A 105,277-nucleotide genomic window follows, 5' to 3' on the forward strand; every position below is an offset into this window, starting at 1 on the left:
GATGGTTGAGCCCTGGAGGGGATCCGAGCAAGTCCAGCATCCGAATCCCGCAAGGAAATCCCAGGGGCCGCTTTAGGAAATTATCTGCCTGCACCTTTGCCACCATCAGGGTGCACGGGGGTGTTGAGTAAATAAATAGCAGTGGTAAAAGAAATAAATAGTGTGCTGGTGAATAAATACTAGAACAAATTCCTAAAAATCGGGACGTTTTGTCGGGTGTTTTGATAAATTGCAACATTTCATATAACCTTTTTTTTTTTTTTTTAATGTAGGAGAAAGATGTAAATTATTCAAACTTACTTGGGAGTGCTCACTTTATAAAACAGGAGCCAGCTTCTGGAAGCAAACACCTAACAGGGAGAGTGTGACTTGTGACAGCGCGTGGAAATAGCGAGTGCTGCCGCCGTGCGCTGCGGGCTCGTGGGGACGCTGATTGACAAGGAAAACAAGGAGAGGAAGCTATACCTTTACAAATCCGTGGCCCTTGTATCGGTTTTCTTTGCGCCAAATCAAGGTTAAAGCGTTTTTCCAGTCGGCGAGGGCAGGAAGGGAGCGGGCCACAGCGCCTGGAAAATAAAATAAATGCGTTGGGTTAGAAAAGCAAAGCTATCGGAGAGGGGGGCAAGGGGTTTTATGGCAGCAGCCGCCTCTGTCACAGCCTCAAAACGTAATGTAAGGTTATGTGGCTAGGTATGGACGAATATAACCCAAAATTGAGTGTTGATGGGATTTAATGGACAAGTTTTATTCAAAAATTGAAGATTAACACAAAAAAAATAACAAAATTTGCTGCTGCCGGTTCCAGATCAGGCCCTTGGTCACTGACCCGGACACACATTTCCTCCCCTTGTCTTAAATTAAACCAAATAGGGTAAATAGCACTGAGTGAGAAATAATGTTTGGAAATACTTTAACGTACAGGGAGAGGAGCGGTGTAAATCACGCCCTCACCAGGGAGCGGCTCCAGGGAGAGCGGCGCTTTCCGACGCCGTGATTGAACTCCTGCTCCCATTTACTGTCGTTCTGGTAAATCCGCAGCCCCTTCCACGGGCTCTTCCTGATTGCAGAGGTACAAAAACACTCAGTTTGGAAATCAGGGAAGCAGGGAACATTTTTTTCCCTGTGATTTTTTTTAATATGTTTAAAAAAAAAACAAACAAAAACACCTTGATTTAATAGTAGTATCCTAACGCTGTGTGAGCAATGGATCTGCTTATTAAGACACTTCATCTCAGGCATATGAAATAATTTCTTTACCAAAAAAAAAAAATAATAAAAATAAAAAGGGAAAATTAATTTCCTTCCCTCTGCTTGAGTTTCAGAGGAAATTCCACGTTATCACTCCAGAGAGCACCCGCAAAAGAGAACAGGGAGGAAGCAGAGAGGGCAACCTTTCCCTCCCATCATCGCCGGGCTCAGCACCACAGGACCCCAGCCAGGAAGACCCCGGGGTGTGGGGAGCTGCAGCCAGCAGGTGGGGGCTGTGGGACCCCAGGAATGGCACTGACTGCTCAAATGCTGGCATTTGACCCCATACAAGTCACTTGGCTCAGCCCCATGGATTTTAGCTCCGTGCTGGCCAGGTTTGGTGTCTCTTCACGTCCTTTTTTTAGCGTTTTGCTGCCACCCCAGTGTTTCCCTGGGTTTGCTTGTTGTTGCCAGCCCACTGCAGGCTTTTATAGAGCTTTTAAAAATTATTTTCATGGGTTCATACCCATAAAAAGGCAAAATGGAAAACAAGGGTGGGGAGGGAGGGAAAAACTCCTGATGCTTTTGACCATGAGGTATTTGGTCCTTGTGTCTGAGGAGCATGGGGGGGACACAGGATTAGTACAACCCCTGCTGCAAGCCAGAGGAGAAGTGGGATGCCTGCTGGCATTTCTGAGAGGATTTCAGTGAAGCACAGACATAATTCCAGCAAACATCCAGCCCTCCCTGTCATTCACCCCTCGTGCCCTCTTCCAGGAGAGCAAGACCTGGGTGCTGACGTCCAGCATCAAGCTGTGGGGGGAAAAGGTTTTTGGAGATGAAGGAGCTGGTACTGGGGGCACCCCCTTATTGACCCTTCAGAGCATCTTTTGCTCAGGCCTGGTGCCAAGTGGAGGAGCCGGAGCTACTTTTTGGGAGGCAGCTCCTGCAGGAAGGTTCCTGGAGGTGCCACTGGTGGCAGTGGGAGCCTGGTGCCCAGAACTGGGTCACGTTTCCAGGAGTTTCTCCCGAGGAAGCAAATTGCACATGACAAGTATTCAATTACAGTTTATAGCCAAGAAAAAAAAAATACAAAATAAACATCTCGTCTGCATGAAGGGCTCTCTTCAAGTCTCGGGAACTACAAATTGGGCAGGATGATTAGCACGGGCTTCCTGGTGCCGCTCGCTGTGGCTGAGCCTGGCCGGGTGAGACCCGCGGTGTCCCCCGGTCGCCGTGCCGTGGTGCTGTGGGTCCCCTCCGTGCTCCTCGGGAGCATTTTGGGAGCCAGGGCCCTCAGGAAGGATGGAGGATCACTAATCCGCCCTCATTTGGGGACGCCGGCTCGGAGTGTTATATCATTTGTTATTAATAACATCCAGGGTCCGCACCGAGAGCGCGTCCCATTTCATGCAGCCGACTGTTTGGGCATCGTGTGCCACAGGCCATATGGGCCTCGTTTGAAAGCCCTCCAAATCGCAGGGGTCCATGTGCAACTGATAAAGGCCAATTTGGGGGGGGTCGGGAGGGGGGGACCGCTCTCCAGACAAATCCGAGAAGGACGCCCTATATGTTTTCTAAGTGCTAAACTCAAGGGAAATTACTTCATCAAAACCCGATCCAGACCACAGTAATGAAGACTGTGATGTAGCCAGTGTTCGACCATGTTGACTTTACAGTACTGGAATTAATCCATCTGCATTGCAGCTCGGTGAAATCACTTCCAGCCCGTAGCGGCTCCGGGGCTGACTTCATCCTTGCAGCCCCAGATGCAGAGCCCTCGGAGCCGGGGGAATTACCGGCACGACCGAAGCGCTGCTCGCGGCGCGGTGACAGCTGTCTGTCTCCATCGGGGAGATGCCCCACCGCTCTTAGGGATGCTCAGGGCCCCGTGTGGCTGCCATCGCCGTGCTTTACCTCCCCGTGTGGCTGGAGGCAGGCGGGCTTGCTGCTTTCCTCTTCCTCCATGGGATTATTCAATTTGCCCCCCCCCTTTAAAAACCCGCGGTAAGCTTACGGTGAACTGTGAATCCACCCCGATGCTATCTGCCTGATCGAGTGCTTCCTCAGCAAGGTGCTTTCCCCTGCTGTGGAATTCCCTGAGACCGCTTTTAAATAGGGAAATGAGCAAAATATTCGTGCTCCGTGGCGTTGCACAGGACAACAGGAGCCCTGTGACGCTGAGCTGCAGCCAGCAGCAGCAGCGGGTTTGGTTCCGCTCCCTGCAGCCCCTGCCCAGCCCTCGGGATTTCCCCTTCCCCTCGCCCCGTACGTTTCTATCCACATCTTTCCAGTATGAAAGCAAACGGGCCGTTTTCTTGGTAGCGGCAGCGTTGCACAAATGCTTTCGCTTTCTGTGAAAATGAGGGGATTCTGCGAAGCGAGAAATGCTGCAGAAACCACAGAAATCCCGATCTTGACAGGGTTCCTGCAATCAAACGAGGAGGAAACCCTGAGGACAGGCTCTGACTTTGGGGCCAGCGGTTACAAAGCCGGGACCCCGGGGATGCCCGGCGCAGGTCACCGCTGAAGGCACGCAAACCTCCCTGTAAGCACAACGCACCTCTCGTGGAGAAAGTCTGCACAAAGCAGGCAAATTAAAGCAAATTCATCAATTCTCACCCTTCTGAGGAGCTCCTGTTCAAGCTGTCGGCAAAGGCAGCATTTAAAACATATTTAAGGGAAATTATCAAAAAAGAGACAGCCCGGACAATGCCGTGGACATAAGGCACTGCAGGTGGTGGGTGCACAAGGAGGAAACACAACCTCTGGAAATCGGCCTAAAGGAGACGGGTTTTAGGAAAAGTGCAAGATGTGAGTGTATCCGAAAGCATTTATCAGCCCTTGTATTCTTGCTGGGCTTTTTACAGTCTTACCTAACCCCTGTCATGTAATTTAATTAAGTTTGTTTAATTTATTTTTCAAAAAAATGCATGTGGGACTAGTAAACCTAATTAAAAAGAAACATTGTTAAGCAGCCTGATACAGCTATAATTTGATTTAAAATACTGGATGATACCAACATTATAAATGTAAACTGATATGCCTTTTTTTTTATAAAAAATCTAAACAGAATTTAAAAATCCTTCGTTTGGAGCAGGCTTTATGGGCTGGGGTTAATTGCGAAGGCTTTCTTCCTCCCGTTCAGTTGCTGCAGGGCTTTTTTGCGAGGGGGTAAGAAATATTTCCTACCCAAACAAATCTCTACCGGCTCTGCCTACGAGCCAGGTTTTGATACCTTCCCTCTCCTCATGCAAAATCCCGCCTGCCCAGAAAGCCGGGCCAAAGCCCCTGGGGATTTCAAAGGTCGGGGACACGGCGGATGGTTTAGGTTTGCTTCTGGACTAATCCCCTGGATTGCAGAGGGAAAGCTTCTACCTGGCATGAGGCGAGGAGCGGCTTCGCTCAGGCCCTGTTTGTAGCGCTGCCATCAGCACGCTCCGTGCAGCGTGATATAACCCGCAGCATATATAATATAACCCTAATATATAATATATAACCTATAATATATAACCCTACACCACGTGCAGGACCCCAGGCTCACCTGCCTTCCTCACGCTCCTGCCTCCCTAAATCCAAACAAGCCCAGCTCAGAGCTCAGTGGCCTCAGAAGTGATGCTGAATTTGGGGAGCTCCTCGCTCAGCTTGTGTGCCACAGCCCCGAGGGTCTGGGTGTCCTGCCCAAAGCCTAACCCCTGCCCAAAGCCTTCCTAAATCTCTTCCTAAATATGAGAGCTGAAAGTCTATTTGTTTGTTTGGTTTTCCCCAGCAACAAGGCTATTTTAGTACAAGTTATTATTACTACTATTATTACTAATTATTCATTTATTTATTTATTTATTTATTTATAAATCTCTTCCCTGAATTATTTGCAAAAATGTTTAAGACACAACGTGACGTGGCTGGACCAGGAGAGCCACGACTTTCTTTTAACTGCCACAGCTCAGGTAAATCCCAGCACAGGCAAACCCCATCACTTCATTATGAAAGCAGTCAGTGAATTTGTCTGTAACAAGCAGTTGCTGGCTCTTGTTACACCAATCCTTCAGTAGCTGGAGAAATCAAAGCATAAAAGCCTTCTACAAGTGCAGGTTAGGCACAAACTACAAACAGAATGGAAACAAGCAAAGACAAATAATTTAACAAATTGTGAATATCAGGATTATCACTAAATGCAGTTCTGTCACTCGTTTTCCTAAGCTATTGCTCTGAGCGCCCCAATGACACCAACTCAGCAGCCTCAAAGGAAAACTTAATCCAAGGCACCTATTTTAATAAAAATAAAATAAAATAAAAATCAAACACAGATAAAAATCTTAGTTGAAAAGATTTCAGTTGTTGTAGTTGCCCCTGGATTTATTGTGCCTTTAATAACAAATAACAATAATATTTACTATTATTTCCCCTCCTTGCTTTTAAACTTCCAGCAAGACGAGAGGAGGCCCTGGGCAACAAGCAGAGGAAAACCTGAGAACCCCCTGACAGGAGGGAGAGGGGAAACAAGCTGCAGAAAGTAACAAATACTGTTTGCCTTCGACTGCACTTGATTACAGTGATTTGAGCTGCAATTTGTAGGCACGGAGGGCAAGACAGAACGCATTACATGTTTTTAATTTGACTTTCTTCCTTTAAACTGAGAACTTTTCTGTAACTTCATGACTGAGGAGCTGCCCGGGAGCTCCCTGCAGCAGCAGCAGCGTCTCCTGCACGTGCGAAACCCCGGCAGGAGGCTTTCCTGGTAGCGCGGTGCAGTTAATATTAGCCGCTGAACCAAGCGCTTGCTAAATTAAGGCTTTTCTTTTTGTCTTACAAATTATTCTCAATGTGTTCCTCATTTTTCTGCAGGTAAACAAAGGAGGACAGTTTTCAAAGTGGGGTCTGTTCGTGCAGCAGCCGCCCCAGAAGCGCGCAGTCCTGTTTGCCACGCCAGCAGCAGCAGCTCAGCCCCGCACAGCTCAGCCCCAGGTCTCCGACCCACTTTTCTGGCAGTCATCTTTATTTGCCAGCAATGGAGATTAAATGGCAAGATTTCTCCTATTCATTTTCTACAAACCTTCCTCCTTGTGCTTTATTGATATAAATTACAGAAAAATAAATCACCGTGCTGTCAGCTGAGTATTTATTTCTCTCTAGCTGGTGGAGCGCAGATTCACTCCAGGTACCGTGGCTATGCCCTGCACTCTCACAAGCAGTGGATAACGCATTTTTCAGTCCTCTTACCTCCAGCCTCCAGCTGCACGGACCGGGTAACACAAAACACACTGAGCTGGGCAACGCAGTGCCACAGCACGTGCTGCCGCGGCGCTGGGAAAGTGGTGGTGGAAGCACATTAAATAAAGGACGGAGTTGTTCCCTGCCCTCCAACAGCAAAGCGGAGCTGTAATTGAAGCTTTCCTGACTCCTCCGTGATTCACTGCATTTGCAGTTTCTTGGGGAGGTCCCAAAGATCCCGAGTTAGGAGATGTGCGGGGCGGAAAGCGGGGCCGCACGCGTTTGTGAGCATGGCTGCTGAGCTTCGCCTTGGTTTTCATTGCGCGGGATTAACTCCGCTATGTGTGGAAGCGCTTGAAGTCTGTGGGATATGGGATAATAAAACTGAGCAGATGCGAGAATGTAGGAAGAAATCCAGATAACATACATAGTCCTTCGCCCTGCAGCTTCAAGGAACCCCTCTGCCCTTCCACGAGCTGCCTGCAAGGGGCTGCGGGCACCAGCTGGAAGGTGCCCACACCAAAACCTCGGTGCCAGCTCTGCTATCTGTCTGGTTTAATGCCACACTTGCTCTTAGCATACGATTAGTAATGAATTACCAATAATATTTAAATGTAAAATGGCCTCCAGGTTGCCCACAGTGGACTTCTGCACGTGGAGGGGCTCTTTGCTCTGGTAACTAATGGGCACGGACAGGCTTGAGCAGCACTGAAAGGTAATATCGACTGCAAACGCAACCAGATGTGCAACGAATACACAACTTTTCTGATGGCTAAAACTTGCTGCAGGTCCAAAATCAGGCTCAGCGGCTTATTCTAGGTCTTGAGGGTGAGGAAGAGGCAAATTTTTTGTGCGTGAGCTACAATCGTAACTCAGACTCGTGGCCAAGACTGGCAGGGCAGAGGATGAATAAAGGCAGATGCGATAGATCAAGGGCTGATTTGAGTTCCTGGGGCATGGTGTCCAGAAACACAGCCACTATGAGGATTTGGGGGCTCTTCTGCCTGCAGATGAGTCCTTTTAGGGATATTACCCCTTTACTGATACTTTTTAAATTACATCTTATCTAAAACCGTAGACCTTAGAGAGGAAAGCACGCCTGGTGGGCACTTCTCCACGTCCGTGTTAGCTATGGCAAACTCAGGAACATGTTCCAAGGCTTGGAGCTAGCACATGTGGAGCAACCCATGGTGTTGGGACAGGAGGAGGCTCAGCGGGGTGTCCCAGCTCGCCCCAGGCACCCAGCGGTGCTCCACGGACCCTGCGCCGCCCCCAGCCGCAGCTCCCCCTGCGCCCTTCCCCGTCCCACCTTGTTTTCACATTACCCAAGGCCCGAGCTGGTTTTTCAGAGCAAATCCCCTGGTAATGTGGCTGGGATTTGGATTTATGGCTACGGAAGGTGTTGAGCCACTGGACCAGATGGTTATTTGCTAATTTGGAAGGTTTGGAGTGGTTTTGGGATCTCAACAGAACTGTCCGCATTTGTGAACAAAAGGAACCCATACATCGAACTGCTTCGTATATTAAATCATTGCATGTTTTTCTTCTTTCCTTATTGAAAAAGATCATTCGATTGCTTGCTGTATAATTTACAGTCGGCGGTCTGTGACCCAGTGCAGCCAGAAGGAAATTTTGGAAGCGCGAATAATACCACGGAGACAGATTTTCCTGTTCTCTGATCTGAAATCCCTCGCGAAGCTTGCTGACCAGTTCAGCTAACGCTGGTTTTCTCTTACGACAGCAACACCAGCCTCAGACAGCCTTCTCCGGCAGCCTTTGCATGGCAGCTACCTGCACGTTAAGATGCCCGGGCTGCGTTTCCTGCTTGTGCACAGCTCAGATGGTGCCGTCGGGTGGCAAGCCAATCTCGCTTATTTATTGCTTCAAATTAAAAGCAGAAAATAATATCCTTCATCCCTAAGGGGAAACTCGGGAAAAACAGGGTTTCACCCAGCTTCGCAATGAGAGTTCATGAGGTTTTAATTTCAAATACAAAGAATATATAGCTTGGTCGGGGGGTGACATCACTCTCCTTAGAAGATGGCGTGTGATCCTTTTCCCTTTTTTTTTTTTAAAGCTGTTCTTTTACACATCTGCTGACAGATATTTGTATTGGCAGGTCTCATGAAATATTAAGATCGTATCTTTTCTGTTTAATTTCAAAAGTCTCTTCGTAACCGAAGTGCCAGCTAACAATTCAAAAGCACATCAGTGCTCAGAAGATGACTGAAAGCTTCCTTGCAAACCTTCTGATTTATTGTCCTCCCGAACGCAATCCCTTTTCCAAGCTTTCATTCTCTTCCCAGCATTGTTTGCATTTGCAGCAGTAATCAGCTGCAATAACCGAGGAGAGAATAGCAACACAGAGCTGAGGAATGAAAATTCATCACCGCCACCACGTCTCCGACCTGCCTTCGAACTGGCTGCTGCAAAGCACTCGGTTGGTGCACGGTGGAAAGAAATCGGTCAGAAATAACCCGTTGGCAAAGCGCTGTGCAGCAGAGCCAGTGGGATCGGGGATAAATCATTGTGTTGTGTTCGGATACACCTTCACCAGGCCCAGCGAAGGACTGAGGAGCAAAACCTATCACAGCTGCCAGGATTTGGTGAGATGGAGCTGCAGTAACCTGCGGTGGCTGCGTAAGCAATAAATAACTGAGCATCCCACAGGAAAGCTTTCCTAAGCCTACCTCCAGGCTCACGGCTCTCCCAGAAAGGCTCCGCATGGGAGCTGGGAACCCCAGGTGGGGACACTGGGGACAGTTGTCCAAGCAGGCCAGGGACTCAACCACATCCCCGAGAAGGATTTTGGCAGCCAGCACAGGGAAAAGCGGCTCTGGGATGCCTCTGGGGCGGCAACAGTAAGGGAGAGGCAGCTATCACAGCCTAATAAAAGGGCCTGGTTTTAGTAAATCCTATTAAAGGAGGTGCAACTACTGGCCCCGACAGCAATGAGCACCACTTCAGGTGCCTGATCCTGGCTGGGACGTGTGCTGTGGACCCACTTGGTAACAAATCCAGCCGTATTCCCCAGCCCCAAACCTTGGCCATCGCAGGATGCTTTGGCCAGTTTTGCTTTCAGGCCGTGCGGTGCAGACCGTCAAAGAACCTTTCTCCCAAGGCACCCCGTTAGGATTTACAGTGAAGCAAACCAGGATGTAGGCTGTGTTTCATAAAAAAAAAAAAAAATAATAACCTCACTTTCCTCCTTAAAAAGGCGTTTCTGCCTTCAGGTGCCTTTCCGTGGAGGGATGGGCTGCTTGTAACGCCCCGCCGGGGCCGGCTGGACCCCGGGATGCAAGGGGCAGGAAACGCGGCCCCAGCAATCCTCTCCTGCGCGGGGATATAGGATAACCCCAAATCAGCTTCCCCAGCACTATTTTTAATTTCCCTTCTCCGGTGTGGTTCCCCTGGCAGTTAAATGGAGAGCGCTCGCTGGTCCCGGCTGTGCTCAGAGAAGCGTGGGGCAGAGGGGGGGGGTCCCCCAGGTCCCCCAGCCCCGTCCTTCACCCCACAACTCCTCCCCGTGGTGAAGTGGGACAGGATACATTTTGGTGCCATTCTGGAGGTTTTCCGCTTCGTCCCTGTGGTTAATTTTGCTCTCTCCAAATCCCCGATTATTACACATTCTTGAAGTATTTTCTTTAAGCATTACGGGAGGAGTTCAAGACGGCAGGAATGTTCCCCTTGCCTTGGCAGGGGGAAGGGGATATTTCTGGGATGTATTTCGGTGCTCTGGAGAACCTCTGGAGAAGACACGGGGCTGGGACAGCCGGGCACAGGGGCAGGGCTGGTGTAGGCTTCCCAGGGGAGATGCTCCTCCTTCCTCCCGTGCCTCTCCCACGGGGATGCCCACCATGAGCCCCCATTCCCACCAGAAACCAGAAACGCCTGCCCCGGCCCCATAAATATGCCTGGATGCATGGCAGGGCTTGGAAGAGGTCACCAACAGCATCCTGCAGGCAGGAGCTGGGTAGGGAAGGTGCTGCTACACATGCTCCTCACAGAAAGGAGCCAAGAAATTTTTGCTTTTCCAGAAAAAGTGCTGTTTTTGCAGTGGGATGTGGGGCAGAAGCCCCCACCACTCTGCCCCACCGTGGTGGTGGTCTCGGGAAGGTCTCAGGCAGCAGGTGAGCATTCGACCTCCCGGGGTGAGGTGGGGAACACCACCCACCCTCCCCTCACCACAAAGTGATCCGAGGCACCTAATTCGGTTTAACTTTCCCCAAATACGACATATAACGTTTCTACTTCACTGAATCGTTTCCTTAGAGCTTAATCCTATTCCCTCTACAACCTTTTGTTTTATTCGTATGTATAGAACAACATAACGGAGATGGATTTTAACGTACCTTTAGCACACAGCGCATGTGGCAGGAGGGGAAGGAGAAGGCCATCCTAGGAGGGTGCCATGTCCTGATTCCCAAAATCAATGTGGAAATCCCAGAGCCCTGGCCGTGCTCACAGTGTGCACCAGTGTGTGGTCACACCCTGCTGCACAGCACCACTCCTCACCCCTCGCCCCTGGGCTCTGCAACACCTCGGTTTGGTCCTCACACCTCGCCCGGATCCCAGGCCGGGGTTCATAAGAGTTCATCAGGGGCCAAATTAGAGCGAGAGCGAAATTAAAGCTATGCTGTGGGACCTGACATTCGAGCACTTGAGGGGAAACAATCTCATAAGCGCCGCTCTGAGCTACTACGGGTGTTTCCTGCTGGGATTTACTCCGTCCTTGGGAGCGTTTTGTTCAGTGATTGCCTGCTAGGAATATTCATTACTCTGTTAATAAGCAATCACTTAATGATTCAAATGAAGTGGCAGTCACACTCATTAAAATTACTGCTTGGTGCTTACAGAGGCGAGTGCCACCGAAGCCAGCACGGAGATGCTGCAGCTCAGCTCCACCTCTGCTTGGGTTGCAGCCTGCGGGTCACCAGCATGGTGAGAAGCTGGTCCTGGTCAACAAACACGGCCAGAAGCTGGCCCTGGTCAGCCAGGACACTCCGAAACTGGTCCTGAGACAGCCGTGAGGCTGCCCCATGGCAAATTTCACCTCCCCCTCTACTGCCGATAGCAGCAGCTGATGGCAGCATGCTGCCACTCGTAAGGTGTTTTTCTTTCAAGAAAATGCCATCGCTTGCTCTCTGGAATATTAGATTTTAGCTTGCATTTCTTCCGTGTCAGGTTTGCCCGTGTGAGATTGGAGGAAGCGTGCTCCTTGATGTTTACATGGCAGGAAAATACCCCAGGGTCAGAAGACCCAGGCTCAGCAAGCAGGCGCAGGAGGGCTTTGTGGAGGCACAGGGTGACACAGAGCCGTGCCTCCCTGGTTAGAAACCACCTGGAGGACAGCACCAGCTGCAAAAAGGGCTGCCAAAAAACAAAAAAAAAATGACCCTAGGACATGCCGTGCTTGTCTTTGACCGCTAAAGGTCTCAGTTAGGAACAGGGAGAGCAGGCAGTTTTGAAGGGGTTCGACACAGATGAAAGATACAATGCTACCAGTTCTGTTGTCATAGTCAAAATATTTGTTAGCATATGATTTCTAGTCCATTTTAGGGGTTTTCTATTCTGTCATTCTGCTATTAGCTGCGAGCATCTTTCCTATTAGCATCATAAGGAATGTACAGGTTTGCAAGACCAGAAAAGGGTTTTTTATTTTTCAAAATGTAAAAGGAAAGATTTTCTTGCTCACGGTTCTTGAAGCAGAGAACAAACCGTCCTTCCCAGTCCTTCCATTGAACCTGAAGAAGTTTCAGCACCAAATTTATATTCACAGCTTTACATAAACCTACGACGTATCAGGTGGAGATACAAAAGATTCAAGCTTTAGACGTGTAATGCAGAGCACGTGGCTTTTAAGTGTCACGTATTGCCCCTAAGCCACAAGTCGAGTTCAGTTTGGTGTTTGTTTGTTTGTGTGTTTTGCTTTGTTGAATGCAAAGTAAATCTTGGCAGAACCAAGCGCTGCTTGAACATAATTAAACGTCTCAAAATCTGCCCAAAAACCGACCAGAAAAGTCTGTGTTTGGAATTTACCTGTGTGCTCTACCAGATTAATGGTCAGTAGTAAAAGATCATTTTAAAGTTAAGCAAACATTTCTGGGGTATTGTATAACGCTTGCTTTAAAATTAAGTTAGTTAATCTGAACTTTATGCCAAATGATTATTTGCTCGATTTTCTGATGACGGTAATATATTACATACCACCACATAATTTGGTAAAGACAATAAGATTACAAAGCCCGAGAACGCTCTGAGTCAGTCCTTGACGGATTAAAGCTCTCCAAGGCCCCTGAAAACACTTCCCTGACATATTAATTTGACCTAAACCTCCAAAATGTTCCTGATTATATCATCTCGGTTGTGCTTTATTTTTGTTTTATTTTTCATTGTAGGAAATTAAAAAAGGGTCGGTTGATCCTCGTCCAAGTTCTTGAAATGTGTTGCAATGCTGAGGAAATAAAAGATTACTTGAAATACTTTTTAATAATATGTCATGTCAGCAGAGATAAAAGTTCACACTCGGTGCCCTCAGCTGGCTTCTATCAGCGCCGCGAGGAGCGCAGCCGGCGTGGCCGTGCTGCAGGCAGGACCAGGGCTTCGCCTGGCTTTAAACCACGAGCTGATGCCGTTCTCATTACCACGATGTTTATGAAATGCTTCATTTCTCTTCCTAAAAAGAAACAAAAATCTGCATAGGTGCAGCCAACCCCACCGCGGGTCCCAGCCTCCTCCCCACCCTGCCCTCTGCCAGCCTCTGCCCCATGGATGGGGACAGGGGTGGGGACAGAGACAGGGATGGGGACAGGGATGGGGACAGGGATGGGCATTAGAAGCAGTGCTGTCAGTTTTCCCAGATGAGCTCAGCTTTCTATGCCTCGCTGTCAGACCTGGATGCTCGCTCACAGCTCCCGGGTCAGGCTGCGGAGCTGGGCGCCGAGCTCTGGCCTTCAGCCCCAGCAAGAAAAAGCCAGAGTTTGGTGTGTAAATGTGTGGGGAAATGCATGGATGGGAATAAACGGGTGTACGTGAGCATCGGTGTGAAAAATCCACCATAAGCGGAGCAACGAGCATCCTTCAAATGGGCATTTGGGGACGTGGCATGGGGTTTGGGGCACAGTTTGGGTCTCAGGTGAAGGCTCACCTGCCCTGCCCGGTGCTGTGCCAACGCTTCCCGCAGACCTGCCTTCCTTTTGGGGTCGGCTTGGTGCCTCCCAGCCCGGGTAGCATCCCCGAGGGCGGCAGGGAGGGGGGTCCCGCCTGTTGCCCCCCCCCCGGTTCCCCTGCCCGGGGCCGTCCCCCCGAGGGCTTTGGGCGCTGCGGGGCGCGGGGGGGAGGCTGCTGGGGGGGCTCCGGGGGCGGATCAGCCGGCTTCGTGCCCCTAATGCGGTGCAGCTGCCGCCGCTTTGAAGCGGGGCCGTGGAAACATCCCGGGGGTCATGCCAGAGCGGGCCGGGCTGGGGCGGATTTTCTGTCTTTAAAAAACAAACAAGAAAAAAAAAAACTGACGACGGGGGGGGGGCAGAAGCGGAGCAGCTGGGCCGGGGGGGGGGCCGGGAGAGCCGAGTCGCAGCCGTCCCTCGGCCGTCTCATTCCCCCCCCCTCCCTTTCTTTTTCTTTTTTTTTTTTTTTTTTTTTTTTGTGCTGGTTCTGGTTAAACGTTATTTGCACTTTTGTTGGAAAAGTGGCCCCTAGTGTGCAATTATGTCAAATTTCTTTGAGTTTTACAATTTAATGGAGAACAGTAACTCTTTTATTGATCCTAGACGGGGCCGGCTCCTCTTCCCCCGCTCTTCCCCTCCGCCGCCCGCTTTTTCCCCTCCCTCCCTCCCCCCCTCCCCCGCCCCAGCCCCACGAAATGCCACTCCGGCTTTCTCCTGCTCCCACCACTTTCCAAAACAAACAGCGGGAGCCGCAGCCTCCTCTCGCCTCGCTCGGATGCGGGCGGACCCCGCCGCTGCCCCCCGACGGCGCGGGCCGGGACCCCGCATGGAGCGGCCGCCGGGAGCCCCGCCGCCCCGCTGAGCCCCTCGGCGACCCGGGGGGGCCCCGGCCCGGGGGAGGGGGGCATGGCGCTGAGCTCCCGGGCTCACGCCTTCTCGGTGGAAGCCCTGGTGGGGCGCTCGGCCAAGAGGAAGGTGCCCGACGGGCGCGACGAGGACGTCGGGGCCGGCTGCAGGCAGAGCCGCAGAGCCCCGGAGCCGGGTTGGTAGCGTCGGGGGGTCGGGGGGGAGCTTAAGGGGAAGGGGGGGGGGGGGGGCAGGCTCGGCAGCCGCCCCGGCGCCCCCTCCGCTTTGTGTTCCCCCCGCAGAGAAGCGGCCCAAGGCCGGAGCCGAGAGCCGGGAGGCGAGGGACGAGGTGCAGGTGGAGCTGCAGGGCTCCGAGCTCTGGAGGAGGTTCCACGAGATCGGCACCGAGATGATCATCACCAAGGCCGGCAGGTAGCGGCGGGCCCCCCCCCAGCAGCTCCGCAGCCCCCCCAACCCCTCTCCTTCCCTCCTCCGCTTCTCCTTCCTCGGGGCTTCCCCCCTTTTATTTTTGCTTTTTTTTTCCTTCGGTGTTTTTCGTTCGGCATTTTTCTTTCGATGCGTTTTTCCCCCCCTCTCCGACCTCCCTTTCATTTTTCAACCTCGTCGCCGTTTTAAACGCGTCCCCCCCCCGCTTCTGACGCCCTGCCCGTGCCCGCAGGAGGATGTTCCCGTCGGTGCGGGTGAAGGTGAAGGGGCTGCAGCCTCTGCAGCAGTACTACATCGCCATCGACGTGGTGCCCGTGGACTCCAAGCGCTACAGGTACGGGCGGGCACCGACGGGGCGGGCACTTGGGGGGGGTCCCTGCGGATCCTGACGGCGGCCGGCGGCCCAGGTACGTCTACCACAGCTCGCAGTGGATGGTGGCGGGGAACACGGACCACTCGTGCATCACGCCGCGGCTCTACATCCACCCCGACTCGCCCTGCTCGGGGGAGACGTGGATGAGGCAGATCGTCAGCTTCGACCGGGTGAAGCTCACCAACAACGAGCTGGACGACAAGGGCCACGTAGGTGCGGGGCAGGGCCGGGGCGGCCTCATCCCGGCGGGGCCGTCGGGGCTGAGCGCGCCCTCCCTGCCGCACAGATCATCCTGCAGTCCATGCACAAGTACAAGCCCCGCGTGCACGTTATCGCCCAGGACTCCCGCTTCGACCTGGCTCAGATCCAGTCGCTGCCGGCCGAGGGGGTGCACACCTTCTCCTTCCAGGAGACCGAGTTCACCACGGTGACAGCCTACCAGAACCAGCAGGTACCCGCGGCCGCCCCCACGGGCGCAGGGCACGGGTCCGGACCCCCCCAACAACAACACCCCAATAAATGGCCCCTCTCGTTCCCCTTCCCCCGCAGATCACGAAGCTGAAGATCGACAGGAATCCCTTCGCCAAAGGCTTTCGGGACCCCGGCAGGAACAGGTAACGGCCGCCGCTCGTCCCCCCCCCCGTCGGGGTCCCGGCCCCGCCGCGGCGCTCAGCCCCGTGTCGCCCGCAGGGGAGTCCTGGACGGGCTCCTGGAGCCCTACCCGTGGCGGCCCCCCCTCGCCCTGGACTTCAAGGCTTTCGGCGCCGACAGCCACGGTGAGTCCCGGGGCTCCCGACGCCCCCCCGACGGCCCCCGACGGCCGCAGGCTCCGGGCGATGCTCGGGGAGCGCCCCTGGGAAGCGGCCGCGGGGCAGGGGGGGGACAAAAAGGGGACAGGGGGGACACCGGCAGCCTCTCTTTTATTATTTTATTTATTTTTATTTTTTTTTCCCGAAAAATGCGCTTCCCGCAGGAGGGAAAGTGGCCGCCCGCTTTGGTGCCGCACTCCCGCAGCCCCTCAAAGCGGGGCAAGGAGGGGGGAAACCGAGCACTGAGCACAAACTGCCCCGGCTGGCATCCGCAGGGGGCTCTTACAGCCCCCCGGCAGCCTTTGGAGGTGTTCCTGTGAAGTGGTTTTTGTTAGCGCCGAAGGAAAAGCCGACAGAGCTTTTGCACCCTGGAGCGCTCCGGTTTGGGGTTAAAGTCGCCGTTTTTGCTCTCCTTTATGTTACCAGCTCTTCAAATTTGTAATGGTGCACACCGAATCATTCCAGTCTCTGTAGGAAAATGCTGAAAGAAAAAAGAAAAAAGAAAAAAAAATCGTGCTGTATGAGCATAAAAATGCAGAGATAAAAAATCAGGCTCTGGAGAAATTAAGAGGTTTACCAGATTGCAAAGAGAGCTACTTTTTATTTTTATTTATTTATTTATTTAAATAGAAAAAAACCATTTCTAAAGTAAAAAGCTCTCTTTGAACCTATTGGGCAGGCTGTGGATTGGAGAGGAGCTGATGGACAGGCTGCAGTGAGGAATGAGAAAACCAGCACAGCTTTTGCAGTTTTTATTATACAGATGCTAAAATATTAGGGCTTCTTGGGATTTCTTTTTTTACTAGCTGTAACATAATTGGCATTTTTTTTTAAGGGTCAATTTTCTGGAATGATGTAAATATAACAAAATCCCCATTTCCACTAATAAGAAAATTGCATTTCTGAAAAAGAAAGAGAAAGAAAGAGAGAAAGAGAAAATGAAAGAAAATGAAAACGAAAGGAAGAAAGAAAGGAAAAAAAAAAAAAAAGCTGAAATAAAAATCCTGAATCCCTAAAGATAGAAGACAAATTTAAACGAAGCATGAATGATATGATGAAGAAAAAAATGGCAACAAACTTGGGATTTTTAAGCCTCGTAGAAATGGCAGAAAGGGCCAGCTATTCGGGCTGCTCTGTGCTCTCCACCATTACTCCCAGTCCCAAACTGGTACTGGGAGCTGTGGGATGCTACTGCTTAGGATACCTTGAAGTTAGTACTGCCTAGAGCAAGCATGCCGTGCTCTAGCTAGCTTCACAGGGACTCATTTGCTGCCTCATGCTCACAAATATTGGCTTCGTTGCACCCTTTTACGTGTCTGAAAGCCCACAAATCCTGGGAGGCTGTCAGGATGCTTGCACCAGGAGGAGCCCAGCTCCCTGCGTCCTCTCCCACCGATGTCAGTCCACAAGCAGCCGCTGACATCAGTGGCGAAGGGGCGAGACACTAAAATCAAGCATTCCAGGGCTATTGCGAAGAGGTGCTGATGGTGCTTACCAGACCTGGAGGATCCTCTGCGAGCTGGCAAAAATTAATTTGTCTTCAATTAAGTCTTCAATCTGTGTGTGTGTGTTGTTTTTTTTTTTTTTTTTTTTTTTTTTTCTTGTTTGTTTGTTTGTTTGTTTTGGTTTGGTTTGGTATTTTTTTTGTTTTGTTTTGTTTTGTTTTTCTCTTATTGGTGGGTATTTTTTTACTTTTTTTTTTTTTACTTTTTTTTTTTTTTTTTTTTTCTGTTAGATTTCATATACTAGCTGACTTTGGTAAGAAACGAAAAGAAGTGGGGGGAAAAGCCTCTGAAAGAGCGTGGTGATGAACGTGAAGCTGCCGCTCTGGGCGCTGCTCGGAGGCGCGGTGCCGAACAGTGGTGTTACACACACGAGCAGCCTCGAGAGCGCTCGCCACGTGTGAAGTAAACTGGTGTCGCTTTTCGACCAAATTATGAAAGTGTCCATTGATTCGTTTTGGAGAAGAGAATGTCAAAATGACATGTGCGTTTAAGGCTCCGGCAGACACTGAGAGGAGTCGAGTGTGTGTTTCAAATTGCATGGGAAGCCAAGCAAAATTAGTCAATTCCTGTGAGCAGGAAGGTACAAAAAAATTCTCCATCAGGCTGAATACATTTTTTTGTTCTTATATACGTGGGGAAAAGCTGCCTATAATTTGTACAAAAAGTAGGGAACTGAAAATGGCAAGTGTGTGTGTCTAACAGGAGGTTATCGGTTGTACAGCGAGGCGCAGACCCAGCAGGAACCTGTTGGCGTGGAACTGAACCTCATCATTATCCCACCCAAATTAATGGCATTGGACGGGTCTGAATATTCCTTAGACGAGCACCAAGTAACAGCAACGTGTAACTTAGGGAGAGGTCTTCCCATTTTCCAGGAGCTGGCTTTGGGGCTGCTTTGTGTTGGGATGGAGCACAGCAGCGGGGAGATGCGGTGGGAGCAGGAGTCCACCAAGGGCTCCGTGTTTGCGGCCATCACTGTGGGTGATTTCTGTTCCTGTTTTCAGGTGGGAGCTCCAGCTCTTCTCCAGTGACCTCCAGCGGTGGGACGCCCTCTCCTCTCAACCCGCTGCTTTCCCCGTCGTGCTCCCCGCCTGCCTTCCATCTCTCAGCGAGCAACATCGGCGTGCCGTGCCCCGAGACCTACCTGCACAGCCTCAGCCTGCCCCTCTACTACAAGATCTGCCCCGCGAGCTTCCTGAGGCAGCAGTCCCTCGTCTTCCCCAGCCACGAGAAACTGGGAGGCGCCAGCCCGCCGGCTTTGCCCCACTTCATGGTGGATATGCCAAAACTCTCTGCCCTCGGCATAACGAGCCTGAAAAATGGTAAATCCGAAGACTTAAACGGGCAGTGCCTTCAAGTACCCGGTTCTGCTAGTCAAATGCTGTATGGATTACATGCATCTGGAAACATTTTCCCATCAAGTCCCATTGCTCGGGAAGCACTTAATTGTTCTTTACATCCTCCATATGGCTTGTACGGCTATAACTTCTCTGTGCCATCTAGACTGATGAATGCAGCAAGCCATTTCAAAGTGAGTGACAGCATTCCAGCTTCTTTGAGAGATGGCAGATGCAATCACCCTAACTGGCACTCGACAATTAACCATTGCCTTTAGTGGGATTTTGTACTATCGCTAAGCATGGGCGTGTAAAGCGAGCCCGTTCTTCAGCCGTACCCAGGGGCTTGCTAATTTCCGAGTACGAAATACTGCACGGGGCAGGAGCGGTTCATTTTTGGTGGGCAAAGGTGTCGTATCGCCGGGAGTGTGGAGGATCTGGGAGCGAGGATTTGCGATGATCCCCAGCAAGGCGATACCTGTTGGTGGTATTTATGTCGCGGTGGTAGGTTTAAGAGCGAGCTGTACAGTCACCTTTTTCATATTTGCACTCTGAAGCGGGAACGTAGCCGTATACACTCCCACAAGTATGTTTTCCTGAAACTATCTAGCTTTCCTTTAGTTAGCCCAAAGCCCTGTGAGCGCATCCCGCTGGAGATTTTCCACTAAACCCAGAGGGGCTGCCTGAGGCCTCAAGGTGCCGTGCGTGGCCAGGCGCTCGGGTGTGCTCTCCCGCTGCCTTGAGCCCCAATTAACCACATGGAAGTGCCTCAATGCTCCAGGACCAGGGAAAATCAGCTCTCCAAGCAGGAACGAGGCCAAGGCCCTGCTGCCGAGGTGAAGGAGGACAGGACAAGTGACCAGGGGCTGTGGCACGGAGCCTGGAGCCCCTCTGCTGTGTGCCACCTGATCTGGTTCACACCAGGGGGCTTGGCTCAGAGACCTCAGCAGGGAAAAACGCCTCCTGAAGCTGCTGGAGAACGTGGGTCCTTTCTGGAGAGCTGCAGCTCAACCAGCCCCGAAGCACGAGACTGGAAATCCCTTCCAAAAGTCCTGTTTATTTTATTATAACCTGTGGATATTCTTGTTATTCTTGTAAATAATCTCTAGTCCCAGGGGTGCAAAGTAACTCTCAATAAATCGGGGCACAGATTATATTTTTTGTTTGATCAGTGCTCAGTCCGTATCTGAAGCCAGTTTTATCACTCAATATATGACAGAGATTTGAAAAAAAGTGCTTGAGTGGGGCCAGCCATATTTGGGGATTAAGATAAGAGAATCCTGTATTTACAAACATAACACAGCAATATATAGGGATTAAACGTAGGTTTAAGAACCAAAACCGGTATCAGAGTCCTGGTTTTATTTTCATCCACGGCAGACATCAAATTAAGAACAGAACAAATGGTTCAAATAACAAAAAGTCACACTTTTACTTTCATGAGTCTTTGGTAAAATCAGCCAGCACTTCTTCCCCCATCGTGCTTGGAGCAGCCAGAGCCCCGGGTGATAGCAGTATGCAGCCATAAGCCACGCCAGCCCTGCTAAACAGTCTGTGCAAACCTGCTTTCTCATGCTGTTCCTTAGCAGTTTATCTCACTGTTTTTATTAAAAAAAATGAAATGTTTTTTTCCTCTGGGAGTCCTTATTTCCAAGCCGTCACTCACTGCTGGTGGGCGAGCCCGCAGCGGAGGCTGGGACGGATCCTGCAAAATGCGGGGCAATCCTGGGGCTGGGCGCTCTGCTCGTGGTCGTGCTTGCTGGGAGGCTCTTCCCGATCAGTTACGGATTTGTGGGTGGATGCAGGGGGCAATGTCCAATTTTCCAAAGAGCTGCAGTTGCGTAAAATATTCCAGAGCTGCTGGCCACGAGCTGCCGATCCAACAGACCCGTGTTTGTCTAGCCGAAGACTCAACCGATGATGGATAGCTATTTTTGGGACAGACAATCTTATAACAATAGCTGTTTGAATTCAGATCAGATAAATCCCATCTACTGCAGCTGAGCAAATTCCCACTCGGTGGGACCCACGGCGGCGCTGCTCGGGGCAGGTCCTGCAGGAGCCCGGGGACTCGGGGAGGTTTTGGGAGGAGGCAGCGATGCTCTCAGTGGAAATTAATTCGCTGGATTTGTTCATACCGTGCCGTAATGGTTCTGCTTATGTGAGACAAACCATGCCCAAAGTAGCCTGCATGGCACTTTCTAGTGGCGAACTTTCTAGCGGGGAAGTTGGGCATGTTGCCATCACCATCGGTATAATAAATCGCTATTTATTAGATGTGAAACTGGGGAAATCGAGGTCAGCATTTCAGGTGAGACCAAGTGCCTGTAAATGCACATATGTTATGTGCTGCTTTGTGCTTCCTCCTGCTAAATGTGATTTGGAGACAATTGCAATAGTTCTCAGCTTTCTGGAGGTAGGGGGTGATTGAGAACATAAACCCAGTGTTACTGTGCTATTGTTTTAATGGGAACAGGGAGAAAAAAAGAAAAGTTTTTCTGAAAGATTGAACTTGCTCAACAACCCCAGCTATTAGCCACCTGACCTTTCCCAAGAGAAGCCTGAAGTTACTCACAAATCGCTGATCACATTTACAGCACTCGGCAAATGAAACCGGCAGCACTAGAGGCGCCGCGTTTGTCCTCCGCACTGGGACGTGGGATGGGCTTGGTGTTCAAACAGCAAGAGGCTGATCTAAAAACCACGGAGACAAAAAAAAACACAACAATTATGTTTTTAATCAACGGGCGGTTTACTGTCCAGCCTCACCAAAATTTCGTGGACACACCGGAGAAGTTTAAAGTTGGCCAAACGCACAGAGGGAGCGTTGGATGGAGCCGCACTGATAGAAGTGCCTTAGTTTACATTTGATCTTTTGAGGTTTGCTCTGTAATTAGATGATAATTTGTATCACAATTATGCAAAACAAACGAGGATTGGCTAGCAATATAGACCAGAACAAATAAGCACACGGAACATTTGAAATGTATCCAGTATTAAAACTATTTACATGTGTGGCTCAGGCCACATTGGACATGTTGTTCCAATAAAGTTACAGAAAGGGAAAAGGCCAGTATCGGTTCCTACGAAAGTTTCAAATGTTCATGTTTACAAATTTGTATTGCACATTAATATGTAAACACACACTATAGGAAACAGATGACTCCGCAGTATTTGTGTGTCCTTTCTTCCTAGATCTGTGTGCACCGAACACACAAAATGCGCAGCGACTCCTGTAAAATGGGGATAACAAAGCTGAACATTTTGAAATCACCAGCCCGGCAGCTAGTTTGTGTGAAGTCACTTTGCAGCAGATGAGAAAAAACACCTCCCTTGCTATCCATACACAAGTCCGTGACATGTTAGCCACCTTTTGCCACCCCACGATTTGTGATTTAGGTTGCAGACCCCAAGCACTCTGTCCCGTATGTGGCTGGGTCATGCAACTTGCAGCCTCCTGGCCCTGGAGGAGTTACAGCGGTGCTGGGCAGCCTGGATGCAGCCCTCGGAGCTGCTGGGATCCATCCTGGCTGCAAGGGCGCCTGCAGATGTTGGGTATTACGCTGCAAGCTGCTCACACTTACTAGAGCTTCGCTTTCTCTGAGCTTGTGTAGTTTCTGAATTTTATGGTTATTTATAAATCCACTTCTCCTCTGTGTCCCTCCGGTGACATTCATGAGGAGAACCTACCGTCTGCTTCCTTACATCAAACAGTTTCCTTCCGCACGGAGCAGATTGCTTCTCCGAAAGCACCGACCTTGGAGTTTATTGTGGCAATTAAGCAGAAGAAGTATTCCAGGTTTCGCGAGGGACCCTTTGAGCTTATAAATCAAATGACACAAACCAGAAAGTAAAATTCAAGACGTTTCTGGAGAGGAAAACACCGACATTAAGGGAAAACCCCAGGTAAAAGTAATATTTGCTGCCTGAAGAGGCAGTTCCTGAACAAAGCCAGAGACAGGGGCAGGGGTTTGGGATGGTTTCTGCCTCTCTGAAGTCTGAAGATATATTGGATGCACTAAAGAGGTTTTCAGACATGTTCTGTTATCATAAAAGCTTCACTCCTTCAGATTTTGAGAGAGCAGCTTTTCAGTGAAATCCACTTTTTCCTTCTTGGCGTTGGCTCCAGATCTCCTCTCGGAGCAGGGTCCCAGCTCCAACAATTTCCTCCATGCGCGGCGGGCAGCTGGGAGCACTTAGCAGCTAATCAGCCCAATTCGGCTCACCTGCCTGAGCGATCCCTGACAGGTCCATCTGCTTCCAGTCAGGCTGCAAACAAAACGGGGCCTCGGCTCCAAAGGGGAGGAAAGAGCAACGGAGCTGTGGGGTTGCTTGCAGATACCCATCTTGTTGCTCAGCTGATGCTCTGGGGATGGTCACTGCCCTACCCCTTCACCACGGACCTGCGACCTAAAGCCAGCAGAAACTCACTATTTCTTTAGATTTGGAAAGATGTACTTGCTGCTTTTGCACTCACCAGGAAGGTGTGAAATACTGTCAAAGAGATGTGACGTTAAACATCAGAAGTGTTGCTGAGAGAGGGACCACGATACCTGTTTGGGTGCTGCCCTGGCCGTACCCACCTCACCCCAAGCGCTCAGCAGCTGGAAGCATCAGCTTCCATCATATGTTACTTTAAATGCCTTGGAGGCCCTGCCCCTGACAGATGTAAAATGTGCTGCAGAAAAGGCCCCGCGTATTTATGGCGGTTTGCTAAATCTGAGGGTGGGATTGTGTTTTGTGGGTGTTTTCGATAGCAGGACAAAAGGGAGCAATCCAGGTGGCTGGGCTGATTTATTCGCCACCGGCACCACAAACCCTCCACGCAGGCTCTAAAAAAAAAGGTATAAATCATTCATAAATACAAATAAAAAAAACTACCCTGTGAGGGAATAAAAAATGCTCCCCTGTGAACATTTCCCCAGGGCATTACAGGCACAGATGCAAGCCCCAGGTACAAATTCCCCCACACCATACAGTTTTTATTCAGGCTCACACAAATACCTTGATTCCCACAGTCTTCCAGTAAATCATCGCGTGCACCCCTAGTAAAACCTTGGCCATCTTAAAGTGGATAACTAATGGTCTTATAAGTATGGACCACCAGCCAATTTTCTTCCATCAGGTAAAAGCTGTCATGAATATTCAGCTGCCTGCTCCGGGATGTGCAGGTACCGCTCAGCATCGCTCTCAGCATCCCCCTCCTCTCTGTGCACTGACAACGCTTCTAGACTCAGAGCTTTACCAAATTCTTCCTTTATCTTCATTAAAAGTCTTAACCATAAAATTAAGTGAAGTTGATAAGCCATTTCCTGTATCGTATTTCTTCCAGCGTTATCAATATTGCTAATAAAAACATAGATTGAAACAGTATGTTGTAACGTCCAGGATATAAGCCAGGTTTTGCTGCAGCTCAGATAAATATGAATTTGGCCTTTGGCTTTCATAAAAACGGGCTAATGTCTCTATCGGGGCTATTTGGATGGATAACATCAGCCCCCTCTGCTTCAGTGCTCAGCACTACCAGTACTTGGGTGAGCGGCGGGCTGTTAGAAGCAGAGCTCTATTTGCTGAAGATTTTCCAGATTAAGGCAAATTAAAGCAAAGCGAGGCCCGAGACTTCATCTCAACCCAAAACCCAACATCTCCAGGGCCTTCATGCTCTGAACTGCTGACTCTCCTCGTGTTGGTTTGCGCGTTTTTTTTCGGCAGAACTGCGGATGAGAAGACGTTGCCATGAGATATTTCAGAAGGAGGATGGGGAAGGGTTGGTTTGGCTAGAGCTGTGGCGCCTCGGCAGTTTCTCCTCCCCAGGCTGATACTCTAACTTTCTAAAGTGGTTTTGGGTCAAGCCATGCTGTGTGGTGCTGGAGGGCTGCGCCTCCCTGTGTGGGAAAGACCCGAGAGGAGTCAGGAGCCCTTCAGCACGATGTGAGCCCCCGAAAGCCTTCCCGTTAGCTGCCGATCCCAAAAACGGGCCTTGCCAGCTCCCCGGCAGTGAAGACACATGCAAGAGGCTGCTCCAAGCCAGCGCTCCCCCAGTGATAGAAATATAACGTACTGTTAAATTGTTTTTGAGTATCACCCGTGCAGCTGGAGTCATGGGCCATAAAAAGGAGGAATTTCACCGGGTAGGTCTCCTGGACGCAGAACAGCCCATAAAGGAAAACGAGCTGCAGCTCTGCTCGAGCTTGGTGGCAGGGATGGCTCCCAAAAACGGGGGTGGGTTTGCCCCTCGTGGGGTGAAACCGACCCCAAAGCTGGCAGCACGGAGCCGGTGCTCGCCCGCAGCTTTCCCCTCCCTCCTGCTGGCATCAGGAACCCCCTGGTAGCGCATCAGCAGGAGGATTAAACGCCAAAGAGCACGGAAACGTTTTCCCCTTGACAGGCAGAACGAGCCCGGGAATAGCAATTCGTTGTCTAATGGCAGGAAAGAAAATTAGAGGCCTCGCCACGAGGAGGATTTGCTGTGCAGCAGGTGAAAACACGGATGGGTGATTTTAAGACAATTTGTCAGTTTAAAAAAATAATCAAAACATACACGGGACAGGGGGAAGCACTCTGAGCGCTTTATTTCCAGTAATTGTGCTTGGTCAGTTTTGATCTCGCAGTTTCTGCTTTGACAGCCACGCTCACCCCAAAGCCAGCCCGCACGCTCTAATTCTGCTGGCTTTTTTCTTAAAATAGGACACACCTGCGAGGAAGGCGAGTTTCTTCAAGACATTCCTGATCTGGAGCGTATTAAACTGATATTTTTGTTTTGTATTTTTGATGATTTGCTCCAGTGATAACATAATAGCATGATATTTTGCCTGGGACTGATTAAAACATTTCTTTTGATCAGAGCAGCAGATTGAAACAGTTGTTTATTACTGGACAAAGCTTCAAGAAAAAAAAAAAAAAAAAAAAAAAGAAGAAGAAGAAAAGAAAAGAAAGAAGAACGTGGCTCTGGATCACTGTTGAGTCTGCTTTTTTGCCAGGGGAATTTCCCTCACTTTTGGGAGCGGCGCAGAATTCCCTGTTTCGGCTTCGGCGAAGGCGGGGAGGGTCTGGCTGCCGCCTTCCCCAAAATTAGAGGTAAAAAAAAATAATAAAAAATAAATAAAAAATTTGAGGTAGGGAAGGAAGGACCAGGCTGCCCAAAGGGCGACGCATTGTGCTGACAGACAGCGGATGAGATCTTGGTTGTTTGTTTTTAAGCTCCATGGGCATTGGATAAAACTCATTTTTTGAGCACCGTGCCTAAGATCACAAATGACACGGCTTTCTGTAACCAAACTCAGCATTTCCTAGAAAAAACATCCTTCCAAGCTGCTTGAACCGCTGCACATTTCAAAGCTACCTATATATTAACCTTCAGACTTCAGCTAAAAAGCTCTTCTTTTGCTTTCTAAACCGAAACCAGAGTCATATTGTTACAAGCCGACAACATCTGAATGTAAATGTGTTATTTTGGTTTAACTCCAGTTGCTATAAAGACTTTCAAGAGTATAGATTTTAATTACATAAATATTTTTAATAAAATCCCACATTTAACTGCTGGCAAGACTGTAAGGGAAAAAAAAACAATAATATCTGGCTCTGTCTCTTTGACAGAACAATTCTTCAAGTTACATTTGCCACATTCACGCAGCTGTGACCAATAACTCCGCTGTCTTTATTATTCTCCTATGATATGAAATTAAAATGAACTGGAAATGTTTATGCCACAAATGGCGTGCAACACATTAAACAGATAATGCAAGCTAAGGTTTTGCTTAAAGCAGCGAGTTCCTCCTCCAGCAGGACTGCGCTGTAACTTAATCCACGCTTTTCCCAGGCAGCGGAGATTGCTGCTCTGTCGAAAGCCTCAAACACATAACAATATCTTCATTAAAGAGGAATTACTTCCATCTCACCATTCCCAGGTGCCACTGAAAGCGAGGCTTTGTTTCATGTGGCCAGTTTCAATTACTGTGTTTACATCAGCAGATTCCTTGGCTTCACGGAACATTTTTTGATAAATCTATTTCGGTTTTTGTTTGCTTCCCCTTGGCTTTTCCCCGCAGCGTGTTTATGAGCTGCATATTAATTCGTTGGTCATGCCTTTGCTATTTTTCACCGCTTCCAAAAAAAAAAAATAGGACCCCATCGCATTCAATCATCTCAGCCCAACACATTTTTTCCTCGTTTGCACCGATCGATAAATTGAGCTCTGTCAAATTAATTAAGGCTGGTAATTCTCCCAGGGTGTGCACCTGCCCCCTGTCTACCTGGCACCCCCACGTGCCAGGACATCAGAAGGGTGAGGAATGGTGTCTGCAAGTCCTGCCTGCCCCCAGCACTTCTGTTGGCAGCTCTCTGTCCCATTCTCTCTCCCCCAGCACACAGCATTAAAGCCGCTGTCCACTGAAATAAAAGCAGCAGTTTATTATTAAGAGGCTCTTTTGCACCGATTTTGTTAAAATAACATCTATCCGCAGTGCTAGCAAATGAAAGATAAAACCAACTTATTTGTTAAAGCAGGAGCAGCTTGGAAATACAGGCTTGGAGTATATTGATTCGAGCTTTCAGCATTGATTTTTCATAGAGGAACTTTACCTTCCCTGGCACAGAAATCCAGACATAAATGCTTCTCTGATTTACAGAGAAGCTCTGTTTTTCACAGAGAAACTCTGCAGAGTTTGAGGCATCTGCAGATTTGGAGGCATTCTGCAAGACGAGCAGCAGTCCCAGCATCGAGGTGAGGGTGAAAGGCAGCCAGGGCAGACCCGAGCCACGCGAGGGCTCAGAGCCTGTTTTTGGCTGCCCACCGTGCCTGGCCCCAAGCTCTTGGCAAAGGGAAGGGACTGATCCTGCCATGGGAAATGCCTCCTGCCATGCTCTGCATTGCACTGTAGCTTTTGGGACTGCAGCATTTGGCTAACACCACTGTCAGTGCACCCATGGGTGCTGTTGCATGGGCCCAAAGCGTCCCCGTGACAAAATGTCCCCATGCCATGGGATGAGTTTGCAGCTCGGGTGCCTCCATCTGAGCTGGAGCAGCAGCAGCATCCCCCCTTCCCCAACCTACCTGGCACCACCACCACCTCCCCAAATGGATTTTAAGCCCAGCCGCGATCAAGTGAAAAGGGAGCAGCCCAAATTAGCTGTGAACCCACTGTTTTGGGCAGCTCTCCCGTCCTTCCCACCGCAGCACACAGGCATCCCGCTGTCCGCAGGCACGGCTGACGGGTTTTTGGCACGCTCTGAATTGCACTTGGACAAGAAACCACGAAAACCTCTCCCCGCAGCTCTGCCTCGGCCAGCCCGGGAGCTGCACGAGACCCACCTTGCATCAGATGTCCCCTAATATCGTCTGTCATGGGCAATCCGTGGCGATCCCGGGCTGATTGCTAATTGCTAATGGTCCGCAGAGGAGCGCTGAGTGCCGCTGCACGATGCTGGCTCCAAGCGTGCACGCTCACAGCACGTCACGTCGGATTTGCTTTAATATTTCAAATCATTACAGAACAGTGCTCCCCCCCCAGAAGTCTGACCGTCCAGCCTCTGCAGAATAAAAGGCCAGAATTAAATGTGCAATTGCGGGTTTGGAGGGGGTGCTTATCCCTGCGAAGCAGAGCTTAATTAGCGCCCGCCGATCGCGGCGTAAATCTCGCCGGTGAGGGAAGGAAGCGAGCGGCGGCGCGAGCTGTCAGCAGCTCCCTGGGATCTGACAGGGTCCAACAAATGCTTTCCACATCCTGACCCCGCACGTCAATCAGCACTCAGGGAGAGCCCCTCGTGCTGCTCCCGCCGCCCGGCCCCGCTCCCTGCCCGCTGCCCTACAGGGGCAGGCAGGATTTGGGGTGGCTGGGGAGTTCCTCGGCACAGGCAGGGATGGGTCCTGCAGGAATGAGCCTTTCCGGGCTGCTCCAGGAACAGTGGGCCAGTTTTAATCTCATTTATATCTCAGTAACCCAAAGTATAACTCAGAAGTCAGCTTCTAGCATTTCCATTCAGGGTGAAGAATAATATTCCACTTCCCCCTCTACACCCCAAGTGATTTTCATTTTATGGGAGCTGAACTCAACATGGACATGAGTTTTGGTGCTAAACTAAAGGATATGAATGTGCTAAAGAAAATACAGCAGAGAAGTGACACAGAAATGCCTGCGTTAAGCTCTGCGAGGGAGCTGATTTAATGCAGCAGGGAGCTGTGACAAAACATCTCACTTAACACAGTGAAATGTGTGAAAAACCCTTCTTGGTGTCTGCGGCACTCACGGCAGCTGGAACCGCTCCCTGCCCTCGGATCCAGCACGTGTTCAGCTGCACCAGCCCTGCAAACACTGACGTGCTCAGCACGTGCCCAGCTCACACCTCCCTTTGCCAGGGGCTTGGTTCCTCACCCTCTCTCCTGGACATGTGCCTGGGGGCATCTCAAGGGGCTCCTCAGTGGGGTCAATAGCTAAAATACACCAAAAAAAAAAATGCTAATAGGGTTTTTATCTTATTCACACACGTGTTAGGGTGCTACAGCAGCAAATAATGTATATTTTTATGTGCAGCCTAAGCAAAATAGTCAGCACGTGGTCGGAGCCAAGCTTTGAGAAGACATCGAGGTTGCTCCAAATGACCAAAGCTCCTCGGTGTCCCTGCGGAGCTGGGCCAAACCCAAACGTGCAGATTGGTGATGCTGCACACAGAGGTGGCCGTAAGCATCCCACCCTCGCCGCTGGGAGAGGAGCTGACCCCTGGCCCCTGGTGAGGGACAAGGGGAGAGCAAAGCGTGCAGCTGCCATCAGTTTGGTCACATCACGGCGCCTCTACAGACCCCAGCCTGGGTGGGTGTCTCGTTACCGTTCCTGGGACGAGCTGCTCGTCTGGGAGGCGATGATAAAGTTCACTTGTGACTAATGAGGGCCTTTTAGTTCAATTAATTAAGGGCCCGGGCTTTGCAAATGACGGCTTGCATTTATTTCTTTCTGTCAGCCTGACAACCGTTTGGATGTCTCTGTCACCACCGAGCTACTGCCAAGGCGCCTTGTGGGGAGGAAAAAAATTGCAAAAAAAATGGAAAACAAACAACAAAAAAAAAGAGTTCATTCCTTAATTTGGAAAATATGCCCTTTCTTAAACATCCAGTCAATATTATTGTGTTAAAAATAACCTGCTTTAAGAATGAATGCTTAAAAAAAGTGCCTGAAGAATATTTTCCCTTTTGGAAGACCAACCTTAATCTGCTCTCCTTCTGAAGACAAAGGAAATAGGCTTTATTTTTAAAATTAACACTGTTATTTAGAAAGATGCCGTATTTCTCACCTGATTCACCTGTGTTCACTTCTATGCAACGCCAAGAATTTAAAAGGACAAAATTTAATGAACGGATTGCAAGCAAGCCATATGCAGGTGAACACCAAGGTCTACAAAGCTCCAGCACGTCAAGGAGGCAGCAATAAGCAAAGCAAGTGATGGTCGAGAATCCAGTGAAGAGCATCCAAAGCGTTTGACTGCGGCTCTGCTTTGGAAATTGATGTCCCACACCCCGCTGCCTGCCCACAGGGCTTCCTGCTCGGGGTCATCCCTCGGAAAAAAGGAAAGGCGCACGCAGACGCGGCCCTTGGCTGCACTGCAGGGTTCTCCCCTTTGCTGGGGGAATTATTTCTTTGTTACTTAATCATCTGTAATTATCTCCTGGAGTAAATTCTGTTGGTGCATCAATTTTCAAACACAACATTCGTTTTTATCAGTCATGTTTATTTAATTTTAGCTGATTAGCACAGAACCTAACAAGTGGCTTAGACTAACAGTGTGTCACTGCTGAAGTATTTTGTAGGTAACAAGAAGACATGGAATAGTGCACATGTTGCTTTGTCTGCATTAATCTATTTACATTGTAATTCTTCAACTGTTTTTAATGGCTGGTTCAGCTGGAAACGATTAGTTGCCCAAATTAAAGCCACATTTCTCACTTCGTGCACCGCGAAGGTTTTTGGTTGTTGTCTTTTCGTTGCTTTTTGTTTTCCGAATCAAGGCAGATATCACTCGAAAACGCATGAAATCCTATTGAGGGGCTGATCCCGCTGCTCGGCTCCGTGCTCCCATTTATCCCTTTTAAGCCAAATACTTGGACGGGCCCCAGGAGCTGCGTTTGGAAGGGGAAGGCTGCTCGTCCTGGCTCCTCTCGGCTCCTGACTGAGGTTCCTCCAGCTCTCCCCACACCACCACAGCCAGCTTGAAACCCATACCCAGGTCTGTCTGGGATGGCTTCCAGCCACGACTGCGTCCTCCTGATGGCACATCCATGGGAAGCACGAAGTGACACCTCGTGGCTTTGTCCTGGAGCAGCGTGCCAGGGCCGCAAGGCGATGCCAGCCTGGAGGGAAGGGGCAGCAACCTGGTGTGCACCATGCTGTGCTCACCTCAGAGCTCCCAGGAGGGGCTTCCCTGAGATATTTTCCTTAGGAAACACTATTTTATAACATTTCACCTAGAAAAAAAAATCTGGAGGAGGCATTGCCATGCTTTTATCTCACAATGGTGAAGAGCAAAGCCCTGCTGTGCTCTCCATGGACCCGAGAACAGCCCATAGGGTGGTACCCATGGGAAGGGAGGTGCGGGGCAGGAACCTGCAGGGAAGGGGGATTCACCTGCTTATAGTCCAAAGTGAGTCTTCTTCAATACTCAAACCAAATAAATTGAGCTTTATCACGGGCTCTGTCCCACGGCAGTGCCCACCTGGCCACCCGGGCCAGGGCGCTGCTTGCTCCAACGCCTCCCCCCCAGAAAGGAGGGCAGCATCCCCCAGCAAGTTTGCTGCCTCTATCGCTTTGTCACAACCTGAGAGCCCCTCGAATATTTCGGTGTATTTAATTATCCTATCTGCAGCATCTGCAGCTCATTACATGCTCGGGCTGAGCGGTGCGCGGAGTCAGGTTGCGCGGAGGCAGAGGTCAGAGCAGCCTCCAGCCCGGCTGTGCCACGAGGCAGCAACACCAGCCTGCCAAAAGAGCAAACGCTGCTCCGTGCCGACCACCAGGACCCTCTCACTCCAGCAGAATAAAGGCAGGTAGCCAGTTCCTCCTGGCTACCCTCTGCCTTGAGCACCTGAAGCACACCGGGCAGCCGGCTGCCATTTCTTACGGGTTGGTGTGCCAGGGCTGGTGCTTCGCAGCATCCTCCCTGCTCCACCACGTCTTGCTTCTAATATACTGCCCGGCATTAATCAAACGGGTTGGAAGCATCCTGTATCGGCTCTGCAAACCAGAGCTTAAATGATTTACTGGCGGATTCTTTCAGCTCCTGTTAGCCCCCTGTTTTGCTTTCATGTCGGTAGCAGAGGTCAGCAGCGGGAGGAGATGCATGCTTTCACTTTGTCTCACATTTGCTGCTGTCATTCTAACCCCGCTCGGGTCCCTGCAGAGCAGCAGGATGTGTTCATGCTCGCAGCCCTCGATGCTAATTGATTTTAGGGAGCCCATTCATCAGTTTAATTTAGTAGATCACCCACCAGGTTTGCTGTTCACTGTCAAAGGTAATTCAATTAAAAGCCAGAAGTGTGACTAACTATTCGATGCTAAATATGCTTAGCAGCTGTGTTGCTGTATCTTCTCCATCCTATTGTGTCTGCAGAGCAGCCCAGGCGCAGCATGCGACCGAGCCGTACCTTGGCTGATTAATGTACACAACAGCTCGGCAGCAGGGCCAAAAATTAAGTCCAAATGCCTTCTTCAGTATGCAACGACATGCAAATGTTGAAACGTCGTAGTTCCAGCAAGGAAAAAAGCCTCAAAAGTGCTGAAAGTCAGCAGTGGATAAAATGGTTGAATTAAATCTTTGCAGCTGTAGTTTTGTGCAGTTTTGTGTTGTTGCTTTAATAACCTTCACAAGAATCAAATTAATTCTCTCATTCATTCCTACTCTTAAATACCTATTTTCTCCCTTCGTCATTAGTCGAGGTTCCTACAAATGCCACCCGACAGGATTTAATCCCACGGCTGAAGCTGTTTGTAAATCAGGCAGACACTAGAGCGCTTGTCTAAAGATGTTTCTATTAAAGACAGGGGAGAGGGGGGAGAGAAGCCTCGCTGAATTCCTCCGGGCTGACAAACTGTTTTGACACTTGTCTGTTGGCATCGGTCACTCATTTGGGGTTTGGTGGTAATTAAGCGCATCGTTAGTGATCCCGTTGTACGCCACGGGACAAAATGGTGTGTCTGCTTAACAGATTAAACGAAAACTTTATCTGAAAAGCGCAGGTAAACAAGACACACGTCCCCTAACCTTTCACCCCGGAGAGCAAGGTTCACGTCCCACCAGCCCTGGGGAAGGGGCGGCTGGAGCTGCTGGGGGGCTGCGGGCATGCCAAGAGATTCCCCAAACCACAGAAACCCCTGTGCTTTCCTGTGTGTGACATCCTAAAATTATTCATTTTAAAATGAATGAGGCACTGAAATGCTGAGCACCTAATAGCTTCCATTACACAGGTCCCATTTCATCAGCTTGCGCCCTGTGAGTCCAACCCCATACAAATGCTGAGGTTTCCCAATTTCCACAAGCTAAAAATGGTCAGTGAGCTCCAGCGACAGCCCAGCAGCCTTCCTACGTGGCTGTTTGTAGAGCAGGAGGCAGAATATTTGTGCTATTCTGTAAACAGCATCCTGAGAAAACATCCAGATTTCCCAGGCATCACAATAAACCTTCCAGCATTAGCCTGTCCATTAACGTGTAATTAAAAATATATTTTATAAAAATACATACTTAAAATATCTGTTTAAAAAAGCAGTGACATAGTTAAATGTAATAATTACCACTAGGTAAATTACATTAATAATTCTATCTTTACAAATAGAAATCTCTCTGCAGAAGAAACTGCTACAACCACACACTTTTTTATAGAGATATCAAGCTTTTAAGCAGCAAAACGCTCGCAGCAACGTAACTGGATCAGCAAAGGCTTTGATATACGGTCGCTGCCAGGAATCCTTTTTTTGTTGTTGCTATTGAATCCTTCCCTTCTTCTGGCATTAATAAATTAAGGCACCTGCTATACAAATCAGCAGAAATCTGGAAAATCATTATCACTTCCATGCGGAAACAACGTCCATCACCAGTGAACAAATGGGGGATGTCATCTACGCAGGGCTTTAAAAAAAAAAAAAAAAAAAAAAAGATTCTGTTTGTCAAATTACTGGAGGAAAAGTCGATCTTACTGTTATGGACTTTATCCACTTCCAGGTCATATCAATTAGTTACAGCAGTCTCAGGGAGACTGGAACTAATTTACAACACTCGGAGCGGGCCTGCCTGCCATGCCTGCAAGCTTCGAGTCCCACGCTGGGGCTCTGTGCAGGTACCTGGAACTGCAAAATCACCAGCAAGAGCACTGAGTGGCTCTGGCGTTAGCCCCTTTCCCAGCAAGAGACAAAAAGTAAAGTCCTGACTTCTCTAAGCACCAAGTAAAATCTCCCTTATAAAAGCTACAAAGCTACGTTAAAGCTTTTTGAAGTAATCTTTGAAAAAAAAATGACAGATCTGAAAAGTGAACAATAAAAGCACAAAAAAGAATATCGAATATCTTTAAATGAAGTTTTGAAATGTTTTCCTCTGACAGCTCTTTCTGACAGAAATTGATTATAATGAAGTATTAGGAATCAGATAGCATGGAAATTAAATTAAGCTGATTATTATCTCCTCAGATATGTTTGTTACTGTGCAACGTTTATTACTTTAGACTTTTGTGAAATAATTGCTTCATTTGGAGTTAACCATTTTTGACCATTCTCACCAATACACGCAGCCTGTCCGAACAGTAAAACATTTTGGTTTAAAAACATGAGGCTTAAGCTGGTTTACACTCTGAAATCACCCCTTTGTAAGTAACAGCCCGAAAGCAGCCTCTCTTCTTTAAGCCCCACACTGCTGGAAGACCCCGCAAAGCTTCCCAAAGAGCTGGAAAGTGCTCAGATTCTACAGCCCATCGATTTCCTATCTCAAACCGTATATCACAGCTGATTCAGCATGACTTTCTTAATAAAGAGTAGTAAAGGTCAAGCAAAAGCCTGTAAGACTCACTTACTGCATCTTCTTCCAAGTTAAAAAGGCTCAATTGGCACTCAAAATTAGTTGCAGATTGTTCACATCGGTCTTTTCCCTTATCCGAATGGGAACGAAGAGAGCTGCTTCCGATACAAGCAAGGCCACTGACCCTTCTTGTGATTTCATTGAAAAAATACTGTTTGACAAAAGAGAAAGCACCGAGCACTATGCTGCAGCCACTTCAAACCAGGCCTTTGCAACGGAGTAAGTGCCAACACTAAAACCAAAAAATAAAAATAAGATACAATACACTACACAGAGAGTCCCAAAATCAAAGTAAGCATATGCTTCATCAAATAAAATCCTGACGCAGACAGCACTTCTAATGAGAAAATTAAAGTTTCCATTAAAACCTATTTTCCATCTGCATACAGTGTTTTCTTCTATATAAAATATAATTATCACAGGGCAAAACCAGAACCACGCAACTGTCAAAAAAAAAAAAAAAAAAGAAACTAAAAATTAAGGAACTTAAAACAACTTTTAAACAAAATTAGGCACTACTGCGTTCCTAGCAGTGGGTCTCCAGGGCCCAAATGAATGCCCAAGGACAGCAAAGTCCTGGTGTGTTTAGCAGTGATGGTTGGATGTTGACACGAATTAGCTGATGGCTCTACCAGACTCCTTTCCAGTTTGCATTTTGGGCAGCAAATGGGGCAGCGGCCAGGCAAGGATGAATGCCCTGCCACAGGCGCTTCCCAGCGAGGTTGGACACTGCCCAGAAACAAAAAGGGGCCACCAGAGACCAACAGTTGCAGAAACAAGTTGGTAGTGACTGGGAAACCCCCTTTGTTTTAAAAACTCAAAAATCATTTCTGCAGAACCTCTGTAAAAACAAAGCTTGAGGCTCCCTCTGCTGGTTACTAAACAATGGAAGGGGAAAATAGAAGTGGAAGTTATTTTTATTTATTTTTAGCTTTGTGGAGGACAAACTCCAACACTCACCAACTCCCACCCATTTTCCCTTCATGTATAGGTTAAGAACAAAAAAGCCCCTCAGATGCTTAACCCCGAGGGACAAGCTTTAGTCCCAAACCAGACTAAACATTTATAAATGTCATTATTAAATTTAAATTACTTATATTTTATATTCTTATACTTGATTATAATTACTCCCCCAAAAGTTGTTCCAAGTCTTTCTTGATAGCACTCACTTCACTTTCTCCTTATTTCTCTCTAAAGGTTTAATTTTCTGGTTATTTCTCCCAGGAAAACCTTGATGGCATCCACTTGTCTGCCCATGCACTGAGACGTGCCAGTAGGTAGCCACACAACCTAGGAAGACACCTGAAATCATTCGGCTGTACAATTTTTATTTACGATTTGCAGTTACATTTACAAATTGTCCCGTACAAGTTATGCAGTTTTCAAGATGAACACTATCAGAGCTACAAAAATTACTCTTCTCTATACACGTCACCAACTTCAGAATTTATTTCTGTACATAGTTGCTGACCACGTGACAAAATTTCACTATTTTTTTTTGGCTCTGAGGATCTCCACAAAGGCAAGGTGATGATTTCATCCCAACGCAACTGAGAAAGACAGATTACTTTTCTCTCCCCTCCTCTCATCTGAAGCTTTTCATGGCTTTCAGTTTTCAAATTCAAAAGAACGAAGACTACCATTATACTAGCAGATGGAAATACAATGCAAAAATACCGCTGTTTTTCAGTAAACCAGGAAAAAAAAGTGTCAAGAAAAACCATCCTGAAGCATTTCAAGCAATGTTTCACTTTAGATGTGTCTGCTCATAAATACAAATATTGAACTATTACTTGGTAATGAGGTTACATAGGAGTTGTACAATTTATTTACCATGAGATGGGCTTCTACAAACAGACAGTCAAGTTCCAAGAAACACTAGAAAAGTAAAAGTGAGGAGCCAGAGTTGTTCAGAAAAGAGCAGATGTTTCAAGGAGAACCTGAATGGAAGAACAATACAAAAGTCAAATATTGCTTTAAGAGTAATAACTTCCAGTTTTAAGCATTTTCCAAAAGACTGGAGAAAGATACATACATTAAAAGTGTAAGTATTAAATCTCTGTGAACGCCAGCTCTCATACAGAAGTGCTCCTTCCCCAGGAGAGGGCAGATCTACATGCAGAAGTGAGTGGTACAAAATCCCAGCAACATTCAAACGCACAGCAATGCTGAGTGAAAGCAGCAGGGCAAAAGTTTTGTTTCCAACATTTTTTCCTCGAGTCAGCTACGCCTGCCTACTTCTTTGCATCCTAGTCCTGCAGAGGTTACACTGATTATGTCAATCAAGCCACTAGGTTACTTGCTAATCCCTAAAAAGATCCAAAAAACTACTCTGGTACCAGAGTTCAGCTTGGGACCTCTGGGAGATCAAACTATGAAACAAGCTGCATCTAACCAGTAAGATAACGAAGCTTACTTAATATTCCTCTTGCAGCAAGTTATTCAGTCTCATGTCCTTCTGTTTTGAAATTCCTCCAAAGCCCCAAGGTTCAAGGCAAGGCAACATACTCAGAAAATCAAATACATGAGGCCTGAGAATAGCTGCCTACCCCCTCAAATAAAGACCAAGAACAGTCCCAAAGCAGCATATTGATTAACATAAAAAAAAAAATTAAAAAAAAAAAAAAAAGCCAGAGAAGATAGCTGGAGTTGTCTAATTATCAGACACTGAAAGCCTTGGTACTTTATGGTACAGTTTTAACAACAAGCAACTGCAAAATAAATTCAGATGAGGAATTATTACACAATAGTGCTGCCATAAGATGTAAAGTAAGCAAACATCAAAAAAAGTTCACTAAGGCAAAGGCACACACAAGCAGCTTCCACAGGCGTGGGTAACTTGGTTGCATAGATACACCATTATGTTTCTGTCACACTATTCAGGAGTAGCTAGCAAGAAAAGTGTACTACATGGTCTCTTTCTTAAGATGTTTACTAATCGTTTTAAAGGATTGTACCTAGACTACAGTTGTGAGTACATGGTTTCTAAAACACCTTCCAGTTTCCCCTAATTACAGGAGGAACACTCAAGGGTGTTTAAAATAATGCTGCATTGAAAAGAAGTGTAAACAAGGGAAAAGAGCGCATTTTAAACAGACCACTTTAATCTAGGCTGCTGGTATAAGAGAGAAAACAACCTGAAATGTTGTGGAATTGTCTCTCTTATTTTCTGTATCTTATTTTCACAGTAGCCTTGAATACCTCAGTATGTAGCAGCCTGCTAGACCTGCAAGGTGACCAGAGTAATGCATCAAGAACAGTTTGAAACAGCTCTGAAATGTTTCCTCATTTTTGCATGCACTGAAAAAATCTCGACTAAAAAAGCTGAGTTGTTTTTTAACCCATATTTCCCCAACACTGAAAAACCCATGTGGTCCTGAAAACCAGTGAATCAAGAACTAATTCTAAGCCTAGTGCTATACACCTTTCTCATCCCTACAAATATAAAACAAACCGAGCCCAAAGGGTCAGAAATAGATTTTTAACACCATTGCTTATCACAACACATCACAAGTGGTTTCTGCTACAAATGTCTACAACCATTTCTTTACTTCACAACTGCAGCAAGAGCTTGAAGCTACTGAAAGCAGATTCTCTTCCTGTGCAGACATGTGAAGGGATAACTAAAACAAACTAGCCTCTCCAGACGTGACTGCAATATTCCAAATCACATTACTCCACCTGCAGACAGCAATACCACATCTTACAAAATGAAGTGGCTGCTCCTAATCCAACGTAACTGATGCACACATCCAGCAGCCTGCCCCTTTGAGGCAGAGCTGCCCTACCTTACCCTTCCACTTCTCACCTCTCTCCCCAACACCAGACCAGAGAAAAGGCTGATCTGGGTGAGTGCCCTGGTTACAGCAGCCAGGGTTGGGACTGTGACTGATGAAGGACTGTGAAGATGTGAGCTTGAGGAAAAGCACTTTTATGTTTCTTATTCCATACTTCAGCCTTCTGCCATATTACAATCACCAATTTTTTTTCTTGCATATTAAGAAGTGACCAAATGAAAAGCCAACATGACAAAGAATGAAGAAAAGCAGGCTTCAGTTACATACATGGTTTCTCAGCTTGACCCTAAAAAGAATGAATAGCATGAGCTCCTTATCAGCAGGAGCAAGATACTATGTTGGTCAAAATAGAGGCGAGAGCGGCATTACTGGCTGCACCTCAGGACACCGAAAAGAAAGCAAATAGGAGAAGCTAGAGCACTCAACCTTAAACAAGCAAGCTGACAGAACTGACAAAGAGTTGAAAAATATATTTTATTCCTCCTGTACTAAAGTGATGAAACCGTACAAGTTCCCGATTATATTAAAATAGCTTTTGGTAACTCACTTTTGAGCCGAACCATTAACTTCAGTACAATTACTGTATCTTTAAAATACTAAAACCACCACAGACTGAAGTCCACTCATTTGTTTTAACAAGCGTATTTTCATGAAGTCCACACTGTCCACCTCTGTGTTCCAGGAGTTTGGCTGCATAAGAAAGTTGGCTAGTACAATCATTGGAACCGAATACATCAGTTCTCCAACCATAAACAGTTCCATAATTTAAAAAAAAAAAATCACTTCATAATTTAAAATATATATCAATGACACTCTGCTTTTCTTTCAGCTAGAATGTGCCAACATTGCTAGCTGACTTAGAATATCAACTTGATTTTGTGAAAAAAGCTTGCAAAAAATATATCAACTTCAAAATGTACAGAAAAAGACATTAGAGAGCTGATACTTTTGGATTACTCAATGTATTTAGAAAGAGCAAGCTTTGAGTGCAGTACCCTATATTACAAATATTAAACACCTAAGCCACGTTTGTAGTGAAGGGTTAGTCACAGAAAGGATTTTTTGAAAGCATGTACACAGACTGCAGCTTTGTTTAACTTAAACTTGATCACGAAGGCGGGCCAGTCTCTGTGACAGCTCATCCTGCAGAAGTGTAAAACAAAGAAACCAATTATCAGCAATATGAAAATTAACTTTTGGAAAGTTCTGCAATGGTCGAGTAATCTCTTGTTATGACTTCATATGAGATAATTTCATACCATCTGAACAAGATTTACTTCAGAGCAGCTATAGCAGATTAGACCAGAGATCAGTATAGTTCTCTGATCTCTAGCAGAGAAAGGAGTTTCAGAACATAACACATAAGGATAAATTTCTATGTATGATCTTCGCAAGTTTAAGTCAGCTTTTACAGAATTGCATTCTTGGATGCAGCCTTGACTAAGTCATAGGCCTAAATTTTGGGGGGGTCACATGCAAGGTGAAACTGAACCTAAAAATAATTTGGAGTATTTGCAGCTTCTCTTACATAAATTAGTCAACAGGAGGCTCCCTGCCTTGCACATGTTAATGGAGTCAGCTTTTTGGAAGTCTGAAATAACCATCCAAAAACATCTGAACTTAGTGGATACGCTAAATAGACAAACACATTGTTAAAATTGTTTTGCTTATATGACTGCCTTAACTACACAATATTGCTTTTGGACAGCTAACATCTAATTACAACTTAGCAAGCTTGTTTCGACCAAGTGAAGCATTAATTCTTGTTCCACACTTCTCTACAAAACATTGATTTCTGTTAAAACGAACTTACCTGTTCTGCTGAGGCAACACTTGTACCAACAGAACCTGTCTGTCCTTGAGGTAGTTCCATGTTCAGATCAAGACTATAGTTAATGGGAAAATAAAACACAGGAGTAAGTACAATAATCACCAAGTTAGGCAATACTGTGAGCAATAGTGTGAGGTCACTAGTATCCCACAACCACCACAATTCTGGTCATTAGGCAGCTTGACCAGGAAACTAGCTCCATCACCAAGAACACAAGTCGTGTATTACAACCAGCAATCAGGACTGACCAAGATTTCAGTTTAGCAAAGATGCATTGGACACAGTATACATAGGAGTGAGATAAAGATAGAAAGCCTAGACAACTTTTACTAAAAATGAGTCCTTAAGACAACCGAGTGGCACTTCCAACTTAAGTGTCACCAAGAAGGAAAGCAAAATTCTCTGAAATATTTCTTTAACCAGTAAGAACAGAACTACAGGAAGTTCTAATGTGGTAACAAGGACAAAAAAAGGGGAAAAGTGTGGAGAAACAATGTAAGGATTGCTAATGCTAAAACAATCCAAGCAAATAACACAATTCTGACATGACAAGTGACATAATTTGATTTTAGGCCTTTGCCCAACCATCTGCTTTATCAGCATTCATAGTAGCTTTGAGTGAAAAAAGAATGAAATATTGGCAACTAAACAATAATTTGGTGATGCCCAGAGGTGAAAGGAAAATAGTGATCCGTGGCTGCTTTTGAGACAGACATTTAAAGCACTGTTATCTGATCTTGTTTACCTGGAAGGGCTGGTGGAACCAACAGACCTACCCAAAAAATAGTCAAACATTTTACCTACCCTGCTTCATCTGCCATTTCCTGTAGAAGCATGTCCACTTGGTTCTAGAGAAAGGAAAACAAAATCCATTCAGTTGTATCACCATAGTTTATAACAAGTTCTGTTCAATCCTGAGAGAACAAATTTTTAACTAAACTGATTTAAAGGGAAATGTCCTTTACAGAACATATTAGTGCTTTTAACCACCAGAGGGCCCTGTATGAACTCAAAAGGAGCAGCAGAGCTAAGTCTGTTAAAAGCCCATTGAACTTTAGCTTCTGAAAAAAACACAGAACAAAAAATAACCGTTTCCAAAGAATTAAACTTATCTGTAAAAAATTAAACATACACCTGAATACGGTAAGTGCTATCAACTGCTGATTATGAATTACTAAAACACTGCTTCGCACAACATGGAATAAAGCCTATCTTCAATACATTTGGTTTACTGGATTTGGGTTTAGGTTTATTTCCTGTTTTATTTACAAAGCATTATCTCCAAAAAAAAAAATCTGACGAAATTTCTGATGAAATAGCTCTTTGCATCTTGTGGAACAGCACAAGGGGATAGGTGCTAACTATCCCGGTATTCTTAACTATCTCAAGTATTGTTTAAGAATTTTAGTAAATATATATAAAGGTATTGATCAACATTTTCATTACACATACGCTAATTTGGTGGTGACTAATGTCATTTTGTTAGTATCAGTGAATTAAAACTTGATTTTCTTGCAGTATATTTTGTTTTTCTTAAATAATGCTAAAACATCTGGCTAAGAAGTTTACTAAGAATATGTTGAAATACTACTTGGTCAATAGCAGAGTTAGATAGTTCAATATGTAATATAAAATAAAGCCTGATAAAAGTGAAATTGAGTAAAATACATGTGATCCTCGACACTTGTGACTGTAACTTGAACTTGTCTCTTCATCATAAAGAAACAAAGTGAAAATACTCCAGTTCCTGATGCCTCAAAACAGGCAGAATGAACAGAAGCAGACAGTTTAGACAATTGGAATTTTAAAGATCACTTTTAAAAAAAAAAAATAGTCTTCTTACTTGTGGCGTTGTTAGCGTAGTAGTGTTGCTCATTGTGTCTTCCATCTGCTGTGTCTGAACATCCAGTGTTTCAAACTGATGCTCAAATTTATCCATTAGTGCAGATATCTTAAAAAAAAAAAAAAAAAAAAAAAGAACTAAATCACTGATCTGCAGATTAACATAAAAGAAATACATCTCAACTGGTAAAACTAGAACCACACTGTAAGGCTGCAAGCAGCTTTTGGAGATCAGTTTGTACCACTTCACCCCCCCAGCTCTGCCCACCCCTCACACAGGAGGGACTCTGAAGCTGACCTACCCCTGCAGCTCTAGGCTGGTAAGGGCCCCATCCTGTCAAGTTCCACCTACCCCGTACTGGGACTTGAAAACCATACTGTCTTGGGCAGCCTGTACCCAGGTCTACCACACTCACTGTAAAACCTTCTAATTTGAAACTCCCCTTTTTAAAAACTTGTGTACATTTCCCTTTCTGATTTTGATGCACATCTCCATGAAAAGTTTCTATTTACCTTTTCCAAGTTCATGCTCTTCAAAGTGGCATCCATGGACTTAACTACCCCTGCCATTGACTTTGTTACCTGAAATGAGGTAAAAGAAATGTATTACAGAGAGAGAAAAATAAATAGTTCCTTACCAAGTTCTCTTATTTCTGTCCAGTTTCTACAGTACCAAATAGCAGGGCACACATTACTGCCATCTCACATATCACTTGGTTAAGGCTCCTACCATTTGAAATTTTATAAGTTCACTCATTTGCTTGAAATATGCATTCTGAACAGAAACTCACTACAAACTAAGATCTACGTGGCATTAACTTTTGAGGGTCCCAAAACCTGTCAAATGGTAAGGGATATAATTGGTACACAAATCATATGGCAGAACAGTCTCTCTGGCTGAAGAGCAATACAGCAGTGTACCTTAAAAGACTGCCTGAGCTAAAAAGATCTCTGGAATCACTAGTTCTACACATATAGGACTGTATGTATTTGGAAAGGGAACAAGATCTCCTTAGGAACATAAATAACAATAGGCAAAAGGAGTTACAAGCTACAAACGCGGAGGATAGCAACATATTTCTAAAGGAAAACTGCCAGGGGAATTCCAGTACCTGATTTACTAATGGCTACATCTGAAAAGCTCAAACTTTTCAACTCATTATAGGTCAAATTATGTCACTTCTAAGAGGATCAGAGGTTTCATTCTTTCAACAGATTTGTTAAAATTGACTTACTTTGCCCATCGTCACTGCAGTCTGAACTCTTGCTGCTACTGCATCTACTCTGGCACTCATGCGCAAGAAATTAATTGCTTGATTCTTCTGTCGGATTGCATTTTCTGCATGTATTCGTGCAACTTCCATGTTACCCTTCTGGATTGCCTGTTTAAAAATGTGGGAAAAAAAGGCATTTTAGCTTTCCTTGATCTTTGTGAACACAATTTCCAAATATCCTATTTCATTTTTGAAATAAGCATTGATTCATCACAATACTTTTTTTTTTTTTTTAAAAAAAAAAAAAAAGGCAAGGAGAAAACACAAACAAAACAATAGTTCTGAAACTTTTTTTGAAATGCGAACCCACTAACTTTCCCCACTAAAGCATCCAGCATGTGTTTCAAGTAGAGGTTTTTACAAAACTACAGGAAGTTTCTCTTCCCTAAAACTTTTTCAGCCTTAAGACCCAAATACAGATACAGCTGGCGTGGCTGTATTTCATGACAAAAATATAGCCAAATGAATTTATGGTCTCTCTTTACTACTTCATGGACTCACAAACTAGTTTCAAGAACCTCTTCATAAACCCTTTTAATACAAGCTGAAAAAATCATATATTTTTAAATTTGAGAATAAGCCCCTAGCAGAATACATTTAAGACAATTTTTTTAGTAAGTAAATGCTACAAGTTCTTAATAAATGAATCCTTACACTTATTAATATGGGAAGATTTATAGTTGTATAATTTAAATCACAAGCATCTATCAGTATTATCAGCATGCATACCAAGAAAACGGTAACAAAACACTAGAAGTTTTTCAGCTATAATATGTGAACAAAAGACCTAAAGAGCAAGTTTCAGAGTCAGTGCTTACCTTCTTAATTTTTGCTTTCTCAGCCTTTTCTTCTTTGTCGCATTTTTTTGAGTTTCTGTTGAGCTCCTTTGCAGCAAACTTCAAATTAAACAGATGCTCTGCAGTGTAAGTTAAGGGTCCAAGAACATGATCAACCCTCACACTGTAGTATTTTTGCTCTCCTGTTTAAAGTGCTACCAACCCAGCATTATACCATTAATGATATTAAAACCTAGAGAACACAATTTAACTAAGCCCTTGAAATTCACACAATAGGGAGACCTATCAAGCTGTTTATAACTTATATGGACACATCATACAGGTTTTAAAATCACGGGCCTTAAGGAAGCAGCTCAGGTCCCAACTGGCTCCATTTCACTGCAAACCTAGTTCTGACAGATGGATAAAACAAAACAAACCCCAAGCGAAAATGAAAGCCGTACTCTGCCAGCTTTCGCTCACACACCCAGACTCATTGGCTCTCAGTGATACGGAAGAGCACAGCAAATGGAAGTGCAGTTTGCTGGCCTGGATCCGCCCCAGTACAACAGAATAATTTATAGGGTAAGAGCAAACTGGCTTGGCTGACCGCACCCAGGTGCGGGGCAGGGCTGTCCTTCCCAGCCACAACACCATCCCGGGTTGGAATTGCTCATGCAGCCTCATATCCCCGGGTCATGTGAGCACTTCTGGTTCCCTGATGGTTGTCACCTGACAGTTTGGGGAAGAATGCTTTAAGCCTGCAAGAGAAACTTTCTTAATTTTCAACTTCTGCTTAAGATGAAAGCTCTAAGACAGCAAAATCGCCTCTCACAGTGATTTAAATGATTCACATTAAACTATCATGGGACAATAAAGTATGTGTCACAAAATTTTTCTTACAATGACACATTTTTAAAGCACTGTTGATGAAAGACTGATGTTGTTTTGGAGCTTTCTCAAACAAACAAAAAAAAGCAGCATAAAGGTTTATAGATCTTTTATATTTTTGTCATGCCACCTTTTGACGCCCCCAGAGAAAAATGTAGCAAATACTAAGATGCCTAATAGTTAATTGAAAACACAAAGCTAATCATTATGAGGTTTAATATTTTAAACGTTTAAGTTATTCCACAGCCATTGTTCCTCCAGATCAGCCACACATCTTAGATCTCCAATAGCAACTTGATGAGGTTAAGAAGTCTGTTGATGTTTGTTACCTTGCCCAATAATCACAGGTAGGTTACAAAAAAAAGTGACAAATGTGCCTATACACCTTATGCACCTACCAAGGTAACTACAGAGGTAAAACCAAAATCTCTGCTTGTATTTATATTTTGCTGTTTTCAAACCTAGGCCAGCACCCCTTTCCGCAGCAGTACACATATAGCACTGAGTCACTGCCTGGGTAATTTCCCAAGCAGGAAAATACCTCAGGGGTGTTCGCCCAGGCACACGCCAGGTCAGAGACCAGCAGAGCCAGGCACAGCGTGAGCTCACCGCTTACACCCATCACACAGGGAAGGCACATTCAGAGCAGCTTATTCCTGAACTATTTCCTTGGTTATTTGCGTGGGCATTTAGCTTGGGCCTCCTGGGATCCTGAAGCTTTGGAGAAGCGTCCCCTCATCCTGCCTGCCCTACAGAGCAGCCACCACCCCACAGCCACCCCACAGCCCCTACCACAACCCCCAGCAGGGCCAAACCCCATCACCACCCTTCGGTTACTTCCCCCTCCGTCAGCTTTTACACCTTTTTTTTTGTGTGTGTATCAAGACGGTTTCAGGCAGCAGGAACACCCAGCTCCCCGACCCCGCACCGCCCGCCCCTTCCTCCCCCGGCTTCCCTCCCGCTCCCCCTCAACCCCCAGCCGCGGAATCCTCTCGGATACTCTCCATGCCGGCCTCGGCAGCCCCAAACAGGGCAGGACAGGGCAGGGCAGGGCTGGCTGCGGCCGCTCTCGTCCCCTTCCCCTCTGCCGGCGCTGTGCTGCTGCCTCCGGGCCCGGCCCCGCTCCCCTCCGCGCAGCCGCGCCGGGGCGGGACCGCGCATGGCTGCGGGCCTCAGACACCCTCCTTGGGCCCGGCCTGCCCCGCCCGGCTGCTTTTAGAGGGATCCGTGGGTTTTTTTTTTTTGGCCCTGGTCCCAATCCCGGTCCCTGTCCGGGTCGCGGTGTGGGATGGGTGAAGGCTGCGGTGGCAGCGGGGCTGGGCTGGGGTGCTGGGCGCTGGTGGATGGAGCGCTTGGGATTTTGTCCCGCTGCTGTCTCTGTCTCGGCCCCTCTCTGCTTAAAAAAAGAGCCGAGATTTGCGAGCTGAGCTGTGGGGCACTTGGGATGCTCCTGGAGCAGCTCTGGGACTGAAATGGGGCATACTGGACACAAAGAGACAGCAGGCTGAGGGAGAATGGCAAGGCGGGTTTGGTGGCAGCTGCTCGGGATCTGAGATCAGGACGCTTATTAAATAAGTTTCAACAGCTTCCGTGTACATTCGTGTGGCATTTTGTCTCCTGGGAGCATCAGAACCAGTACACAAAGGCAAAGCAAGGCCCAGGGCTGACAGCAGGCACCCTGAGTGCGGTACGAGGCCTGGGCAGCACCAGTGGTGTTGGCCCCAGGTCTCTCCAGGCACCCAGTCACAAAGGTGCGGCTGCATTTCGCACCTAGGACCCGGATTCATGAAAAGTTCCAGAACCTGAAATATCCTCCCTTAGATACACGCAGGGCATTCCGCGAAGTGCCTCAGTTCTCAGCTTCCTCTTGGCTTGTTTTATTACATCACAATGTGATCACAAGGGGCAGTAAACAGCCGTTCCCTTGGCACTCTGACACAGTTCCATAGAAATAAAATAATAATAATAAACACCGTTAGCCTTTTTTTTTTTCCATCAGTCTTGCTTCATTTCAAGCATTTTTTGAACTTCATTTCTTGCAAAGAACTGGTTTCATATAAAATTGTTTTTGTTGATAATGGTAATTTTAATTTCCGCTCTCCATTCCTTTGTGGAGGTTCCCAACAGTCTGTTTAGTTTCAGCACAACCCAGCACATATCCTTGAATAATAAAAGTCAGCTCAGAACTTTCATTATATTTGAAAAATTGTGTATGTATATATATACACACACACACATAAATATACTTGTATATATAATGTATATACATATAATGGTATATATATATATATATATATTTTTTTTTTCTCTTGGTGCATTGCTTTACGTATATTTGCACTGAATTTCATCTGTCATTTTTTGGCCAGTCAAAACTGGCTACCTGCAGTTCTTCATGACCAGCTCTCGTCTTCCCACCAAGAATGTGCCAACCTGAGCAAAGTTTGCTGCCTCAGTTTAAATATCAATTTAAATATTTATATTTATTTGTTCTGTACGGGATGAAAAAGTTGACTAGATTTGTAATCATTTCTGCCCGAAATAGATAAAAATAAAATAAAATAAAATAAAATAAAATAAAATAAAATAAAATAAAATAAAATAAAATAAAATAAAATAAAATAAAATAAAATAGCTAAAACATGCCAATTTGATGTTTCTTATTAGATTCTGATACAAAAATGCTATACGCCAGGTTACAGAATAGATCAGAATATTTTTATTTACATTAAAAGGTATGAACATAAAATGGATTTGTTTTGACTACAGAAATATAAAAGAAACAACGTATGCAACCATACCAAGAAGACAGGGAAGCACATTACACCAATATTTTTTTCTGTGTGTTGCCACACACAGAAAATATATGTGCTCTGTTGTTTTTTAGTGCTATAGCTCATGTTAATTATCATACCTTTGACTAAAACTAGATTATTGTAGAATGTATAATATGTATATATTTGTATATGGACATGCATACGCATACGTGAGAGCTTTATATATGTAGGGCAAGGGTAACAGACTACATATTTGTGTTACCTATCATTTATTTATACTTTCATAAAAAAGCTATGTTTCTTTTTTAATAGTATGCCCTCTCAGGATATGGTGTTTCACTTGGGAAATATTGAAAGGTAATATTAATACACTGTAATGCTTTTTTAACTAATAATATTTTTTTAATTTGACAAGCAAAGAACATAAAATTCTGATACACTGGGGAAATGTTGAAAAACTGTAATATCAGATGTTTCTATTGCTATTGTTTCTTGTCCTCCAATATCTATGGAAACTAGCGGAACTACTTTTCAAAGGAAGCAGAATGCTATTGCACAGAGCTAATTAAATGATCTGTGACTCCGATTCAATTTTTCTACAAATTTTGTGTCCCTCACCTGAATTCCCTGCAGCATGTCCTACCTGTAGGCTATTCTGGGATGGTGCCATCTCTGGTCTTCCCTCTGAGTTTGAAAAGAATAGAATTTGACTATATTGCAGAATTTGAGTATACTGAGAAAAAGATAAATAAACTGGGGAAAAAAAAAAAAAAAAAAAAAAGATACAGATTTAACACCCACTGACATTACTAGAACAACTTTCACTGACTTGTATTTAGTACAAATATTCACGTGAGCAACGAGACCTTAATCTTCATAGCACTAAGCAGCCACTAGTACAAGCATTTGATACCAAACAGTACTTTTATCATGTTCCCAAATTTTTCCATTTATTGCACGTATTTCAGTATGCATAAGTAAAAGATCCTTGACTAAGTGTGCAGCATTTCTCTTTGGATCAACCTGAACACAAAGAGCAAACGTGAGTTGTGTTCACTGTTGAGTTGCTGGAGGTGTCATTTTATAAGCTCGTGACAGTCTGCCTTATTAAGTGGTAATTCCTCCAGAAAGTTAAATTATTTTCTTGAGTCACCTTGCTGAGTCACTCTGATAGCTTGAGATGTGATTTTTTCCCTGATATTATATCTTTCAGACAGAAGCTGTTAAAGTAAGTGCTCTGGTGTCTAATTATTAAAAGGCTGAGAGCCTGAACCAATAACTTTGAAACAACCAAGGAGGACTCTCATTTCTTGCATTGTATGTTAACAAGAGCATAACTATTTGTAGAGACTTTTTCTACAACAAAGACCCCCATCTAAATCCAGCCTATCCAAAAAAAGAAATAACAAAATGACAGTAGCCTGCATCATATCTAATAAAGCATTCAACACCCAGAAAGGAGTGAAAAAATAAGAACTTATGCCATTGAATTTACTGTGAGACAGAACAAAGTTATTGGAACAGAACTTTCCGAAATAAAGTTCACAAGCATGTCATTAGCTGAAGAACTTTTTTTCACCCTTTAAATCACTTGAAGAGAGTGTGCTCCAGCTTTTAATTAAATACATATTTTTTGCAGGATGAAGTGATTAAAGTGCTTGATAAAAAGCTATACATCCTAGTTAAATACAAAGTACATAATGAGAAGGAAATGTAATATTTTTATTTAATTTCCCTTTAATCTTCATTCCTTTGATAACTATGGCTAAAGCTTCACCTGAAGAAGTTCCAAGCAGCACAGGAGCCATGTACAGCAACCAACATTTTGGCTCTAATCTGTTCTGATGCTAAAAGTCCTCTTGTCACTAATTTATTAACTTGCAGCTAACCATAAAGTAAATCTGCCTGTCTGTCACCATCCCAGAAGAACTCGGGGGAATTACGAATCCTCTCAGTGTCATTCCCCAAAGCACAGTTGCCATCTCCACTGTTTGACTCTCATCTAGTTTGGCAGTAGCGAATGGGAGAAAATCAGCCATCTGGTGATCCGAAGTGATACAGCCGTGACATCCCCCATCTGAGAAGTGTCATAAGCTTAATTTCTGATAGCACTTGACTGTTAATGCAGCACTGACAGCTACTCAAGGCGAAAGGCAGAAGTTTTGTCACACATACAGAACATGTTCTGCTCCCGGAGTTCAAGCCCGAACTTTTTCACGGTCAGACTTTCCTTGCTACAAGGTAAATGTAACAATGACTTTAAGAGTTAATTGCACCACATTTTAGAGGAGTTTGCAGTCAGGCTTAGGATGAGATATTTTTCTCTTGAAGACCAAGTCTTCCATGGAGGGTTTTATTTTTCATTTATCATTTACTTTAGATGAAATAAACTATCACCTTAAGGCTTTTTTTCTTTAATGAATCTTTCTAGCTTGATGTAAACATAACTAGACTTCATACTCTTCATACTCTACAGTAGTCCTTTAAAGTCAGCTATTTGTTGCACTAATAAATAGTAAGACTGATTTTCTCTTCAAATACATGATGGAAAAGACCAAACTGACTGTAGTCTGGTAATGTGTTCTGGCTGGTAGCTGGAAGCTGTGAGAAGCAGAGGAAATCAGTCAAGGCTAATTTGGGAGAAAACATTCATCCTCACTGCTTGTCTTTCATCACAGGAGGTTTCCTTCAGACAGCAGAATTTTTAGGAAAAAAAAAAAAAGCTGAGTTATTGTTTTTAGCTAGCTAAGCTTTCAAACATGAGTTCATGTTTTCTCTTTACATGAATGAACATATCTCACGGCCCTATAAATCTATGTGCTTCATAAATAAGGTGTCCAGAAAAAGGTGTTGGAACAGGAGATTAATGCTGCTTTATAGTAATTCAAGTCTGTATTTATTAGTATAAAGTTTTTATCAGTATTGGCCTTTTACATTCTTGAGATAGTGCATGGGGCTTCTCCAACTCCTCTGGAAGTGTGAGGTTGGGTCGAGCAGTCCCGAGGAGATACCTGCCCTCCCTTCAGGGGGCAGTGAAGGAGCAAGGACCCCTCAGGCTGCTCCCAGACCGAGCAGCAGCAGGGCTGGGAGCTTGCTTGCTGCATGGCTGCTGAAGCATCTCCGGCAAAAACCTGCCAGGAAAAGTGATGCATCTGAACCGACAGCTTCCTCATTTGCCTCCACTATCCGAAATTCATATATGAATAGCTTGTAGATATGGTAATAATGTAGGAGTACTTATAGCAAATGAGCCATAATAAGTGTGGCAGCAGGCACTTTTGAGCAAAGCTAGTAACAGTAATTATTCTCGCTTGTGTCTCGGGAGTCTGAATTCATAATGATAAAGATTGCTGAATCCTGACTGTAAAAGCTTTGTAATGCCTACCTGTGACAGACACGCGGTGACCAGCAGCTGCACTGCTCTGTGTTTTAGCAGGAGACGTGTATATAAAGTACCTTTTCAGGAGATGGGAAGAGACACAATTATGGGGTACGATTTTCTGGATCCAATTCGCATCGGTAGATAATTCTCAATATCACTTTCACAGAAGCAAGTATTATTGTCTGTGGTTTTAAAACCAAGTCTTTGGAGAGCTGTAGGAGTGATTTAATAGAGAACACATTTAATGGAGAACTAACTGCGAGCAGACTACTCCGGAGTGAACAGCCCAACTATAATCAACCCCCTAGAAACTTACACAATAATCCTCATGTATAATACTTACTTAAACGAATAAGGTTTTCCAGGGTCAGAAACAGACACTAGATCACTGAATATCCACTCTTTTTTTTTTTTTTTTTTTTTTTTTTTTTTCATATTATTACTGGAACTCATTAATTAGGACATGGTTTGGAGGTGGCAGCAACATTAGATAGGAACTATTAGAGTGATCATCTACTTGGAAAAAAAAATGATTCATTTCAGTGATGTCAAAGAGAAGTAAAGATGGCCTAATTATACACAACAATATCAGAGAACAAAGAAGCAAGAACTGCTCAGAAATAGGAGCTTACCCCAATCAAACCTGAAAAAGGGTTGATCAGCTTCACACAGCTGACACAGGAGGGAGCCAACCAGGCTGCTCAGGGCATACGCCACCAGCCAACATCCCTCTTCCCCTGTGGCCTGCGAAGAAATACCCTTAATAATTAACAAAAACTTGTTAATTATTGCTTTCTAATTTTACACTAATAATACCTAGAAAAATGAGAAATTAGCCTTTTTTTCTTTTATTTTATTTTCTTTTGACTCACACTGTCATTTATTATGGTGGGTTTCTTCTTTTTTTTTTTTTTTTTTTTTTTTGGGGGGGTGGGGGGAAATTCTACACACCTTTAAATGGCTGGAGGATTGTAAGGGAAATATTGCCAATGAATCTTAATCATTGCCATGGCAACGTTGTGGTTGCAGTTGCACCACAAGAAAAAGGGATTTTATTGCCTTGCAATTACTTGGAAGGCTAATATCAGTATCGAGTATGTGAAGCACTAGGATTTCTGTTGGCTCGATGGGAGATGGATTTCACCCCAAGCACCGGGTTGTTTAAGGAGAGCTGTGCTTGAGTACAGCATTCAACCACAGAAGTGAACACCGAGTGGTTTCCACCCTCCCATAAACCTAGTGTTCTTCAGCTTATCTGCAGATGGCATGGCTTATTCTCTGCAGTCCTGTCACCTTTAAGAAGATTAACCTGTAGAGAAGGTTTTAAGGACTATTGACCAGTTAATGATCAAATCCTATCAGTGCTGCAGTGATTAAGAGGCAAGCAGCATTACTAGGGAAATACAGGTTATAATTTCATTTTTTTTAACAGACATATACCATTGAATTTTAATGACTAAAAAGAACATAAAAAATTTTGAAGATACATATTACCTGGTGCTTATCTTCAGCAACCTGAATTAAATATCTTGCCTACTGTGGGGGAAGTTATAGACACACCAAGAAGTTAGTAAACAGCAAAGAAGCTTACACATTTCATATATTTGTAAGCATTTTCATTAGAGTAACATACTGAAAGTACATTAAAATACATAAATCGCATGTTCTCTGCAAGTTTTCATTTGAAATTTACTATTTCATAGAGAAGGGAATAAATCTGGCAGGGCAAACTGCATTCATGGAGCTTTGTTAAAATGCTGACCCCACAGCACGGGGAGAGCTGCAGACACACAGCCCAGTGCCATTAGAGGAGCGTGGGGCTAATTACAGCCCCAGCCCCAGCCAGCACTCCTGCAGGAGGCTATAAAGCATCGTGGAAGAGGCAGGGTTTGAACCACTGCAGTTCTGCACTCAAAAGGCCCAAAGGCAGGGATTCCCAGGAGGGCAGCACAGCTCTTCATTGCTTTCTACGACAGACAGCCCCTGTTAAATCCTGCTGCCTCATCCCTTCTCCAGTAAGAACTGTTTGTCAGGGTCTCCTCAGCTGGCCAGAAGCTGTGTTTTGGGGCAGAATGAGGCATCACTTACGGCCACTCACGCTGTGCTAAGACCCTTGATCGTGTCTCATCTAGGAAAAGGAGCGTTGGTAATTTTGACATCTGAGTCACTGTTATTTGCTATCTGAACGACTTCCTCTCTGAAATGAATAAAGCTGTTGACCAATCTCTGAACTATCGGTACAGCCTTTCTGCCTCTCCGAAATGAGGAGGAGTGTGCCGTGTCCTGTCTTTCTGAAAGATGAAGATGCAGTTGTTGACTCTTTCCAGCCAATGCAATTTCAAACAATTTAATCCTTACTTCAAACCCATCATGATTTAGATTTCCAGTACCGACTGCTAACTTCTCATTAGGCTGAAATCACCCTGCACAGCCACTATTTCTGAATGCTTTCCTCCGCTCTTTGCATTTTAATTCTTGATAAGTCCATTTTAGAACATTTGTGCTCTGTTGAGTTACCTACTCTCAATTCTCAAACCTCTTCCAAAAGGAGCAATTTAGTTAAAGTCTGCCTCCTACTTCCTCCCCTCACCTTCCCTCCTCCACAATTTCCATCTCATCTATGATGCAGCAAACATTTATTTTTCTTCAAATTTTATTGAGTTGTGAATTGCACGTTGCGCCCTCCGTAGCACTTTGGAGAAATAAAACTAACAAACTCAGCTGCACAAGAGGATGAGCCAGAAGAAAGAAGTGAACTGAAAATAAGGAAAAAAAAATACCAGAATTATTAAATGAGAGTGCTGAAGAACTACAGTAGAATTCAATTTCCAAACATGATGGAGGTGTATGGATTTGCTATTTTAATGCATAGACTTACAGGTGGTGATGGCTTTTAGGACAGGAATGAGGCAGTGAGGTTTAAAGCATTCATTAAGCAAATAAAATTCTCCTTCTCTGTGGTTTTTCAGCTCAGAGTCTTGTTTTTATACTTCCTTCAGCATCCACTTTTTCCGTCTCTTCTTCCCCTTTCCTACATGCTTTGACATTACCTGCAGACATAGAGAAATATAATTCTTGTCACAGGTTGGTTGTTGATGGTGGGTTTATCCATGCCCAACAAAGTGTTACAAACAGTATTTGTTTGATGCCTTTCAGCTAAGCCTGTAGAAACCTGTGTTATCCTTCTCGTTTTGTAAGGAGAAACAAAGGCACATTTTACATTTACCTGAGGTCCCATATTGCATAAAACCTCCAGACTGGCTCTTGCTATAAAATAGCTCATTTCTAGAATGCATTTAAAACCCAATACGACTTTACAATTAGGTATAAAGTACATAAACACCACATGCACTTTATTCTCCTGATGATCCAATGCCGTAATTTGGACAGAGGAATAGTCCTACTATATTCAGTGAAATCCTCACAATGTGTAATTGGTGCAAGACCAAGCCAAGTGAGCTCATGTGCGTTGGTTTGTGAACTGTGACGCCAGGAGGACGTTGCAGGGAGGATCGATTTTAATCACAGTAATTGATCTGTACAATTAGTCATTCGTAACACCAGTCACGCCTGGTGTGCAAAAGAAAGTAAATGTTAAAAAGTTCAGGGGACAGAACATTAGACGTAAATGTGGGTATCCTACAAATGCAACCGAAAACTTTAAGGTTGTGGAGAACGCTGCCATAACTAAAAAGCAATTTTCCTACCAGATGCCAAGTAAAAGCAATATAAGGATTTGATCCACGTTGTATTTAAAGTCTATATTTATAGCACAAAGAAATTAAAGTGATAAAGATATTAGGGAATATAGGATATTTGTTAACCAATACCCTTCTGCGTCTCTGAAGCAAAACCAGCTGGCTATGGAAAGCTGAATTGTGTTAGCCCTTGGAGCGAGCCAGGCAGCTTGGCCTCCCCAGGCTTTCCTAATGCAGGAGCCCTGGCACAGGAGCCTGCAACCTTTGCCCACTTCCGACTTTGCTCTTTTACTCGCAGCAATGTTCATTACGGCAGATGGACTCCGGAACAGTTTCTGTTGCAAGGGAGGTTTGCTAAAGGCCAGAAATGTCGGTGAGACACCAGATTCCCATCGCAAAGGGTTGGCAGCTGCAGCAAGCCAAGTTCAGAGCGTTAACGATGAGGTGCAATTTAGAATCAGTTCAACGTGTAAAGATGATGGCAAAATATAGATAGATCTGCCCGCTTTTGTACTCAGGTAAAGGTGGATGCTCTGGCTATAGGGAGCATGTCCCAGTGGATGTCACAAGGCTTGTAACTGGAGGCAAATGCTTGCACCACAAGCTGTGTGATTGTAAATCACAACATAAGCATTTCCATCATTCAATACAATCACTGCTAGCATACGGCAACAGGAGGAGACGGGCTGATTGCTGGAGCTGGTGATTTAATGCCAGCATTGATTCATTCAGTCCTGAAGCATTCCTACTGGTTCTTCTTTCATAAAGATACTTCTGCAATATTTCGGCTTAGCAGATGCCATTGAAGTGGTCAAAGCTAAGAGTTTCGCTTCCATAGAAAATTCAGCAAAAATTGCTCTCATTTGCAATGAGTACCAGAAATTGTGAAATTTTCTGTGGACAGAAGAGTCCAACGATTCATGTTGTGTTTTTTTCCTTCTTAAAAAAAAAAAAAAGCCTAATTTTCTGTTATTCTTCATGCTCGCCACACATTATAGACTTTCTTGCTGAGGAGAACACAAAGCAACTTGAAGGAAACTGCCTGCCTCCAGCTGGCTTCCCTTCCTTTGGCCATGCATGGATGAAGAGGGCGACAGAGCAGAACTGCAATTTAATAGTTCTGCTAGAAGACCAGGGTGCTGTTGACAGGTGTGATGACAACAAATAGCTTTTCTTATACGTGCCATGCTGTAAGTACCTTCATGTTCTGACCTGTAATTTACACAAAACCAACAATATGGGCATTATTAAATGAAGTAGCACAGGATTTTCTCCCATCTCTTTGGAGAGCAAGGAAGGAAAGCAGGAATGTGAAACCTCCTTAGCTGGACACAATGTCTAGGTACTCAGAGCCAACCTGCCAGGATCTGAAAAGCAGGCAGCTGGAGGGCATAAAAGCATCAGTTCAATAAAGCCATTTAACTCTCCAGTACTGTCATTAATTATCTGATTCTGTACCTCTGAGGTCCACCAGAGCAATACACTTGATTTTAAAATGAAAATGGGTCAGTCTTTTCAAGTAACAAATAAGGCAAAATAGAATGGAAGATGGGTTTATCGGGGAACAGCACCCGTGCTAGCACTGCAGAAGGATGCTCAACCCCTTGGGATCCGTTCACGGGTCCCCAGAGGTGCCTGCTAGAGCCACGGCTCCTCCGGGCTGCAGGACTTTGCCTATGGGTCACAGAGACACAACAAAAAACTGTGCTTCCATGTGGGACGTGTGTGTGTGTTCTCACCATAAAGGCCATCAAGACTTCTCATGATCCCAGATTGTGGCATTTTCAGAAAAAACGCTGCCAGTTTAAGCTAAACCTTTTTGACAGTCAATGGTAGAGTAAAAACCAAGGGACCCCACATCACTAGGGTGAATTTTTGGAAAGCTTTTTCCATGTTCAATTACCATTAATTTGCTGATGTTCATTTCCAGCTTATCTCTCCCAGTAAGCCTGACACAGCCAGCTGCTGAGCTGTAATGGTCATGTTCCGTAATGGGATGTTGGTAGTCAATTTAAAATAAGGATATGGGGTTTCACCCAAATCAAAAACAGTTTGAAGAAAATAGACTGGTCATGCTGAAGAAGATCTGAAAGTTTATTTTTTCACAAAATGCTTCATTTCTTTTCTTAGAGATTAATGTTCAGACTTTGAAAATACTCTGTCAGCCACTGAGCAGATGAGAAGCTTGGGATAGATTTAAGAAGAAAACGAAACTCAATTAATGTGACAGGGAAATGATTTTTCTCCTGGAAAAGGACTATAGGAGTTGCATGCCGGTTAGAAGAATCTGAAATCAAATAAATATATGCATTTATTTATTTTTTAGAAACAAATGCCCTTTTCTTTAATAAATTAATCCCAAGCTGATGTGTAGGTACAGGAATGGCCATACCAGCTTAACAGGAGGACAGGGCTCCCGGAGACAGCAGGAGGCACATGTTTTTATCTGAAATAGCATATTTTTTACATGCAAGCAGGGTGTGCTACAGGACCTGCTGCATATCCAGGGCCAGACCTGCCAGGCCTCATCCCCTGCACGGTGACCCAGGTGGGATAAGACTCCTCTCCATCCCATCCTCAATAGATGTGACCCCCTGAGCATGGGATGCAGAGCACCATTTGTAGGCTGTTTATCAAGCAATCTTCCCGACTTCACCATCACAAATCTGGGTGGTAAGCACGGGGCTAGAGCCCTCTGCTCACAGCTGTGCTCAGTGCCTCTCCATCCCTGAGGCATCCTTGATGTCACGGTAATGGAAAGAACAAACCAACACGATCCAGCTTGCATAAGCTTTTGATCCTCGCTTTCATCAGCCTTTCCGTTTTGAGCTCCCTGATGGAGGAAAATATCTGTATGAAAAAACAGAGTGTACTGTGACAATGTCAGAGCAACCGGTGTTAACATCAGTGCTTCATCCCTGCATAATCGCATGCTGAGTGGTTGGAAAAACATGCTGGAGATTTCTCACCATACGTAAGCCTGTAACCCCAAGCCTTCTTTTTGCAGGTTTATGACAAACAGCACCACTTAGTTGGAGTCTTTGGGATTGTCTTAAGCAAATTTTCTGTTTGATTGCTCTACAGGTGAAAAGCATTACCTAGTGGGAATAAAACCCAATACATTAATGTCTATGCATAAAGTTATGCACCAGATGCTGCTTGCTACTAGTATTTGAAGAACAGCTTTTAGGACCCTAATTTCAACTGGTTCCTAAACAATACTTCATGGACTTCAGCTGTCCGTGAAGCATTTGCTACTGGTAGTCTGGTTTCTAGCTGAAAGGCTGTATCAAAAGATAAAAAATACATTCAGTAGATTATTACTTTGCCTCCTCTGGTAGATATCACGGAGATGTTGCGTGGTTGTGACTGGTGAGATAAATGCAAGAACAGGCTTTAGAAAGGTAGGAGTCCTCTGATGCAAGCTCTCGAGCAAGTGTAACTAAGAAAACACGATCACACCATTTCTCAGGGGTCTGAGCAATATGTTGTTGTATTATTAGAAAGCTTGTGCTACAACCGTGCCTCCTGAGCTCTGGGAGGTTGTTTGGACTCCCCGAGCTACTAAAACTGCTATTTTCAGAAGTCAAACAGCAACTACCACCAGCTCCTTTGCTGAAAACAATTTTCCTCCAAAGGAGTTTGTTTTTTTCACAATGGTTTCTGAAAACATAGGCACAAAAGCAACAGAAGAACAAATGAATACTCCTCTGCACCCACCAGAACACAAAACATCGCTCAGGAACTGCTCGGGGTGCATGGCAGTGCACGACTCCGTCCGATCAGTGATGCTGGACACAACCTGCGTGTGGTGGACCTGCCCAGGCCAACCTCCGTGCCAGCACCTCTTAAAACTCCTTGCAGATGGTGCTACAGCTTTGTTTTTATGACCAGCCTTTCAGCTAGAACCAAGCATCGATGCTTAGCAGCCAGTGAAGCATTTTTCAGCTGGTCCCACAATCCTGCTGCCGCCTCTCCAAAGGATCCTTGTGCTCATTAAAGGGAGCTGCAAATGCGTCTGGTGTGCAGACAGCCACTGGTGGGGATCGATGAAAAGCATGAATCTTTACGGCTGAATTAAATGAGAACATCCTAAAACAATGTGCCAGCTCCCCATAAAGCAATCGCTGTGTGATCTGGCTCAGCAACCATAGAGGAATTCTTCCAGTGAGGTGTTAGAGCACCTGGGCTCCTTGTTCACTCTCAGAACAGAGAAATGCTGAACTGCCTCACTCAGGTGCCACTAGCAGCCTGTTGGGTTCCCTTCTGAGTTCTGGAGTGGCGAGGCAATGGAGAGCTTCATCTCCAGTTTGGAGGCCTTGGGGAGTGGGAAGCCCCATAGCTGGTGCTGGTCCTGCAGCAGGGGCAGCTCCCAGGTAAGGACGAGTGGCAGGGAACCACCAAGAAGCCTGCGTGACTGCTCCCTTGCTCCAGGAATTAAAAGAGTTTTGCTGCCAGGCCAGCCTGTGCCTTACTGAGCATTTAAAGGATGTCCTCAGAATGGAAATCAGAACAAATCTTTACTTTCTGTACAGTATTTGTCAGAACGGTTTATTCTCTGAAGGAATCTCTTTTGCTCTGTATTCATCGTTCATTTTGATTACACAACATAATAAGTAATAATAATATCAAGCTCCACTACAGCTCTTTTCATTCAAAGCTCATGAAATGCTTCTATGTAGCACACGAATAATACTAAGGAGGCTTGATGCTTCCCTAAGCCATTTCTCTGTTAGAAACACCCTGAAATCCAACATAAGCCTTTTCCCCTTTGGAAATGTGGGAGCCACGAGCGTTGTTCCTCGCACTGCTGCTGCAGTGGCAGATGAGCAGTGAGGTCTGAGGGTGCAGCAGGACTGCCTCCACTCTTCTTCCCCTTTCCATGCAAAGTGGCAGCTAGCACATGCATTATTCAGATAGCAGCAGATGTTGCTCCAGGTCGTCCTCTAAACCAGCAGATCCTTCCTTGCTCATCGTTCACTCCCCCAAACTTCTTTTCATACCTTTCTGTACTCCCTGTCTGCTTCTGCTGCTCCCTCTTTGCTCAGGTTCTCCCTCTCTGTCCCTCCTGTGGAAGGAGACGTTTAGGAGGGTGCTTGACCACAGTCAGGAGTTCCCACCAGGCTGCAGGAGAACTTGGATTTGTGGTGTGTGTACAGGAGTTTCCTTTGTGAGAACACAGTGAGCAGTTACCTGAGAAATCCCACCAGTCCTATGGTGAAAGCTGAGGCACAAAGTGAGTTACTGAACAACTGACAGGGGATATAAAAAGAGAGAAAGAAAATAAATGTGCTATCAATTCATTAGAAGCAAGAGAAAGTCCAGGCTGACTTCTCAATCAGGCAAGAGACAATAGCAGGTGGCAGAGGAAGGTTACATCTTTAAAAGACTGCGGACTAGGACTGACCTGCCAAAATTGTATCTGGCTTCATAGTTCTATGATTTCCGAGCAGGATTGATTTTTTTCTTTTTTCTTTTTTTTTAAACCAGAATAACCGTGCTATACACTTAGGTATTTTCACCCAAACGATGAGCTCATTCACATTCATTCAGTGTGATCAATTCATGCGGGATTTCATCTTGTAATTAGCAGGAGTTACCCCTGGAGATGCAGCCCCTGGAGTATATGCAGGTGTGCACGTATTCAGGTGCAGATGCATATACGCAGATGTGCACGTGCCTACATCTTTGCCTAACTAGAAAAGTTTCCAGGAGGGCTGGAAAAGCTCTGCAACGGGACATTGCTGGTCTGAGAGGGTGACAGGTGGAAATTTCACTACATGCTCTGAGAACCAATGCAGGATGGCATTTCAGAAGCTTCTCTGATAGCCTACAGTAGGAAGGCAGGATTTCATTCTCTTCCCTCAGGTGCTCCAGAACGCCCCCCACAAAAAATCAGATTATTTGAGCTTTACTAAGAGAGAAGATTGGATTAGCGGCTAAACAAGCCAGATCAAGTTATACATTTCTGTGCAGTTTTATTTTCTTCCCTGCCACCACAGGGATATATATTAAAGGGCATGTGTATAAAAGACCAGCATTTGCCATATGGGGAGATCTTGCTATAATGCCCACAAAATTTTTGAGTGTAAATGTTTAATTTGGGATCTGGCATGATAAAGGAGTCAGAGATGAAAGGCACAGGCAGAGCGTGTCTTTCCTTCTGGCAGGACAGTCAGGAAATAGCATTTTTTCTGAGCTTCCCAGCTGTCCGTCAATGACGAATTACTGCTTGTTTCCATCTAGCCCAGCTTCAGCTGGTCTGAATATATTCTATTTACAAGGGCAGGGAGATTAGTTCAAGTTGCTCCAGACTTCACTGTGCTGACGTTGAAGGAGATAAACAGAGTAATTTGCTGATTCACCATAACAATTTTAATAAAATATGAGTCAGGATTTTCTCCTTTCATGTAATCATGAAATTAGGTTAGCATGCTTTGCTGAGCACTTAGCTCTACTATGTGTGTTCCCAGTAGCATCTAATGTTCGTATGGTATATTTCTGGAAGCATAACCGGATTTACGAGGCCACATTTTCTCCCATTTCCCCTGGCTTCCCAACAAACCAACACTCACCACTCTGTGTCTGGAATTAGAAGCCTCTTCTTCACTCTATTCCACAGTCACGATGCAAAGTGGATTTTCTGCAGCCTCTCACCTGCTGGACCATCAAATCTCCATTTGAGATCACTGCATGTGTGGGCTTCTCCAAAATCTGACAGCTACAGCAAAGTTTGCTGAATGTTCCAGGAGCTCCCCGGGTGGTTCATTCATCCTGGAGCAGCCTTCTGCCTGCTAGACCTGGTTCACATCCCCTTCACGTGGCACCTAGCTCATGCATGAGCCCTCTCGTTTGTCTCGCAGTCTGTCTGCCACCCTACCGGCGAGCTTTGATCTCCGCACGATGCTGGCAGTGCCTTTCTAGTTTCCCACAGTTAAAGAAGCGACTTCAAATTGAAGTAGTTACTGCAGAAAATTGCATCCGTATTTCAACAGATTTCCTGAGGAAATTTTAAATGGTTATTTTTATAGCTTATTTTGAGCTTTTCAATTTTTTCCTCTCTGGCCAAAGGTCGGAAAATTATTTCATACAGAGCAGAGCTTGAGCATCAGTACAGGAAAAGAGCTAATTCTGACTAATCTCATGGTTTTGATTGTTTTGATTTGCTTTCATTCCAAGCATCAATGGCAGAAGAAAACAGGAATTGCATTCTGCCTTCAAAGAGACCTGCTCTGGGTGAATGAAAACATTCGCCACTTCTAGGCTCATGCAATAAATAAACACAACAAGTCTCTTCCTACTTAAGAATAAAACTCACTAAAAGGTAGAAGGAGCTATAAAAACTCAGACTTCCACTTCCCCGAAGAGAAATTTGCACATCAAGTAGTTCTCAAGAAGCCTCTTTTATTCAGTAAGTCCTGATTGGCACGCTACGGCTACTGGATTGAAAAAACAGACACGGGCAGTATAAATTCCTTCCTGAAATCTGGCCGAGCACTCGCTGCAAGGCGCCCTGTGACAAGAGGAAGAGCTTGCACTGCTCTGACAGTCATGTGTGCAGGCTGCTGCTTTCACTCTGGCAGTCTGGAAAGGAAAATTTCCTGCAGTTGTCTTTCTTTTTTTGTGTGCAAAAGCAAAGTGAATGCCTAGTTAACCTGGAAAGTGCACTCCCCACCCCCTACCCTCCACCCCACCCCCCAAGTTGTCTCAGAAACAGAACTTTAAAATTAAGGCCACAGGGATTTTTATTTTTTTTTCTCAAATGATTCCCTTTGAGACAGAATATGCATCATTCATGACATGAAATTCGGTACTTTTGGAGTGAAAATGTAGTACTGTGATGGAATTTTCCAAAGGTAAAAACTATTTTCTTCCCCTCTATTGAGCTGCAGAGTGGAGAGCTAAATGCACAGGCTATCTCAGACCTAAATACACGTGAGAATTGGGGAAGTGTAGATCAGGATCTGACCTTTACAATTCCAAGCTGGGTAATCTTCATCATTTTGAAACTGCCTTTATTGTTATCACAGTTTGAACTTGCTCTGCACACCAAAATCCCTATGAAATTTGATAAAATTTGAAGGTAGGGCTGGACCCCACTGTTGCAGTTGAGGATTTCGGTGCTGTTATTCTAGCAAATCATGACCTTGCGTTAGGTTTTCTACTGCATGCTACGGACTTGGAGCTGTGCATTCATAAAAACAGATAAAGGGCACGGTTCCAAGCCTCTGTGAAAAATTGGCTGTGCTTCTAAAATTTTATTCAGCAAGAAATCAGTGCTGTGCGTCATTGGTCAAAAGATGACTAAGCTCTGGTAATAAATGATATAAATGATAAGGATTTACTGCTAGATTATCCCACTTTTACTCCTATTGAGTAATACCTTACTTCTTAAGCAACGAATTAGAGATAAGAAAATCCTTAAACTAGGTGTTTGCTGAAAAGCTTTGCTGATGAGAAATGTATTTATGTATGTGTTAAGTGCTTTCTTGAATTAGGGCCAAAGTAGGAGGAGGCAGCAAGAGCCCAGGCTTTAGAGAGCCTTTCTTGTACATCACATCCGCAGAGGAGACCTGGCCTTGGATGTTACTTTTAAAATCCTCATTTCCAAAACAAACAAAGTGCTCCGGGTGAAATCCCAGCGTCACTGAACTCAGCAGCAAGAGTTCCATCAACCTCATTGAACCCAGGAGTTCATCACGCAGATGGCCTTCTCCTTCATTCAACACCTTCTGTCACTTTTCTACTTGCTGAAAAATATATTGCTGCAAGCTCTGCGATCATTTCTCTGGCCTCACTGCCTATGGCCATTCATACGAGCGCGGTGACATCACGATGGCACAGATTTACATCCACCTCCCCGAAAATGCGCAAAGAGGTAAAGGCACAGTTCCAAGAAAATCCAGCTCTCCCTGCCTGACATCAAAGTAGGTTCATCAACCATTGACCATAAGCTTTTCTCTGTGTATTAAACACTATTCTTTTACCCAGGTATGGTGTAAGATGGAAATGATCTGGTGATATTGACTGAAAAAAAAAAAAAAAAAAAAAAAAAAGGAGAAGAAATACTTAGCTCTTACTGTTTTTGTAGTGCAGTAGAGCCATTAACTAATTAATCTGCCCAATCAATCACTCAACAGCTACATACAAGTGTTGGGTACAGCCATGGGCTTCATCCTGGCACCTCGTGGTGACTCGTGGCCCGTTCCTCTGTCCTGCAGCTCGCTGCCTGGGGGCTCCTGGCTGGATGGGCTGGGAGACGGCGTGCCGGGAAATGAAATTGTTGGAGCTGAGAATTGTTTTGCGTTTTGTGTTTACGAGGGCTTGCAAGTTATGAAAATCTCATCCCTGATTTGTTTCTACAGTTTGACAGCCAGGAATATAAACTAATGCGGAGTGCTTGGCGTTTATGGCATAAAATGAAGTTGGTTCATAAGCAGCTTTTTTTTAATTACTAAGTGCTGTGTAATTGCTGCAGCAGCACTTTATCGCTGCATTCGTAAAACTGTTCTCAAGAGGAAAGAGACATTGAAGATGTTTTTAAGGGCCCTAAAGTATAACAGCTGGTTTGGGGATTTTTATATTTAACAAGGGTCAGATTGCATTGCGCTGAGTTCTTTCGAGATAAAAGGCTAAAATCTTGATTTTGTGTAATACCCAAGAGCCAGCCTAGAAGTATCTGGGTGCTGTATATTAAAGTAAAAATGTGTCTCTTTCGGGTTATTAAATATATTTGCTTATAAAAAAAAAAAAAAATTAGCTTAAAATACTTACATAGCCTTTTTTTTTTTTTTTGGTCAGGGTATGCTCACTGTTATGAGTCACAGTAGTACTAAATCTGCACTTTTTCAAAAATAATCATGGCTTACCCATTTGGCAGAATTTCTCAGAACATTAAAGTAAATTATCTTTCATTGTACTTATGTGTAGTGGCAAAAGCAAACTTAGACGCTGCACAGCACATAGAAGGTATTTAGTACTACAGCAGAATAGAAATGACAAAGAAAAGACCCAAATGCCATAAGCTGATTCCATGAGGTGATTTATTCCATCCGGTTTTAGAAGCCTACAGATGGAAAGACCGGCTTTCTAAATATACTAGAAACAAACTAGAACTGAGTTGGTGACGGCACTTGCTGAGGAGCGTATGGAGTCTGCAGAGAGGGACCTTAACCCGGCAAAGCCTCTGTGGGGTCAGATCCTCTCCCAAGAGCCGGGCGCTGTTCTCGTTGCAGCTAACCAGCAGGTAGGGTTTCAAGTGACCAACCTGCCGGTCCTTGTGCTTACATCGGGGATTTTGTGAACGAGTTTGGCTAAATCACCACAGTCCCTCTACTCTGCAGCCCTGAGTGTGATTCCCTGGCTGCTCTGTGAGCACCCAGCTACCGGCTAACCACCAGGCGAGGGGCTGGCCTCAACTGGGTCTTCTTTGCGCTCCTGCAAACACAGAGAACGAAGCTTGTGCAGGAAGTTATCTCGAAACCAAGGCAGTTTTGTTTTGACACCGCTCTGGGAGTACAAGCCAAGAAGCAGGCAGCAGGAGCTCCGCGCAATGGGACTTTCCTTTCCCTGGGCCCCGTGGCATGGGGGGGGGTGAGTGCCAAGGGACCAGGGGCAGCCCTGGTGGGGTCAGCACATCCCCGGCCACCTTCCTCGGCCCTTCCTCGCCTCAGGCCCGAATGGAGGCAGGGGCAGGGCTGGAAGGAGGACGAGATACAAGGTGGGGGGGGGGACAGGCAGCCCCACCTCGGGCTGCGTGACGCGGGTTGCCATGGCCACCCCGTTTACGCTACAAGGCCCGGCGGGGGCGGGCGGCGGGCGGGGCCGCTTCAGCACCAGGGCGGCCGCGGACAGCAGCGGCCCCGGCTCGGCGGCGCCTCTCCCGCTGAGGGCTGCGCGGCTGCGGCGCCGGGGCCCTGCTCCAACCCGGCTCCGGGAGGTGGGGGGGGAGCCCTCGCGGTCAGTCCCGGTCCCGGTCCCGGTTTTCAGCCCCGATACCGCCCGGCAGAACGGCCCCGGAGAACGAGGGGTACCGGGGGGTACCGGGGGGTACCCGGGGGGGCTCCTCCGGGCGGTACCGGCGCCGGGAAACTTTGGGAGCTCGGAGCTCGGAGCCCCGGAGTGGGGCCTCGGTGAGAGCCGGCAGCGAGGACACGGCGAGTTTTGTCGGCTTTTGGTAAGAGCGTGTGGGGTAAATCCGCTTCTTTCTTTATTATTTCTTGATGTATTCGTGAATTACGGGGGGCTCGCCGTGGTGGTGGTGGTGGTGGTTTGGTGTGAATCCTGTAAAGTTGTTGAGTTTGGGGTGGGATGGCAGCAGCAGCAGCCTCATGCTCAGTGGGGTGCTGAGGTGCAGGGGGCACCCAGCACCCAGCACCCTGCAGCCCCCCTGTGCCATCCCTCAGGCCTCCGGGGTCACGGCCGGCAGGAGGTCAGAGCCAAGGTCCCGCTGGTTGGGATTCTCCGAGCTGAACTCCAAAAGTGCTCTGCCAACGGGGTATCGCTGCCCTGTGCCAAACCGAGCCGGCGTGCGGAGCCTGGGGTCGGCAGGAGCGGTTTGTCGTGCTGCCTTCCCGGCACAGAAATGCACCCTCAGTGCTCGCTGCCTGCTCCGAGCCACGGGCACGTCTCGTTGGTGCGTCTGGTGAGGCGCTGCAAATCTTTAGGCATGTTTTGTTGTTCCGGCAGAAAGAGCAGGGCCGGCTGCACGGCCACACGCGCCGTGTTCCCTGTGCTGCATTAGCAGGAATAGTTCTTTTTCATGGCTCCCATAAAAAGCAACAAGGTAGGTATGAATAATGATGTGGATCACTGGTAAAGGCCAAGAAATGAATAATAAATGAACGTGAATCGGGAGCAGGGACTCTCTCCCCCACTTTCTGCTCGTGTTTTCCTTGGAGCCAGGTGTGGCTTGTGTCTGTCCCACTCAGACACGTAACCCCCTCCCCCTGCCCTGTTGTCCTCCTGTGTGCTGTGGCTGCAGCATCCAGGAGCAGGGAATGAGGGCTGGATGTGCACAGGGGAGAGCTGCAGGGCCAGGATTGTTACCTCCTCCTCCTCCTCCTTTATATCTGAGCTTTCTTGCATTCCCACAGCTGAGTTTAAAGTGAGCAGTAACAATTCTTCTAATTTGCTGTTGCTGCAGACCTTTGGCCTCGTGGTAGTGTTGCTTGCACGCCATCCCTGCTCAGCTATGCATTAAAGGCAAAACTTTACAGTAAATTCAGTTTTGTTGCCTCATTAGGCATCAGACATACAGCACTGTATTAAGAACTATGTGACCTGTAATGATTCAGCTGCCAGAAAGAGAGACGTCTAATGCTGACCCTTGTGAGCAAAGACCTGAACTTAACTTCCTGCCCTGCAGAGCGTGGAAACAGCTCCTGCTCAAGTTCAGAAGTAACTGCTGACACAGTAGGCTCCGATAATTTATGAATCCACTATAAATCAGATAAGTGGAAGAAACTCCTTGAAAGATCACATTGAAATCACATTCAGTTGAGTTATTTTGGAGAGTAAATTATACAGCGTTTAGGCTGGCAGTGGAAATTAATTCTTTGATTAACACTGCTCGAAGGAATGAAATTCTACCCTTATTTCTGAAATGCTTCTAATCCAGATCGGTGTCACAGCCTTCATGGTCCTCAGCTCTGATGATCCGGAGCTGTGGCTGTGGGTATCTTGCATGTGGGACCCGGGACAAGTTTCGTCCGTGCCATCAGTGCTTTGCCTCCTGCATTAATGCTGAGTTACCCCACAGCAGATCACCCTGAGATTATCAACAGTGTTTGTTGAATTCCCAGTAGCATGTTAGTCGCCTGTATAGGGGGAAAGTATTTGCCTTATGGATGTAAGGCACATATATGATGTGCAAACGTAGAGAAGAGTAGGAGAGAGCTCAGAGTTTACCTTACCTCAAGCCAAATGCACGTACTGGGCCAGTTCTGCTCCCATTTATACCAAGGGAATTTCTGCTGTGAGAACTGAATTTGTACCATTGGGATTTAAATATTATCTATCAATTTATCTATCTATCTATCCACGTACCTACCTTCCTACCTATCCATCTGTATGTGTCTTTTGTAAGTCATAGTCTGGCTTTCTCCCTTTGCCATCATCTTTATGCAAAAAGTTACTCGAAGCTCCAGTACAGACTCTGAGATACCACAGGGAATTGGCAACTTACCTACCATCCACTGCCATGCAGAATTAGAGTGCAGTCTGTAAAGGAATAACGTAGACAGCTGTAAAATTTGAGCATAATACTGAGCACGGTTTCTTCACGTTGCAGGAGTGTAAGTGGATAAACTAACATTGTCTTTTTTTCTAAGCAAGATATTTTTGTGTCTCTAAAAAACTGTTTCTTTCAGTACGTATTAACCAAAAAATTGTTTTCTTCCGTGAAACGCTATAAACTGGCACAGCAGATGTCAATTTATGTCAGCATCAGCTGATTTTCTTCTCCATTACCCTTTCTACTGGATCTTTGCTTATCTAGCAGGTCCTGCCTTTTTGACATCCAATGTCATGTCGAATGCTTTTTCACGTTTGGTGATAGAAAGCTTGACTCAGTCTGTCTCAAAACGTGGTGTCGTCATCCACATGATGGTCATTATGCATTATTGATAGTGATGGAAAAGTCATGAATACACACATCTTTGCTGCAGGGCTCTAGCCTTTTTCTTTGGTTTGTCGTTGCTTTATCTTCTCGCTGCGTTTTAGTGCGAGTGTCAACAGAGGCATTTCATTCTCCCTTCACCATGGAAGAGCAGCAGTGCCCTGACGCCGGTGCTGCAGCCCTAATCCTTTGCTTGATGTAGTTTGAATGGAGTTTTGCAGCTTTTACTTTATCACAGAACTCTGGAAAACATTTCAGTTACCAAAAGCTATTTTCTAGGAGACTGTTGGCTCTTACTGATGCAGCATTAAGAATAAACTCTTGTACAGCAAGTGCTTGAAGTTAATAAATAATTCATGTATGTTCCCCAATTTTACAACGTAACTTGTAAACCTGGGAAAACAGCATTAAAAAGAAATCCCGCTACTGTACTGTGTAGTCAGAGAACAAGTTTCTAATACAAGTATGGAAATGAATTCAAAAATACATGAATTATATTTATATATTACCATTGCAAGCACAAATAGCAATAAAACCAAACAGTTGGGGACAGAGTGATCTTGGAATAGGACCCAGATTCCCCGTATTATCAGTTATGTGAGACAGATTCAGGGGAGGGTGCCAGCAGAACCCGGTCCAGGATACAGGAGTTTCTTCCAGCTCGCCTTAAACTCACCACGTACCACAGCAGTCACCGAGAGCCTTTATTCTGAGGGATCCTAAGCTGCTTAGCAAATCAGCCCGGAGACTTCAAGGAGTTCAGGTCTTCGGCCATAAAATGAAAATGCTTCTGGAGTGAGACAGGGTAACTGCTTAGCAGCAGATACTTTATGAAATATGCAGAGCAGAGCAGGAGTGGTACCGAGAGGTCTTTAAGCAACGTGATGCCGTTCGTCTTCAGCTCGCTGGCTCACCCCAAGGAAGCCTCTCCAGGTGCGTTGTACTACAGTACGTACTATCAAAATCCAGCCTCCGTACGTCAGTGGCTCAGTACTGATTCAGAAAAAAAAAAAAAAAAATGCGTTTCATTGATTGAATCGACTAAGTACACCTTCCAGCAAGGCGCAGCACTTTTTGGGATGTTCAATAAAAGAAGAAATCCATACAACCTTTCGTGCATGTTGTGTTGGAGCCACCTCAAAGGGACACAACCACAAGCCTGGTGGGTTCCTCTGATGCTTTCCTGACTGGGACCATCCCACCAGGGAGGTTCCTGGGCTGCACTGCCACTGCTGTACCTCGCTGGGTCTCTTTTGGTGTAGAAGAGGGGAGGAAGCCTCCGGATTGTTTCTGGGGACAGCCTTGATTTCGAGATGCCCTCCATCTTCAGAAAGCAGCCTGTGGCACCCTGCACAGCTCATCCTTCCTCCTCTGGCATTTGATGAGGAGAGACCACTGTGAAGATGGCTGGTAGATGGCAAAGGAGGGTTGTTTTGTTCCTTAACTTGCCGGCTTTTGCTGCAGTTTAGTCATAATAATAGAGTTTTTGGTAAGTGAGCTTCAGGTTGAGTCACTGGTATCTCGAGCGAGTAAATAGGTTTTGGTATTAGTCTGGAGAGCTGCGGAGAGCAATCGTGCACTGCATGGGGAAGGGGGGAGAGCTGAGAGTGCCCAAGCAACCCGCACAGGCGCTGAAACCCAGGGGGGATGCGGGCACCCAGGGGGTTTGGGGGCAGGACAGCACCCAGAGGCAGCAGCTGGCTGGGACTGGGCTCCCAAGCAGTGCTGAGGGGAAGCCCAGGGGCAGTCGTGTGCTGGCATCGTGTGCCTTGCTCATTGTGCACACAACCACGAGGGTAAGAGGCTTTGAAACGAGTTTGTCAGTGCGCATCATCACAACTCACATTTGGAATTCAAGAACAGAAGGATATTATCTTTGAGATAAAATGTGATTGTTGACGTAGTCATTTTTATTTTTATTTTTACTCCAGGAAGAAAAAATCCTGGAAGCCACGAGCAGGGAGCAATAAACTGATACACTTCTTCCTGTAATGACTGAGTCAATAAAAGGCAGCCATTGAGAATAAAGTCCCAACAGCCAAAGCACTTCATCAATCTCAGCTGCTGCTTTTATGAACATATTATATAATAATGGGTGTTCACACACAAAAAAATACAAAGGTCCCTCTTTCCTTCCCCTAAATATCACCAGGGAAGCCATTAATTCTACTCTAGTGTTAATCTATTCTATCATGATGATATATCCGTTAATGGTTATCATATATCCATTAAACCTTCCGCCCTCACACAGAAGGAAATAACAGTAGTTCATTGTTAAAAAAGACCAAATGATGTATTTTTTTAAAGTAACTGCCTATATATTTGTCTGACTCTCCCTCCAGAAGGCCAGACTCTGCATGCTGGGACTCTTTTAGCTGAGCAGCCGGGAAGCTTTTCCTTGCACTGAAGAAATGACTGCCTTCTCCCTCGCAGCCCAACCTCAGCCCTTGCTGGCCTAAACCCTGGGTTCCCAGCTGCAAACAGGAGCCATCACCGCACAGATTTGGGGAGCAAGTCAGGGAACATCCATTCATTCAATCAGCAGCCCATCGTGAGCTGGAAAGCAGCTGAGAGCTGCTGAGGTCCTGCCACAGCAAGAACAGCGTGAGGAAACCAACTATTGGGCTTTTGGCAGCAGCAAAAACATATTCAGTGACAATGACATGACTGCTGTAGCATGGCAGAAAAACAAAACCAAAACCATAATATTCTTAATTAAATTAATATGATGGTCCATACCATACAGGGCTATTATTTCAGCTTTTCTCACAGATTGTGCTTATATTTACGCTCAAGTCATACTTTCACAATTGTATTTACTCAGTAGTATAAATACTTTGGCCTAAAAGACGAGATTGTGGAGCACAACTCTGCAGCAGGGAGTAAGTTCACATCTACATCAAGTCATACACCAGACAGGGTGCTCCTCGGGATGCTTTAAAGCCTTCTGTAGGTGTCAGGACTTAGTGGGATGGGGCACTGGAAGGAGGGTCTTTGAAGGAAAGCCTACCAAGACTGCCAGGCTGCCAGCATATCCTTGAGAGAAGAAATACTCAGTAGTGCCTGTATAATCAGAAGCGCCTGATTTTTTTACAGTTCCTGCTTAGCTTGTCAAAGGGCCATTTGGTGCATGGAAATTCCAGCAACAGGCTGAATCCTGGGCTTACTGTAAATGAACCGCCAACCTAGTCTGCCAAGAAATAGCCCTTCCTGTCATCTGTACATATTTTTAGGAGGCATAAGAAACCATTTCACAATTTATAATATTCAATTTTGCTGAGTTGTTACTAGTTCTAATTTTTTGTATAATTCCCCTCTGTCCTTGCTAATTTGCATGTCTATTAATAATATTAACTTCTTATTTTAAATCCCTTAGAGAAAATAGCAAGTTGTTAACATCCTTGCAGAGGATTAAGTATGACCTGAAACCCAGAGTCTTTATGAGCACTTCTGTGCCTTGCCACTGCTTTTACCTTATCATTTCTGACTTAAAAGGCTCTTGTTATGACTGCGGGACTGCCAAGTCATAATGCATGATTTATTATGTACAGCAGGTGACTGGTAGTTAACATTTATCTCAAAAAGGATGTTATTGTTTTTGTGCTTTTTTTTTTCCCTGCAGCTTTCCCTGGGAGGTTCACGTTTTTATCAGTGACAAGATGACAATTCGTATTTTTACCAAAGGATCCAGTGACTCATCCTATTAAACTGCTGGGATACGTGCTTGCTAATTGTCCTGCCACGGTAAGTCCATGGGATTTTGCATTTTCTCTGGACATATTATTCACAAATTAGTCCACAGCATTCATTCGGTAGTACAAATAGTATTTACCTGAAGATGTAACTTCTCAGTGATGACCAGAGCCCAAAGTAGTCTAAAGATTGCATATCACAGCTATTTTGTTTAAGTTATTACAAGGTTAGCACAAATAGAAGATTGACCATACCTCATGCCATGCCCTTTACAAGGCTGAACCTGAAGGCCATGTAAGAAGCACCCTCATGTTGTGAGAAGTGATAAAAAAGCACAACATGGCTGGCCTTGAAAATGCTACCCTGTGAGATCCACGTGCAGCTGATAATGAATGTACTGTGAGTCATGATGGAAAACTTCAACATCCAAAAGAAAAACCCATCTCCAGGATAACGTAACATGGATTATGCATTAGTATCAGTTGCCCAAAGTAAACTCCTTATTTATTTGGTCCCTCCTGAGAACTGCCATGCTACTGAGCCAATATCCTGCAACATTTCAGCAGAAGTCTAGGCTGCTCAGTTCCTTTTCCCAGCTTTGTGCTATAGGAGAGTATGGCTGCCCTTGTGCTATACTGTTCTGCAAATCCATTCAGTCTGGGAGGAGAGATGATGCAGGCTGGTACACAACTGTGTTGTTTTTCCTTGTTCCTTGGGTTGGGTTGGAGAAAAGGTAGGAAACATTTTAGTTCATAACGTCTCTGCTTCTCTTCTACATGCTTGTTTTGCCCTTGAAGGTGATGTTCTGTGGCACGGTCCAAGCAAACCACTCTCTGTTGAAGCCTGTTTTGCACACCATCCAGCCTTATCTCATCAGAGAAGAGCATATGGCTTTGAGTTATTATTTGTTATTTCAGGGTAACTAAATGGTAACTGTACTGAAAACTTATGGCAAATCATGCGTTATCTCACAATAACAGGATAAATAAACAGTATCTTCACTGCATGCATTAACAGTAATGGAAGGAAAAACTCATGAAAAACATTGTCAATCGAGTTTAAATATGTTCCCATTTAGGGTGCCCCAGATGCTTCTCTCACATGCATTTAAATTATAACCAGGACTCAATCCACATTCAACATTCTTGCCTTCAGAGCTAAAGCCAGCTGCAGTCCTTAAGTCAGCGAGTATGCAAAACACTTGAAAGTGTCCAGCTTAGGGGAGAAATGTATCTTTGAATTAACATAAAACTTTAACAAGACAACACAGAAATCAGCTGTGGTGCGTCTAATGTGTATGTAGCAAAAGCAATACGGAGCTTTAGGGGGAAAATTGCAATACCTACTTGGAGCAGCTCTAGGGTAAATCCCCAAATGGTAGAACGCAGGGCTCCTACAGCAGCTGCAAGACGCTTTACTTGAGCTCTAAAAGGTCCCCTAGCAACTGATTTCAGGTGCAGACAAAGGTAAAGGCAATTGGAGCATTAAAGTATTCCATATAATTGTTGTAAAATAGACAAATTGGGTAGTAGATAAAAGCAAAGGCAAGAGACCAGAGCTAACACAGCTGCACAAAAACTATTTCAGATGTATTCTGCTTGACAGTGCCAATACATTGCAAAGCCTTTGAAAATACGCTGAAGCAACATTGTAGAGTATATAAAAAAAAAGAATCTTAAATGGTTTATTGGTAAAATATGAGCTAAATTTGATGAGACTGTCCTCTAGACTGTAAGTATCTGTTTCCATGAAAGCTGTGTGGAACATTAAAGCTGTCATTAGCCTGGCAGATTCTCTTGATTCAGTTGTAAAGCCAGATCCACTCTTTTTTCTTTCTTTTTTTTTTTTTTTTTTTTTTTTTTCTGATGAAGCTAGTATATGGCATTATGTTAAGAATTGGTTAATTAAATCTTTTATTGTTGTAAAACCAAACTCACAGTTGTTTGGTCCAAACCCTGCTAAAGAACGTTAGAGACCCTGATTTCAATGTTTCGCTAACAAAAATGTGTTTAATGATCTCCCACCACCCAAACATTTTTCCACATTGCAACCACTTCATCAGTGACAATTTGAGGACAAACTGGAACTTGAATCAGGGTCATATTCTTCTAACCTTATAATAAGATTAATATATCACAACACATGACTAGGTATGATTCTTTTTATTCTGTGCTTCTCTAGTCAGTATAAGTAAACACCCGGAAAACTATTTTTCCTCATCCCTTTATCTGGCAAAGATCTTAAATCAGGCATGATTAGGGGCCACTGCAGCACATAGTAACATTTTAAATCCCATAAACAAAAAAGTGAAAAAATCTTTAGGAGAGAGTTTCAATAAGTTCCAAATACTGATAAAATGTAGGGGGAAAAAAAAAACAACCACCAATTTCAAAGGCTATTTGTTCTTTTCACTGCCACAGCACAAGAGTTTCTGCAGCCTTCCATGTGTCCATGTATGGACTTTAAGCTAGGAAAACATCAAATGTAAAGTGTATGAAATGCTTTTAGCATGTGTGTGTGCAATCCCAGCGCGGTGCTGAGAAGGAAGCCACCATTCAGCCCCTTTTCCCATGAACCCAGAGCTCCTTCGCCTTCAGCCTCGTCCATACACGGGGCACTTGCAGGGAGCTGCCTTCCCTTCATCCCGTGATGTCCCGTTTTGCACAGCACTGTGACTAATTATAGCCTCAGGACTACTGCTGATTTATTGTCACTGAGGCCTACTTGCATTAATAACTCCTGACATTATCCTGAACACCTCGGTAAATAAATTTGCCACTGCTTAAGAAACAAGGTTCCTAATGACTATAAAATTGCCTGGAAATTGTTCTCGTTGCCTAACAAGATTAAGGAAAAGAACAAGAGAAAGTCCTTCTAAGAAGGTGCAGAGTTATGTACTGGGTTACAAACTGAAAGAAAATTGATAAATTTTAACACAAAACAAAACAAAACACTTATCTACATCTATATGTAAATTAATTATATTCTTGATGCCTTAATACTATTTTTTGTTTTTTTTTCCAAGGACATTTTCCTTACTTGTTAAAACTGAAGGCATCATTTCAGCACAGAATTCTTGGTATTTGTCATAAGAAATTTCTCAGACATTCATGTCAAGGCTTTGAACTCACAGGGCATCACCAGATTCTCCCGAAATCACTTGAGAGGCATAAAATTTTGAAGTGCTACTCTTAATGAAGGAACAGAAGTTATCTGCTTTCCCTTCAATGCAAAAGAAATACCTGATGACATTACCTTTTCTTTCCATTTTAAAATCTTAGCATATTGCAATGAAACTGAAAATAATTGATAATGTGTAAAAAAAAAAAAAAAAAGAGAGAGAGAAAAAAGAATGGATTTGAATGGCTTTCTAAGCTTACCTAGGAATTCCATCTTCCAACATTCAAAAGGTGTTTCAGGTGGGTTCCTCTGCTAAAGAGGGGATTGAACATTCCCTTCTCAAAGCCTGTTACTTCATGTCACAGCATCACTCTTGAAAAGCTCTTTCAAAGTGCTGCAGTATCAGGCAAGTCCCACAACATAACAGTACAGCTTACGCAGCAGTGCTGACAGCGGTCAGTTTGCTGGATCATTAGAGCTGTTCTACCATAACCTGACTTGTCAATACCACAGACGACAAACTTGGCAGCAAGAGAGTTTATGCAAAAGCCTCTCCTCCCAACCTCCTCACTCACCCACAGTTGTACTGCTTCACAAATTCACAGTGTCTTTCTGCAACAGCTATTTTTGATGATAAAAAACATGATAAAAATGCACTGGGATGTCATAAGGGCTATGAAAGATGGATAGAAGTTTTCCATAATAATTGTTTGCGGTAATAAAGGAGCAAGCGTGCAATCATAATAAGAAATAGCTGATGGTAATGAAGGAGTAAACATGTCGTGTAAAGTAGATAGATACTGTGGTGGATGGCAATTTCTCTCCCTTTCAGTTCTAATGCCGTATTTCTAAATGCCTGCAGGAAAGTTTGTATGGAAACAAATCTATGTATATATTTCTGTGTTGTGTATATGGAGTTAATACATCAACAATGTCAGGAGCAACACAGCTGTGCCAGAATTGTAGGATTTGATCCAAGACCTTCACACCTACAATTCAGTGGCAATTAAACTCCTATTATTTAGCAATAAATAAACAGTCCTGATTTAGCAAACTTTTAAGCCATGTGTTTAACATCAACCATATGGTCGGTTCTGTTCTTTCTAACGAGGCCAGAAAGGTGCTTCAAATTACGTATGTTCTTCATTAGCTTTCTTTAGAGCTGAAACAATACCAGAAGTATGTGAGATGTGGCTCAGGATTGTTCCCAAGCCATTTATCAGTCCACAAATGACTTGAGGTTACTGCAGTACAGTACGTGGAATCTGAAGGCAGGAAATATATGACCACGTACATGGAGAGTCACTACTAACTAACACTGTACCCTTTTCAGTTGTGTTATTACTTAGTGTGATTTTACTTTCTTTGTTATTCTTGAGCTTTAGCTAAAAAAATATGTTTTAGCCATCTGTCAGCTGCAGCGTTTCTCCGTGCTTCGGTAGTTCATTTGCAGTGTTGTCAGGTACCTGAAAATCACTTCTTTCACGTGGCTTGTGAACCATGGAGCCGTTTCAGATCACACGTGAAAACCACGAGTTACCAATGGCTGATAAACGCCCCAAATAGCTGTGTGAACTGAAGATTTTTTTCTCTTTTGAGCAGTGAAGAAAGGTCCCGCTGCCTCCCTAAGTTTTCTATTGCTTCACCTGTTGTGCAGAGCAGCAAACCCAGCTGCAGGCTGAGCACGCTGAGTCGCAGCAGCCCCGCACGGAGGCTGACTGAGGAGGTGGCAGGAAATCACAGTATCTACCCCTGAGTTGGCACGTGATTTATGAAAGAGCATTGAAAAATCATATAATCGGTTCAGCACTAAAACATTTTGATTCACCACCTGAGCAAACTGCCCCAAAAGAAGCGTGGAAGCTTAGCTAGAAGCAGGGAACAATGCCCATGGAGTTGGGAAGTTCAAAGAGCCCTCGGAGCAGTTTTCATTCTGCAGTGCTGACATCAGCATCAGGAGGCAGTAAGATTAGGACAGGCGTCTTTTGGTGTGTGTTAGACACCTAATGCTCGGCAATATTTTCCTTTTTGGGCGTTCGTTAAAAGCACTTCTTCCTCACTGTAATCACGCCTAATTATATAATTGCATGATTGTGTTTGTATTCTCAGCATACATAAATCAAATTAAAAACTTAAAGCTTTTAAATTCCCATTACACAAATTTAATTAAAATAAAGTTTCCATATGATCAATTAGAATCATTTAAAAAACAATATTCTGGGGCTTGCAGCATTTGTTTGCTCATTATAAAATGTAAGTAAATAATCTATACTAAGCTCTATCTGCTTGCTTAATAAGATGATATGAAGATGAGAAAATTTTAACCTGAGGCATTCCAGAGCTGGAGTTTTATCCCAATATCTCTGCAAGGGCTTCTTTGCATGCTTTCTTGAGAGGTTTTAGGGTATCAGTGCAGACTGGAAGGGATTTTCTTGACAGTTCTGCAAACACGAACTTGCAGCATTGGATCCTTGCTATCAGATGGTTAATGGGATAGAAGAGAAAGATTTTGCTTCAGAAATATAGTGGAAATAGCTGCACAGTTATTGGATATCCAGTTCGTAAACTGGAATGGTGTTGAAGGATGCTTGCATACAGATTACCCACAGAAACCAAAGTACACTCAAGGCATATGGCTAGGTAAACAACGAGTGGGTTGCATTATTTGTGCTTTTTCAAAAAGCTACTTAGTCTTTCAGTATTTTCATTGTGCAAATCACTGAAAATAAAAGGAGATGTCTAGACAGGACAAGAATCAAGTTTGCTCCTTTTGTTGATTTTAGCTCAGTGAAATTTGTTTGCAGTTTCTTTGTAACTACCAAGTATTCCATGTTGTTAACCTTTGAGTAGTTTCAAATGTAGTTTTAAATCTGTATGGTTTACTGCACTGACTTTGAGTCACGGATTATACAATAACAATGGTTTCTCAGCAGGATTAAAACCTGACTACATTAAAATTCAATTAAAAGCCTGCGAGAAGTGCGGTGGTTGAGTCAGACAGTTAATTCGGATTGTGTCTCAGTGTAAAATTAACTGCTTTATCACTGCACCAAGGAAGTAAGATATGTTTCTCATAACAGTGAAATGTCAGGCCATCTTTATTTGAGCAAATTCTAACATTTTTCTTTTAATTTCTGTTTCTCCGTAGTTAGCCAACTGATATCACAATGACCGAGGACTTAGACCACAGATTCAGTAGTCTCACCTGGGATCAGATTAAAATCTTGGATCAAGTCTTAGCGGAGGTAATACCTATTCACGGGAGAGGGAATTTTCCAACACTGGAAGTAAAACCCAAGGATATAATTCGTGTGGTGAAAGAACAGCTCATCGAGAAGCAAATCACTGTTCGAGATATCCGCCTGAATGGTTCAACAGCTAGCCACATCCTAGTGAAGCAGAATGGAACTAGTTATAAGGACCTAGATATCATTTTTGGGGTGGAACTTCCAAGTGAGCTCGAGTTCCAGGTTGTTAAGGAAGCAGTTCTTAATTGCCTATTGGACTTCTTGCCGAAATGTGTGAATAAGGAAAAAATCACTGCCCAGACCATGAAAGATGCCTACGTGCAGAAAATGGTCAAAGTCTCTACCGACCACGACCGCTGGAGTCTCATCTCGCTGTCAAACAACAGCGGCAAGAATGTAGAGTTAAAGTTTGTCAACTCGCTCAGACGGCAGTTCGAGTTCAGCGTGGACTCCTTCCAAATCATTCTGGACTCCATACTAAATGTTTACAGAGAAACAGACTGCAAACTAGCAGAGGACTCTCACCCCACTGTTATTGCAGAGAGTATGTATGGAGACTTCAATGAAGCAATGGACCATTTAAAGTACAAGCTGATCTCCACGAGGAACCCTGAGGAGATCAGAGGAGGCGGCCTTCTGAAGTACAGCAATCTCCTGGTTCGTGACTTCAAGCCAGCAGATGAGGCTGAAATTAAATCTCTGGAACGTTACATGTGCTCCAGATTCTTCATTGATTTTCCAGATGTTGCTGAGCAGCAAAGGAAAATTGAGTCATATCTGCGCAACCACTTCATTGGGGAAGAAAAAAGCAAGTATGACTACTTGATGACTCTGCGTGGAGTTGTAAATGAGAGCACAGTCTGTCTCATGGGACACGAACGAAGACAAACTCTGAATATGATTACAATTCTGGCTTTAAAAGTGCTGGGAGAACAAAATATCATCCCAAATGCAGCTAATGTAACATGCTATTATCAGCCTGCTCCATATATCAGTGACAGAAACTTCAGCAATTACTACATTGCTCATGGACAACCGCCTATCATCTACCAGCCATACCCATTTCACATACCAATGCAAAGCGGCATGGTTTAGGAACACGGTAACCTCCTCAGCACTTAGACCCCTCTCTCTTTCCAGTTCTCTCCGTAATAAACGCCTCATTAAACCAAGTTCTATCATCACTTTTGATTTCAGGACATATTTTTGTGCAAGTTGCCAAAGTTGTTTGGTTGGTCGATGTCTCAAACACCTTTAAGCAGATCATAAAATGAGTAAAATGGTTATTGTTATTCATGATGTATTTATACCCCCATGTGTGTTTGGGCTGTACTTTTCTTTTGGATGAAAAGAGAAGGATATAAATTATTCTAATTTTATAAGACAAAATGCACTAAGGTCTGGGTTCTAATAAATTCTTAAGCAAAATTTAAATAGTGGAAATGAAAACTTAAGCCTTCTACTGAGATGCCTGTCAGTAGAAATGCCTAATTCTAGAAATGCCAGTGTTCTGGGCACATTAAACTAAAGCATCCACCAATAATACCCATGCAGTTCCAACAACATTTATTTGCAGCACCTTTTGGAAATACGCATTGATGGTCTGCCTCTCGGTGGACTGAGCTCCTCCTTGTAGGCTCACATCTGATCACTCTCGACTCCCACCAGAGACATGAGGTCCCTCCCCTCACCAGAGTGCTCATCAGCAGGGGTTAGCAGGAAACATCTCCACCAAGAGCAGAATCAGCCTTTTTGTGAATCCAAAATTTCCGCTGACCCGAGCGAGAGATTTGGCCGCTGAAGTAGTGCAGTGTTGAACCCCAGGATCTGACTCACAGATAATGAAAGAGATACAACTATTCTGATTATAGTAGTCCTGAACAACAAGGTAATAGAACGAGAAAGAAGGTGAAAATTGAGCACATAGGGCTTGCTTTTTATTGCTAATTTATTATTGATCAGAGATGCTTCAATGCATAATGAAAGGAGTCAGGAAAAAAAAAAGAAAAAAAAAAAAAAGCCCAGGACCATGTTGTTTTTAAATGAACTAATAAACAAATCCTTGGCAGTGGCATTTGAAAAAAATGTTTTATACTAGCAATGTCCTGTGTAAGCTTCGTTACTCGCACACTGGTAGCAAATGAAGATTTGTCTTATGATCAGGAAGTAAAACATTAGTTACAAATTTGTGTGTGTTTACCAAAGATAAGTTTTAAACGTCACATAAGTGCCTCCCTGTGCCAGTTGCTCCATGACAGTGATAATGCTGTCTGCTATCATGCTAGAGAGCTCCTGAATTACGAAAAGAAGTGAAACATATGCCCTTGGTACTCCATTGATGGGTTACAAGGCGCTGGCAGTTCTGAAGTCAGAGAGTTTGCACCATTGACTTCGGTTTGAGCAGGTTTGGAACAGACAGATCTGAGGTGGTTCTCCCTGAAACACCTCCGGTTTAGATGCTGAATGTGGTACAGCAAGGAATAGAAAGGAAAAGGAGACAGAAGGGATGCGGCTGTAAAATCAAAACAGTCAACTGGAAATGTAAGCAGTAGAGTTTCTTACATCTGATGCTTAACATGTCACTGTGTCATGCTGAGCCTTCACTACTGGTTTAGTTTACGTCCTCCTCCTCATTTCTGAAAGCATTGACTACATTTTATCTGTTTACAACAAGTGTCAGGTCTTAGAAATTTCTGCTACTTGGAAAAGAGTGTTTATTTTACACAGAAATATGCTACATATCAATATTTTAAATCAAACATCTCTGGAATGTCTTAAGGTCTACGATGTTCTACTTGCAGTGAGATGTAGCTTTCCTTTTTCCCATTCTATGCCTGCACAGTAGAACAAAGAGCTGTTTAAAGACAAATGTGTTGACCGTCATCACTAAAGTTAAACCTTTTCTGTAAAATACAGTGCAAAAAATATAGTGCAGATTACCGTGTGAGAAATGCGTGTGCAATATTAGGAGGGTATCCTGATCTACTTGGAAACCGATTCATTTTGTGATGTTTTCATGAATTATTTTACTATTATTTTTCCTGATGTCTCAAGTATGTCCAATTCCACATCTAAAAGCACATTTTATTTCACTTTCTCTAGAATCTTTCCATTGATTAAACTGTATTTACTAAAATAGGCAATTCTAATTGCTATGTTATCAGATATGATAGCACGATACTTGCATGTAAGCACTTCTAGGAAAGTCCCTGTCAGAAGCAAAATGGAGTGAAACACAGTGGATTATTTTTTTCAGTTGAGCTGTTTATATTTCAGAAGGTACCTTTACATTTAGTTTGATATTTACCAAAATAAATAGCACTGTGAGATTCTCTAAGAGCCTTGCTTAGGTCATGGCCCTGCTGTCGCTTGTGCTTCAACACTCAGCACAAGTTTCAGGCAGGGCTGAAGAGCTGCAAGCCAGATTGTGCACAGCTGGGAGTTTTAGATGAATCTGCAGGAGTTAGGCATCCACACGCCTTCATTTTCAGGAGAAATTGGGCTCCTGGTCTCCCTAAATTTGCTTGATTACCTTAGTCCATCAGCATTGACCTGTGACCTTAATGTAATGTAGCTGCATCAACTTACTACTCCTCCACTCCTGGTTCTCTTGCCCGCTGGGTGGAGAAATGGGTTGATCTCCAGAACCAGGAAACGTCCACGAAGGGGCATTCTCAGCATACCGTGTATACCCAGTGGTCCATTACCTGGAGAAATATTTCAAGAAGTTGTTGTGGTTTTGTTTGTTTGAATCAAGAAGTAGAAACTTGAATCACCCTGCATGAAGGACTATAATTCCTTTTTGAACCAGACATTGTGAAAATGATGAACTAGCTCTGGATTTATATCAACCAGCCTGTCCACTTGTACAGCAACTCTTCATTTAAATATATATATTTCACTCTCTTACATCTCTGTTTATACATCCAGGTTAGATAAGGAAGGGCTCAGCCAAACTCCACTGAGTTAGTGGGGAGAATCCACCTAGCTCTGGTGGGTTTTGTGTGAGACGCCAGAAAATAGTAAAGGACTTTTGTGAGTACCTGCAGGTAAAGGTACAAAGACATCAATATGCAAAAATGTCTCAGGTATAAATAAACCCTTTACGTGTATTAAAAAGGTCTTGTATTTCTTACCTTGAGGTAGTGCCATTTTGAAGGTTCAGTGGGGTTTATGATTTTATATATATTTATATATATAAAATCCCACATTTCCACACATACACAGACAATTATCAAAAACTGATGTTTTTAAATATTTCCTTCCATATATTGTCTTGAGACCTGGCAGCAGTATTTGACGGGGAGATGGTTTTTAAAGTAGTATTGATTCTGTAAAATAATAATAAAATGAGGATGATGTTGTATAGACTGCTGCTTGCAAAACACTGATATCAATATGTAAAATGAAATACTGTAACCTCTTCTCCAGTTGTTATCTATTTTAATATGTGCAAATATAAATCTACAAAGAATTTTATCGAGTTTTCTCAGTACCAGTATCCTGAGCTTCACGTTTACATTATATCTTGTTGTCATGATCTGTTTAATAATTACAATACCTGGAAGTTGTAATGCTGATTTTATTTAATCACATAAAACTTCTTACAGTTTACAGCTTACAGTAATCTAATGTTGTCAGGACATAAGTGTGAAAGTTTAAAGTGCTTTCCTAAAAACTGTCGTTTGAATTTTGTGTTATATTGTAAAAGGTCCATTGGAAGCATATACTTTATGGTAGTTCCTTTACAATGCAATCTGTGAGCTTTATACTCCACATGTTACAAAGGTTTTTGCAATGGATAAAAGAAATGTAAAATCGTCCTCCGTCAAGATGTTACGTTGTCTGTTGTGTTACACTGATCCTGGAAAATAACAGATCTGATTTACCACCTAGCTGTGTAGTTTGACTGATGTTAGAGGAGTGATTTCAGTGCGAATCTGGAGTTTCACAGGTGTGTATTCAATGACTTTTACCTGGAGAAAGGCCAGCACAGAGAGGTTAGACGGGTCGCAATGACCAGGATTCTTACAGATCAGGTTTTGTTCGATAAGTTTGCCTGTGAAACTAAAGAAATGCAAGGGTATTCAGGAACAAAGCTGTTACAGGTGAAGGAAGTATTTCACTTAATGTGCCATCTGAAGCTGTTGAGAAAATATTGTAATGCTAAAAACGTGTACTAATCACACAGATTTGTAGGTCATTAGTCCACAGTGTTGACTAGTGCCTTTGGGTATTTGGGAAGCAATCATTAAAATAACTTTCTTGTTTAATGTATGGTTTGCTTATAATACATTTGTTATTCTGGCTGCACGTCAGTTCGAGTGTGCAGACTTCTTTCTGGAGATGTCTAGCAGCCAAACTGGAGTATCATAACTGCAGCAGTGTGAAAGATTCGGTTATGGCTTGTTGGGTCAATAAACCACAAACTCAAATTTAGCACCGATGCACTGTCAGACATTTAAGGCTACAGAACGATCAGATGCTTGTGAACATCTATGATACATTTCAATGCTTCTACACTAGTTTGCCAAACAGGCTTGTGTCAAATATTCACATTTTAAGTGCCTAGTTATATATTTATGTAATAAAAACATGACTGTCTGCTGGGTAAATAAAATGAATACTTAACTTGACAAATTATTTGACTCTACATATGCATAAGAATACAATTTACCTCCTCTGAACGCACATTCACATCAATCTGAACATGTATTTATCCAGGCTGGGAAACTGCCATCGAGTGTGAACACAGACTGTGCAGTAACAAAAAATGCTGCTTTGGTTAACTTTTTTTTTTTTTTTAATATATATTGTTCAAAACATGCTCTGTCCCCTCTTGTCTCATAGGAAAATGGAGAAACTTTTGTAAAGTCTCTGCCTTCCCATTTTTTCAGCCAGAAAAAGACATTTAATCATAATTTCATTTCCTGAGCATTTGTTTTCTTTTATGCAGCCAGATTTTTAATGGTCTGTCTCTTAATAAAAAGGTAAGTGGGGAAACGGGAAGGCAGCCCACGGAGGGGATTTTCTCTTCCTCAGAAAAGTTCAAAATCTAAAGTAATACACCAAGGAAATGGAGGGCTGCTTTATTTTCTAATCTCTGCCTCCCCCCATGTTTTTTCCCCATCAGTCTCCATCATTAAATACTATTTCATAAGCAAGTGATTTTCTTCTTACCAGCTGCTTCCATATTCAGCTCCATTTCATCTTGTGCCATTGCAGAACCTGTGCTTCTGAAATCACAATTAGTTACCATGGAAAGCAATTCAACAGCGTAATAAATACACTTGGAGGCCGCTCGCTCAGCTATGGATTAAAAAATAAAAAATATATATCCTCCAGAGAACTGGATCCAGATCACAGGCATATATGTTTATGGCCAAGTGTGTGCTTCCAGACACGTAAATGTAATTTTTTACTATATTTTCCTGGTATCCTGGATATGTGAGAACTGCACAGAATAGGAGCCCCAACCAAGATGCAGCCCCAGTCCCTTGCAAACACTGCCCTCTGCTATGAGTCCTTTTTCCCTATCCTCTGCTTCGTTTCTCTGTAAATATTCTCACCTTGAGTCTCCATGGCTCACAGTGGTACCACAGCCCACCAAGCCAGCTGGGTCCACCGGGTGCTGCTGCAGTGCCCTTGCCATCGACGCCCATCACTTCTTCCCCTGGTGTCGTACTGGCTCTGGACATTTTCCAGACAATAGGCTGAAGCTGCAGCTTGTAGTTTTGCCTAAAAGATAAAACCTGATGTTGAAGTACATCTCTTTTTATTATACTGCCTGCTTATCCCTGGCAGTTCCCAGCTAATGAAATTTTCCAGTAACGGGTCTGGATTCATTACCTGCCTTGAACAGTTTATATACCCCATCAGGCTGGTACAAAGAGCTGTGAACTTCTCCTATTAAAGTACCAGTAACTCATTACACTTAGAAGTCGATTAAACTGCAAGTTCCAGCCCCAACACTTAGTCATGTTTTCAATCAGAAGACTTGTTGCAGGATTCAACAGCATGCAGCAAACAGAGCCAATCTAGTGCTAACCTCTGAAGTATCCCTCAATTATCCCTTTCATTAAATAATTTATTATGTCAATAAATCAATGAATTTCCCTACTCTTATTATAGGAAACAAGATCATCAGATGCTTTCCCACCCAGTGCAACAGCCTGAACATGTTTGGTGTGGCTCTCGGTGACACCACACAGGAGAGCATCAGGGTGTACAAGAATGTGCCCGTCTGACCCGGAATGGGAAAAGCTTCCCATCTCTTCTGAGTCTTCACAGGAAAAGAGCTCACAGAATAAAAGCCACAGAAAATGCGTGAGAAAAGCGAGTTTTAGGTAAAAGTTTGGCTCACCTTGGAGTTAACAAGGTCATTAAGTTGGACTATAAAATAGAGCTACAGCAAATTGTAATAGAAACAAACACATGATGAAATTAGAAGTGGTTTTGTTCTTCAGGTTTTCAAAACCAAGCGATTTGCCTTTATTAAAACTTGCTTTTAATATCTTTAGATTAAAAATAGTCGACTAGTTTTTGGCTGCATCTCACTTGGTTTGTTTCCCACACTTCCTTTTCTTTCCTGCTTTTGCCCACCCTTCTAGGTTCCCGTTTGTGCTGGGATGTCATCACAACTTAAAACAACGAGCAGTGGTACAGTGACAGTGCCACAGGGAACCACATCACACACAGTGCAATTCAACATTTGGGAAATTTAAAAAAAAATCACCAATCTCTCCCATTAGAGATAAACAGCAGAGTGCAAATATTCTGTGTATTTTGGCTTTTGCGGTGATTTGGATTTGTATAACTGCATATTAGTCAATATGTGTTTGTGTTAAACAACCGAAGGGTAACAGCTTGTCTTATAGAGTAAGGCTGATGAATGAAATGTCACTTTGGCAGCTGGGTGCATGCAGCGAAGGGAAGGAGCCTGCCCTGGGGCTCGTGCTGTGTTCTGCCAAGCCCACACGGGCACCAAGCACAGACACAGGCACGGCTGGGCCAGAGGGATGTGATGAATTTAACTGCTTCCTTACTGCTGTGCAACTACCAATACCCATCAGGTGGCTGCTTTTAATTATTATTATTTCGTTATTTACCTCTTATTTAATAATTGTGCAGCTAACTTCCTTCATGATGTGCTTAGGCTTTGTGCAAAGGCACCAGGAAAATAAAAACACATCCCCTGGAATGCCATGTCCCAGTATCTGTCGAAGTATCCTGGCATTTGCTCGCCCCAAAGCATCAGTTCTGCCAAATAGCTCCAGCTAAAGTGGGAGTGTGAAGCTGCCATGCACAGGCACCTGCTTGCCAGACGAAGAAGGGGGTGCAGGCAGTCCCCCACAGCCCAAGGGCTCCCTGGGGGCACATGGAGAGCTCGGGCTGCCTTTGGGAGCTGCAAGCACTGCCAGAGGCGCAGGGCTGTAGGCTGGGCACACGTGGATTTTGTGTGGCTTGGGCCAGCAGTGCTTGACTACAATTTTACAGTATGGTGCATTCAAATCACTTTTCTCCAATTAAGTTGTAGATCTCCATAAAAATATGTAAGAAGACTCAAGAAAATAAGAGGAACGTACAAATACAGGCTTGGATTTTTTTTTCCCAGTCACGGTTGCATCTTTAGATACTGTAAAAGCCAAGTTTTTTAAGTCAGTGGAAGTCATTAGAAATCCTCCCTTCTGTATTGATGAGGTTTGGATCAGGCTCAGCCCTATGCACATGGGCTTTTGCTTCTGATTTAACACAAACAGAAGATTTCAAGACTTCATTTCATTCACAAATGTATGTTCTGCTCCTCCTGCCTTCTCCCCATCTCCCATTAGAAGCCTCCCTCAGGGTGTTCATTAGGGCCTGCACTGATGACCCCACGAGCAGCTCAGCCCTGTGCCAGCCCTGCAGGCTGGGCCTGTCCCATCCCATCCCTCTGCAGCAGGGTGCTGTCAGCCCCTTGCTTTCACCTCCTTGTGCAAACATGCTTGGTGTGCTACTTAATTTGAAGGGGGAGGCGAGTGCTCCATCAGGCTGAAAAACAATGACACCATGCTAATGAAGGCAGCGAAGCAGCTGAACAAATGTGAGCCCTCTGCTTCAGCAGAAAACAAAAATAATTGAAATTGCAAATGCCAGCTCCTCCAAGACACGGCAGAATTAGCAGGTGTGAGCACTGTTTGCTGGCGGACAGGTTCCTTCCCAAACCCATGCTTGTCTTTAACATGCAGCAATCCACCACAACAGGACGATCAGGGACCAGAACTGCTGATCCCCAGCCTCCTGAGACAAAACTGCAATTTAAAATGGAAACTAGGCCAAGGGGGAGCACATCACAGAGGTACAAGGAGCTGGGAGCCACATCCACATTGCTGGCAGTGAACAGGGGCCTGCGCTGCTGAACCCGCAGGCCAGGGACCTTCCCTTTTAGGACAAACCCATGGTTTCCACAGGAGTCTCCCCCTCCTCCCAGTCAGCTCTGGGCAGGGCAGGAGGCAGGAACTGAGGTTTTTGAGGAGAGAAAAGCCTGCTGACAAGCTCTTGGCACATCTTTGTGCCACATATCTGCAGAGAGCCAGCCAAGAAGGACTGCAGCCTGGAACCAGGGCCAAATTCATGCTTCCACAGAGCTGAACTTGGTCACAGAGCCCTGCTGCGAGCTCCGGCTCCACCGCAGGCACCCGGCCAGGCCTGCACCGCGTGTGCTGCTCCCACTCCTCCCCACAGCCTCTGTGTTGGGTTTCCACAGATGAAGACCTACCAGCACACTCTGTTTACCAGGGCGAGATTGGGCAATCTCAGCGTTGCTGATTTGGGAGGCAGAGTGGAAACTTTTGACATTTACGTCTTCTGCCCATTGACCACGAACAAGGTCCCCCCCGCCCCGCTCCCGCTGGGGACAGCGGCTCTATGGAAACACCGCTGGACATCATTATTTATGGTGCTTTAGTCACCCTGGAAACAAAGTAGATGCTACCAGACATGACTTTTAACACAGCTAATTATGTCATTAGTGTCAGTGCCACTTAACGACTGGCATATACCTTCCCGGGACAACGCTGGCGGCATCTCCATGGGGATGACCCCGCTCCGTGCCACAGTGGGGACACACGCAGGGTGCTCCAGCACTGTGGGGTGGCCTGGTGGCTGGCCGTGGCCATGCAATATCACCAGGGGCACGCTTGTCAGGGAACCCAGAGCCAAAGCTCATCCCAGCTGCTATTCCAACAGCTCTGCAGCTCCATGGGGCATTTCCATGTCTGCAGAAGGCTTGGCTCTCCTGCTCCAGCTAAGAAGCTGAGCCCCCCTCCTTTAGCTTGCCTCAGCTCTTTTGGGGACCATCTTTATTAAAATTAAATTTATGGGCAGAATATATTTCTTTACCTAGCTGTTACAAATCCAGTGAAAGACACTTCCTAGAAAGTTTGGGGTAAAACTTGGGATTATTTTATTATTTATTTTTTAAAGAATTTCCCTAATATGCTATGCATTTGCTAAAAAACACTGTTTGGGGGACAAGAAACCGCCCATGATTTCAGTTGGATTTTGTAAACACCCTGCCCCAAAACATTTCCCACCGACACTCCTGTGCGCAGTACTTCAGCCTTTCCTTTCCAAAGGAGGCTCTCAACTCTCTCAACTCAAACTTACGGAAGCAAAACAAGTGATTAAATGGGAAAAAGAAAAACAGACTAAAAGCAAAGTGAAAACCATGAAGAGGATCTGTCTCCAAGCCATGCCTCACCATGGCATGGGAGACCTCCAGCTGCAGGCAGGGAGCCCTTGCAGGCTCTAATGAGGAGAGCTATAACGACCTCCTCTGCATTTAATTCCACTCCGTGCCCTTTGCCCCAGTGGGCAGGGATCAGGGCTGTGTACTCACAGCAGAAGTTGTGCCTTTGTTCTTCTGGGCTCATAATAATGCCTCTTATTTCCTCCTCAGCTCTACATACCTGGAGCCAACTTGTTGTTGATGGGGCATCACGAAGTCTAACAGCATCATAACCACACAGAGGTTTCGGGGCGATGCACACATTTCAACAGGCTGATCCTCAACACAGGCAGGTGGCACCTTTCCATGGTGAAGCACAGGGATCACTTCCATAGAAATGAAAAACGGATTGAATCTCTATATCCCTCCGTTGCTGGGGCAGAAAGCAAGAAGGGACCACAGGTGAAATGGGAGCTGGCAGCCAGCATGATGCCTGCAGCACTCTGCAGCCCAGGGCAACACAGGAAAATAGACACAGGGATGGGTGGGTGGGCTATGCCAGGAGAGCTCTACACAGCCACCAGGAATTCTTTTCCAGAAGCGTGGGAATTGGCTTTTCTTGTTCCCCCTGGCCTGGGGAAGATGAATTGCTTCACTAGCAGATGATCAACTTCATATCCAGCTCAGCTGGGGACTGGCCTGGTACAGGAGCAAAACTTTAACGGAGAATATGTAAACTAGTGGGGAGACAGATGCTGTGGATTTGAGCCCAAAGCACTGAGAATAAATCCAAGTGCCTCGTGGATGTTTTTCAACAGAAAACAAATAGTGTAATTTTAAAGAAGGCAGTAAGGAATCAGTCTTCTGGGGGTTTGGGTTTCAGCTACATACTTTAGATGTAATGGCATTTTTTAGTCTTTTGATGCTCATGTTTACCCCACCATGTTCAGCGGTCCCTATCACTCCGCAGGAGCAGGACCAGCTCCCCTTGGACATGGGCACAGCCACCTCTGCCACCTGCTTCACAACCCTGCAAACTGGAAGCCTCTTACTGCAAGGCTTGGGCTTGAGGACACTTGTTCCTGCATTGGTCCCATCCCTTTCCAGCCCAGCTGAAACCAGCAGCAGGCAGGGAGGTCTGGAACACGACCCCATCTGGCAGGATGGCATGGTGGCAATGCCTCCAGCTTCCCACAACAAAGCCTTGGGGGAAGGATGGACTGAAGGTCCTAAACACACTGGCAGAGCCTGGTTGTCGCTGTTCTCCATGTAACACCCTAAGCAAGCCAGAGTGATGCTGGTACACGTGCAATACAGGCAGCACCTTTCCTCAAGTCCTTTTTAAAAACCAAGAGCTAGAAGATAAATTTGGTCCTGAAGGCAGTGCAAATCCAAAGAGACTTCGCAGAAGCCTCTCCCATGCCCACCACCACCAGACTCTGCCCCCAGGTGTCAATTATTTTGAAATTGAATCCAGCTGAAGAGCACCTGCTCATAAATATCCACAAATCCACCCACATCCTGTTTGCATCATCACTGGTGTACTTTGGTGGGAAAGAACATGAATAAATGACTGACTCACAATGCCTTATTTCTCAAATTTCATGCAGTTTGGGAGTTTTCCTTGTATTTGACATTAAGATGCTTGTTCCTTTTATAACCTTCATTACACATTAGGAAGAATGCATGCAGACCCAAATAGCTCTTGAATTTATAAATATGCTGCAATTGATGTATTTCATTTTACAATTATTGTGATAAACAAACGGGATATTTCAGTAATGCTTGAATGTGCTCTGTAAGTAATGCCTTTCATTGTCCTTTAATTGTATGTATTTGGTAAATGAGCTTTAAAGGTTGAATTAGTATTCATTAGGCACAGGCTACCATACATTTTCTGCAACAGAGATAAAATAACCACTTCCTCTAGTCATGCCACAGCTGAGTGGCAGCCCAGTGCAATGCACTTTTATTACAGGTATATGTTACCATTTCTTTGCAGACAAGGTCCAATTAGGAAGGTTACAAAGTGGTTATTTTTAGTTAATGGTGGTGTAATGAACATAGGTGTGTGCACTTACCAATTTTCTTATTTTCAGACTCAGAGAAGCAGGGATCAAGCTCTTCCACGTAAGCTAACCTAACCCCTAAAATTAATGAAGCTCCACTAATTTGTCAGGAATGTTATATCTGCATCAGTGCCTCAACTTCACAGCTTCATACATCCCCATGTCATAAAAAGGCAGGCAGGTAACACACAGGTTAGAAACCAGCTGGCAGAGTGATGCCCACAGGTGCCCAGTCTCAGCACAGCAGCTATCACCCAGGATGCACATTTTGCAACCCTTTGCATAATGAAACAAAAACCCATGAGGACACAAAAGCTTCTGTATTCCTGCCCAATTTCTGGCCAGCAGAACCAAAGGCTTTAATAACCCAAATGTTCAGAGCCAGGGATGGTTTTTCCTAGTGGATTAATGAAAGCATGACCTGACAACTCACTAGGCATTAGGTCTCAGCACAGCATAAAACACAGGCAAGAGGCCAAGAAAAGCAGTGGCTGAAGCAGGTTTGGAAGCCCCAAACCCAGCACAGCATCCCAGCTGCAGTTCGTGACATTAAGGAGCAGCAACATGTAAAGCCAGGCTACCCACAGCAGCCCCTCCTGCTCCCCACTCACAACATTTCTGCCTCTGCTGAGCCCAGGGTAAAACATGACAGAAGGAACACACAAAGAAGCAACACAAAACCAAACAGACAAGCTATAAAATTAAGTTAAAATTAAGGCTAAGAAATTCAGATTATTACAATTTTCATCTTCCCGTACAGGCTTCCCCATAAGGCTGTTAAAGCAAGGCAGTGCAAAGAAAGCACAGAGGATGGGTTCAAACTCAAAAAAGGCACCACTTGTTAGAATAACAGCATATCAGATGGTGAGAAAAACTTGGAACTGGAAGTTTGCATACAGCAATAAAATAGCATGATAAAACACAGAATTTAACATGCTCTTGATTTGGCTCTAAATTGCAACAAATGGAAGAAGCCCTGATCAGTGAGCAAATAGGACGTGCTTCATACAGACCGAAACGGGTCAAGCAGCCAATAACTCCATAAATATTTAAATGGCAACAGAGCAGCCCATCGTGTGTATTGCCTGGGGATTTAGGCTAAATAAATGAAGTTGGCCTTTCCAACCTCATCATCTGTGATTCAGTAAATATTGGGGGTACTCAGTCACTGAGTACAGACACTGAAAAAATAAAACAAAAAACAACACCCACATGCACAGAATTTTAAAAGCAAATAAATTCTGGTTTCCAGACTCAAGAGAAGGAAAAGATTAGTTTTTTTAAGTGAGAACAATGAAGAATTAAGTTATTTTGTTGCTTGCAGAAAGGCATCTGAAATTACAAGTAAATAATGTGCGCTGACATCTACAGTCACCATAGAAATAGTTACTTGTGATGAGGGGGAAATAAGATGAACGAATAAACACCCCAGAAAGTAGCAGACCTGTTTGCTTTCTCCAAAGAGTTAGTTGGCTTCTCTGCCCAGTAGTCTCAGTTTTACTTTTCTATTTGCAAAATTAAACACACACGTGCTGGGAACAGTGTTTGCACAGTCACCATGCACCCGTTCCCCTTCACGGGGCTGTCATTACTGAGGTAACAGAGGGGATGGGAAAACCCCAGCATCACTTCTGTTAGCCAAAGGCTTGCCAGCAAGGACACCTGGGGCTCTCTGCCTGTACCACAGAGCCCTAGGGCTGAGCTCACCCCCAAATAAAACCTTCCTTGCCCAGGCTGTGGGCTGCTGACCACTCAGAGGATGCAGAGCAGGGAGAGGTTTTGTAGCCTGCAGACAAATTTGACCTCTAACAAGAGCAGAAAGGCAGCTTTTAGCCTTACCTGCAGCTTTGATGCCCCAGCCCCAAACAGGGTGTCCCTTTATCCCCCGGTTTGGGAACAGGAACAGCCTTCACCCCCCAACAGCTCTCCAGAGGAGGGCAGCACCCCCAGCCTCTCCTTTTAGCTAGCCTGGAACACCTGGTAGCAATTTCTGGCAGAAGATAAGCAGCTTCTAATTAGCAGCCAGGTCATTTGTCACCTGTTCCCACTGAGCAGCACGTGTTGGGTGCTCAGCACCCGCCCAGCACTCCCCCTGGTCCAGCCCAGCAACCTGTGCTTGCAGGAGCCAGGGCAACGTTTGGTGCAGTAGCTGGCAGTGAAGAAAGTTTATTTCTTGTAGCACTGACAGGGCTGCAGCATTTCATTACCTGCTGGTAATGAGGTTCGCCGAGGCGTGACCCCTCTCCGGGAGGCGGCTGCGAGCGATGAATCAGAGCTGCTCTGCTCCAGCTGAGAAACACGGCCTGTGTCGGAAAGCTGCACCCCCAGAAGTTTGGTGAGGGCTGGTGCTATGAAAAGCACACAGAGGAGAGGGAAGAAATATTTGAAGGGTTGTGGGACAATCCTGATGCCTGCTCTAGCTGTTTATCGGCTCGTGGGTGCTGGCAGCAGCCTTCCTGCACCTGTTGTCCTGCCCCAGCAGTAAATGGAGCCCATTTTCCTGCTCTGCTGCAGCACTCAGCCAAAGGGCAGGATGAGGCCACTATGCTGAGCATGTTGTGGGCTGTGCTGCCCCTTGTAGCTATTAGCTCTGCTTCCCTGGTTAATTAAGTGCTTAGATGCAAAACTGGTGCGGAGATGAACAGGGAGGGAGAGGAGCAGGGAGGAAGAACGCTATTTTAAGTAAAGCCTTTCGTTAATCGGGGTGGAAATTTACTGAGAAGAGGAGACCTGTGCATAAGCAGCAGTGCTTTCCCAGGTTTCTGCTTGGAAAATACCCAGGTAATGATGGGTGTGGGCTCAGCCTGTGCAAAGGAAAACCAAAGCACTGAACTTGGAGGAGCGCTGTGGAGAACTTCTGTAGCTGATAGCTCCGGGCTACAAAACGCATTCTGACATGTATTGATTCAGCAGAAAGTCTATAATATGTAATAATGCCACTTTGTCATTTTCTATCCAATTATTTCTGCTCCCTGTCCCTGGGATTTCCCAGCTGAGCGTTATGAAGTGAGCAGGGAGCAACCTCTGCCTTCTGCTTGCTCAGAAAAAAAAAAAGACACAGCCAGTGCTGGAGTAGCTGCTGAAATCCCTTGGTTTAGGCTGGGCAAGGAGGAGGCTCCTATGGCCAAAACACTCCCTACTCTGCTCTGGGATTCTCCCATATGTGCCTGCCCCAGGAAGGTGACACTCAGCATTGCCATACTGCAGATGCCCACCAGCCCCTACAGCAGCGGAGCAGGAGCTGTGGCTGAGGGCCTGGTGGTGGCCACAACCAGCAAGACGTCACAGCAGCAGCCATTGTTGGGAACAAAAAGCAATCTGTTCTTAAAATTTGGAAAAAAAAAAAAAGTCTGAATTAGAGAAAAAAACAACCATGTGGATAAGACTGATGCACAGCACCTCTCAGCTCCTGATGAATCATTTTCCATCCAGCCAGGCAGATGCGCTCTGCAAATGAAAGGAGAAGGGCCAGGCTCAGGGAACATCTGTAGAGATCAGGGAAATAGCACGCTTGTTCTGGCACTTGCCTTGTGCCCCCTCTCAAAGAAAGGCCATTGAAATGTTAACATCCAAATACCCAGAGCACTAATACTTGCAAAAGACAGATGACCTCCTCATTTCCTCTGTCATCCAGCATTTAGTCATCTCGCACACTGTGATAAAAAGCAAAATTATGCTGTGCAAACGAAGTGAACTTTCACATCAGCTCATCTGCTTCTTTTCCCTTAAACGTTGCAATTATTGTTTCTATTGCACAATCACTCCTTACTGCGCTGGATGCATTATTAATATGGAGGAGCACAGGCTCTTTTACGAGCTGTTAACATTCATTAGCACTCTTGGTCCCAACACAGAGCCAACCTTTCCCCTGCTCATTCCCATTCACGGCGTGGCACCGACAGCAGCGGGGACGGGGATGGGAATGGCACTGATGGAGAATTCCTCTGGTGGCTTCACCGGGCTCTGCTCCGACATCAGGCCATGCATTACCCCGCTCCTCACAGTTGTCCCCGGAGACAGGACGAGGCTGGGTGATAATTATCTGGGTTCCCATTGAGCTCCAGGGGTTGCTGGAGGATTTGTTCTTGCTGTCCCGTGCAATCACATCATCGTGGGGTCAGGGCTCCCCTACTTGGAGGCCAGGCAGGCTGAGTGGCTGATGCTTACCGTGGGGCTTTGCCATGCCCACGAGGAGAGAAATGTTGAAAAAACAGCCAAAGTTTTCTAAAACTGAGTTGTTTGCTTAACCACAATGATCCAAAACTCATGGTTCTCCTTAATGTGTAGATAAAAGACGAAAGGTGAGGTGCCCGAGTGTGGCTGCACAGAGTGGGGCTGCTTCCCGGCCTGCTGCTCCTCCTGCGCCTCAACGCAGGCTCAGCAGTGACCCCAGACTGTCCCCACAGCCGAGGCTTTGCTCTGCTGAACTTTTATGAAAGAAATGAGGGATGGGGACCGGGATTGCTCTAGAGGGAGCATTTGCATCTCCCGAAAGCGTTGCTACTGCTGAAGCTTGCTGGCAGGCGGTGGGCGCAGGCTGGCAGGCGGCCTGGGAAATGAAGCCAGCTCCTGGGTGGCTTCCTCTGTGCTTGGTACAAAGTCCTGGGGACACCAGTGTGGTGGGAATGTGACACTGGGGCTGACAGGGGCCCCAAGGAGCTGCCCCCAGCTCCTCCAGGCCTGGTGCCCAGGACTCGCTCTTGGTGTCCCTGTCACCGCTGAGGAAGCGGGGCCCCACGCTGGCTGGGGTACGGCCGCCTGGTGCTTAGCTTCACGGCTGTGGTGACAAATTTGAACAGTGAGCAAGGACCTCGTGGCACAGAAATACATATAGCAGATGATGTGGTCTTGTGCTGCTATAATCATTGGACTCAAAACCCTTGACTCTGCAGCGGACCCTCCCGGCTCTGTCCTGCTGTGCCGTGGAGCTGCAAACCCACCAAACCCACGTGAGGAGCCCACCTGAAGCAGCCGGCCCTGGGTTTCCACCAGCTGCCAGCCTGTGCAGAGCTGGAGGGCTGAGGGCTCACACTTCATCACCATTCAGCCCCCGGTGCTCCCTGAAAGCCAGAGGCCTGACCTTACCAAATCCCAGCCACTACTTTCTATCTCCTGTATCTGTATTGCACAAACACATAAAATATCACAAAGCAAAACTCCAAGGGATGTTTATCTAAAAGCAACTAGTGAAGGCAAAGCAGCAACTTCAATGTTTTTCTGCTACTAGACAGCAGCTGCTAATCCTTAATGAATGGTGCCTGTGCGAATCCAGCAGCACCATTTATATTATCTGACCTTGGTGGAGTTGACTCATTAAGTGTTATAAATAGCTGCTCCTAATAGGCAGTCGGTGTACAGGTGCCTTGTGTAATGACTGAGGAACAATCACAAACTAATTCCCCACTGATAATTCATAAGATATTTGAATAAAAATAAGGCTGTATTTGCATAGCTCCCCAGAAGGAAGTTATCTCCCTGAAAAATATTCTGGTTTGCAAACTGCATTAGTCAATGACTTTAGCACAGTCACATTCACAAGAAATTATGCTAATACATGTGGAAGATTACATTTCCTTGGAAAAAAAAACAGAAAGAAAAGAAATAAGTGCAGTAAGACAGAGGAGAGCCCAGATGACTGCAGCGCGCTACGCTGCCCCGAGTAATTGATTGCTGCACCCATTCAAATAAATCGTGCTTTGTTAGGGAAAAAAATTAGGCAAGTTAAAATCTGATAGCTATAGCTTAGTATTTAATAATCAAATGCAATTCAGGATGTAATTACAGTATGGATGCGTTCTGTTGTGCTCAGCCCCCATCGTGTTGCATCCCGGGTTAGGAGCTACATCCAGGGCTCGCTCCCTGCAAGCCAGGCAGACCCCAGTGCGAGCACAAAACGGGGACGATTTCAGTGGTGGGGGTGTGGTGCCTTTGCCAAAACCCTGAGTTCTTAATTGCCAGCTTTGAAAGTTGTGTTTCTTTCAATAAGGCCATTAAGCTCTGCCTTAAATCAGCTTTTTAGTCAAAGGACGATACCAACATCCTCGTGACCTCGAAGCGTACCACCAGCTGAAAAAATCACGAGAAAAAGGCTCTCCTGAATGAAGCCTATGGTCTGGTTTGTGAATCTTTAACACACATTCCTGCAGCTCTGTTCAACACTCAGCAAACTCATATTCTCTTTGACAGGGTAGACATTTTCATAAAGTATTTATAGCAGCTAAGCAAAATAACCACATTGCTGGGGACCTGAATTCTCAATCATTGCTTATAAAGTAACAGCTTTTTTAACTGAGATCTTCAGGAGTCTGTTCCAAAATCCCAGCCTTCCTTATTTATACTATAAACAGTAGAGAAATAATAAAATGGAAATGCAATTAAACTGTGAACTGTGGGTTGTTTTTTTTTTTTTCTCTTTTTTCTTTCCAGTGGAGAATAGAGCATCTATAAGAATACATTTATAAATCTTGAATGTTTTGTACAACTGGATTGTAAAAGAATGGAAACACCACAGTATTGCCCCAACGGGGTGTTGGAAGTCCCGTCCAGACTGCAGAAGCCACAGGGGAGGGAACAGAAGTGACTTGGTGGGTGAAGCCCTGCCGTCCTGCTCCCAGCAGAGGCTCCTGGTGAAGAGCAGAGCACTGCTGGCTGGTTTCCAGTGCCCATGTCCAGCAGCAGCAAACCTGCCTCTGAAATATCTCCTCCTCTCCCAGGGGGTCCCAGGCTTCAGCCGGTCTTCCAGAACATGGATGTGTTGGCTAATCCTTAAGTAATCTCCTTTCATCAGTGGTTTGCTCTTTGACATCTTTTTTCCAAGTGTTTCAAAGACCTTTAATTAAGAATCAAAACCCTCTTAAGATGGTGGCAATACCCTGATTTGACACAGTCTTAATTGAATCAGGAGAGGTTGAAAGGCCAAACTACATCAAATAATTGGAGTGTTCCTCGAGGACCACTTTTGACCCTTGGTTCTCCAGGGGCTGGTGGTGGCCAAATCCTATTTTTGTCCCTCAAAATACCACAAACACTTCTGACTGACCGGGTCTGCCTGCTGTAAGCTTGCAAGCTGCAGGGCTCTGCTTTGCTGCCTTTAAAGTTGCTGGTTTTAACAGTGGCAGGAAGATCAGGACCTAACAGATGTAAAAGCCTCTGCCCCAGGATCTGCATTTTGTAAGTCACTTGATATTTTCCATTTTAAATTACTTCTCTAAATGTGGCTTGCTGGTCAATTTAGCGATATAAGTGCTTCTGATGAGCTCTCAGTGTAAGACAAATAAGCGGGTTTCAGCAATATGACTCTTAATGTTTCATAGAAATTATTAAAAAATCATAAGTGAGTGTTTCTTCCCACTAATTGCCAGTTTACAGTCATGCTCCTGTTGCCTTCTTTAAGGTGTTTCACCAGTCAGACCTTTAAAAAATGTAGAAGGAAGTAGGAGAAGACATCTGTTATGATAGATTGGATGCAGACAACTATAAAAAGAAAGAAAATGGGAAAACACAGGCAATATCTCTGCGTTTCTCTGGGTTTTATGGGCAGCAGAAGACTCATCCACCACCACCGCCAAAATACACTGCCTGTAGGCAAAGATTTCCATTAGCAGGGTACCGGGAACAAAATACAAAATCACTGCTTTGCACAGTGTTCACCAGGGGTAATGAATTGGGGATCGATTCAGAAGTAATCTGACTCCCGTTAAGTTTGCAGGGACAAAACCATGACGGATGGGATGGGGGATGAGAAATTCCAGCCGGGCTGGGCAGGAATTGAGGCTGGCATGCAGGAGCAGCCAGCCTGCCGCGAGGTTTCCCCACGCCTTTCCAAGCAGGGGCACCAACTACAATTTCTTGCTCCGCTGTCGGCAGCGACAGGGCCACCAGCCTGTGCTGGCATTGATGGGAAGGGCCCAGCCCTGCCCCTGAGCCTCGTCCTTCTGAGAAACACGAGGCTATTTAAAGCTTGTAATGGTAATTATTTATAAGCCACCTTCATGAGCTGCGTCTTTCATTTTGCCTACGCTTTTCCCTGCCTCTGGAGGACAATCCAGCTAGTGCTGGATTTAATAACCTGGCCCTGCCCCTAACCCTTGTGGACAAGCTGCTGCTTTTCCAGCAGGCACCCTCCTGCCTGCCACGGGGATGAGGGTTAGTCCTGAGGTCCACTGCAGCATCAGCTCTGCAATTGCAGTCTGTTTGCTGACTCCAAAATCCTCTAATTGGGATTTCCCCAATTAACAGCCTCTTCATTGTTTCTCCCAAGCCACCAGGAACTGCCGTTTCACCTTCTGAACACTCAGCTCCCCTTAGTACCTGCTTTTGACCTAATTCTTGCATCAAGGACAGCACATACTGGTGTGAAACCTGGGGACAGAAAACAGATTAGGACCCCATTTCACAATTCATATCCCCATTGCCCGTTTTTAATGCGTTACTACAAAGCAATACTTTGTAAATCCTTTGTGCAGTAATGGTGAGTGATGGAGACGCTCATCACTGGGTGCTGGGCTTTGAGCACGGAGCTTGCTTCTGGCATCAGCACAGCCAGGCTCGGCTGCTGGAAGCAACAAACTGCCTGTGCACCAAAATAGAAAAAAGAATTAAGTTTCTTGCCAGCTTCTTGGGGAAATAGCGGTGGAAATAATGCATTCGTGGGTATTGTTTGTGTGCTGTGAAGCAGGACTGATGCGAAGGAGTGAGCAGCTCAGCAGTGCTGCAGCAATGCTTTCCCAAAGCTTTTCCTGACAGTTCCCTAGCTCCAGGTGGCTGTGCTAATATTAGCAGAAGGAGTTTTGACTTTGGTTTTCTGTCAAACTGGCGTTTCTGGCTTACGCTCCTACAGGTGCCCGTGAGGTCTGGGTGCATCACCAACCCGCAGCCCAAGGGCTCACAGCGCGTGGCTTAGCTTTGACCAGGACCCACAACCACAACGTGCAGAAAATCTTTTAAAAACTCATTTTTTGCCAAGTCTTTTGAAAAACACATTAACTGGAAGCAGATTTTTTTTTTTTTTTATTGACAATGGCTACTGTATAATGGCAGCAGGGAACGGGCCCGCATTAAATCCCGAGTGTAACTTAGTGTTAATGGGATCTTTTCACCACCAGCCACAACGAGGAGAAAGCCTCCAGCGAAGGTGCAAGGTCCTGAGTCCTCCACTGATCTAAAAATATTCCTGGCTGCTTGATAAGAGGTTGGCTCCCCCAGGACTTTACACTGCTCGTGGTGATGACGTCTGCTCTCGTGTCACGTAAGGAGCAAGGCTTCTACAGCTTGGGGTGGATTTCTGCACTTTAGACTCTATGTGAAAATGTAAATGATCGACCTCGCTTCCAAATAATTGCAGTTTTCCACCATATGTTGCTGAACTAACACGAAGCTATTTTGGTGAGCGTCCACGTGCTTTGCAGCTATAGGTAACGAAGGTGCCTCCGAGAGCTCCCTGCCTCCCTCCAGGGATAAAGAAGCCATCACAAGCCTCTAGCTTTAGAGATTCTTATTTTCATTAGCTTTTATTTAAAGAAACCGCTTGAAAGTAAAGTTCTGGGGGGGAAAAAGAAGAAGCCTTCCTAAGCACAGGGTCTGGAAGATCGCAGTTCTGAGTAAACGTTTATGGCTGAGCTATAAAGCGCCGGTAATGGGAATGCTGACAGTCTGTTAACCACAGTGGTCCCAGCTGGCCCCGCTGATAATAAATTACACGAAACGAGGAGCAAACAGGACTCTGATTCACCAGGGCTGTGGGCAACAGAGTGGTAAAAACAAGTCGGGTTTCAGCACTGCCTCGTGTTTGTTTTTTTTTTAATTTATTTTTTTATTTTTATTTTCCCAGCTGGTATTTTGACCCAAAGGCTGGAGTGTTTTGAATTACTGGTGTGTGTGTTAAGACTTTATACTGTGAATATTTCAACATATATGAATCTTTAATATGCCACCGCTCAGCTTAGCTCAGGAAATTTGAAAATTATCTGTGTAGCGACTACACAGCTTTCATAAAAACATTGTTATACGATGTACCAGCAAAACAACAAGCTTAAATTTGCCATAGTACTGGCTGCATGCTTGCAATCAATTTAGCTTTGTACAAATGCAAAAATGTTCCCCGTGGGAATGTGCCGGAGATCCGATTTTTCCAGTGCCTATGGAACGCTGTAAAGGGATCAAAAGTGACCCCAAGCAGCATGCATATGGATGTTTCACTGCACAGCCTATTAAAATGTTCCCAATTTAAAATACCTCTGCCCAGACAAGTCCAGATGCTTCGATGCTGTCAGCACAAACGTGACAAAACGGGGACCGGTTTGGGATCAGCGCATCCCCAGCTCGGCTGGGTCGAGCCAGGCACCGGCGCTGCGCCGCGAGCATCTCCGCAGCACAGCACATGCTAATGAGCTCCATTATTTAATAATAAACAGCAACATTTAATTAGCGCAACCATTACTATGCATAAAGGGCTTTAATTACACGGCAGGCTGGTGGAAATACGCCAGTTTGGGGTGAGGTTGATCGGCAGGCCCTGCTCCCATCAGTGCACCAAAATGGGCTGCTGCCTTCGGTGCCTCCTCTCGCTGCTCCGTTACATGCTGAAATTGTGTTTTCTTGTGTTTTCTTGGGGATTTTTGGGTGGAAGGGGACGTTCCCAGTCTCGATTGCCTCCACGGAGGGCTGGTGCTGGTGCTGGATGGGAAGGGATCCCGGCGGAGCCTGGAGCAGAGCTTGCCACTAACACGGCCGCTCCTGTCCTGCTGCAGGTCCCCAGCAGGAAAAGCTGTGAAGTGGTCAAACTCGAGTGAAACCACTCCCTTTATTTTAGCCTTCCCTAAATGAAAATCAGCCATTTAAAGAAAAAAAAAAAAAAAAAGAAAGAAAAATGCCCTCCCCGCTTCTAGCAACAGCCTACATGTGAGATACCAGATTTTGAGGAAAATGCTTGAAAGAAACCAAATTTATTGAACTTTCTGATATAGGCCAGGGACACCCCAAGACATAGAAATGTTCTTGGAGGGAGAAAACCAGCTCCTGCCCAGGCACCTTGTGGTGCTGGCGTCTGGAAGAGCGGGCTACTGTGAGAAACGCATGGGCTGTGGCCAACGTGCTGGGTCCACGCCTGGTTTCTCTCCGTGTGCTGGGCACGCTGAAACTGTGGGTTTGGGAAGGAATATGCAGTAGGGAGTGAACCTCGGGCAGCCATGGTGGCAGAGGAGCAGGAATGGCTCCAAAAGGGAACCTGCCCCTTCCCCACTTGCAAAGCTGTTGCCACTCGAGCTCCAAGAACATTAAAATAAATTATAAACGTCTGGTGGTGAAACAAATCCCCATTTTGCAAGTTTGAAAACTTGGGTTTCTTGTAGGACATATTTTCTTCCTGGAAATGTATGCTTCTGCTTTTATTCATCAGAAAATGTTTTAGTCTTAATTTGACGTTATTCTATTGGTGCTTTCTGGGCTCGAAACACAGCGCTCTCTCCCCTGCTTGCATCTGCCGTGCGAACAAAAAGAGGATATTCTGCACCTGTCACTGCCTCGCAACCAGCTGAAGCGAAATTGGATTCAACAGTCGCTAAACAAAGTGCGAGCAATGAGTCAGTATGGAAATCAGACTTATTTCTTTTTAACTCTATTATGTGGCAGCACAAGAGAGCGGGCACGCTTCCTTGTGCGGCGGTGTACGTACGGGGTGCCCATTTCAACATCTTCCTCCAGCGCTTTTTCACCAGCTCCGAGACAAAAGGGAACAATCCCGCAGCTCTCTCTCGCGCAGGAGATTGATGCACATCTGCTGTGCTCGCGATTTACATGTTTTAAACTTTAAGTAGGCACGGTTAAGACAGAGGAAAATGGGGCAAAAACAGAGGAAACATCTCAAGGCCCCATCTGCGGCCAACTTGCCCTTGAGTTTCTCCAGCTGCCACCCCACGTCTCTGTCCTCGAAGATCTCTGTGCTCTGCCCACGGTTGGAGTGGACCCAATGCCACCTGCACCAAGAGGTGTAGGACACTTTGGTGCTTTTGCATCTTTATTTGTATCTGCGGCAGGATTGTCTTTAGCAATAGAAAAAACAGGCGTAGTTTTGGGGAAAAGAATTTGGGAGAGAGATGATTGGGGAAAAAAAATAATTGATTGTAAGTGAAAACAAAGCAGGGCACAGTTAAGGAGGATGGGAAGAAGAAGAGGGGAGGTAAGGGGCACCCACACGGGGCAGGAGCAGAACCGAGGGGATCCCAGCCGCCCTGCAGGTGCTGCGACAAGAACTGGGGAAACTTTGGTGCAAACAAGAAGCCTCTTGTCTCTGAAATCACAAAACGCTCCTCATACCTAATATCTTTAAGAATCAGAGAGCATTTATGTAGCAGACTTACTAATAGCTGCTGTCCACGCTAACAAATCTATTTTCCTCCTTCACTCAGAGTCATGCATTCAGGAACTTTCATCAGAAGTTTGGTTTGAGAGTCTTTTATCTCTTCCCGTCTTAAACAAAATCCATTTTGTTACAGTGAATAAACCTAATACATTCCCAACTGCAGTAAACACAGCAATTTTTTTTTTCTTTTTGACTGCATAATATAGCTATTTAAAAAGTGTTAATTGCTTCTTTTGGAAAAAAATGCCTGCATGTTCCCGTTTCAGCACAAAACAAGCAGCTTATGTGCTGCGCTATCAAGCCTGTTTATCTTCCCTGCTCCTCCATTCTTGCTATTCTTCACCCCGGTTATTCCGTCTGCCAGGCTCTGCATGAAAGATTGGGCGAATGATGTTGAAAGTAGCCCCTTTGAGGTTGAGCTGAGTGTGAAATAGCAAGGAAAAAAGTCATTTTGGTGCCCAGTTACTCCATCCTGGTGTGGAAGGTCATGGGACACCGCTCAATTTGCTGCTCTTGCTGCTGGAGACCAGCCGCAGGTCACCTTCATCCCTAACTTCTCATCCCTTTTGCACCACGCCAGCTTTAAATGCAGAAATATCCAACTTTTGAAGCCCCATTTGGAAGCAAAAGGGCAGGGAAGGGTGAAGGACCCGGCTCTGCTGAGCCCCACACCTTGCCCGCCAAGCACAGGAGTCCTTACAAATTATGAAAATATTTATTTATACCTAAACCTCCTTCAAGAAAACAATAATAAATAAAAAAATGAGCATGCTTTGCGTGCCGAGATCAACACACAAAATGAAGGGAAATGTTCGACGCAGCAGAAAATGAGAGTCAAGTAAAATGCTCCTGCATGGACTTTGCAGCAGGCGATGGCTGCATTGCACTGGGGAGCTCAGCAAGCACGCAGCAACGGCTCTGGGGAAAAAAATAAAATAAAATAAATATAATATTAAATAAAATTAAAATAAAAGTTCAGAGGAGCCCAAAATCCATCTTCCCATCACCACAAAGAGAGATTTACGTATTTTCCTGGAGCCCTATGGCAGCAGAGCACAAAACCACAGCACGACGACTGATGGGGCATTCATGCCCAGCAGGAAGAAGCCATGCTGAAACCAGCAAGGAAATTTGCTTAAAAACTCCTTGGGCAGTATCTATCCTTCTCTCTTCAGCAGCAGAGGGAAAACAGAGCAGTCCAGTGTCACAGAGTATTGGATTTTTCTCACGGTGCACAGGAATTAACGCATTGCAGCTCGAAGCATATAAACA

The 105,277-nt window shown here is 45.1% G+C and overlaps 3 protein-coding genes and 4 long non-coding RNA genes across 8 annotated transcripts; 4 read left to right on the forward strand and 3 right to left on the reverse strand.

The window, feature by feature from the left end:
* Positions 1–5,294: 5,294 nt before the first annotated feature.
* Positions 5,295–6,818, forward strand: LOC311443999. The gene is made up of 2 exons (XR_014697612.1): positions 5,295–5,926; positions 6,034–6,818. It is a non-coding gene; the product is annotated as an uncharacterized lncRNA (long non-coding RNA).
* A 7,900-nt stretch (positions 6,819–14,718) lies between these two features.
* On the forward strand, positions 14,719–20,450 carry TBX22 (T-box transcription factor 22). Of its 2 annotated transcripts, none has more exons than XM_084534645.1 (7): positions 14,719–14,843; positions 15,091–15,192; positions 15,266–15,440; positions 15,518–15,682; positions 15,781–15,845; positions 15,922–16,007; positions 18,550–20,450. In XM_084534645.1, exons 1-7 carry the CDS (start codon positions 14,821–14,823, stop codon positions 19,158–19,160), a joined length of 1,227 nt encoding a protein of 408 aa, XP_084390771.1. In that variant the 5' UTR covers positions 14,719–14,820; the 3' UTR covers positions 19,161–20,450. The 2 variants fall into 2 exon arrangements, with proteins under 2 accessions (XP_084390771.1, XP_084390772.1); XM_084534646.1 differs by having other exon boundaries at positions 15,572–15,682.
* An 18,728-nt stretch (positions 20,451–39,178) lies between these two features.
* On the reverse strand, positions 39,179–46,475 carry CHMP1B (charged multivesicular body protein 1B). The gene is made up of 8 exons (XM_084534647.1): positions 46,338–46,475; positions 44,489–44,586; positions 43,632–43,778; positions 42,910–42,978; positions 42,398–42,505; positions 41,359–41,402; positions 40,537–40,609; positions 39,179–39,866 (listed from the first exon to the last, which is right to left on the reverse strand). The coding sequence occupies exons 1-8, from the start codon at positions 46,342–46,344 to the stop codon at positions 39,822–39,824; spliced, it is 591 nt and encodes a 196-aa protein (XP_084390773.1). The 5' UTR covers positions 46,345–46,475; the 3' UTR covers positions 39,179–39,821.
* A 5,106-nt stretch (positions 46,476–51,581) lies between these two features.
* LOC311443748 lies at positions 51,582–55,604 on the reverse strand. Its single transcript, XR_014697445.1, has 3 exons — positions 55,324–55,604; positions 52,126–52,237; positions 51,582–51,705 (listed from the first exon to the last, which is right to left on the reverse strand). It is a non-coding gene; the product is annotated as an uncharacterized lncRNA (long non-coding RNA).
* Positions 55,605–66,166: 10,562 nt separating this feature from the next.
* On the forward strand, positions 66,167–81,804 carry TENT5D (terminal nucleotidyltransferase 5D). The gene is made up of 3 exons (XM_084535115.1): positions 66,167–66,367; positions 72,432–72,553; positions 78,771–81,804. Exon 3 carries the CDS (start codon positions 78,790–78,792, stop codon positions 79,963–79,965), a length of 1,176 nt encoding a protein of 391 aa, XP_084391241.1. The 5' UTR covers positions 66,167–66,367; positions 72,432–72,553; positions 78,771–78,789; the 3' UTR covers positions 79,966–81,804.
* A 138-nt stretch (positions 81,805–81,942) lies between these two features.
* On the reverse strand, positions 81,943–85,601 carry LOC311444165. The gene is made up of 3 exons (XR_014697673.1): positions 85,440–85,601; positions 85,051–85,106; positions 81,943–83,201 (listed from the first exon to the last, which is right to left on the reverse strand). It is a non-coding gene; the product is annotated as an uncharacterized lncRNA (long non-coding RNA).
* Positions 85,602–98,579: 12,978 nt separating this feature from the next.
* On the forward strand, positions 98,580–101,879 carry LOC311443860. The gene is made up of 2 exons (XR_014697550.1): positions 98,580–98,817; positions 100,487–101,879. It is a non-coding gene; the product is annotated as an uncharacterized lncRNA (long non-coding RNA).
* Positions 101,880–105,277: the final 3,398 nt, after the last annotated feature.

This window comes from Aythya ferina (assembly GCF_964211825.1).
Source record: "Aythya ferina genome assembly, chromosome: 13".
Classification (NCBI taxonomy): Eukaryota; Metazoa; Chordata; class Aves; order Anseriformes; family Anatidae; genus Aythya; species Aythya ferina.

Excerpts from the sequence above, each read along its gene's own strand:
- TBX22 (XM_084534645.1), top strand. The coding sequence starts at position 14,821 with ATGATCATCACCAAGGCCGGCAG. Across the intron at positions 14,844-15,090 it reads ATCATCACCAAGGCCGGCAG|GAGGATGTTCCCGTCGGTGC; the intron begins GTAGCGGCGGGC and ends CCGTGCCCGCAG. Across the intron at positions 15,441-15,517 it reads AGCTGGACGACAAGGGCCAC|ATCATCCTGCAGTCCATGCA; the intron begins GTAGGTGCGGGG and ends CCTGCCGCACAG.
- CHMP1B (XM_084534647.1), bottom strand. Across the intron at positions 43,779-44,488 it reads AGAAAGCAAAAATTAAGAAG|GCAATCCAGAAGGGTAACAT; the intron begins GTAAGCACTGAC and ends ATTTTTAAACAG. Across the intron at positions 42,979-43,631 it reads CTGCAGTGACGATGGGCAAA|GTAACAAAGTCAATGGCAGG; the intron begins GTAAGTCAATTT and ends ACCTCATTTCAG.
- TENT5D (XM_084535115.1), top strand. The coding sequence starts at position 78,790 with ATGACCGAGGACTTAGACCACAGATTCAGTAGTCTCACCTGGGATCAG.